Source organism: Leptosomus discolor, chromosome 4 (genome assembly GCF_034619465.1).
Source record: "Leptosomus discolor isolate bLepDis1 chromosome 4, bLepDis1.hap2, whole genome shotgun sequence".
Lineage (NCBI taxonomy): Eukaryota > Metazoa > Chordata > Aves > Leptosomiformes > Leptosomidae > Leptosomus > Leptosomus discolor.
This window is the reverse complement of record NC_141394.1, coordinates 74,986,457-75,129,484: the sequence shown is the minus strand read 5'-3', so window position 1 is coordinate 75,129,484 and position 143,028 is coordinate 74,986,457. Positions and strand designations below refer to the sequence as shown.

General features: G+C 44.4%; 4 protein-coding genes across 9 annotated transcripts; 1 reads left to right on the top strand and 3 right to left on the bottom strand.

The window, feature by feature from the left end:
• Window positions 1–13,914: 13,914 nt before the first annotated feature.
• Window positions 13,915–21,319, bottom strand: LOC104340614 (stem-loop histone mRNA binding protein). The gene is made up of 8 exons (XM_086464348.1): window positions 21,276–21,319; window positions 20,541–20,669; window positions 17,960–18,064; window positions 17,372–17,431; window positions 16,987–17,118; window positions 16,208–16,357; window positions 14,788–14,872; window positions 13,915–14,084 (listed from the first exon to the last, which is right to left on the bottom strand). Exons 1-8 carry the CDS (start codon window positions 21,317–21,319, stop codon window positions 13,968–13,970), a joined length of 822 nt encoding a protein of 273 aa, XP_086320474.1. The 3' UTR covers window positions 13,915–13,967.
• A 9,074-nt stretch (window positions 21,320–30,393) lies between these two features.
• On the bottom strand, window positions 30,394–44,680 carry LOC147415690 (uncharacterized). The gene is made up of 11 exons (XM_086464834.1): window positions 44,616–44,680; window positions 42,701–42,817; window positions 40,183–40,281; window positions 39,344–39,475; window positions 35,615–35,761; window positions 34,673–34,810; window positions 33,874–33,990; window positions 32,705–32,812; window positions 32,202–32,315; window positions 31,775–31,888; window positions 30,394–31,034 (listed from the first exon to the last, which is right to left on the bottom strand). The coding sequence occupies exons 1-10, from the start codon at window positions 44,678–44,680 to the stop codon at window positions 31,783–31,785; spliced, it is 1,143 nt and encodes a 380-aa protein (XP_086320960.1). The 3' UTR covers window positions 30,394–31,034; window positions 31,775–31,782.
• A 4,701-nt stretch (window positions 44,681–49,381) lies between these two features.
• Window positions 49,382–57,867, bottom strand: TMEM129 (transmembrane protein 129, E3 ubiquitin ligase). Its single transcript, XM_086464278.1, has 4 exons — window positions 57,663–57,867; window positions 55,255–55,729; window positions 52,717–52,876; window positions 49,382–50,021 (listed from the first exon to the last, which is right to left on the bottom strand). Exons 1-4 carry the CDS (start codon window positions 57,865–57,867, stop codon window positions 49,773–49,775), a joined length of 1,089 nt encoding a protein of 362 aa, XP_086320404.1. The 3' UTR covers window positions 49,382–49,772.
• A 7,057-nt stretch (window positions 57,868–64,924) lies between these two features.
• On the top strand, window positions 64,925–99,384 carry TACC3 (transforming acidic coiled-coil containing protein 3). Of its 6 annotated transcripts, none has more exons than XM_086464916.1 (18): window positions 64,925–65,110; window positions 65,254–65,399; window positions 67,808–68,884; window positions 70,026–70,125; window positions 70,577–70,769; window positions 71,801–71,853; window positions 72,736–72,869; window positions 72,960–73,077; window positions 73,774–73,926; window positions 76,303–76,379; window positions 76,466–76,509; window positions 77,515–77,675; window positions 79,035–79,141; window positions 79,343–79,463; window positions 80,750–80,830; window positions 84,037–84,143; window positions 98,399–98,435; window positions 99,281–99,384. In XM_086464916.1, the coding sequence occupies exons 1-15, from the start codon at window positions 64,931–64,933 to the stop codon at window positions 80,813–80,815; spliced, it is 2,730 nt and encodes a 909-aa protein (XP_086321042.1). In that variant the 5' UTR covers window positions 64,925–64,930; the 3' UTR covers window positions 80,816–80,830; window positions 84,037–84,143; window positions 98,399–98,435; window positions 99,281–99,384. The 6 variants fall into 6 exon arrangements, with proteins under 6 accessions (XP_086321042.1, XP_086321041.1, XP_086321045.1 ...); XM_086464915.1 differs by having other exon boundaries at window positions 99,132–99,384; XM_086464919.1 differs by having other exon boundaries at window positions 72,960–73,071; window positions 98,399–99,384.
• The last annotated feature ends 43,644 nt before the right edge of the window (window positions 99,385–143,028 follow it).

Below are 143,028 nucleotides of genomic sequence, written 5' to 3'. Positions count from 1 at the left end.
TTGGACAGCATGGGAAAGATGAGGGGGGGACAGCCAGAGCAGCTGCAAATAACTGTGTCTGTTTCAGATTGAGAACAAATCATCTTCTTGCTGTAATTCCTAACAAATAATTTTCTTGCCCAACAATTTTTAGGTTGATCCCGTAGGACTGCTGGGATAATCATCCTGACACTGCAGATAACAGGATTGTGATCATAAATCTCAAGATTCAAGTACATTCACCATGGTTGAGTGACCACCAGCATTTTAAGAGAATGAGAATATTTTTTCCCCTGAAAAGACGACAGCACGAAGGGCACATATACAGAAAGTGGAGCCTCTGAATTATAGAACAATGCATCATTTTTATTTTCAATTTGCCATGCGCCTCTTATCATTTCACCCACATTCTGCCCACTAATCAAGGGAGGAAGGCTTGGCTGGTGCAACTGGTTCTGGATAGATCTATTTGTGGCTGTTGCTATTGCAGCAACAGCAAAAACGCCATTTTTATAGAAGAGCCTAGGCTCTGTCCCAGAATATAAGTGACTTATTCTGAGAACAATTATTTTTATCTACAGAGTGAAAGAACCTTTACTCCAGACTCGTCTTGTGTGGAGCTATTCCAGTCATGTACGTGTAAATGATGAAGGGAAGCACGCCTGTTCCCATTATTTGGCCCTGGTTGGTACAATTCAGCCTTTTCCCCATGGAAGAGGAGAAATCAGGTATTTAAGCAGTATTAATATTGCAGAACTACAGAGCTGTTGTTTTCTTCAGGCACGGCAAATTTTGCCTTTTGAAGCTGGTTTGTCTTCTGCAAGCAAAATGAGAAAAAATACAAAATAGCACCGAGTTGTTTATCAATATAAAACACTCAGCTGATGAGATGCACTAATCCACAGCCAAGCCCTGATAATGGCCCAGCTGACTCATATGTAAGCCACCACCTTACTCCACGGGTTTTATACATGAATGCACTCAAATCCTTGACAACACCTACCATTTGAGCCAATTCCGCAGTCAACCACAGTCCTGCATATCCACGGCGATCAGAAATACGATTGCCTTCCAAAATGTGAGGACTTTGACGTTCATAAAGGCGTGCTGCTCCCCGCTAGGCTATATACTAACCTGGCAGGCATGCCACATGGTGTCACTTGCAAGCTAGCAGCCACGCAGGGCAAGCGCATTCACGGAGATAACCGCTCTGCAGAGGAGAAAGGGCCGTAAGTCTGGATTTAATTTCTTCCCCAAGGACCTCTCCAGCAACCAGCATCTTCTCCTTCAATAGTTGTCAGGTATTGCACATAATTCTCTTTTACTAGAAATACCTGGTAGGTCTTGGAATTTCCGTCCTAATGTTGCTCTCCCCATCTGCACTCTGCATTCTCACATCACTGATGGTCATTCTCAGGCCACACAAGATACCCTCTTTAAAAGGACACGAACGGCAACGGAGTTAAAAACCAGAAGAGGTGGAAGTAAATGACTCTGCAAAAAAAACAGAACAAGGATATATGCTGTACTATAATCTTAGCCAGCGGGGTCTGACAAGGGGTCCCCTTTGCTTCCATTTCCCCTGTGCTGCCGGCAGCCTGGTAAAGCAGGCAGATCTCTAATCAGACCTCTACAAACAAAGCACCGCTGCTTCACAGGCTGCCCAGGCCTTTCTGGAGAGAGTTGGTTAAGTCAATGAGTAAACAGTTGAGTTCAGACTGCAATGAAAGTGACTTGGAGCACAGTGAGAGCTTCTTACCTTCTTTCTTTGCAATTGCAAAGCTCGCGCAACAGGACCCTTGTACTCTTGCTGCCTGGTCGATATAGTCCGTGTGTGGGGGAGTGAGCGCTCAGGGATTTGGGAAGGGAGGGGGAAGGGGGAAGAGTCCAAACAAGACATTTAAATGTAATTCCTTTGATGGTGCAGCTGTGAGAGGGCAACTATCTGAGACTATTTTGCTATGATATTTCAGAGGCTGCACGGTTTCACTGTGCTTTATTAAATATGCTTTGGAAGCAGCATAGAAATCATGTTTCCACGGCCAGGCTCTCCTCCAGTCCTCTCTCCTGTCTGCAGAGCAGACCTACATTCACACACAACACCAACCGATGCTTCATTTTCCCCCTTCCTTGTGAGCCCATCTGTTTCCCACCTTCTCTCCCAAACGTTGCGTACGAGAGGTATTTCCTACCCAGCGTGAACAAAACAGTAAGAATGAGCCCTGTCTGCTTTGTGAGAAACTGCACAATAGGCCCCAAATGCGAAAGGTGGGTCAGGGCGTTAGGCCTGGGAATCCAGCGACCTCCTTCGTTCCCGGTTCCTTTACGCGCCTGCGCACTCCCCTACGCTGCGCCCGACGGGTGCGCCATGCAATCCTGGTCCCCACAGGGCAAGGAGCGCAGAGCCCAGAGCCCCGGCTCAGGGCGACCCAGCAGCATCAGCCGTTGGGCAGCGAGGGCGGGTAGAGCAGAGCCCAGCGGTGCTGTGCGCGGCGCTCGGCTGAAAGGCACCGATCCCTGCTGCCGTGCGGGCGCCTGCGCCGGCTTCTGCACGGGGACACCTCCCCGCCTGCCCTCTCCCAACGGGGGAGAAATACCTGCCCTGCCGGATAGGAACGGTGGCAGTCAGTGACTTTACAGGGGGTGGTTTCAGAACAAAACAAGCTCCAGGGCAGTTCTCCGGGCTTTGCCGTTCACCTCCACGCACCTGCAACCCCCAGCTCACAAACCATTCGGCCCTTTCCCTCTAACGCTGGTTAAAGCAGCACCTAAGGTGACAAATGCAGAAGCGCTGCAGGGCCAGGCTGGTGTCAGCGGGCTGCAGTTTCTCAGATAAACGACCACAGGCAAGGAGAGGAGTCAGCTACCTGCAGCGCTGCACTGTTTTATTGCAATGGAAACGCGGGGGGAGGCGGGGGAGGCTTTGCCGTTCTCTGTTCAGTTATACCCTCCATATTCAATAACATACGTGAAGGTTTTTCAAGCTGATGTGGAGAAATCACTCTTCCAGAATAAATAGGATAGCTGAGCCCTTCCTGATAGGGCTAAACCATTCAGAAACAGAGCAAAGGACCGACCAGACAGCGCAGAAGGATCTCCTCGGCCGCTCGTGCCGCCAACAAGCGGTGGTGTGATGTGCCTGATGTGATTGCGGAGTAAAACTTAAATGCCCTCCCTCCCAAGCCATTCATTCTCATCTTCATAGCCTGGCACCCGGCTCCCTGGCTCGGCTCCCCACCACCTCTGCACACTTGGTATTTGCATCATTTCTGTCAGGTCTGAGAAAACAGGAAACTTCCGTCACACGCCAAGCGGCATCCAGTAGCACCTAGACAGGGGGAGGCGTGGGGCGGGAGGTGTTACCTAGGAGCTCCAGGATTTTCTCCGATAGACTTGGTTCATTTTCTCTGAAGCTTCTGTGTTTTCTTTTCTCCCCTTTCACCCCGCTTCCCTCAATGGTCTAGTGCCCTCAGAGCGTCCAGGAGCAGACACCAGCTGGCCCTAGCAAAGGCCACATCCCCCACTGCCTGCGTTGTTCTCTCCAGCTCGGCTATATGGATCCCTTAATTGCATGCATGTCTTTCAGGCTATTCTCCATGCATGAGCTGTCAGCAAAACCTTGCTGGAAACACTGGAATTTCACATTTTCCATGGAGATTTTCCATATCAAATGGACCGTTTTACATTTTCCATGAAATTCCTAATGACAAAAAAAATAAAAAAATACAGCCCCAGTGTTTGGAAGGACTTGCTCGGCTTGCCTTCAGGCACCATTTGAGTGTTAAATGCATGTGTGTGAATTTACTTAGCATATCATTTCGGGGACAGGATTGGAATATTTTTTTTGTTGTTGTTGCAGATGACAGGAGAGAGGCCTGCATTCATCCATCCATTCATAAACTCAACTTGTGGCACCGCACACTGGGGAAGGGATCTTTCGTGTCATTTTTAAAACAGAGAGAGAGCAAAGCCCTGTCAACCGACAATATCCATCCAAGCTGTCATTGCCAATCACTTGAATGGACTGCAGCAGAGAGTATTTTCCACAATGAGATACCAATGGGGGTGACCATTAGGTCAGGAATCTTATTTTCTCAGCTCACCAACCCCTGCAAATAAATTCTCACCAAAAGGAGAGAAAAGCCTCATTGATTTGACAAGCGATCAGACACTGCAGTTGTCATTTTCCCAGCAGTTGCTAGCATATTTTTTGCCTGGTGTGCGAGATATGAATTTCTCGACTTAACCTATCAGGCTCTTCAAGGGATCACCCCTTTGTCGTCTGCATCCTTGCGAAAAGTAGAACTCCCAGCAATAAGACTCTGAAAGCAAAATACTCTTTCAGCTTTAATATATTATTAGTTGATTTACAACAAAGTTCACACAGTTCAAATAGTCAGACATACTTACTCGACCCGCAAGAATGTGTTTTTCCTCCATCAACACCCATTTTAATTTGTAAAACAGAGCTTTACAAAGTTCATTTGTTTTTCTTAATGAATGCATCCAAGCCAAACCAAGGGAGGCTATGAAAGCAGGAAAAGTTGCATTCTTCAGTGAAAGAAGTCACATTTTCAGGTCTCTGTGTTCTTAGACAAATACAATGAGTTTTTATAACTTTTTAAAATACTGCGCTAATGTAAAAAAACCCTAAAATCTTTATATTTGCTGAATTCCAGCAAAGGGCCTAAATTCTACTTGTGGTTCTAGTGAAACAGATTGGTGCTGGAAGACCAAGTCTATCTTAGGCCATGCCACTCAAATCCACTTCACTTCTAGGAATTATAGCTTGAAAACTCATGTTAGATTTGTTTGGGAGGTTTTGGAGGGAACAGCTTGGCACCACCCAAAATTAATTTATTTAATGATATAAAAGCATTGACTTCGCTGACAGTTTTACATGAAGGTTCTTTGGGAATATTTTCTGACCACAAAGATTGCCCGGTCCCTCACTGAGGAACAGGGAGGAGCCTGCAGGGGTGCGAGTCCTTGGGTCAACTGCCTCCTCACAGCTCGCATAGCAAGGCTTGAGTTCCCCGGGGTGATGTCTTCACTTTTTTCCGTTAGACACAAAAGTTTGGCACACAGGAATTTTTCACATCACGAGAAGCCTGTCCCTGCCCCTTGTTGCAGAGCTCGCCACCTGCTTGAATACAACGGCTCCAACCAGCCCAGATGATGATTTGCAAAACCTGTAATTCCATCAGCCTTCCTTTGTTTAGTTCCCGGTAATAAAACTTCATAAAACTTAACTTAGGTCCCACTTAGTCTATGACATCATTATTATTCAGAGAAAGAACGGTATCCACTAATACCAGAAGCACTTATGTCATCATTTCAGTAGGTTTTTTAAATATTTTCTGTATTAAATATATTTTTATCCCGATAATTTAATGTATCTACATTTACTGTTGGGAGGAGAAACCCACCAAGTCAGAATGTTTCTGTATGCGCGTTCCAAAGCATGGCGAGACAGCCATTGAAAAGAGGCAGGAGCCAGGGAAAGCCTCGCCTCTGTGCTGTACACCTCACGCCATACTTGCTCTAGCACAGAGATTGTTCCTGCCCGTTTAGTTTGTCCAATGAGAATGAGGGGAAGGAGTTTTATGGTCAAATGTCAGAAAAATTGTAATCGATTATTTTGGTAAATCGACAATTTGCTAGACTTAGTATCAAATGTGTTTAAGCCTCTTCAGACCACGCTTTGTCAGCCAGTACCGTGCCTTTTCTTACGAGTCTTATCTTGCAAGTACCTTGTTCCATAAATTCTAGCAGCACGTTGAGGCCTGAGTCTGGTTCCAGGTAAGCCTGGCTGGCTTAAAATTGCTTCTTTTTTCATTCCAGGTAAGTGCTAAACTGCAGGGACCACGGAATGTCATTTTATCCCTTAGACATCGATGAACTCCAGCTTCGCCCTGTCCTTGCGCACAAGGTCCGGCTGCTCAGGCTACGAGATCAGACTGACTCTCTCCTCGTTACTTTTTCTCGCACTCTCTCCTCTGTGCGCCACACGTGACAGCCTCACCCTGTACCCCGTTCGGTTGCTGCTAATTCCCTGCTTGGTTTTCTCATCCGGCTCTCCCAACTACAACGTGTAATTTCCCTTCAGACGGCAACGCTCTTGGAGCACTGATGGTTTGTAGGTGTAAGAGACAAACACATTCTAACAAATGTCGAAGAGTGTGGATTCGGTGTTCAGGAATATTCTGAAAAGTAGTTAACTGGGAATAAAATCCTGAAATTAACTTTCCCTGGGAAATCTCAGACCCTCAGGAAAAAAAAAAATTTAGTTTTCTCTATTCTTTGCAAAAGTAAAAAAAAAAAAAGAAGTGTCCTCATCAAGGAAGTTAAATGAGCATTTTCAGACACTTCCATTGTATAGCACTAGGGGCTGTAAATGCAAGCAGGCTAGTACTGTCTGTCAGGAGGACTTTTTCCCCCCCAAAGTCCATTTTTTCTCTGTCTGCTGTTAAGTTACTATTCTCTTCCATTCCCTGTAATAATGGGCTTAAGATCAAGTGAAACTGGAAATGGAAAGAACAGTGAAAGATGACAGACTTGAAGGGGTTTTATTGGAACTATGGGCTGCTCCTGAGGTCAGAATCAGTAAGTATAATTAGATTCCTGGCATTTACAACAAATGTAAAGCAACTTTGAGATCTCTTTTGTGTGCGCGTAATTAAACACGCTCTGTTACTGCCCTCTGCAGTACTGCCGAGTTACTTTGATTCCAGCACATAAAAGCCGAGGGAAAGAGCAGGCGCAAATCTTCATCTCGGTATCGCGCTCCTATTTCTGAAAACAAAGCATTTTTTCAGAAGAAACGGAATAGCCCCTTTGTAAAGGGACACAAAAGGGAATGTTGGCCTCGCCAATAATTGGAGCCATTGCAGTACCTCCCAGGAGCTTTCTCAATAGAAACTTGGATGGAAGGCTCCCAGCACGGAGCGCTGAGCCCCCGTTTAACCCACAAAGTGAGTGCCAGCTTTCCACTTAAAAGTTATTTCTCAAATGCATGAATCAGCACTTTCTGGATTAATTAGTTTGCTCTTGTGCTGAAACACAGTCCAAGAGAGGTAAGTGGCAAGGCTGAAGAATGAATAGCGCTGCTAGCCCAAAAATACAGCGGGGGCCAGGAGTGACAGATGCTAGATTTCGATTCCGTGCGTGTTTTGTGTTGAGGTGCTGCCCAGATGCCACAAAATCAAATACTACACGTACAGAATAACAATTTAAGAATACACACCACACCCCAACTACACTGTTTTCTTTGAAAAGAAAATGGATTTTTGGCACTTCCCAATTTCTTAACTATTTATATAATACTTTGCCAAAATTATCCCTATTTGTCAGGAAGCACCCAAAAAGCTATTCTGAAACAGTCAGTAATGAATCTTCTCACATTTTAAGAAACCATATGGAAAAAGAAAATACGGAAGAGTAACGACTTCCAGGAAGATCCAGATTCTTTCAAAAGGGCTCTTTTACCAGCCCAGTTTTGGTGAAGAAACGCCTGCTCCCCCCGCAGAGTCCCGCGCCACCCCGTACCCAAGCCCACGCAGTTGCTCAGGTGTGCCTCGCCTCGGCCGCGGGGTTTTAGCTGCGCTGGCGGCACGGCAAGGCAGCCAGTCCTGAACATACCTTCAGTAAACGCACGCGCGAACAAAACGTTGTTTGAATCCGTTTGCTCCAAAATGGATTCATGGAAGGAAGATGTTTTAGTTTGGCTTCCTTGAAGGGGCTCAAATCCTTGTCCTGTCGAGTCTTTTTCAGAAGGTCTGTCCCGTCCCCTCTAATTTTTGAGCTAGCTTGCCAGGTATTTAACAAAAGGGCACTTGTCTTCCTTTAAGCTCTACGGGACAACAGCTAAGGAAGGAAGGAAGGAAGGAAGACCCAGTTAATGCCCAAGTGAAGGAAAGGCTGGGACAGCTTAGCTCCTAAACGTTCTGCTTGCCATCCCGTCAGCGCCCGGATACCGATACCCAGCCAAAACAGATGGAGCTTGAAATCAGCCACAGCTAAGACTGCTGTCAGCTCGCCAGGCTTGGTGTGACGGATGCTGAAAGAGGACAAGGCTTGGTGAGAAGGGACTGAAAGGAACATAAAGCAGAAGGCGCAAATCTATAAAAAGCAGGGTTGACAGGTTCTGCTGCCTACGTAACAACCTGTTCATTTTCATTTTTAAAGGAATTTAACCTAATAAGGCTGAAGTTTGACAGCGGTACTTGCCAACTCTCCATCTGAAGCAAACTCCACTGGATGCAACGACGCACAGCGGAACAGAGGGATGTTATTTTTCTGTTGAGATTAGTCTGTTCCCGGACGTTAACCTAAATGGATGGGGCTATCCCCCATTTAACCACCAGAGGGCTTTATTAAAAAAAAAAAAAAAAGTTGTTTTCCAATTCGGTGTTCAGCACCTTTGAAAAAACATCCAAACTGAGGCAACATGAGCGCTCTCTTTAAATGCAGTCCATACAAACGAAGTTCTCTAAGTAGCTGAAGCAAAGGGGAATAACATGTAGGATTAACGACTCTACTAGGAATGCTACTGGGCCTGTTTCACAGAACAGCTACTGAACATGGACCAGCTGCATTTCGGGCTGAAATGTTTTACCAACCCATACCTAGCTCCCAGGTAGGCTTGCCTGCTCAACAGCACCCAGGGTTGGCTTTCAACAGAGCTGGCATGTCACGGTTCAAGGCTGGGCCGGCCACTAACGAATCACAGACGCACTCTATTAACCTCTCTCCCCTCTCAAAAGGGAAAGGGAGAGAGAACAAGGGAGAGAGACTTTACAGTTTGGAAAAGAAAACTAAAACAGCTTTAATGAAACAATAAAAGAAAAGATAATAATAAGGAGGAAATATATGCAATATATGCAAATAGATACAACACCAATACCGAACCAAACTCCCCCCCACCCTGATGACGATACGTCACCACCACACTGCAGGGCTGGCACTGGGGCAGTCCCAGGCTGGACTCAGCAGCAGACAGGGACGGGATGCAGGAGCTGGACTCAGGCAGTGGATTCAGGGATGCACGGATCGGGATCAAGGACAGAAGAACAGAGTCCTCCTCAGATGTCGGCCATCGAAGAAGAGAGAAAGACCCTCGTGATCCCTCAGCTTTATACTGAATATGACGTGTACGGGATGGAACACTCTGTTGGTCAGGTTTGGGTCACCTGTCTGGTTCACTCCCCCCTGCAGGTGTGACCTTTTTTGTGCTTGTGACCCTTTTCACTCCCGGCACCCCAACATGGAGCACAAGATTTAGCAGCGACCTCAGTCGCTATAAGAACAAGTATAAGCCAGGGCCTCTCTGCATCCCATTCCTTGGTGCGAACTATAAACATCAGGCCTTAGCACTGCCGGGAGCAGTCACTGTCTGGAAGAACGTTCTGTTGGTTTCAGAAAGTGCCCTTAGTTAGAAGAGACTTAACTGAAAAGTTAAAGCACTAAAACAGGATTAGTTCTGGTTTAGCCCAAACCAGGACACGACAGTGATCCGTAAGCTACCTGGGGTGCATTGGAGGAAAACCAGGGGTAAACGAGCACAGAAAAACGGTAATGCAGGACTTCCGACTCTGAAGCAGAAGTGACACCGCATGGCTCTGAGGGGTGAAAGGACAGAACACGGGTGGGGCTGAGCGCAGCAACACTCACCTCAGGGGTGCGGAGAGCTGCGCGTGCAAGTGCGATGCTGAGAGAGGTGGTCGCACCCCAAGGCCTCTGCTGAAAATCTTGGCTCAGTAGCAGCAGGTTAGTTGATTTGTCTCAAATTGCACGTGTTGATGGACTAACCTCTGAGAAGTTACTCTGCAGAAATTTAAAAGCATCTCGAGACATTTGCCAAAGTATTTGTTGTACATTCCATCCTAAGAGAAAAGTACCAGTCTCAGTTGTTTACCTAGTGTCTTTCTACACTGCATAGGTATTGGGCTGCTTCACAATCTTTTCCCCTCATTCCCCCATACCTGAATCTTTTAGTTGGAGAAAAAGTCCTGCATTTCCTCCTCCAATACAGATTCCAAAGAGCACATATGACAAAATCGTAACGACTGTCACAGAGAACTCAAATTACTCAAAAAGATCAGGTGTGTGATTGTTTTAACAGTATTTGTTCATGTATCGTCTTCTCACCCAGAACCACGTTAACCGTCTCAGATACCATACCTAGGTGCATTCTGGAGTTCATTTTTTTTGTGAAGTTATGGAAAAAGCTTAATAAAAATTGATTTTCAGAGACGTGGACATTTTCCAATTAGTAAAAAAAAATTTTGTACAATAAGCTCCAAAATGTTTGTATCTCCTCTGGCTTTCTCGATGGGTAATCATTGGCTTCAATATAGAACCACAGGATGGTTTGGGTTGGAAGGGACCTCAAAGAACATCCAGTCCCAACTCCCCTGCCATGGGCAGGGACACCTTCCACTACACCAGGTTGCTCCAAGCCCCATCCAGCCTGGCCTTGAACACTGCCAGGGAAGGGGCAGCCACAGCTTCCCTGGGCAACATGTGCCAGCGCCTCACCTCCCTCACAGTGAAGAACTTCTTCCTTGCATCTAACCTAAATCTCCCCTCTTTCAGTTTGAAACCATCACCCCTCGTCCTATCACTACACTCCCTGATCAAGAGCCCCTCCCCACCTTTCCTGTAGGCCCCCTTTAAGCCGCTATAAGGTCTCCCCAGAGCCTTCTCTTCTCCAGGCTGAACAACCCCAACTCTCTCAGCCTGTCCTCACAGGGGAGGTGCACCAGCCCCCTCATCATCTTCATGGCCCTCCTCTGGTCCTGCTCAAGCAGGTCCATGTCTTTCTTACACTGGGGGCCCCAGAGCTGGACACAGCACTGCAGGTGGGGTCTCACCAGAGCAGAGTAGAGGGACAGAATCACCTCCCTCAACCTGCTGGCCACACTGCTTTTGATGCAGCCCAGGATGCCATGGGCTTTCTGGGCTGTGAGCGCACATTGCTGGCTCGTGTTCAGTTTTTCACCCACCAGCACCCCCAAGTCCTGCTCCCCAGGGCTGCTCTCGATCCACCCATCGCCCAGCCTGTATCTGTGCTGGGGATTGCCCCGAACCCAGCTGTTCTTACTTAGAAACCAGGTGTAAGCAACCTTTCCCTTTAGAAACAACCTCCTGAATATTCCACTGATCCAACCTGTTTGGCCAGCTACAGTGGACTAGAAAAACTTCTTTCAAAGAAGTCATTCTACTGGCTGTTCTGATACTCAGGTACACATTAACACACCACCACTCTCGACCCCCTCTTAAAAAATCTCATCTAATTGTTTCTCTTCACAGAATCACAGAATGTCAGGGGTCAGAAGGGACCTCGAAAGATCATCTAGTCCAACCCCCCTGCCAGAGCAGGACCACCTAGAGCAGGTCACACAGGAACATGTCCAGGAGGGTTTTGAGTGTCTCCAGAGAAGGACACTCCACAACCCCTCTGGGCAGCCTGTTCCAGTGTTTTGTCACTCTCACAATGAAAAAGTTTTTCCTTATGTTAACGTGGAACCTCCTGTGCTCCAGCTTGCACCCGTTGCCCCTTGTCCTGCTATTGGCCATCACCAAGAGGAGCTCGGCTCCATCCTCCTAACACTTGTCCTTTACATATTTATAAACATTGATGAGGTCACCCCTCAGTCTCCTCCAAGCTAAAGAGACCCAGTTTCTCCTAGCAAAGGGACTCTAGTACTGCCTCATGCTGGTTCTCCACGTGAAGGATTAAGGTTACTGATTTACTCCAGGATTATTTAAGGTGGTATTTTATGGCCTGTGTTAGTCAGGAGAGCAGATCACATGCACCTGTTTGTACCTCAGGACTTAAGTTCATTTAAGATACCCTGAATAGCCTGGGTGGACCCTGGAAAAGTCCTGCCACTTAATTTGTGCAAAGTTTAGGTACAGCCCGAGGTTAAGAACAGCATGAAGAGAAGCCAACTCACAGGTCACCTCCTTCACTGCACAGCCATTCTGGCGTAACTCAAACTAGACAGCTGGAGTCTACTGCTCACTGCAGTAAGTGTGTAGGCAGCACGAGCACCTGGGGTTGCAGTTCGCATGCTGAGTGTCAACTAATAACCTGCACTTCAACACTATGAAAACAGAATCAAGTTGACACAAAATGCCAGTTTCCAGGTCTGCAATAGGCAGTTTTCTACAGAAATCTTGCCTTATTCACTATCAAAGTTAAAAACTGAGACACTCAGAACAGTTATTGGGCTGCCTGGGGAGTCTAGTTCAAACCCCTTTTAGCCATTACGTAGAAAGCTTAAGTAAAGGCATCAATTGGTTCTAGTTAGACATGGAAGAGTTCGGCTTGACCTTAAGATCACTTTTATTAAAGGGGATATAGGAAAAAAGTTCCAAAGCAAATTGTAGCTCAAGCTACAGGTATTCCACACAAAAACACTTAATGATCTGGGGAGGGCAGAGAGGGCTTCCTCCAGGTAGTAAAGCAAGATGAACCATCACTTTGCTGCCTTCGCTGGAAAAACACACGCTAGGAAGGGTGTCTCCTCAACACCAGAGCATAGCTCCAATCTTACCCAGAGCCACACTCTCCTCATGAAAGTTTCCCCATCAGATCAAGCTACCCAATTTTAAGAGTGCCTGACAAATTAGCTAGCCAGCAATGGCGCTTACAGCCAGGATGCTCACCTGAGCTGGAAAGCTGAAGTGACTCCATCAAGCGCGACAGTGCTGTAACACCAACACCCATCAATTCCATTTTAGAGATCAAACCAGGCGAGGTGACTGTAACAAAAGGTCCTGTGTAGTAAAGACGACTGAGCTGTCCACCTAGCTCTTCCAGCAGTTTTTCAAGAGAACAGAACCTGGGAAGCAGCTCATGGATTTCTGCTGAACTCAACTCCTTCAGGAGTCTGCAAAAGGTCAGCAACAGGCTCACCCCTTCTACCCAAGTCTTAGTTCACTCCAGTGGCCTGCACACAAATAAATAGTTTTTAAGGTCTCCCTCGAAGTCAGAGGATGGTGCCAACACACACCTATGCTAGCCTAGTACCAAATCAGTCTCGGACACGTGGCTTTCAGTATTGCCCTGCTTTTTCTTATCCACCAACATCACCAGTAGGAAGTGAAGCTGAAGAGTCATAAGTAAACGCAATTCCATTTATTTTCCAGCAACATCCCATACAAAAGCAATGGAAACATTAACTGCTTTCAGCAGAAAATCTGTACAGTGTTATCATTTACAACAGTTTTACATTTAAGATCAGCAAATAAAAAACAATCAAGCACTTTCCCTAGACATTGTTTTCTTGACTGTATGAATAAATGACTCAGGACTATTTACAAATCTCAAATTCAGGCTACTGCTTCTTAAAGCATTGCTGCCTACACTGTACCATATTGACCTCCAATTTCTTGAGGGTATTTAATTTCCAATTGTTTCTGAAATATTTTTGGAAATAAAGATCTTTTTGTTTTGTTTTGTTTTTAAAAAAAGGTCAGGCCATTCATCTTACAGTAAATTACTGCAGTAGATGAGTTTACTAGTGCTAATCAGCAGTATGGCTCAGCTACCACTTGTATGACTTCAAGTCTCGTATAGAAGAGCCAGGTGGAAAAGCACGGTAACATACAGTTGTTCACTAACACCTCCCTGCTTTGCTCTTGATCTGCAGGTGGACAACGGAAATTATGGACACAATGAGGGGGAAATCAGTAAGACCTTATGGAACTACTTCTAATTACTTGAGGAGGGCACTGCCTTTGGCTGTTTTTTCTACTGAAAGGTTTTATTAAAAAATCTGATATACATAAATTAAAAATTAAGAAGTCACACAACTACATTTTTCCATAAGTTTGGTCCAGAGAATACATAGACCAACCACAACTTAGAGAACAGTCTCCAACTTTGCTTAAGCCTCCTTACTGTTAACAGTTTGTGAATCAAGCTAACCTCTCAAATTTAAAAGAAACTTCCTCTAAAACAGTTTGCACGGGATTATTTAACTCACAGTATCGAAATCTTTAAGAGGTTCACTCAAACACACTTCCAAGTCAAATTCACCTTCTGCTTGAGAGTCAACGTGTCTAACTTTGGTGGGAGTGCCAGAATGGGTATCCTGGAACACAAAGTCAGTTAATAATTAGCAGTTAAGTACAGGTTAGTTATGCAGCAAGTCATTTCACTTCTGTAATTCACTTAGACCACCCTATAACAGAGGCATTCAAACACTTCAAAGGCCATACCAAAACCCAAGGCTAGTCTTAAGATTAAAGAGATTTAAGTGAAGGCTTCTGCCCACTCAACCACATTCTAAGATTTCTTGCAAATGTGTTTAGGATCTCTATATGCGTACGTTAAGCGTTACACAGATTCAATACTCATCAGAGAAACAAATCCACTAAGAAAATCTGTACTGAAGGTCACTGCTCAGCTCTACTAAATGCCTTCTGGATGTAAAAGCAGCCTGAGTCTGCCAAGAAAATCACATCCGATTTGAACATTAGACATTGCAATCTAAAGTCTGTATGTCACAGTTCATAACTGACATACTTTGAACAGATATTTTCCTTTGCAGGCTATGAAAAATGAGGTATTTGTCATTTGAGATGGTCACTTAAGTTCTAACTCTCTAAACACAAACTACAGGCAGACACTGGCTACGGCTGGGAAAAATGAATTAGAAGATTGCTCAGCTTTATAAACAGCTCCTAAACGCAGCAGATAATGGAACGTCTGATGTGTTCAGGCTACTCTGGATATAATTCTAAGTAACGGACCAATTATTAACAAATATTCATGCAGATGACAGATATGCTTACATCATTATCTTGACAGCTCGTTTGAGATTCAGAAGAATTGCTCCCAACAGATTCTGTCTCCATCTCACCAAGGTCGACAGGACTACTGTAAAGCAATTAAAAAGAATACAGCTTAAAACAAATTCCGGTTTTTAGTACTAAGTTGCACTTTGTAGATGCAGTTCTGAAAACGATGGCCAAACAAGAGCAGAGACCGACAGAGATGATAGGGACAGTGGGGGCAAACCGCAGAGACCAAAGAGAGCAGCAGGTCAACTCAACGCAGCCAAAATGGCCAAGGACTAAACGAAAGCCTTGGGATTGAACACTGCAACTTGTCAGAGACAAAGGCCCAACGCTCAAACAGTGCCTCAATACAAACGATGACAAATGTTATGGAAGAGCAAGGAATTTTTTTTTTCTCCCCAGACAAGGTTTTCATCAATTTGTTTTGCAACATAAGATTTAACATCCACTACGCACAGAACAAGACTCCAGTATCTGAAGATAAGACTGGTATTTCAACACCAACATACGCAGTAGGCTTCAGGCTGAAATACCAACTCCCCTCACATCGATTACAAGTAAAAGGAAGCTAAAAGTAAGCCTTGGCTTTTAGATCCCACTGCTCCATATTGGTTTTAAAGTCAGCATCACTGTTAGGGAAAACCAGTAGTTTATTACCAGAAATCTGTTTCCTGAGGAATTAGTTACACCTGTCCCCCCTTCATTCTGTAGCACCACTGTTATTTTGGGTGTTCCCTGATTTATTGCTTTATTGCCTTCTGTAGAGGAAAACAACTAGTTGCATTATTCTACATTTTCTAGAGCAGAATACCACAGTAACTTGGACCGTGAACGCTTGTGGCCATGCTTTTAACTTAATGGTACCTTGAGATGATTTCACAAGTACTTCTTTCCTCCTCTCTGCTCAAGAAACAAGAATTTATACCACTGTTCCAACTAGCAAGTGAGAAGGCTGAGGCAGCTTCGGGCACATTGCATTTCTCGGAGCTCAATATTCAGCACTGCTTCTACCACAGATTAACCTGCAGACTGCTCTGAAAGAACCAGCCTGCCTCGATGGTGGGGTATTCTAGAGCACTGCAGAATGAGCTCCGATCTCACCCAGGGGACATAGGTGAAAGAAGTGAGGGATATAGATGGATGCCCCTGCGAGGGCACTGGGTAAGTCTAGTCCCACCAACTAGGTCGAGAAAGCTATTGGATATTGTGACCAGGAAGGAACTGAATAGCACCAAGTGTGGACAAGGAACTAAGGAAAACATTCAGCAACAACTGACTTGTCTCAAGAAGGACACTGGGGGTTTTTTTGGTTGGTTGGTTTTAGAGGGCTGGTTGTTTTGTTCTGTTTTTTTTTTCCAACGTAAGATTTTATATATCAGTTTCTACAGAGGTATCTTCAATACTGTATACATACATTTCTTGCAGATCACATCCTTCCTCAGCAGGTGGATCCCAGGAATGCAGTGCAACTTTCCACAGTTTAATTTGCTGGTCCCATGACCTGCGGCTGTACTTCTTAAATTTATTTGGAGTTCTGGGATGAACTCCTGGTATACGATGGCATCTATTCAGATAGTCGACAGGAAAAATTCTTTAGAGTTCTTCACACATACATAGCACGTAGTTTTATATGTTAAAGACTGATTGCCTGCTACACACACTCATTACAGAGCAGCAAATTCTAAGTTATTAACTTATTTATGAGAAAAGACTACTGCACAATGCCAGCACTCAAGTGAAAAGTTGTCAGCTCCATACAAACTTCTTAGTTTTTCTGTTTGAGTAAAATTAAAAAAAAATGTATTATCATACTGTCTGAAAACCTCATTCCAAACTTAAAAGCAGCTATAATCCATTTTGTCTTTTATTTACCGATGAGAAAACCGACTGCAAAAAGCAGTTTCATTTCCTCTAGCTGACAAGCACAACCAAGAGAACTTTCACTTCCATTTCTGCACCATGAAAACATTTAAAGGGATATTCCTCCTGTACTGACTAGTGAAAAACAAAAATAAAACAAACTCCATGTCTTATTTCATTGTTAGTGTGACTTATCAGTTAGAAAAGGTCTTTGAAAGTTTAATTTGTAGATGCTTTCTATTTGGACGTGTCTCAGATACCAAGTTTAGTAGGTGAATATGCTTATAAATAACAGCTATGACTTATGATCAACCAGAAACTCAGGCCGCTTACCTAGGGACTTCTTTAATGTATCTGTCATACGCAATGGTGTTTTTTCCATAGTTTATCTGTTTTTGTCTTCTCATCAAAACCACTTCATCTGTTTCCAGTTCTACTGTCACAGTGGACTCCTTTGAATCAGAACTAAAGAAAAACCATTGCAGATTCAGGACTACTAGAAAACAAGCAACACTCAAACAAACCCACATGTAGAAGATTAGAAAGAAACACATTAAAGCTTTTCAAATGAATGCTTGGGATGTTACTGAACTATGATGTTGGAACAGACTTAAGATGAACCGTTTCTAACGGAGCGTTTTAAGAAGCAATATGGTACATGTGAAAATTCAGACCTATTGCCAGGATTTTCCTCAGCCAAGCTAGAAATTTATCCTACCTTCCAGAGGAGGACTTCCTTTCTCTTGAAAATTCATTTATCAGGAGTTTTCTTCTGTACCTGTAAGAGTTCAAATCAGTATTAAGAACACACGCACACAGAGACAGGTAAGGCTGCACTGTCACAGCTCACAGTTGATTTTACTTCTCAGCTAAGCAGCAGTCTTGAAGCCAACCCAAACACTGTAAATCCACTATGGAATGAATGTTTCAGTTTTCCCCTAAAAAATTAAACATCTGAGGACTTTCTTTTCCTAAGTCTTTTCTCTAAAAATCTTTTTTATAGCAATGATATGCAAAACCAGTAATTACTGGACAGACATTCAAAGTAATTCAATCCAAGAGATTCAGGAAAGGTTTCCTCCAAAAGGAAGTCACTTGGTGCTACACATCAACTCTCCAGCAAGCTTGCTATGCCAGTCCTGCAGGAAGGACTGCAGCCAAAGCTGACCTAGAAGCAGCAGACAAGAAGCTAAGGTTGCTCCGATTTCACTACAGTGGTGAAGTTAAAAAAAAGTCAGTACCGATTCTGCAAGACAACTACCATTTCCCCTCCTTTCCCCGCTTCATCTTGAACACCCCCAGGTACCTCGCCATTTCTTTGTTAACACTGGTCCTCATTTCATCTTCTTCCACTGCAGTTCCCCAATCTGAACAGCGGGAAAGGGGTCCAGGCCCTTCTGGCGTTGTAAAACTAGAAAGAAAAAAAGCCTCTACATGAAATTTCTTTTTATTGTATTCCCCACCCCCAGCATCTCCCCCATCCGCAGCTTGATAGTTATTTAATGTATTCACCTGTAGTACTCACAATGGCTGTGAAAATCCTGTGTTGTTTTATTAAAATGTCATCATTGTAAAAATTAAGCATCAGTTCAGAGTTCCACCTTGAGGTTGTGTGGTTTGGGATGGGTTTTTTGTGTGGTTTTTTGTTTGTTTGTTTGTTTTGTTAAAAAGTTTATATAGATATCTACAGAAACATAGCCCTGTAGCATGTAACCTAACCTATGCATCAGTAACTTTAAGCTGGTGTTCTTCAGAAAACAGTATATGAAATGCCAACTTTACTCATTTTGTCACTTATTTTCACTCCACTAAATGAGTTCGCAAATATTCACTCTTTCATGAACGCAGGCTCATTAGCTATGTGAGACACAAAAGTTAGAACACAGAATTAAATTGTACAGCTAATTAATTAAAATTACACAATAGCACCAAGAGTTTCTCCATGTAAATATACACCTAGCAGAGCAGGCAAAGGCACAAAACGAGCAATCAACTTTTAGCTAGTAAACTGAGACTTGCTATGACTTTGCCAACTGGTATTTAACAACTTTATTGTAGCCCATTAGCATCACCAGCAGATTCAGACTCTTGCAGGGGGATAAGTTTATACCCCTTCCCAGCCAACAACAGTCACCTACATTCAGATTATTTATTAAATACATTTTCCAGTTCCTGTCTTCCTGATGGCCAATTTTCCTAAAGCACAAACTCAAAACTGTATCCTGTAGCCCAGAGCTTTTTCAGAAGATCTGGAAACGCTCTGGAGACTAACCAGGATTCTGTGCAAAGAAGTCCCTTGAAGTCAGGGAATTAGATCCATGTGCGTTAAAACCAGTTCCAACTCCTTCCCTGCTCCCAGCTTGCACTACTTCAAAGTTTTTGTTAAATTCAAACAGGAGCTCTTTTTAGATGAAACCCAGTTTTATTTTATAAAAAATGAAAATCCATAGCCAAACAGCACAGGTCCCTCTGCAAATATCTATTCAGCCTCCAAGGACTTTTAGCATTTGCTTATATTGATTTCTAACTTTGCACAAAACGCAGGCCACATCAATTATAGCTCTCCCATGGCAGAGAACAGCACAATCCCAGAAGTATTTTTCCTTAACACCACATCATATTTTTTATACTTGTTCGATTCTGTACCTGTGCTGTGTATACAGAGAATTAGGGAGAACGTGGGAGGGTCTACAGCTTTTTTCTACTGATTAATTTGCTCCGGTGACAGACACACTGAGCTTAGCAGCTGTCTTTCTCAAGACTCTCATCCCCATGTGCCATTTGGCGCTCGGTGAGAAGTTCTGGTGCTGGGCTAGGACTGCAAATGGTGCTCAAACTCTGACAGAGGGGCAGAAAAACAAGGCTATAACACCCCCCACACCCCCCCGACTGAATCTGTTATATGACCCAGCCTCCATCCTGATCTTCTTCCATTTTAAAAATTTATCTTGACAACGCTGAATTGGCATAAACAAAAAGTAGTTTTAGCACAGGAAGAGAACAACTTCAATCAGAGCTGAAGCCAAACCAAACCAGAAAGCATGCCTGTTCAATTCAGTACTGGAAGACACACAAAAGCATTGCTTATTTAGGTTGAAACTGATGAAGCAATCTCTAAGGTTTCATCCTTCTATTCCTGTTCAAGCACACTTCCTCAAATTAATTTCATTTACTCTGGATATCATAATTTGAGTCATTGACCAATGCCTTCTCTGCTTATTATCATCGAAGTAAAATGGGTAGTTACAGGGCACAACCCGTCTCATTTTAGATTAGAAATCTAGATTCAATTATGGCTGCAGGCCACAACTCCCATCCACTGGTAAAAGGGACCACAGCATGAATAGCTCAGATGTAGACAGTGATATAAAACACGATACTTTCACTAAACTGAAGTTATCTGTTCTGGGCAGTACAAGCAGCGAGTGACCTCAGAAGTGACCTCCCCACACATGTGCTGACGTACTTAGACACAACTTCTCAAGACTGTCTGTACTGCCTTCAGAAGTATTACGACAGATGACTTTTAGGACTTGCATCTTTAAATCTTTAATTTGTAATCTTGTTTAAATTTACCACAACACTATGTACAGCCCATATCCACAAACAAACATAATTGGCTTGTGCAGTTATTGTGTCACCATAAACGGCAGCAAGCAAGCTAGATAGAAAATTACAAAGAATGCAATTCAAAATGCAAGAATGAAAAATGTTTACTCTTAAGAAGTGACTCCAAGATAAGACCACCACACGAAATTCTTTTCCCTCCTTTAAGACCAGCTATTTATGGTCGATGGCAGGGCTTGAAAAACCAAGTACAACAGTCAATTAACAGCTCCCGATGAACACAGGAGCAGAGAGTCGCTCCTATTGCAAGCACTGCCCACCTGTCCAGCCTGCTGTCGGAAGGCCTGTACTTGTTTTCATCAAAAACGGGTGAATCGGCTTCATTCTTCCTCCGTCTTCCATCCGCGCCACGTTTCCTTCCTTGGGACCAGCGAGGCGGGGGCTGCGGGCTGCCGGCAGACAAGCCGAGAGAGAGAGAGGCAACGTGAGGTGGTTTGGTTTGATTAACCTCTTTGAAACATCACCGTAGTTTATTTACTAATTTCACTTCAACGAATCAAGCTCAGCCACACAAGTAGGTGCGGGCCTTAAGAGTCCATCAAAGAGTCCCTCAGAGAAAGGCTCCCTCACGTAAGGAAACGCCGCTATCAACGGCCCCACACCTGCCCGTCGCCGCCCGCCGTTGCAGACAATGCGGGGCACGGCAGACCCCGCCATTTACACCCCTTCAGCCCCGCTTCCCCCCGGGCAGCCCAGCCCAGCCCAGTCCAGCCCAGCTTCGCTTTCGCTGGGCTCCCGCACGTCAGCGAGGGGCGGCCGAACATGGCGGACCCCGGGCGGCGGCCGCGCAACGGCCCCCCTGGGCGCGGGAAGGCCACGCGCAGGTGCGCGAGGGCCGCGGTTCCCCCCCCGCCACGGCGCGGGAGCCGCCTGAGGGACGGGGAGGGAGGGCGAGCAGCCGCTGGCCGCCGCTCCGCCACCGGAGAGTGGGGAGAAGCCGGGGATGGGTAAGTACCGGTACCGCCACCCCTCGCCTCAGCCGGCGGCGGCCCTACCTGCTCTTCGTGCCGCCATGCGGGCTCCTCTGGCGGAAGGACATGGCGCAGGGCGTCCTGGGGACGGCTGGAGGCAGAGCTGAGCGGTGAGGCGACCGGAGCGGACTGCGGGGGAGCGGCGAGTTGAGCGGCCAGCCGTCCTTCCCGCTCAGCCCCTTCGCATCTCCCGCCGGCGCTGACTGACACCGCCCGCCCGCCTCCCCGCGGGGCGCCTGCGCCGGCCCCTCCATGGGGACAGGTACGGGGGGGGGGGACACACACACAGGGGAGAGGGAGAAAAGAGGGAAAGCGCAGCCGCCAACCCGAGTCCTCCCGCCGTCCGCCCCGCCGAGCCGTGCCCGGTCGTGAGCTGGAAGCGAACGCGCCTCCCGCCGCGGCGACCCCCAAGCACGAGGCCCCGAGGACCCTTACCACCATTCCCTCCTCCCCCAGCCAGTGTAATGGTTTAGTCCGTTCACACCGGCCCCGCCCCGGGGCGTGTTGGCGGGAGAATCAAGCGCAGCGGCGCGCGGTTTTGGCGCGCGCTGGCGGCGGGGCGGGGCGGGGCGGGGCGGGGCGGGAGGTGAGCGCTGCTGGTGTTAAACAACAAAACACGGCCCAAGGGGACAGCGCAGGTTCCGGGGATTTAAAGAGGAAAAACCGCAGTCACCAGCCCGGCTGTGTAACCCAGGGGGAGCCCCTGGGATTCAAGGGCCGGGTCAAACCGGCCGGCAGCCGGTCAGGACGTAAATGTCTGTTTCCTACAAGGCCGTGGCACTGAATGCTATTTCCTATCGGGACTGAGCGAGGCTGGATGAGGCCATGAGGATGCTGTGCTTTAGTAAGAGGGGTTTCAGGTGTTTCGAACTGCACGTGCACGGCCTTCCCACGGACACGGCCAGATCCTGTTTGTCAGACATTTTACAACAGTGGTTGATAACCAACCCGGAGCACTCCTACAGCAGCCCACAAGCACAGCTTTAGATAAAAATACCTTTGCAGCCCTTGCGGACTGAGGGCTGGTGGGACGCTTCACGGAGAGATGCAAACAAACGGCAGCATTTTCTTCTTCCAGCCTTAGAATCACGGAATCGTTTAGGTTGGAAAAGACCTTTAAGATCATCAAGTCCAACCATTACCCTAGCACTGCCACGTCCATGACTAAACCGTGTCCCTAAGCACCACATCCACACGTCTTTTAAATACCTCCAGGGATGGCGACTCAGCCATTTCCCTGGGCAGCCTGTTCCAATGCTTGACAACCCATTTGGTGAAGAAATTTTTCCTAACATCCAACCTAAACCTCCCCTGGCCCAAACTGAGGCTGTTTCCTTTCATCTTGTCACTTGTTACTGTGGAAGAGACCGACACAGACCTCACAGAAGAGAAGTCGCTCTTGATTGCCCTCAAACTTCTCGTTACAGCTTCATTGCGGCCTACCTGAAAACCCAATTAACAGGTAATAACCTGAGGGCCGTACCAGGGCGGGAAGCTTTCTCTCCACACCTTGACCCAGGCCCCAGGGAGGCAGCAGACCCCCCCCAAGAAGTGGCTCTGGTTGGTATATTGGGCCTTCTGTTCCCCTCAGAGGCGAGTCTCCTATGACAATGACTTACCTTTTTCTCTTTATGGAAGCGGTTTCGATGCAGGGCACAGGCCAACTTAACCTCGGTGACATCACCAACCCAGGTGGACCATCGTCCTCCTCGCTGTTCGGTCCCACTTGCAGAGCCTCGTACGTATTATGCCAGGGCACCTGGGAAGGGGGGCGGTCACGGAGGAGACCCACCTGCTGCGCCAGGCAGCAGCTTGTCACTATTGTCCCCTGTCCCTTGGGTCACCACGTTCAGCCAGGCGGAGAGAGGACAGGGAATCCTCCGTATCGCGTGTCCTGTCTGCCTGTCGGGCAGGGAAGGGAGGGTGCCTCGGTGCTGCTTGTTGGACGCTGGATGTAGCTACCACAGTAACAACGGCACAGGTAGTAAAGCCTCCTCTAGGTAAAGTGATTCATCTCCCCAGGCAGCAAGCATTCATCTGTAAAAGGCAGTGGATTATATTTAGAATGCAATAGAACTTTCGGGTTTCTGCAGGTTTGGTATTCAACATGCAATATGGTAGCAGCGAGGATGGGATGTTTCTCTTGTTATAGAAGCGGTTTTGAAGTTTCTTCTTTTTTTCCAAGAGTCATTTTTCTTGCTTCTCAGACCAGGAAACATATCAACTGTTGTCAGATTAAGGTTAAAGCAATCAGCAAAGACATATAATATTCTTAACTTAATAAAATTTATTAATATTAGTAAGATGTAAAGCAAAGGAAATAACACTGTTCTTGAACTTTTTTTGGTTTGTTCTAGAATTCAGTTTCTAAGGTGTGGCAGTTACCCCGAGAGTGTTTAACTATGTATTATATTTCTTGTCTGCATATTCTGATTCAGCTCTACAGAAAACAGAATCACAGAATCATTAAGGTTGGAAAAGATCATTGAGTCCAACTGTCAGCCCAGCACCACCACTCCCACTAAACCATGTCCCAAAGTGCCACATCTACACGTTTTTTGAACACCTTCAGGGACGGTGACTCCACCACATCCCTGGGCAGCCTGTTCCAATGTTTGACCGCTCTTTTGGTAAAGAAATTCTTCCTGATGTCCGATGTAAACCTCCCCTGGCGCAACTTGAGGCCATTTCCTCTCATCCTGTCAAATAGTCTGTTTTCAGTAGACTACAACAATCCCTATCATGACACCTCAACTGAAACCTTAAAAATAACAAAAAAATGCCTCCTTCTGCCTCACAGGACCAACACGTGAGAGGAGAAAGCCCAGTCAGGACAGCCATCCTTTTTTTCCCTAACAAGAGCCCCAGCTGATTTAAGTAAATCCATTTCTTCCCAGCACGCTTAGGTAATACTCATTCATCCTCTAACTTTCTGGTCATACATTTTCCACTGTCAGAAGGTAAGTTCTCAAGAATTACAGGCTTTGTAAGAACTACTGTCACCTATGGCCACAGTAGCTTTCACTTGCTGTAGAAGCTGGCACAATTTTGTATTAATTCTAGTAACGCAGTTTTAACCCTGTCTCACCTGCGTGTCATGAGCTGAGTCATCTGTTGCACTGGCCCAGCCAGCCTCTTGGTATTTGGTTACTGCTTGAGGCACACAATTAACTTCTTTTCACTATCTATATCTTCACTGCCTCTTCTTCTTCAGAAAAAATTACCACTGTACAACAGCTACAATAACAAAAGTTCAAAAAAACCAGAGCAGTCTTGGTATCAGGATACAGAAAACAGGATTTTAAACTTCATTTTAGCAAGCTTTCTTCTGGATCATGCACGGTTTGCAGATCGGTCTACACTTTTACTGGACCAGTAAAAAGCCTCACCTTTCTCTCACAGGCAGCAGAAAGCCACCTCAGCTCTCGCTACTTGACAGAAGGGCAGTTAGAGTCTAGCTCCTACAAGGAAAACTCCCAGAAGCAGCGTATAGAAGTTACTGAGCTCTGAAAACAAGACAAAAATTCTGCAGGTTTCACCAGTAAAACTTTCTGGTGCAGACGTGGCCTTAGCCCCAAGTACTTCTGATGATGTTTAGGGATATGAGACTACTTGAGAAGTGCCATTCAACAGTGCTTTTTCTTTTAACTTGCATATTTTTTTCGAAAAGCTGCAACAACCACTGCAGTTCTCAAGAATCTCTGCCCTTCAGCTCAAAGACCCAACCCTTAAAAGCGCAGTGAGGAAAAATTTAACTGTTGGCTGAGCAGGTGCAAAGCAGCCCTGGAGCAGGCATTTGGGAGGTTAAAGAGCATAAACATGCCTTCCAATGAGCCCGGGTGCACCAAACCTAACGTTCATTCCTGTGACAGGCTGTTTCTGAGTAACACTTGCAAGGTCAGCAATGAAATGTGTTCGATGGATGGCAGAGGTAGCAAACAACAGATGTTTTTTGTTTTGGGGTGGGTTTGTTTTTTTTTTTTATTTTGAGCAACTTCACAGGAAAGCAACTACCAAAGCCCAGCAATGTTTTTGGAGAGATTTCCTGAGCACATTGACAGCTGGTGTTTTGTTTTGATTGTTTTTTATGAAGATACTTCATGCACAGCAAGGTTGAAGTGTATGTTGAGAGGGAGAATTTGCATCTCTGCTGTACAAATGAAGCATGGTTTCACAAACAACAGCTTTCTCATGTAATTATTTACAGAAATGAAAGTGAAAGGTGCCTGCTACTTGGGTTTCCAGTCATCGTTTACATCAAATTGGAGCTCCTGTTATCCACAAGTTGCATAGAAAGGACACAGTCATGAGGCACAGTACACACCTTCATGTGCTAGGGAGAGGGAATCGTCTGAACAGCATAATTGCAGCTGAAACAAATGTAAATGCGTTGCTTTGGATCCATATTATTTAAAGTAGTTAAGACACTTGTCAGAGGAACGGCACCTGCAATATGCAATACATAGCTTGGTCTTTCTGCTGCTTCTTCACCACATGCTCCCATTAACTCCAGGTCTCAAATCTTGAGTAGTTCCAGGAACACATTTGTTTCTTCCTCTTTCCTGATTAGTATTTTTTGGGGAGCTGAACAGAACAGCCTACAGGAACATCCCAGCTGAAGCATGGTAGATAACCAGGCAGCCCTTCTTACCCCTTTATGGCTTTGCAGATATAAAAAGGGGCTTTGTTCAAGGCTGTGCAAAACCATACAGCACATGTGCAGCCGCTTTTAACTCCGGGCATAAGAGCGAGAGTAAGAAGGTAGAAGCCAGGTAAGGGTCCCAGATCAGCTCAGTAAAAACTGAATTTTCTTCTATCGGACATCACAGCAGTATTATATATGTGGTCTTGAACGTTGGGAGGAAGCACCTGCTCAGGGAAGCTCAGGATCACTCACGTGTTGAAGATCCTCTTGAATTCACAAAGCTCATTGCACATTGTCTTGTTAAAAGGGGGAGAAATTCACACTGCTTTTTTCCAAAAAAGGCACAAATACTATTCAACCACTTGGCTGAATTTTTTGCAAAGCTCTGCCAGACAATGTCTGGATGGACACACACAGACGCTCACACCAACCTCCCAGCAAAGCTCACAGCCTCAGCAGTGGAAAGACGACCGCTCCCTGCCAGCCTGCCTTGGGAACTGCACCAGGCCCGACCACAGCTCTTCACAATAATTTGCAAAGGCTTTTGGAAATTAAACAGTTTGAAATCTCAGCAGCTGGGTTACTTTCTATTGATTTTATTTTTTGCGGTATTTTGCTTGGGTTTTCAATGGTTTTACACTTTTTTCCCCCCCATTTATGAATGCACTGAATTAAAATGTTTCACTTCTACAAATTGCATCCACATTCTCATAGTATGTATGCATCTCAAAGACTCCTGCTAAGTATGTATTTGGAAATGGTGTTTTAGCTGTTTAATAACGCTTTTTGGGTGGAATGTCTACATACCTAGTGCTCCTGGCTGAAATCATAGTATTTTGAAAAGACGTAAGGGAGAACTGTGTTCACTGTCCACCAGCTCATTGTTTTTTCCTCAAGGGCTGTACACAGGTCCCGTACTTTTCTCCTCAAAGATCTCTGTCGTAGGATGTCTCCAAAATGCCTGTCTTGGGGCGACAACAGTCAGGCTGGCTCTATGCTCAGTGAAACACTGAAAGATCTGAAAACAGCACAATGTAAGGGATTTATGTGGGAAGTTCCTTTCCCTTTGCCTGGCCTTACTGTAATTGTACAAACTCACAAATCTTCTGTGCAGCACCTGCATAAACACCCACGCTCCTGCAGAGGAGTCTGCTGTGCTAGCACCTCGCCTTTCCCACACACCGCCATGGAAATCAGAACTGTGTTCCTGAACCAAGGACATGCCTGAAGTACAGCGTAGGATCAAAACACGTACAAACAAACTCCATTTCCTCCAGCCTTGCTCAGAGATAAGGTGGCTTGAAGAGCATGTTTACCTGAATGCATCCAAGCAAGCCAGAGGACAGCTCCAGCCTGGCGGCCACACAGTACTTTTAGTGTAACACTATGTACAAGTTAAATTCAGTTTATCCAGCAGAACTATCTGCTGTAACAGAGCTTAGGGATTACAGCTGCCTTGCATCCTTCTGTCCTTGTCAGCAAAGAAAATCCTTCAGAAAAGCACTTTCACACCACAGTGGGAATTTTAAGGGGAGAAGGATATCCTCTTCACTGTGACCTCGAAGGAGCGGTTTTAAAAAACACAAAGTACACATAACCCATGGCATTTCAGAACTGCTAGTGGAGGACTGCTTCTACAAGCACAGATAATGCATCATCTGTAGGGAGATTCTCCCAGTGGAAGCACGCCAACAGAAGATGCATGTCACTTCTTGGAAGAAATTTAAACCTGGCTGGTGAAGTTTGGAGTTTATTTTGGATTAATTATGAACTGAGCACAGATTTATGCAGAGCAGATTTAATTAAAATAGGTAAAATGAATGGAAGGCTATCAAATACAAACTGGAGGTGGAGTGCCAGACTTCAGCTTTGCTTACCTCAGTTGTAAGCTCTTATGTCAAATAGCCTTGGATAAACGAGTGGACAGACAGACTGCATTCCAGTTTTAACTGCTCTGTTTAGACTGATGAGGTTACTGTTACTAATTAGAAGACATTATGATTGTTCTACATCCAGTGGCAGCCCTGCATGAAATGACTTTAGCAGACCTCAAACCTCAGCTGCTCAGTTTCATTCCTTTCCTTGTGCTACCATAGCTTGTCCCAAGCATATAGAAACTTGGATTAGGGAATAAATCCACCCAAAATTTAACTGCCACGGGCAGACTGGTTACTCTATTTCCAGTCTAATTATCTTCAAAGGAGAAATACAAGATCTTTTAAGGACTGATAAATTACAAGTCCTATGGATTTGTGTCCATAAATCCACTGCAGGCCCCCTCCATCATAGGCAAAAGCTCAAGGGCTCCGACAGCTGAGCTTAAGTATTTCACGACAGCCTATTGCTCTCACCTAACAGTCCACCCTCTCCAGAACACCTTTCTCTGGCAGAATGAGTGCTGAGGCTTCAGCTGCTCTCATCCGCTAGGTTACAATGCACTAAATACAAGTTCATGATGGCAAGTTGTCAAATTACAAACTGAGGGCTTGGACACAACCCAAGTTTTAAACTCCCTTAGAGTTTGATTTAATCTCTGGAGTACTCCTTCCCCCTTTCAGCAAGGGATAAAAAAGCCACCCCAAAATAAACAAAACACCCTAAAACAAACAAAAAGAGGACTACTGAACCCACGTATTCCTTTTATAATGAAACTCTGACAATACCAAAGGCAGACTAATGGGGATTTTTAAAGTCTTTAATCCTCCTGCATAAAGACAAAATGCCGAAAATGTAAGACATTCCCGTATTTACAATCATCATAAAGCACATGAACGCATGCACACCAGAACAACAAGGTTCTAAACATTACTTTTTACAAAAGTGCTGTACAGATGTGTTCTTTGGATACACACACTCTCTGCTCGGTGACTGACCCACCCCTGTGCTGGGACACTACTGAATCCCACGCCTGAGCACGCCTGGAAATAATGTTTTGGAAAGGACTGGCAGTAGTTTCTGGGGAAGCAGCTTACTTCCACATCAGCAGCACAATGGGATTTTGGCCCTTGGGTACACTGCCAGCCCCACGGCGAGGCTGCTGTGCGTCATCCCTACCACTGCCACCGTTCTGCAGCGGCCTCGCAAAAAGTCAAACCGAACATCTGCAAAGGGCCAATTCCCAGCTCTAGCAGACATTTGTATCCCAGTACACGCTACATAAAATATCACAAGGACTGTAAAAAATTCTTGTAAGTGGCACATTAGCTTCACTGTAGCCACAGCCCTCACTGACCCGAGCGCAGTGCTACAAGAGTAAAACAATGGAGAGCCTGTCTCAACACCGTCACAACCCTTAGCCTAGACACCCTGTGCCCAAGAGCAGCTCCAAACCTGCAAATACTGCTGCTCACCTCCAATTCCTGTAGGAACAGCAGGCACTGAACTCATCCTCTTATACTCTTAGCAGTAGATTGGCTCTTGGGGTCATGCTGCAACACACGTAAAGCAACATCCAGGTATTTAGGCTGTGTTGCTGTTCAGACAGTCGCTCATCCCCTTAAAAAGAGAGGGATCTGATTTTGATAAACCATCGACCTTTCCTTTCTCTTCTCTCACTAGGCTTAGGCAAATGCTAGCTTAATATATCTTATCTCAGAGAACAGTAAATAAGCCAAACGGATTAATACCCAATCCAAGAGCTAAGAACAGTTTAACAACTGGAGAAAGGTTGAAGTTATCCACATTCTTTTGAAGCAGTTCTTCAGGTTGGCTGTACAATTCTGGTCCAGTAGAGGAAACAGAGGTTAACTCCTTGGTTCCAGGGGTGGCATTCTTCAGTTTGACTCGATACTGGACCAATTTACCAGCATAACATTAGAGTGCCCTAAGCAGCATGATCTCCAAACGGCAACAGCAGGATCCATCAACTGAAGTAGCCTTTACAATATGATGCACATGTCATCTGCCAACGCAGGTACAGCAGAAACATTCTCACAAAAGCTCACATCCATCATCATTGTAGCACTGGCTTAATGAAATCTGAAGTTTTAAACTTGAGGCAGAGCTTGCAGAAAACTATTCTTAAAGATCTGGAGAAACCTAAACAAAAAGGTAGATAAGAGCATTTTATAACTATGATATATCTAGTCATTAACAGCAAAACATTTACTCAAGTTGTAGTGTTACAGTAAGAGTAAGTGGAACAAAGCACTGCATATGGTGAGCTTAAAGCACAGTATAAAAGACAAAGCCATATTATCCATACTAAAGAAGGCATTACAGATAGTGTGAACACTTTGAGAACGTAAGTTATAGGAAAAACACAGAGAGTACTACATACTCTATATTCCTCAAGTATTTGTCAAAGAAAACGAAGTAGTTGAGCCTATCCTTCCCAACTCCTCATGTAATTTTCACCTAAATGTCATTATTAAGCCATAAAATACATTTTTCTCTCAATCGTAATTAACACATCCTGCCACATCTGAAATGTCCTACTAAGGTCTTTTTTTCCCCTTTAAAAAGCAACCAGATACATTCAAATTTATGGACATTTAACTGGGCTCCAAAAACAGCCACATTTATTTTTTCTGTTTAAGACAGAACTTTTCTTTTAGCAAAAAGGCAGGTGGCGTGGAATTCTACCTTGTAACCCACTACCTAGTTTTTCAAGAAACATTCACCTTCCACAGATGAAGTTCCTGCCACCTGAAAGCAAAAAGCTCATCACACCTAAAAACCATGGTTAAAGGCAGTCTCTCTCTAAATATTGATCTCTGCAGCCCAGGAAGGCAATGTGTTACTCCACAGAGAAGCTAGTTAACTCACTTTCTACATTTTACATGTCGGAAAGACATTTTTTCAGTTAGAATGAGTGATTACGAACCCACTGAATATATATGCACTCCTTAACAGAGCCTTACTTCCGACAGACAACTGCAGAGCAGCTAAGTATCAACTCTGTAGAAGATCAGAAAGGCTCTCAACACTGACGCGTAGAGGCACGCTGCTTTTACCTGCCCATTTCACCTTACGTTGATTGCACATATGCAGACTGTAAATCTCTTCTTCTTTCAGTGCAGATCTTACACAACTGCACCAAGACTTGATCTGCTGATCTCAGACTACATCCCTATTCTTCCAATCGTTTTCTGCCACAGGACAAGTCCTTCTTCGATCCTTCTATATACAAAGAGAGACTAGATATTTTCAAATATTGAATTAGCACCTTAGAAAAGCGAATCTGCATTAAATCTTACTCAGGCTCAAAGAACTTGAATTAAAAATCAATGCAGTCAATACAAAAATGTCATTAGCATGTTTTTTTTAAAAGTTTTCCCTGCCTTTTCCTCATATTGCTAGAATTCAAAATCTAAGTAGTGGAAAACTAATGGTGTGCCATATTCCTAATGAGTTCAATTACACAACTTCCAAGATCACTGCTAAACAGATATTTATATCCTAGTCCACAATGTTTCAGAGCCTGCATTAAATGTAGATCAAAGACAATCAAATTACACAAGATTATCTGCTAATAAAAGCTCTTTGACTCAAGATTACTACCCATCCTATTAATGCACCACAGGAATCTACAGTCCAACAGAAAATTTTCACTGAAATCTACTGCTGCAAATGCAAAGCTGTGACTTCATCACAAAAATATTATGAGGCAGAAAAGCTGCTACTGAAATAATAAAAAAAATGTCACTTTTCATTTGGGTGATAAAACACGTTTTCAGGCTGAACCGGTAAATATTTCAATTTACTAAATCCGAAGTGTTAGATCTTTTAACTGAGGTGATGCATTAAATACAAGATGATGGAATAAAAGGAATAAAAAGAGAAACTGATCTGCTTGAACAGCTGGATTCTGTAGAATGCTACTGCATATGGGCTACTGAAACAGAACAGGTAAAATAAGTAGTCAGCATGAACTCACCTTGGTAATCAAAATTTTTTCCTCATTATTCGATCTTCAGCACTTGCACTTCCCCATCCCCTTTCAGGGTATTCTGACTGATGTCCTTCCAATAAACTGCTACAAAGTTTAAGCCTACAAATAAAAAAAAACCCAACAAAGAATAAGCGGCTTTATCATGGCAACCTTCTCATACTAAATACAGCTACAACCTGCTAGCTACTCTAATACAGACATATGAGAACATAAGGCCAGAATGTTACCACACAACATAAAAAATATTGACCAGCACATCCCTAAGAAGAATTGTAAAAAACACAAGAAAAAACCCAAAACACTCCCATTTTGTTTATAACAAAAGCTTGGATTGAAATACAGCAATAAAGCAACTACGCTTCTAACTTCATATGCCAAAAAACGGCCCTGGTTGATGAGCTGTGTTTCATACCTCTCCAGCCTGCAGTCTGTATCTCTGTAAGTTGTGCTGTCAGGCAGAAAGAAGTTAGTTTCTCTCTGTTCCTGACTGTTCCGTCCTGAAGAACAAGTGGCTGGAATCGGGTCACTGCATAAAAACAAACAACTGTCATTGTGTCAGCTACAAAACAACTTAATCTCTATGGAGACAGAGAGGCAGCTTTCAGCTCCTAGGCTGAGGACGGGAGAGGGTAGTAACAACCACCAATTCTGGTGGACCGACTGCAAGACAAAGAGGGTGGAAGGGGCTCATTGTCTTCCAGCAGCCGAAAGCAACAGATGGAGAGTCAGACTGGAAAAAGCCAAGTAAACTCAAAGAACAAAGATAAAAACCAAACACATCGCACGTTGGATGAAATGAGGAAAAAAAAAAAAGTAGTATTCAACAGTGAAGGAAAAGAAAGATAAAAAAGCAAAGGACACCTTCACCACACAAGCAATAAACAGAAATATCACCATAATCATTACGGTATTTACCTTGTTATTTCTATACCATGTTGTACTGTCATTACTTCATCATTTTCACCAAAGGCTTCCCACTCCAAGCACTTCGAAAAGCCCTCCTGATGTCCTGATTCAGTAAGACTAGAAAAGAAAGTGAAAAGGTCTGAAAACACGGACCTTTGTAACATGCTTAATTCTTCTGAGGATAAGGGGGCTAAGTAGAGAGAAAAAGCCACACCTGTATGAACATTTTTACTAAGGTTAGTGTGAAAAGTCTACTAAACCCCCAAAAACTTAAATCATTGTTCTAAGTTTTCTTGTGGTTCTGACATAACTTCATAAGAGTTAAACCATGCTCTCCTCTACATAGCCTACCATTTATAGGAAGGCTTCCTATGTAGTAGCTAGGAAAGGGGAAAAAAGGGAATATGATTTAAGACCAATCACTAGAGGAGTTGTTTAATTCCTGAACTACTCAGAATAAAGGTGTTAGCCTGAAAAACTCTACCCTTCTGTCACCCACTTTTGAACATTAACCTCACTCTGTCCTAGTCCCAGGCTGGGTGACCAACTCCTTGTTGTTCCAACAAGCATTTTCTTCCACACCATCTTTCACAAGGCAGGGAAAAGCTGAATCAGAATACACAAAGCTTCTTTCACATCCCCTCCTGAATACATATTCTCTATAATACCTGTAGTGAACGTAACATGGTAATTAAACAGGCAGCGAGTTTCAGTATTCGCTGACAGACTTGGGAGTGCACATCGGGCTCCTTTCCCTTACCATAAAGTTCATCAACTTGTGCACACCGTGCATGCCAAAAAGCAGAACGCAGTCCAGGTGAGGTATGAGAAACAACTATGACAGATGCCTGACAATTTCTGAGTTACAACCTCCAAAGCAGAAACCAGGTTCTATGAGAAATCAAGACCACCACATTAGTGTTGCCTAAATCTACACACAAAAAATAACCCGTGTTGTGTCTTCTGACACCAAAGTTTCTTCACCTTTGCAATGGACCGCTGTAAGTATTTGCTATCATACAACACAACCATTCTGGCATGACTTCCCTTCCTTGGGAGGTTGCGCGCACATTTCGATAAAATTAAAGCTATTAACAAACGGAGGGATAAATACCAGTCATATTCCAAAAGTCAGTTCATAGTATCAATGGATCTCCACATGGAGAATCGTTTCGTACCTTTCCAGTGTGTGGTACAGAGGCACATAATGGTTTTTGGTCTTTGAAACCACAGAGGAGTCAGAATTGTTTCTTTTTCTGCGTTTCCATACTGGACAAGAATCAGGAGAACAGGGACTATAAAAATAAGACAGATTTTACACAGACAACATTGTTCATCTGTGTTTAAATGCTTATCAGAGCTCTGCACAACAATGGCACATGCTACAGAGGACGACTTTTTTTGAGGCATGATTCTTCAGTAACACCAGAGGAATACAGAGAAAATGGCTCAAATTTTGGTAACCACTCCATTGTATTTTGGAAAGTGAACCTTGTCACAATCGCAGAAGAAGCCTGGAAGCAGAACCATTTTCAGCTCCGCACGCACGCCCCCAGATCAAGGCATCTCAGTTAACAGGGAAGTGCGTGAGGTGCTTCCCTGCAGTCTCCCTGCTGTTCTGCAGACAGACATAATACTGTTCATTAAGGATGGTCCCTCTTGCTTCTGAAAAAGGTATCCTACTTTCAGCACTCGCCAACAGTGGTTAAAGAAACCTCAGTACTCCACTGTATAAACAAAGAAGCTGAAAAAATACTGCCTTTTTCTGCTGTTAGTCATGCAATTCTGTAATACTGGTAATTTTTCCAAGTTCAACGCTCTGTACTAGTGATGAATTACATTCAGCGGCAAAAGTGCCAAACTCTGAAGCTGAGCATTAACTGCCCTCCCTCATTAAACATTTCCTACAAAAAACTGAGAGCATCAACACGTATTGAATTATTTCAGTAAGTCAACCACAAAAATTTTATCTCATACCTCTCTGGCATGTAGTCAGTCTGTCTACATTCATCTTCACACTCATTTCTCTTCTCTTTTTCATCAAATACAAAGGAGCCAGAAACATCCTGATCTTTGCAGAACCATTCCTGAGAACTGCCTGAGGGTTCTGTACTACTAAAAATAGGATTAAAAAAAAAAAGGATTTAAGATACTACCCATCTGGCTTACCAGTCCAAATAGAAGACAGTTAAGCTGCAGTAATAATTAACAGTTCATCTCACACGACACCCAAACGGCACAAACAACTGCAACTTCCACCATACGTCAATTACAACACAGCTAAAACTATTTACACAGTTACAGAGCTAACAGAATTCCATTCACTTTCCCTCCCAATTTACTAGCACGAATCTTGTAAAGGTGGTGTCAATTAGCAGAGCCAGCCTCATTACGGAAATTCAAAGTTCTGAAAAGATAAAAAAATTTTCCATCTTGACAGTTGCCACTCTCCTGCACAAAGCACAGAAATTTCTTTCTCATCTTACACTTCTCAAATCCTCTAACATACTGTTATTGTAGGAGAAAGGTGGTTCCACTGACATGAGAAAAAGGAAAGATGGAAAGGTTATCAAGGTCAAGGAACAGTAATCACTGAATTCCTGCTTATGCCTATCCCTTCCTAGAAAAATAATTTTACCTTGTGCTCACCACTGTAAACACACAGGGGAAGGGAGTGTACTACTGTAGACAGACCAAACACCTTCCTCCCCAAAGTGCCTTACTGGAGATGAATTCAGACTAAATAATGGGAGTATCTCGAAGACTAACAGAATTCAAAATGAAAACAAGGCATTCAAGAAGACTCCCATTTCTGGGCCTGATCTCCTCTCCTGCTCCCACTTAGGAGTGCTCTATAGGAAACACAGAGTCCTCCTATGAAGGAAGAGACACTTGCTGACTGAATTCACCCATACACACACTGGCTGAAGATCCCAGGTTTCTTCAGGAGGATCCCAGGCATGCAGTGCTATCTTCCACAGCCTGATCTGCTGGTCCCAGGACCTACGGCTGTACTTCTTAAATTTGTTGGGCGTTCTAGGGTGAACTCCTGGTATTCGCTGATTCCTGTAAATACACAGTTAACATTTATTATTTCAGAACATTATTTTCGTTCTTTAAAAAAAATCCTCAGTCCATCAGATCACACAGGCATCAGTGGCCTAATAAATAAAATTTTCCTATTTTTAAACACTTGACTGAAATTCATATATCCCAAAACACTGCCAAAACCAGACCACACAAGCAACACCTAACAATAACATGTTGAGTCAGACCAGAGGTTCATCCAGTCCAGCACTCCGACAGCTGCCAAAAGCAGATCCCTACCGCCCATGGACAAATATGAAACAGAAGCAGCATAGCTCACATCCCTTCAATACCATCCTGGCCTCCAGCTACTTCTGACTCAGTCTTCCCGAGTCAGGTGCAGTTTGTTTGTATTTAGTATTGTACTGAGTCTGGCTGGGATGGAGTTAACTTCCTTCATAGCAGTCCCTGTAGTGCTGTGGTTTGGATTTATGGCTAAAACAGTGCTGATAAGATGCTCATTTTTGGCTGTTGCTGAACAGTGCTTGCACAGCTTCAAGGCCTCCTCTTTCTCCCACTCTGCGCCATCCCCTGAATTGAGGGTGAACAAGAACCTGAGAGAGGAAACTGCTGGGACAGCTGACTTGAATTACCCACAGAAATATTCCACACCATTTAATGTCATGCTCAGCAATAAAAACCAGGGCAGAGGAAGAAGAGGAGGTGTCTTCTAAAGCAGTCACTGCTCAGAGACTGCCAGGGCACCAGTCTGCTTGTGGGAAGTAGCGAGTGATTGCATTTGCATCACTTGCTTTTTCCCCCTCTTTCTTTTCTTCACCTATAAGACTACCCTTATCTCAATCCATCAGTTTTCTCACTTTAGCTCTTCCTATTCTTTCCCCATCCCACTGGGGAGAGTGAGGGAGCAAGTAGCTGTGTGGGCACTTGGCTGCTGGCAGAGGTCAACCCACAAGTATCTTCAGTGAACTTTTATTCCATCATTGTCTGTGCATTATTACAATGGGGATTGCTTTAATTCTAAACAGCACCTGTCTTTTGTGACCACAGAAAACAAAGTACCCCCACTCTCTGGGTTAAATGTAAATGACACGCCTTCCCACTGAATCTACACTGGGCAGATGCTACAACAATGCTGTCTGGGACCACCCCATGGCTGGAAGTGCTACTCCTCAGGTGGTGTCCCAAACCCAGATCCTGCCCACCGCTCACACAAACCATGTCTTCAGTACAAAATAATTCTGTTTATAGCCCTGCCATACTGGAGTCAGCTTTATGCCTGTGGGGAAGCATATTATGATCATGTTTTAAATCATACTACCTTGGTCTCAATTGGTTCCCCCTGCCAGCTTCACAGATCAATGTACCTGGCCATAACACTTCTTGTAAGACAAACAGATCCCTGCCAAGGAACTGTATTATAAACTACACTGTTAGAAAAAAACAAGTGTTCTGGGTGGCATTTTGTAATGGGTCTGTGCAGCAAGGTTTTGGTAGCAGGGGGGTTACAGGGGTGGCTTCTGTGAGAAGCTGCTGGAAGTTTCCCCTATGTCTGATGGAGCCAATGCCAGCCGGCTTTAAGATGGACCTGCTGCAGGCCAAGGCTGAGCCCATCAGTGACGGTGGTAGCACCCCTGGGATAATGTGTTTAAGAGAGGAAAATAAGTTATTGGGCAGCAGTAACTGTAGTGAGAGGAAGGAGTGAGAATATGTGAGAGAAACATCCTGCAGACACCAAGGTCAGTGAAGAAGGAGGGGGAGGAGATGCTCCAGGTGCCAGAGCAGCGATTCCCCTGCGGCCTGTGGTGAAGACCACGGTGAGGCAGGCTGTCCCCCTGCAGCCCATGGGCAGTGGAGCAGATATCTGCCTACACCCCGTGGAGGACCCCACATCGAAGAAGGTGAATGCCTGAAGGAAGCTGTGACCCCATGGGAAGCCTGCACCGGAGCAGGCTCCTGGCAGGACCTGTAGCCCGTGGAGAGAGAGAAGCCCACGCTGGAGCAGGTTTGCTGCCAGAGACCCCGTGAGGGGGCTCACGCTGGAGCAGTCGGTTCCTGAAGGACTGCACCCCATGGAGGAGACCCACGCTGGAGCAGTTCATGGAGAACTGCAGCCCATAGGAAGTACTCATGCTGGAGAAGTCATGGAGGACTTTCTCCCATGGGAGACACCCCACGTGGAGCAGGGGAAGTGTGTGAGGAGTCCTCCCCCGTGAGGAGGAAGGAGTGGCAGAAACAACAACGTGATGAGCTGACCCCAACCCCCATTCCCTGTCCCCCTGCACCGCTCAGGGGGAGGAGGGAGAGAAATTGGGAACAAAGTTAAGCCCAGGAAAGAAGGGAGGGGTGGGGGGAAGGTGTTTTAAGATTTGGTTTTATTTCTCATTACTCATCCTCTCAGTTAATTGGTAATAAACTATATTTTCCCAAGTCAAGTCTGTTTTGCTCGTGACGGTAGTGATCTCCCTGTCCTTATCTCAACCCCACAAGCTTGTTATGTTTTTCTCTCCCCATCAAGTTGAGGAGGGGGAGAGTGATAGAACAGCTTTGGTGGGCACCTGGCATCCAGCCAGGGTCAAAGCACCACACATTTTAAAAAGTTTATCCCATTGTTTTTAACATTGTTCTCACCCCCTCCTATTCTCTACCTACGATTTAACTGATCGCAGCACAGCTATGCAACTGCCAGGCATCACCGTAAGACTGGCTGCAGCCCTGCCACTGATGACAAAGCGACAAGCAAAATTACAATTCACAAAGCCACCCAAGACTCTTTGAAGAAACAAGTGTTACTGAAGATGTGACCATGATATTGTGCGACATCTGTGGTAACTGTTGTTGATTTTTAATCGTTTAGTCTAATCTTTCAAGTTTTGCTCAACAACAAGCTTGCAGTGTACACTGAACTTGGCTGGCACTTTTCACAACACACTTACAGGCAGAATCCATAGAAAGCTGGCAACTATAAGCAGCAAGCCATATTTAAAACCTCTAAAAAATACCCCTCAAAACAAAACCACAAGAACACACATGCACATCCATGCCTTAGTGCAGACTAGCAACTGAACCCTGACAGCTCTGCAGTAAGCAGAGGTGGCTGTCTAAGAAATCTTGATTTAAGTCCCACAATTCACCAACTCTGAAGCCTGAAGTGGAATGACAGAGAAAACAAGAAATCCAGGTTTTGATTTGGTAGTTACTGATGAATTATTGAAGACTGGTTTCCCTCACCAATACTTAAATGCAAGGCTTTATTCAGTCCTCATTCAAAGCCATTATTTTCTGCTATCAATTAGCTTCACACTGGCCTAGCAACACAGCCACCAGAAGCGCTACAGGAAGCTGATTAACACAGGATTTATTTGAAGTATATTTGCTACTGGCAACAGCAATACACAAAAGGATAATTTAGCTTTACATTTTCCCAATCTAAATTTGCTCGTATGCAGAAAATACCTGGCTTTTCTTTGATAAAAAACAACTGATCTAAGTTTTCTTCACTTACTGCTCATATAATTTTAAGAGATCTAAAGCTGTGTGCTGATCTACACGTCAGGAACAAATATGAGTTTTTTTGGAAACGTGCAACATAGTGCAACTTACTTTGGAACTTCTTTAATGTATCTGTCATACGCAAGGGTATTCTTTCCAAAATTGATCTGTTTTTGTCTTCTCCTCAGAACCACTTCATCTGTTTCCCTTTCAGCTGGATTTGCAGAATCATTTGAAGTAGAACTTAAAAATAAAAAGTAGAATTAAATTGAAAAAAACTTAATATCTTTACAACAAGTTATATAAAGACATACTATAGAACTGCATTTATTCTTACTCTGATAGACACTAAGCACAACTCTGACTTTGCTAGTTTACAGAAGTGAAAGTTGTGCCAACTAAATGAATCACCACAAGATTAGGTTTTGCAAGATCATGCAATTTCTCAGGTTGTAGCAAGTAAACATACAACTGAAGGTAAAGGTGCTAGAGCTGCCTTCCTAGAAGCTTATAGCTAGTCCTACAACAAGCAAATCATATGATACACGATGATTGCATGTAAGTGTTAACAACATCCTAATATAGATATGAAAATGCTTAAACTTAATAAACCGAAGATGGATAATATAAAGGAGGCTAGCTTCAATGAGCCAATAGCCATTTCTCTCTCCAAGGCTCAATGGCTGGTTTTCATTTTTCCTTTCACTATTACAGAATTTTATCTTATGCATATTCATAACAACTTTCCAATTTAAGCCAAAAAAGAAAAGAATCTGAAATGATCATACAAGTAGCTTCTGAGATAAGACTCCTCAGTGCTACTCTCTCCTTAAGGCTTCCTTCAGGTTTGATATGAAACAGCTCGGCTGTGTTTCAAATCTTCATTAATGCATGTAGTCCGAGATCATCAGATGGCTATTGCCAAAACCAAGACAACAGTAGTTACTCACTTTTTCCTATTTGATGTCCTCATTGTTTTGCCTTCTTCAATTCTGCCTTCCCAGTCAGGACAACTAGAAAGAGGCCTAGAGTGTTCTGGTGTTGGAGAACTGGAAAATGATGAGGACTTAATATGAACATTTGTCGCTCATAACATATTTAATGAACAGAAACTTTAACAATGGACAAAACCAGCTCCACAACTGTAACACCATGGGCATGCCCCTACTCTATTTCAGTACAAAGTTAAACAAATTAAAACATTTCAGCTCAAGTCACCTTCAGCAGCGACATAAGATTATCAGTTTTAATTTGCAGGGAAAGAAAATGGTCATGAAGTAAATCTCATGTCAGAACACAGACCTGACAACCTCTTAAGATACTCACAACTCAGCCAATGCAAACCCTTCTCTCTACTACTTGAGGACCTTCTCGATACTGCAATCCCATCAAAGAGCACAATTCATGAAATTACTTGAGGTCAAAATCAGTCTAGACACTGCTCTCTGTTGTCAGCCAAGGACCTTGTGAAGGACCAAGGAGATGCTTAAGAGACAGAAAAATGCTCATCACACGAGCAGAACTAACGTTTTTCAGGCACCACCATACCCCAACATAATAATTTAAAGAACATAAACCCTGCTGCGTAAAGCCAGAAAGGGAGTCAAGAAGCTCGTACTTAATCAGTTGAATCACTGATGTTCTCTGAGTGGAGAAACACTTACCAGCTTCCTCATTTACTTAAAATATATAATAAATGAGCACTGTATAATGTCATAATATTCTGAAACACTGAAAACTTCTCCTTTGAGTCTGTCCACTTCTTCCAATGTTAATGCCTTGACTTTTAACATAAGTAATACAGAAGTAGATTTAGCTTATAGTCTTACTTTCCCTAAATGGTTTCACATCAACAGATGAAATTACCATCCATGCTGCCAATTTTAACACAACAAAGATTCCACTCCAGGAACGACATCTCTACTCAGCAAAAGAGAAACACAAAATGCTGCTAGCACATCCCGTTTGACTCACAACCATAAAACACCGTTAATATTTTTTGATAGCATCAAAACCACAGAAAACACTCCTGAATGCAAGAGCTTTCCTAAGATCTTCAAAAGATTCATTTATTAACTGAAGCAATATTAAACACACCATCAGAAATGACAATTGCCTTCATACACTGTAATGCTCAGGGAGATCTAAAGTACATGAAAAAAAATTTCATGTGTCCTCAGTAAAATATTTCATCTCTTCTATCTTACATTCTGCTCTGTTTACTGCACATATCCAAGCACTCACCACTTTTCATGCTACTTGCCAGACATTAAGATACCAGATCTCAACCACTTCCTCCACCTTAGGTCTTTAGAACACCCAAAAGCAAAGCAAAATACTCCTAGAACTACCCACCTACAAAACGACCTTGTCTCAAATTGTCCTCAGTACTGGACAACAACAACAAAAAAGTTATTTACTAATTTACAGTATGGAACTGTAGTACAGCTGATTATACTGAGTGTGCCATCAAGCAAAGAAAGAAACATCATGGTTTGCCCACGCTTACACGTAAAAATGCACAAGCAAAGTATAAAAAGTAACAGCATACTCCTTCAATGGGCACTTTGTACTAATACTGAAGATTTCAGCAATAAAGGGCTTAAACTACTGCCTCAGTATATACCATTTCTCTGCTAGTATTATGGCATGTATTTCAATTAGCCAAACTGAATGGGGTGCATCAACGGAACTAACTGAATCAATTAGCCAAACTGAACAGGGCTGCATTAAGAAGAGTGTGGCCAGCAGGTCGAGGGAGGTTATTTTCCCCTCTCTACTCTGCCCTGATAAGGCCACATCCGAGTACCGTGTCCAGTTCTGGGCCCCCCAGTTCAAGAGGGACAGGGGACTACTGGAGAGAGTCCAGAGGGCTACAAAGGTGATTTAGGGGACTGGAGCACCTCCCCTATGAGAAGAGGCTGAGGGACCTGGGGCTCTTTAGCCTGGAGGAGAGAAGACTGAGAGGGGACCTTGTCAACACTTACAAATACCTAAAGGGCGGGTGTCAAGAGGAGGGGGCCAGGCTCTTCTCAGTGGTGCCCAGTGACAGGACAAGGGGCAACGGGCACAAACTGGAGCACAGGATGTTCCGCCTCAACATGAGGAAAAGCTTCTTTACTCTGAGGGTGCAGAGCACTGGAACAGGCTGCCCAGGGAGGTTGTGGAGTCTCCTTCCCTGGGGATATTCAAAACCTGCCTGGACACGATCCTGTGTGACCTGCTGTAGGTGAACCTGCTTTAGCAGGGGGGTTGGACTAGATGATCTCCAGAGGTCCCTTCCAACCCTGCTGTTCTGTGATTCTGTGAATGGTCTACTCTTGCATTATGCAGACATCATTTGCTGACTCTGTGCTACTGTATTATTAGAAAACATTTAATTTAATCACGTCCAAGGTTTTGTTGGATTCCTAAAGAAAGGAGTGCATCAAAGTGAAGATTTAAAAAAACTTCACACTTATTCCTTACCTTTCCAGCCATTGGTCTAAATGTCTACATCGATATTCATCAAACACCAAAGAATCTGTATCATTCCAGCTTCTACATTCCTGTTCTTGATGCCAGCAGTGTGGATGTTGTACAGAACTAGAAAACAGGAATTTTTGTCACAAATCAAGTCACTGGTAATCACTGAACATTGCCTATACAAATCAAATACAGACAATCTGGGTAACTGTAACTATTATCATTTATAGTTACAAAATGCTGATTCGGCTTAGAGATACGCGACTTGCATCAACTTACTCATTCAGGCAACATTAACTTACCAAAGGTATTAGACAATGCAATTGCTGAGAAAATGTCTTTAACTAATGCAATTAGGACATCAGAATTTTAAAATAAACTTAATATTTAGATAACCAAAAGTATACCCTTTCTCTATTAGCAAAAGGGGAAAAAAAACCCAACTGAAGACAATCACCAATGTTTACACAACTGCTGACACATGCCAACATTCATCGACTGTCCTCTGTCAGCAATGCATTATTTGACAGTTATATACCGTTCTATCCAGCACTAAACTTGTGGAAGAGGCAAATACAGAAACATCACTTCAGCACAAGAAAACAGCACGTCTAAGAAGTAGGTCAAACACTTGTGTGGATACACTTTTACGAAGGAAATTCTTTACCAGACACTGCTGCAGAATTCTCACAAGTAAGCATGGACAAGGAGCTAGAGTGGGGTGCTTGCAACGTGCTGCAAGAACAGCCAGAGATTGCATAAGGATTAAGAGTTATCCACATTTCCCTCCTCAGCTCTGGAAGCTTTGACATTTTAAACAATATGTTACTAAATAAAACACTATAACAGCATCATACTAACATCAGACCTGGCTTCTGGGCTAAGGGACACATCTGCAGATCCGCCACCACCTGCCTGAGACAATGACCCTACATCGCAGGCTCCACAGAGTAAACATACTGTTGTTCTGTCTCCTGCGTGAGTGAACAGTAAGCATACCGTTCTGTATGTGCAAGGTCTCTGCACTCTTAAAGTCAGTGAGAGGGAAGGCAGGGTTTTGTTATTTTGATCTGGGATTGACAACCTACAGTGCTCTTTCCCTTCCTCCTCCACCCTGACCGGCTTTGGCAGTTTCCTGCTCCCAGAGGGCTCAAAGTTACTAACACACAGCACAAACAGCTTGCTCCGAATCGTGGATCTAAGCAAAAGGACACTTTCAACACATTCGGTTTTTGCAAAGGCAGTGAACGGAGAAAACCTTTCCCTAACCACCCTCAAAAGCAATTACTCAATTTAGACTCGAAAGAAACAGGGAAGGGGAAGCACACCACCTAGCATGCCTTAGGTACCACACTATTTGAAAATCCAGGGGAAAATGCTAACGGAAAATTACGCCTTTTGGAAGTATTCCTGTATTTATCTCCAGTGCATTGCACTCCCCGTCCACTCCCGGGTCAGCCTTAAAGCAAGCCCCAGCGACCCGCCCCTCCCCGCCGGACTCACGGCATTTCACCCGAGCCCACGCTGCTGCCCACCCTGCGGCGCAGCTCCCACTCCGATCCCAACCCTCTCCCCACCGCCAAAAGAGACCAAAGCAACCTCCGCAAGGAGACTCCCGCAGCCGGGGCGCCTGCCCGCGGGGCGCAGGAGGAGGAGACGTTCGGCGGAGGGCGGCAGGCTGCCAGCAGCTGCCTCTCGCCGGTACCCCTCGCGGGTACCGAGGAGGACGAGGCTGAGGGCGGGGGAGGCTGGACGAAGCCCACCCTGCGACCTCCTCACCCCTACAACGGGCGCCTTGGGACAGGCAGAGCCACACCCCCGCCCGCCCACCCACCCCCCGCAGCCCCGGGAACTCTACAGACATCCTGAGGGAGCAACGCCCGCCCCAGCCACCCCGGCGCTCCGCGGTAGCTCCCACCTGCGCAGCCCGCCCGGCTCCCCGCCGCCGCCGCGGCACGGCAGGCCCCGCTGCCGGCGGAACATGGCCGAGGCGAGGAGCGGCGCTACCGCCGCCGCGGCGGCGGAGGAAGATGGCTGTGCCCGCGGTGCGAGGCAGCGCGCAGGCGCGATCCTTCCTCCCGGGGAGAAGGGGGGGGGGTAAAGTGGGCAGCGCGCATGCGCAGCATGCCTGCTGAGCAGGGTGTTGCGGTGGCGGCCGCTGCGCCTGCGCACAAAGTCCCTCCGGGTGGTGGCGGGGTGATAGCGAAGAGCGCGGAGCGATAGCGAAGAGCGCGGAGCGGCGGGGCCGGGCCGGGTGAGGCGGGGGGGGGGGGCTGCTGCGGCACGGCCGGTCGGGGCTGGCAGAGGGGGGGCCGGAGGGAGGCGTTGTGTCCCGTGAGGGGCAGGGCGCAGCTTCCCTCACGCCAAGGGCACCGTGTCCGTGGCAGCCTCTCCCTCGCTCCCAGCCAGCGCGGGGGGCGGCTGGGCCGCCAGGCCCACTCCGCTCGCTGATCCGGCGAGATCCCGGCTCTGACACCACAGAATCACGGAGTGTCAGGGGTGGGAAGGGACCTCGAAAGATCATCTAGTCCAACCCCCCTGCCAGAGCAGGACCACCTAGAGCAGGTCACACAGGAACGTGTCCAGGCAAGTTTTGAATGTCTCCAGAGAAGGAGACTCCACAGCCTCTCTGGGCAGCCTGTTCCAGTGCTCTGTCACCCTCACAGTGAAAAAGTTTTTCCTTACGTTAATGTGGAACCTCCTGTGCTCCAGCTTGCACCCATTGCCCGTTGACAGGAGTATGGTGTCTCGCTCATTAGCCAAGGATTCGCCTTTGGCCCAGTCAGTCTTCTGCGAGATGCTGTGAGCTAAATCAGCTCAGCAAAGGGGGCCGATAGGCACCGCGATGCACGCTGTAGAGAAACATGTCCCACACTGCACACCATTAATAGAACACACTATGTTCTTGCGCTTGTTAACGTACCTAAGCAATGCTACAACAAACAACTTGCTTTGTACAGGACATACCATTGCTATATGCCAGTGCTCCCCCAGAAAGACAGATTTCTAGTTGTCACCTCTGCTGACTCCCATGATGTACAGTGTCACTCCCTTCCCCTGCTAGTTATGGAAACTACTTGTTTGTTTGTTTCCTGAGATACATACATAGATTTTACACACCTTTCCTTTCTGCAGCCCTCTGCACTCAGGTTATAGTAGGAAAATTCATCAAAGAAAGAATGATCAGGGGCACCTTCAGCAGAATATAATCCTTCTTTGTATTCACATGTTCTCAGCTAAAACATTGTATATAGATAAGTCTGATTTCCACCTGTATAATATTTTAACTGGTAAACATAACTTTAAAAGGAAAGCCAGAAGTCTAACATAAAATCAGTTCTATTTTTATTCAGTTCTTCAGAGAGTTTTAAGATTAACTACATGTATTCATTAAGCCTTTTCCTTATAGGCTATCCAAATAATACCGTCCATTTTAAAACAGGTAAGCTATCTAGGTAAAAAAACCCAACCAAGTACAAAAAACAAACCCTGTGGTATATCTTTGGAAGAAAATATCTGGTAATGCCTGTAAGAGCCTGAATATTTATATCTCAAATCCTTAAATATCTCAAAGTCAACATTTCTTAAGAAACGGCACTCAGAACTTTAGTCAGTTCCAGAATGGTACAACAGCTGCAGTCTACCAAGGTTCAACACAATAAAAATACTCATACTGAAGAGATCACATAATAACCTGGTATTTTGGTTTCACGTTATGGCAAGCCTCATGGTAAACAACTGCATTCATATCACAGATTGAAAATACAACCTGCTTGGACAAAATGCCTTTTTTGACTTAGCAAACTATGTTAACCTAAAAAATCAACAGATAACGTATTTTGCCAATATTTCCTGGAATGCTACAATTGCAGAAAGAACACAACTGTGGAAATAAATAATAATATAGCCATAGCCCATGTTTTCAGCAACACCTGTTCAGCTGCAGCACACAGGGAAATCTGGGCTATACCCGCATACACACATATGGGGATTTATACCAACACAGCGCACCCACATATATATTGTCTGATTGTAATGACATTACATTTACGTAACGTACTTCAGATTGCTAACATTGCCCACCCACGAGTCAGTGATGTGGAAAAGCATACACACAGCTGAAAAAGCAACACTAAATCACTAGTAATTCAAGAAGATTCTTTAAGTAAATATTTCAGCCCATTGCATTACTTGGTTCATTTTTTTCTTAGAAAAGTGCTGTAAAAAAATGATTCTAAACCCTATCTTTATGCTTAAGAAATGTATCAAGATTGGGTGGGAGGCAATGCATTTCTTTTTACAGCAGAGATCTTCTCTAGAGGCATGCGGTTCTTCAGATGATGACCTGAAGCTATCATGAACACACATGTCTATTTTTGTACTTTATTATTTTTGTGTTCAGTGATTTATTCAAGACAAGTAAGGTCTCACATGACTGTGCAGGGAGAGGTCACAGTTTCTCCTTCTTCTGTCTCCAAGAAGAATACTAATACGGATTTTTAACAAGTTGGTTCTCCAACTCAGCCTTTAAGAAGCTTACAAACTTTGGAGGCACGCCAGATTACCATGAGAATTTACATGTGGAAAAACATGCTTGTTTTAAGGAATTTAAGCCAGGCACTATTATTAACATAAATAATAATTTTATTTTGGTAATTATTACTAAGTTTTTTGAGAGGCACTTCCGTGGATAGAGCACTACCATTAAAAGATGTAAGAGTATTATACATTTATGACTGTTACTTTGTCGTACTGTTATACTGGCAAAAGAACATGAATAAAAGCAAAGTTCCACTGAAATGAAAACTTCCAATCAATTCAAAGTCAATTTCTGTAAAGAACAACTCCACTGCACAAGCAAGCAGGAGACTAAAGCTCTTACTACATGAGACACTATTGGCAACTGACCTGTTTTTCTTGTATAAAACCATCTGCAACTACATGTATCCATTATCTACGTTTCTCAAGGCCTTTATGATTTTAACTTCACACATCTTTACAATAAATATTTTTATTCCAAACAGGAAAAGAGCTGTAGGAATTGAATGACTCAGTGGCAAAACCACAACTCCAAATTCCTGCCCTCTCTTCTGCAACTATTCAAGGACTGCATCTCTTCTATCTGTGCCACATTATGTAAACTTTCCAGAAGGAAATGGTACAAAATGCTTATTTGTAAAGGCTGCTGTGTAGTGAGGAGGTGCATGTCAGATGACACCACCCACCCCATAAGAATCTTCCAAAGGGTAGAAAGTCCTTCAGAGACCATTTCAAACTTCCAAGTAACTTTCCCACAGAAGTACTGGAAAATATTTTAAATTCAGTCACTGATCAGGTCCTTGATCCTTTATTAATTGTCGACAATTCTGCCAGAAACTCAGGAACTCAATTTAATCCTATTCAGACAGGATTCATCCTATTCATGCCACTTAAGATCTCTTTGGGAAAGTGAGACAAATCCATACTACCAGTCTCAGTGCCAAATTCCCACTCTATACAACCCAAAATGACAGGTAATGAAAAACAGAAAAATCATCCCGATTAACAGGAAGTGTAGGTAATTGCATAGTAGATGTTGTATATATAGCAACTGAGATACGCTCAAGCAATTAAGCGTCCTTAAACCCAGACAGTCTGTACTTTTGCAAGTGCATATTATTACCCCCCCCCCCCCAACCCCAACCCCAACAATATAACATCTAAGTCAGTTCTCGACGATGCTCTCAATTCCTTGTCCCTCTCCAACATATGGCTTACAGCCACATTCATAACCCTTTCCTGGCTGGATGGCTCTACGTGCAGTTCGGTGCATCCACCACGCACCCTGTAGCTAGGCTGAGACTCTAATGAAATCTTTCATGCTTGTGCTTTTAGTACTTGCACCGTTTTTAACACCCTGCCACCTATTCCTGCTCAAAGCAGTTGCCTGTCATGGTAAGCAAGACGTTTTCATGTGATCACTGGCCTGCCATCTACGCTAGTGATTTACTAATAAGATCCTTTTGGTTATACACATAGGAGTTATTAGGGCTTTTACTCTCCTAGGCCAAAGCATTAAAGCATTCCTTTCTCTAAAATAGTAAAACAGCGACTACTGCTTATGATCAGTCTTCGATTTGCAAGCCTGAAAAAATTTTGTTAATGACGGTCACTCTTCGGGCATCAAGCACGGTGACTTACACCTTCGTGATCCCAGCATCTCTTTCCAGGGAAAGGCTACCCCTCAGAAAAACCTCTGAAATAGCTGAGCATTCTTTCAGGGCATTTAGACAGTTCAGATGTTTGCTACACTCCCTTCAAGCATACAAAAAAAAAGTCCATCACCTAATGAGCATTGAAACCCTAAGCAATGTAGCTCCTGGAAACCAACAGATTTAACGATGCATAGCATTAGCAGTGTAGGTAAATGGGGGTATGTTTCTGAATCTTTCAGTTGTTTGAAAGAAATACATCCACCAAAAAATAAGATAGAGGCAGATTAATGGAATAAAAGGTCCCTGTGGGAGTTGTACATCTTCAGGAATTAAATTCCTTAGCCTACAGAAACCGATTCCCTTTATCAGTGGAGGGGACCAGCAGCAGGAACACAACTGGTATACTTCTCCGGTGAACACTTGCAAAGATTGGTAAGAACTTTACAAACAGATTAGAGAAGACAAAAGTATCAGTGAAGTCTAGTCAAAGTAATTTTCTCAGTTAGCCCTTTACTAAGGAATCAAAACCCAAGTTAAATTTTAAAAATTAGAGAATTTAACCTACATTAAAACTTGAAAAGAGAATAGTACTGCAAATATAGAGGAATACCCTTATTCCATCCATGACATAAGAAAGCAAAATATGGCTTAAAAAAAATAATTTCCAGAAACTGATATCTGGCGAATAAAAACCAAAGATGCAGGTAAAAGTGAGAGGAACTTAAAAGATTTACAGCTCTTTTCAACACTGTAAAAGCAAGCTTTGGAGTTTGCACCCCTGTAGAACATGAAGTCTCAGAAATAAATCTAACAGGCCTTTTAACCAAACCCACTATGAAATACATTCAAATTTAAAAAGTTAAAACATACCCAAGTATTATTCATCGTATTATGCAAACATCTAAAATGCAAAATTTGGCTCGGCAAGTTGGACAAGGCACTTGGCTCGACAGCCAGGTCTCTGGGTGCTGCTGATCCTGTCGGCTGGCAAACCATTTGCCCATGCAGGTGAGGCACCACATGGGACGACAGTAGCATTGCTGGCATTCCCCCTCGTTTGGCTCCTGGCAGTTCTTGATGAGCTTGATGTTAGCGATAGTCTGCATACACCCTATGCATGGCTCCAGCTCCTGAAGGAGGAGAAAAAACATCAGAATTATGAACTGCACAGAATGGTTTCTGTTATCACTCTTCAAGGGCTTTGATAATTATCTGTGCACCAGCATAGCAGGAACCTGAGTTGGGCAGAGCCTCAGGGCAGAACTGCCCCACCACAAGATACAAAATGCTTTCAATCTCCAGAGCCCTGTTTTATTAGAACATCCTCTAATGAATGAGAACAAAGTATCTCTTTAAACAGAAAACCCAGAAGGACTGCATGAGATGAATAAACAAAAATGACTGAAAATAAACATTCTTTCTCTCTCTGAAGATCTCCACCTGTTTCCAGAGCACAGCAACCAGAGCAAGGTAAGCAAACAGCTACCTTTATCACTCAAGATATACTAATCAAAAAAACATAGCAATATAAATTTGGAAAATAAACCAAACAGTTCTTACCACTTACTACAGCAAACGGCCGTTCCTATCTTCCATCTTTGTAAGTGACATAAATAACAGGAAATTTGGGCTCTACTGAACACAATGGGCACTCATCTTGAAGGACCAGAAATTTACGTAATTTTTCTTTGATAATACTGGAATAATTGATATTTCCCCAGTTACTTATGCTACTTGCAGTTTCATATAGCGCTATGAAGTTACAATTAATAAACAATAATTCGCATTTCCCATGTGTCTTCCAGCCAAAGGTCTCCAAGAACTTGACAAAGTTCAAAAGACTGCACACTGAACAGGCACGGAGCCTCGAATCCTATTCATACTGCTACTGGTGGAACAAAAAGCAGCTCTGCTTTCTGGTCTCTGGTTCCCACCTCCTGTGTCTCGTACTGTGTCAGCTCAAGTGTCTGTTCAACCATACTGTGGAGCCGATCCAGATGAAATCTAGTCATCTTTCTCTACCTCTTTCACCTCGATCATTTCCCCCAACCAGGTTCACCGTAGACAGTCTTGTGTTAACATGGGGACGAGGAGTGTGCAGGAAGCAGGACTGCTTCTTTCAGAAGCTGCATCAGCTGTAACTTGTGAAATTAGACCTTATCTTAGCTTTTGAGCAGGAAAAACTCTAGCACAGAAAGGTTAACTAACTTTTTCAACTTATTCATAGAGCTTCAGAATAGGGGAAAAATCTAGTATTTTTAATGCCTGTATCACAATTTCTGATGTTACTTATCACTCAATGTCAAACCAAAGTTCAGTAGCTCAGCTGACACTTAAATGTGTCACAAATTACAATCCCTGCAAGAAAGCAATTCTCTCAAATGAATAGTATCTTCTCTTTATTTTGAACATCTCACTATACGCTGGCACTGCAATCAGAACACACAACCACATTAGGTGCAGACGTATCTGATCCAGTTTTGGTTTAGCTAGTTCATGTAACCATACAGTGAAGACACCATGTAGCTGCATGGCACTATCAATGATATCAGGGTATATCAGGTGAAACATCTGACACAGACTCACTGCAAGGTCACCAGAATTAGTTTAATTAGTTACCCCTGGTACCTTGAACAGTGCTCTAGTCACACTTCCAACTGCTGCACGAGAATAATGACCAGGTCTCTGCAAATACTACCGAAGGTAGGACTCTATGGCATTATTTAAAATTAAAGTAAGCCTCAATTAAGAATCATTAATTTATTTCAGAGAAGATCCGGCAAAACCTGGCTGTCTAGAAAAGCAAGCTATAATGGAGCAAACTGCCTAAAGATCGGTAACAACAGCTGTGATTCTAGCTCCCCATAAACCTTCTGGATAGAACCTCATCATTTCCAAATGTTTTCAAGTAAAATTTTAATGGAAATTATTATAGGGGAATTTCTTCCACTGTGCTATTTCTCATGTCTCAAAAATGTAATGCTCACAATAGAGTTCACTGCCTCCTGGAAGGAACAGAAGCAGCAACCAGAACTATATTTATTACGTGTTTACTGAAATGGAAGGTGAGCCCTTGACGGATGCACCCACCCCGGCTGAGTGAGCAGCACCTGACTGAGCTCAGGCATCACCAACAAGGAGGCCTGACTGGAGCCAGCCCTGCTGCGCAGACCTGGAGGAACTGTGCTAGGCCGTATCTTCTCAGGGAGCGAAGGAATCTAGGCCAGGTCTTGGCTGGAGCGAACGGTGCCAGCCCGAGCTGCAACTAGACGGGACTAAAATGGCTGCAGCTGCTCACCTGCACACACACCACAGGGGAGTCTGGCTACAAGTCAATCACTTTACACTATAAGTATCCGTAGCCCCCCTGAGCCCCCTGAGGGCTGCACGGTGGTGACCTTCCCTTGAGCAGGAATGCCTCTCATAGTTACTCCTCAAGGTCGAATGGTCCCTTACCCGGTATCTGTTATCCACAGCAAGGTAAGTGACATTTTATATCAGATCTAAAGCATATCGTATACTAGCTGGCTTAATTATTAGAAGTGCAGTAAGTAGTAGAGTGTTTGACTGCCGTTTAATTACCATTTGATTACTGTCTAATTACCATTTGATAACCATTGTTTAATAATTATCATTTAATCAGCGTTCAATCATCGTTTAATCAGTGTATAATAAAACCTCTTGGGTAACCCCACAACACTGACTTCTCTTAATAATTCACCTGCGACAGCCCTAAGGAAACAGTTATCAATTACACAGTAATCACAGCCTCACCTATATTGAAAAGTGTAATTATTACAGTCTCACATGGATAGAAAGTCTCACCTGAGTGCTTGGAACAGGATACGCCTGGTTAATTTCCACCAGAGATGTAAAGGTTTCTAGAAATAAATCACTAAGGCTTTGATGGATCACAACATTAGCTGCATTGCTGATGGGAGCACGGAGCTTTTCTCGGAGCTCCCCATACTCCGTGGAGTTCAACCTGAAGAAGAAAAGATGGAACAAAACGGTACCATGATTATCCATTCAAATACTTTGACAGTACATTGCAGAGGTTAACAGCAGAGAAATGAAGCCACACAAAAGCTATTCAGGTTGGTACATACTAGTTAGAATAAATACACAGTGAGCATTTTGTTTTCTTTTGCTGTTTAGTTGTTGGTTTTGACACAACTTGGGCAACAGAGCACACTGTCCTTCCTATCTGTGTCAGACTGCCAACAGGATATGCCAGAGATTAGCTAAAACATCATACGAAAAAGAAAAAAAGGAAGGCTTTTGAGGTAATCAGCATGAACAAAAGCAATACTGGTACCCAAATGATGCATTAACTGTAAAGTACTGCATGCACAATTTCTGTCTACCTTTTTAATCCCTGTTTCCTTAGACCATATCTAAATTCTAGTTTATAAACTTCTGAGGACAGAAATTACGAGTTCTATCACGTGGCGTGTATCACAATGCAATACAGTACATGTAAGTATCAGAAGAATGCCAACCAGTATCGGTTCCTGTGATTTTATGTTACGATTTTAGCTAAAACCTGAAATTTCGCAAAGGTTACGAACAGCTGCTGAATGCGACTTGCACTTTGACTTAAAGCTGTAACAAGCTGCTTTTCACACTAGGTTGCTTCTGCTGAATTAAGTCTAAGGCCCGCAGCCCTCAAGTAGCACATGAGTCCTTGTGTAGCTCCTGTAGCGACACGTTACTGTTGTTACCCCTTTTTAATATAACAGTCCTGAATTCTGGATTCAGAACTCCCCAGCTCAATGTTTCCACTCATTAAACAGCTTTCATGGAGAAGGCCTGGGAACATGGCCCTGAAATTCCTCGTTCCTCCTACCACTCGCTGAGTTGCCGGAGCCCAGCACAATGCAACGCGGGCTTAGCTTTAGCTGCCAGTGGTCTCCATTGTTTTAACTACTATAGGATAATGCTGTTTGCTAACAGATGCTGGAAATAACAGCGACCTTTCTATCCAGAGGGAAAATTCACATTGAACATGCAGGGAAAGGTGGCCTGCCTGCACAGAAGCGTTTTTCTTCCAGAAACATCCCGCTGTACCCAATTCTCATTCTGGACGTATACAATGATCCTGTATCCTTAATAGGGGAATTCTGTCCTATCGCACTTTTCTTAAATTCTGTGTGACTGCATTCTAGCAGAGATTTGCTATTTCTGACACATCTTAGTATAAGAGTTTTTAAACACTGCTCTCAGTGCTGTTCTGTTTAGCCACAAAATAAAGTTTTAGGGTTTGGATTTTTTTTTCTCTAAAAGGAATTGTCAAAGAAGCCATGACTTTCTCAGCTGGAGATGTAGTTTTATCACTCTGGCACTGAAGCACTTACAGAAGAAAATCATTAGTTGTGTAGTACTTATTTGGTCACCACTCTCACAGGTCTATAAAAGTCTCCTCTTTTCTAAGGATTGTCACACTTACCTGAACTAACCCCTCGTTCTGAGCTCTGTTCACCTGGGTATCTAACACAATCACCTCTGTGCCTTCCTCATGCTTGCCAGGACACTCTGCTCACCAAGTCTGGTGAACTGCCTGCTTTTAATTACCTAGTAAATAAACGCTGCTGACATACAAGTTACAGCAAACAGCCACTAACATGGCTTTGTGTACTCCTTTTAATGACACGTGTACTCCTTTTAATGACACAATGACAGCAAAGACCTGAGCACCCTTCCACTCAGGGTTACAGGTTTCTGCAGAACTTGCACTTTTGCCCAGCTACACAGAGAGACTGCGGAGAAAAACAGCATGGGGCCTTGGAAAGCAAGCCCTCACAGTTCACAGCACGTTTGGTACGATTTACTGCTATGAGAACACATAGATCAGAAATGGACTGAAATTAATTCCTTGCTGTAGGGGCAGCTGGCTTGCAGTAGCTTAGTGAGAACTCTTCTGAGCAGTAACAAAATTATGAGCCTTGAGCAGAAGGAAAAAAGTCACGGATGAACAACAGGCAGTTTTAGACAAATAACTATTTTTCCTCCCCCAAAATCTGGAAGACCAAAGAGTCTCCGTTTCATTCCTGTTCTCCATCTTTCACCTAAGCTTTTCCAGTTGTTTCTTTCTGCATCCAGCAAAACCTTCTTCCAAAGAATGGATCAAACAGGGCAGTCCCTCTCTTTAACCATAACGCATTCAAATACTGCAGATGTGTGAATCTTTCTAAACAACACTTCTTCACTGCACTGCGTGGCAGAACTGCACATACAGCATCTCTGAACACCAGGCAGGGAACAGAAAGGAAGGAACGAGACCCAAGGAGTCCTCAGACCTGCCACAAAAGCACTCCATTAGCCCCATCAAATGCAATATATATAACAGGGTAGTTGTTTTACCGGATATCAAATGCCTTCACGTAGGGATTAATACTGGCAACACGGATGGTGAGGAACTGCACAGGCATATTTGAGTCTGGGGTGAGTTCATGCTGTCTGGAGTCTGTCACCGTCAAATGAATGTCCTGCTGCTGGGCGACGTGTAAACAGTAGGTGGTCACTTTGATCACCCATGTGTCCGTAACAATCACCCTCGCTCCTGGGGCTCCGGTAGCAAATTTGTCGATTCTCCTAAATTCCGTATTGATGGAAGAAGCTACTGCCCTCCAACCTGACTGCGGGAGAGCATGAACAGCGAGTGTTCGGGCTAACGGATGATTATTCCAACCTTTCCGTGACCAGTAATATGCCAGGGCACCGGTGACTGCTGGACAGAGAACAGCGAAGAAGAAGAAAGTTCTCCATCCTTTTGAAGCCAGGTAGAAAAAACAAAGATGTTTTTCAGGTGCAGCAAAGCACATACCAAGGTAATAACCTGCAAGGAAAAAGACTTACTTTCAGAAAACAATTAAGTATATGCTTAAGTATACCCCTGAATCATAGAGTTAAATAACCAGTGAGCTCATCTCATAGAATTCTAGAATGGTTTGCGTTGGAAAGGAACTTAAAGATCAACCAGTTCCAAGTCCCCTGCCATGGCAGGGACACCTTCCACTAGACGAGGTGGCTCCAAGCCCCATCCAACCTGGCCTTGAACACTGCCAGGGAGGGGGCAGCCACAGCTTCTCTGGGCAACCTCTTCCAGTGTCTCACCACCCTCACAGGAAAGAATTTTTCCCTTACATCAAATCTATATCTCCTCTCTTTCAGTTTGAAACTATTACCCCTTGTCCTATCACTACACTCCCTGGTACACAGTCCCTCCCCACCTTTCCTGTAGGCCCCCTTTAAGCACTGGAAGGCCACTGTAAGGTCTCCCTGGAGCCTTTTCTCTTCCAGGCTGAACAAATCCAACTCTCTCAGCCTGTCCCCAGCCCCCTCATCATCTTCGTGACCCTCTTCTGGACCCACTCGAGCAGGTCCATGTTTTTCTTGTGCTGGGATCCCAGAGCTGGACGCAGAACTGCAGGTGGGGTCTCATGAGAGTGGAGTAGAGGGGGAGAATCACCTCCCTTGACCTGCTGGCCACGCTGCTTGTACTGCAGCCCAGGATAGGGTTGGCTTTCTGGGCTGCGAGCGCACTTTACTGGCTCATATTCAGTTTTTCACCCACCAGCACCCCCAAGTCCTTCTCCGCAGGGCTGCTCTCGATCCACCCATTACCCAACCTGTATCTGTGCTGGGGATTGCCCTGACCCAGGTGCAGACCTTGCATTTGGCCTTGTCGAACTTTATGAGGTTTGCACAGGCCCACCTCTCCAGCCTGTCAAGGTCCCTGTGGATGGATCCCTTCCCTCCAGCATGTCGACTGCACCATTCAGCTTGGTGTTGTCAGCAAACTTGCTGAGGGTGCACTCAATCCCACTGTTCATGTCGCTGACAAAGATGTTAAATGGCACTAGTCTCAGTACTGACCTCTGAGGAACACCACTTGTCACTGGTGTCCACTCAGATATCAACCTGTTGACTGTGACTCTTTGAGTGCGACCACCCAGCCAATTCCTTATCCACCGAGCGGTTCATACATGAAATCCATGTCTCTCAATTTAGAGACAAGGATGTTGTGCTGGACAGTCTCAAAGGCTTTGCACAAGTCCAGGTAGATGACATCAGTTGCTCCTCCAGGAGAGCTATTGTACTTCTGGATGACAACTCAAATTCAAGCCTCTTGTTTACTCTGAGGTAAATCCTTACCTGTCACTGATTTTTACCAGAATTACAGAGCTAAATGAAACTGATTTGGACTTGCAGGGTAAATAAAGCTGCCTCTAAGATGGTACTTTTAGCAGAATTATATACCCAAAGGAATCTGATTTGAATTTGCTGGCTGAATAAAATTACTTGTAGGATGCCGCTTAGTTCTAGCAGAATTACACGGCTAAAGGAAGCGGATTTGAATTCTCTGTCTAAATAAAAAACTCTTCCTTTGTAATTGCACGTACTCCAGTGCAGCCAACTAGTTACAAAGCTGAGGGTGTACATTACCGAGAAGCCTGAGCGATACCAAACCGCTCCGTTTCCCAGACGCAGAGTGTAACCTGACTCACCCACTCCTGCGTGCACCCGGCGGGCGCACACGGGCGAGGACAAACCCCTCGCTCCCGCCCGGCCGGGGGTCCCGCCGGGCACGACAGGTTCCCGAGCGCAGGCCCCCCCCCCCCCCCCCCCCCCCCCCCCCCCCCCCCCCGGCTGAGGGCTGCCGTCCCCTCCCGCGGGGCTGAGGGCTGCCGGGGGCCCCTCCGGCGGGGACACCCCCACCGCCGCCCCCCGAGCCCGGGCCCTCCCGCTCGCCGCCGGCCGGGGCTCACCCAGGGGCAGGAGGGAGTGGGCCAGCAGCGTGCCGGTGCTGCGCCGCAGGTGGTACTGCACGAAGGCCGCGTCCTCGCTGCCCAGCCAGGCGGCCAGCAGGCTCTGCACCGTCAGCCCCGCCGAGCGCACCTCGTCGGGCGGGAAGACGAAGCAGACGGCGAACACCAGGTAGGCCAGCGTGAAGGTCACCGCCGGGCTCTCCATCCTACGGCCCGTATCCCGCCGCGGCCCGGCCCGGCCCGGCCCGACCCGACCCGCCGCCACCGCCGCCGCCGCCCCGCGGCTCCCTGGGAGCGGTAGTTCCCGCCGCAGCCCCGGATGGACGGCGCGGCCGCTGCCGGGCGGGCGGTTCCGCTGGGGCGGAGCCGGCCGTGGGCGGGCGGAGGCGCGGCCCCGCGGCTGTCAGGGCCAGGCGGGTCCCTCCGGCGCGGGGGCCGCGGAGCCGCTCCACCGCGGCGGCGAGCAGCCGAGGGCACGGCCCCACGCCGGCCGGGGACCGACCCTGCCGTGTGGCCGGAGCCGGCCGGGCCTCAGATCCGCCGGTAGCCCGCCCTCCCCGTGGGCTCACGCTTCGTGAACTGCCGAAGTCATGCGTGACAGGCCTGGGAGAAGGAACTAATTCCAGTTCTAAGCTTAAAAGGGCTCTGCTGGGTGAGGGCAGCATCCCTCTGCAGTAGGCAAGGGGCCTCTTAAGGGTCTGAAAAAACTTTTGTTTTTTCCTGGTGTATTTTACATAATATTTTCCAGATGAAAAGACATGGACGTAAAATCTTAAAAGGTCTTAAAGGGAGGCAGATTTTAAGATATCTTTGTACACTCCCAAACGCAGTAAGGGGAGAGGCCTCACTGGGACCTCTGGTTACTGTCGAAGTATAAATAATAACTCATAGCTACAGGAATCGCCATTTCTCCTAGAATGCAACAAAACCCCTTCTTGCATGCTGTATTAACTGTAAACTGCCATATTTGCTCTTTTTAGGGAAAGGGGAAATGGTGTAATGGGAAAAGCACGGTGGAGCAAGCAACATGTGATGTTACACACTGCTGCTGGTGGGGAGGTGAGTCAGTAGGAAACACTGCCTGCAGAACATGAAGTCTTAGGCTGGCCGATGGGTCACTGTTGTTGATGGAGATCGGGAATTCATGGTGGTTTAGCGGCTCTTGAATAAGTTGCATCAGGAAAATTATGCCTTGATTTATGGGCATCTTATTTCACTCTAAAAGACATCATTGTTAGCAAGTTTATTAACAATCATTTCATTGTTGCTGTCCAATGGCTCAAACAGTAAGGACTGTTTTAATTTGCGGAATGGACTATAAAGTTCAATAATAAAAATCAGGTTGTGAAGCAGCAAGTTCTTTCTGGGGTTTTATTCAGAAGGTCGTTCAAGCAGAATAACCGAGATGTGGGAGTGCTTGGGGCTGCAAGGGACTGATGGGTTTGTGTTGGGAGGGGGAAAACAGAGGCAAAATGCTCTAACAGCCACAGGGGACGGTTGTGCAGGAGTCCTGTCTATGTTTAGTGTGTGCTCGGGGCCAAACCATACCAGTTGCTCTGTCACCCGATGACCCCTCACCAACCAGGGCGGGGAATTGGGGAAAGAGAGAACAGACCCATGGGTTGAAGTGAAAACAGGTTTAATGAAACACCACCAATACCAACACAGCTATACAGAGTTACACTCAGCCAAATGGTTACGCAGCCATCACCACCGACAGGAGAGCAGCCCTCAGGAGTGGGGAGAAGCCAGAGGAGGACCAGGAGGAACCCCACAGGAGCTCTTCTCCTCAGCAAACCTTCCCCCTTTATAATGGCCATGACATTATGGTGTGGGCTACACCTGTAGCTAACCCACACAGCCTGCCTAGCATGGCTGGGCTGTGATTCTGTCCCAGTCAAACCAGGACAAGTCCTGAAGATGATGGAAGTTCACATGGATTTACTTATCAACATGGATCTCCGAATGGAAGCAAAACTTAGATGTGGACCACCTTCTTCCAAAAGCTTTCTGTCCAGCTTCTGAGCTGATCCTGCAGTAATTTCTACATCAGCAAGTTTAATTTCCTTTAAAGAGTCCTAACAGTATCGACAGTATTTCCTGAACTCACCACAGGACTGAGTCTCGGGGGACACTCCAGATTTACTGACACTCACCTCTTTGACAAAGCCTGGCCCAGCACAGGCCCCATACCCAATTCCAACACAGAATCATTAAGGTTGGAAAACACCTCTAAGATCAAGTCCACTGTCAGCCCAACACCACTGCACCCACCAAACCATGTCCCAAAGGGCCACATCTACACGTTTTTTGAACACCTCCAGGGACGGTGACCCCACCGCGTTCCGGGGCAGCCTGTTCCAATGTTTGACTGCTCTTTCGGTAAAGAAATTCTTCCTAATGTCCAATGTAAACCTGTCCTGGCACAACTTGAGGCCATTTCCTCTTGTCCTATCACTTGTTACTCTGAAGAAGAGGCCGACCCCCACCCCACTAGAGCCTCCTCCCAGGTAGCAGGAGGCACCTACAAGAGTTTGCACTTCAAACTCTTGCCCAGTTTCGGTTTGAGCGGCAATTAGGGTGCGCGCAGCACAGTGCGAGCGGGCGAGGCCCCGCCGGGCTCGCCCCTGGCCACACAGGGTGCTGAGCGCTGAGAATTTGCGTTTCGACACCTTCACGCCGAAGGCCGGAACGATTTCCCTCAGGACCCGCAGACCCGAGTCTCGGCCCCCGGAGACAATGGAGCCCTGCGGGGCCCGACCTTGGACCAGCAGCGACTTCACCGATACGTCACACGGTTCTGCCCGCAGAACAGCAAACACAGAGGTTTTCCCTAAAAACCGCTCAGCGCTTCCCCGGGCGTGGGTCCGAAGCGGGACTTGCCTGCCGGCCGCCCCCGGGCTGAGGCGCTCAACCGCTGGTGGCGTCAGCGCGGCGCCATGACGCACGCCTGCGCACTACACTTCCCAACACACCCCGCGCGGGAGCGCGCTCCCTCGGGCGCTCATCGGCGAAGGGTCGCGCCGTCCCCGCCCCCCCGCGCAGGGCGCTTTTCTGATTGGCGGGCGCGTTCCGAATGCCGCTTCCTCATTCGCCGCCCGGGGCTGCCGTTGAAATTTGAAATCCTGTGGCGGCGGCGGAGGGGGCGCTGTCCGGCGGTGGCTGCAGCGGCGGGGGAGCTCGCGCCTGCCGGGTCCGGAGCACCGCCTCAGCCGAGCGCCCTGCGGGTTCGCACCCGGCCCCCGCCGGCAGGTGGGGGCCCTTTGGGGGACTGGGGGTGCTGGGGAGAGCGCAGCGCCTGTCGCCTGCGGAGTTGTGGGCTGCCCCGCTGAGTTTGGGGGGGGGGCTGGGGAACCCCCTTTGTGAGCTTAGGGGTGGCGTGGGGCTGCGGGGAGCAGGTTCGGGGGCCCCCTGTGTGAGCTTGAGGGGTGGGAAGGGGGTGGTTGGGAGCTTTCTCTGTGAGCTTGGGGGGGGCTGTGGGGTTGGGTGGGCCAGGCTCGGGGACCCCTCTGTGAATTTGGGGGGGGCCTGTGGGTTTGGGTGGGGCAGGTTCGAGGACCCCTCTGTGAACTTGGGGGGGGCCTGTGGGTTTGGGTGGGGCAGGCTCGGGAACCCCTCTGTGAACTTGGGGGGGGGGGCTGTGGGGTTGGGTGGGGCAGGCTCGGGAACCCCTCTGTGAACTTGGGGGGGGCCTGTGGGGTTGGGTGGGGCAGGCTCGGGAACCCCTCTGTGAACTTGGGGGGGGCCTGTGGGGTTGGGTGGGGCAGGCTCGGGGACCCCTCTGTGAACTTGGGGGGGGCCTGTGGGGTTGGGTGGGGCAGGCTCGGGGACCCCTCTGTGAACTTGGGGGGGCCTGTGGGGTTGGGTGGGGCAGGCTCGGGGACCCCTCTGTGAGCTTGCGGGGAGCTCCTGTTGTGGGATCTCAGGGACGCTTTTGTGAGCTTGGGGCTAGGAGACCTGGGGGGAGCCTCTGTGAGCTTGGGGATGAAACGGAGCTAGGAGCTTGGGGGGTAATGGAGGGGGGGTTGGGGGGGGATGGATCTCAGGCGCTTTCCCCATAAATTCAGGGATGAAGTGGGGTTCAGGAGGATCTTGGGAGCATCTCTGTGCGTTGTGAGGCAGCTTTTGTGGGGCTGAGGGAGGCTCTGGCAGCGTAGATGGCCAGGGGTTGTTGAGGGCACCCCGCTGAGTTTCCAGGTGGGTGATGTGGGCCTAGGGTAACTCGGGAGTGTTGAGGGCACACACCCTCCCCCCCTGCCCCCCGGTCTATAGGGGGGCTGGGGGAGGGTTGTGGGGTTCTTTGGTTTTTGTTGGCTAGGTGCGCTGATGGGCAGGGACGGTGCTTTCCCGGAGAGCCTGCGAAGCCTCCCCCGGCCTTGCTGCCCCTCCTCTCCCCTCCCCGGCCCGCAGGAGCCCCTCATCGCTGGCTCAGCCGCTGGAGGCCAAGGCCATCTTTTGTTCCCTTGGCGATGAGCCGCCGGCCCCGGGTACCTGCTCCGGGGGCTGACGAGGCCGGCTGGGCTGGGGCTCGGCATCTGCTGCCTCCTGAACCTGGGATTTTGACTAAAACTGCTGCGAATTCCTCTTCCTCAAGTGGTCTGTGCAGAGTGGGGTGACTTCTGCAGTCAGGGGAAGGTCGTGATTATGAAGGTGGTTAACCAGAAAAGTGTTTATTTGATCTGAATTTAGATGTTTGCACTAAAAAAAAAATACATGGCAGTCAGCTCTGTGTCAGTTTGTATGGAAGTATTCACAGCACATACTAAGTTGCTCTGCATCTTGGCTGCTGGAGGAATTCAGAAGGATAATCAAGTAGAAAAATTCCATCTTTGACCTGCGTGTTCATGGTACTTTTAGGCATTTGAAATCACATTGGTGTTTTCAATGTTGTGCCCCAACATTCATTAAACAGGTAGCTGCCACGATGCCCTCAATTTACAAATTATAGGTACGTGGGGTTTAATTATGTCATTGAATTTATGGCCAATCTCAAATACAGAATGACAGACTGCTGCTTGTGCCTGGATAAATATTCTTCTAAAACTAGGAGCAGTTTTGTTTTTGTGGACTTTGGCCATAGTGGGAAAACTTGCCGCCTTTCACAATACTTTCATGTCTTGGACAGTGACCACTTCAAACAAAAAGATGTCTTTATTAAAGCCTCCCTTCCCCTTTCACTTTATCACAGCTGCTAGCTAATGAACTTGTGAAGTACAATTTAGAGCAAGTCTTGGTTGCAAATATTTCAGGTAAATGCTGAATTACTTTTAATGGTTTAATCCTAGAAAGGAGTTTGACTTTTAGATTTAATACCTAAAATGCTGGGCAAATGTGGTGTATGCATATGGTGTCAATTTATTGGGTATTTTAATGATTTGAATCTGGTTTAGCAATGATGCACAAATAGCCCAATGACAAACTTGAAAAAGTCTGCAAACAAACCTCCTCTGCTTATGGAGCTTGTTTTAGAAGGTGTTGACAACTTTTTCATATCCTAGGCGTCGTTTCTAAAGTAATTACAGTAAACAACTACAGTTTGTAAAGATCCACTTGATCTGCTGTCCCAATTTTAGTTTGGAACGAAGGAAAGCAGTGAAGTTCACTTCAAGTAGTACAAGTTGTTAATGTGAAAGTAATTTATGTGTAAATTAACTTGGTCTAAAGTATGAATATGAAGAAGAATAAAGAAGGAAAGAAGAAGTAGCTAATATAGGCATGCTTTGCTTGCCATTGCTTCTGTAGCTGTTGTTTGCATTCCATTGCTGATTAGAAGTGCTGTTGTTGGGCTTGCAGACAAAGCAGCTGGGTTCAGTGAGAGTATGAAGCAAATTTTTCCCATAAGGATTAATGTAAGAGTGGGGAAATCTGTACAGAGGCTTAAATACAGAGATTTGAATGTGTAAGGGCAATGAGATCGAAAACATGACTTAAAATTTTCAGTGGGAGCGTTCTTGTTACCTCTTTATGACAATGAAGACGATCATTTGAAGTCTTCCTCAGCTGATTTTTCTGGATTAACCTTGATGGAGGATGGAAAAACAAGCTAAGGATTAACTGTTTGATCAGATCAAGCACTTGAGATCACTTGGAATGGTTATCCATTGCAGGAAGCCAACTTCTCCTCCACTTGATGATACTGATTATCTTGTATAGGTGGTACAAGGTAACACACCAGTTCTTACGAAAGAAATCGCTTTGTTAGCGGTTTGATGGGTAACTAAGTGTACTTCTCGTGGGTCATCCTTCGTGGACAGTGATTATGCCTAGATCTTGCTTAACATGCCTTCTGTGCTCTGGTACTTTTTTGGTTTCTCTGTTTCAAAGAAACAGCATAACATCACTGAGCATTAGTGTTAAACCTTTAAGAACAGCGGAGGCCCCAATGGGAATAAAAGGTAGACAGAGTTCAAGTACCTATAATGTGCTGGTTTGCCTGGCATACTTGAAATGTGTTCCTTCTCTGTTTCTAACTTAATTTCATCCTTAATCTTAGTCACGATGCAGGCTCTAGTTTCAAGTTCTTCACGCTTGAAATACTGGTAAGATTAGATCAGCCTGTATGGTCTAATAATGCTTGTGCATGTCCAGTGTAAGAACGATGTTTAAGAAATACCTTTTTAATTACAATTTATTTCAGATTTACGTACCAGTAATGTCTATGCTGCAAGGAATTCTGAAGTACTGTGTCTTCCAAAAGTAGCATGTGCTCAGACACTACAGGAAAAAGCTAAATAAGTTTATTCAGGACTCTGATCCTAAGCACACCCTAACTAACCAAATTAGTTTTTGCTTTTTGCTGATGTACAACGCAGTAATGAGACCACGTGAATAAAATGGAGAAATGATTGTCATCTGCCCCTTGCAAAAGCTGTTGTTTTGCTTAGCTAGGTGCCCTATTACAAGAGACGTGACTATATGTCACTAATGGCTTCAAGGGGCTGGGAATGAAGAAACTTGTAAATGACAGAGCTCCCTTCAAAGGATGGGCAGCTTAATTAGTGAGGATATGATGTTAACTGTGGAAAGCGTAGTATCAACAATTAACTTCTCAGACCTCTAACAAAAGCAGAGGGGCTGTGCAGTGCTGCATTTAGATGCTTTGAGTCTTCTGAGATGTGCCTTTTCATAGGAAGATTTTTCAATACTTTTAAAACTTCTTTGGGAGCTGTTAGTCGTAGGCTTCCAACTCGGTCTGTTATCTGAAAGTGCATCTGGCTGACCACGCCCTCTCATTCATGCTGTGATGTTGTATGTGTTGATGTTGTAGAATGAGTCTGCAGATTTTTAGTGCAGAAAATGGGGAAAACGCAGGAAACATTGATGATGATCTAACGGCGGAAGACTGTGGCTTTTTCTTTGCACCACCGGAACCTACAGGGAGACCTTCCATTCTACGCCTGTCCCAGAAAGAAAACTTGCCACCAAGAAGTGTGGCAAAAGCTATGAAGGTAAACTTTTGCTTTTGTTTTGTGTTCTTCTGCTTTCTATGATCTCTGCTCCTGAACTGATATGCTATTTGGAGCTTGAAAATATTGTGATGTTCATGCTCTTCCTTTCCCCCCCTCCCCCCCCCCCCCGCCCTTTCTTAAAGGTAACCTTTCAAACTCCTCTAAGAGATCCTCAAACTCGAAAAATCTTAAGTCCTACCATGACTGATAAACTTGAGGCTACTTTCATGCTTGATGATTGCAGCGAAACCTTGGTGGATGATCTTTTATCTGCACCTGTCAATGTTGAGTAAGTAATGTATTCACCGTAAGTAGTGTTAGCAGTGTGGGACATACTCAAGTTAATTTTCGCCATTGTAAACCTGTATAGTTAAAATGCAATTTTGTATTTCATAACAAGATGTAAATGGCATAAAAGGACCAAAATTAATGCTGACTTTGCACAAACTCTTTTTCAAAGATAACATTTTCTTAGAAGTAATGACAGTTGTCTTAGAGTTCAGTATTCAATATGACAACCACTTCTAACTCCTCAGTAACTGATTACATAGAGATGACTTATGAAATGGATAAATAGTTTAAGGGAAAAGAAGCACAGTAGGCAGAGAACACAAAACTGTTTCCTATGGTAACACTTTCATGTGAGACTACGACTGTTCTGAAGCTTATCCTTAAAGCTAAGCCTTAAAGTTTCTTCTCTTGTATGTTAAGTACAGTTGTATCTTAAGGAGAAAAATTTAAAGAGATAAATCTTCTGAAAGGTTAGCTTGAATTGACACCTTGAGTCAATAAGTATTAAGATTAAAGAAAATCTAGCAACACAAAGTGAATATAGCATCAATCCCAAGTACAAACAAGTTTGTGCGCCTTTATAGTCTAGCAGCCTGTGTCTCAGTGTCTTATGGTAGCTGTCTAGAGAAAAGCGTTAGGTCTGCAGTGTTCCAATTTGGGGTTTTGCAACTCTCCTTTACTATAAATATTGTTATAACAGTGTAGTACAATGTTAGTTAATATGTCTCAATGTCTGTTTCTGTTACTGACTTTTTTAGAACCCTTGTATAAACATCTGACATCTGTAATTCCCAGTGGCAAGAATTAGCACATCTTAGCTTCATCTTTTGCAAGGAAATAAATCCTTTTGCTTGTTTTTAACTACCCAGTACTTTCATTTGACCCTCATTGTTTTGGGAAGGGGGGAAGGGAGAAAGAGGGGAACACTTAAATGTTCTTTAGATGTATAGATATCTTCAATCGTTAACTTGCATGTGTACTGTAGTTTAAAAAAATACTTCTGAGCTAGCTACCACAATTTAAGTGACTTAATGGCATTTGTGCCCCAAACTTATTGCTTGCATGAATAAATGAAGACTCAGTACCTATAAGGTTCAAGTAAGTTACAAAGGGCTAGCACCAAATGGGTTTTAATTGGGGCATAATTGTGTGTCAAGAGACTTGCTTTTACTGTACATACTGTTTCTCTTTCTAAAACGCAAGGATCTAGCTTCAGCAAATAAGCAAATGGACTGAGTGTTGCTGAAGGGTGTCACTTTTGCCTAGGTTCAAGTAATTCAAGTTTCAAGCAGGTGTCTCGCTCTTGACTGGCATTTATTAGGTTAAACACTGGAGGAGAATGGGAGGGGCCTGAGTAGTTGAAGGAGCCTGGGGCTGAGCTGTTGCGGGGGAAGAGGCACTCCAACCGGGTGAGAAGGACTTCCTGGGCTCTTATCTCCCGCCTGTGCTTTCGGGTTTATCAAAGGGGTGTTTGTAGTGAGTGGCTTTTAATTATGTTCTGTTCTACAGCAGATACGGATGGCACAGAGAAATAATAACTTTACGAAGGGACAAAACAATGGGAGGAAATCCTGTTTCAGGAAGTAATGGCTTAACTCTCTGTAGTCTGAGGCCAAGCCTCAAAAGTTGGGTAGAGTTTGGGAAAGTGAAGTGAGAGCAATAACTCGTAGAATATTCAGGAGTAGTGAGTACACAAGCTCACTCTTTAACCTGTTTCTTCTGCTAGAGAATCTTAACTTTCTCTTACTGGAGAAGTGTTTTCTTATACCACTTTGCTCTTCAGATCTGCTGTTGTACTGAGTTTAAAGTGCCTGATCCAGATTCAGTTTTGGTGTGTAGGCAGTCATAGATGAAATGCTGGTGCATACTTTCAGGGGAAAATTATCTACCAGAATGACCAGACAAAGTAATGACCAGAATGGGAAAACCTGAATCATGACTTGGTTTGGTCCTAGACTTGTGAGTCTGTCATGATTCATAGATGAATCTACATGAAGATGTACTACTAGTTGTGCCTGTGTTTGAGCTGCTTGCTGTTAATATCTGTTCCTAAGCAATGCATATTTCACTGTCTAGTGAAATGGAAATTCCATATGCTGTCATCGGTAGAGCAGTCTCCAGTGCTGACTGGCATAAGGTAACATAGCTGTGTAGAACAGATAGTTTGTGAATACTGACTAGCTTAAAGGATTGATCTCCCTGTAGTTCAGAGCTCATAACTTCTGACTGTTTAGGTGGCAACTGAATTCTTGCTGTTAATGATATTCTTTTGCTGCCAGCTGCCTTATGTCAAAAAAATCTGATTAATCTGAGCATGCAAAGCTACTTGTGCAAGTATCTTTCTAAAGATGATTTCAAATTGTGTCTAAAATAGCTATAGCATGTGATCTCTTTTTTTAAATGCAGCACATTTCAACAAAACACTGAAGCTGAAGGAAACAATACAGTGATAAATACACAAATGCCAGAGAAGGTCAGCACAGCTCCTTACCCAGATGATGAGATGCCAGTGAAGAGTCGAGGTTCTTACAATCTTGATTTTGATAACTTAAATGACATCAATCCTTTTCAAAGTTCAGCACAGTTGCAGCATTCTCCTGGAAGTCTGCAAAGGTCTCCTGTAAAAGTATCTAGCAGCCCTGAGGGAACTTCTGAAAACAGTCATGATTCTCCTCTGCTGGATGATACAGCTCCTTTTGCTTCAACCACAGCAAGTGCAGAACGCTCAAGTGAGGAGAAGGCTCTCTTCTCTGGAAAAGAATCTATATTGAGAGAGCTGGAGTCTAACAAATCCAAGCTGTCCCCTGAGCAAGCAATCAGTGACTCTGTGCAGGATGTGAAGTCTGCTTCCACAGATGTGAGCCAAATTGATAATTCAGCAGGATTAGGAGAAGCACCTGTACCTCCTGTTCAGTTATCTGGCAACTTAGGTCCCAGTAGTTCTGATGTAATTAACTCTTCTAAAACTGGGGAATCAAAGCTTCAGAATGTTTCAGTAGCAGAAGCATCCTCTGCAGAAGAGCTGGCTATCTCCAAAGGGGAACCTGCAGAAAAGCCTGGTGTCACCAAGGCTGGGCCAGTAAAACTGGAATTTGACTTTGATGATACCACTACTAGAAAGCCACCTCCTAAGAAATTAGGTAAAAGACCTGGAATTAAGCCACCTTCCAAAAAAATTCCTATTACCAAAACAAAACCAGAGAATTCTGAAGTGCAAAACAAAAGTAATGTGGAAGATCAAATCCCTGTTCCCAAGGCATCTTATAAGTTTGACTGGGACAAACTTGATGATCCAAACTTTAATCCATTTGGAGGAGGCTCTAAAATTTCCAGCTCACCCAAATGCTCTAAGCCTAGCCCTCAGAAAGCTCACCTGCATGAGGAGCAGGATAGTACCTCATCAAGAAAGGAGCCTCTTCCAGTGGAGAAAGATGATGGACCAAGTACCTGTGAAACTCTTGAGAAAAAAGAACCCAAAAAGCTGTAAGTAAATCTGTGCCTGAATGTAGAAGCACCTTGAACTCATGTGAGGAAAAGACAGATGGTACCTCTCAACTAGTTGATTCCTCCCTCTGAGATTGGCTGAGTCTGTTGCACATTGTAAACTTCAACACAACGTTGCAATGGCAAAGATCTCATTGGGGAAACCACCCTGAGATGGCTAGCTCTGAGCAAAAGGTGTTGCTGGAGGAATGGGAGGGAACAGGCTTATGAGAATAGTATCTTGGTCAAGTGGCTCTTTCCCCACTTGTCCAAGATTACAGTAAAATGGAGAATCAAGTGACTGCTGCTGTCTTCCAAAAAGCATAAGTAGGCAGCAGCATTGCACATCAGGCAGCATGTGAAGGGACTAGGCAATTTGTTCTCTGCTTGGTGTCCTGAACTATGAGGTACTGTTGCTTCCTTGCATGTTCTTGGTATCTGAGTGCCGTCTCCAATGAAAAGGCCTGTCACTAAAGTTGCATTATTTGGCCCCATGTAAAACTTCCTATTTGAGAATGGGAGCAGTTGTGTTGCCTTTCCTAGAAGGTCTAACTACTAAAATGTCAGCGTTGCTGTAGACCGGCAGGTGCTCACCAGAACTAGTCTGGCACAAGATGTTAATTTGTCAGAATTGTTTGCTCTCTTGCTCCCTGTGTAACATGATCAGCTACTATCGACCGAGGTGAAAAGTTAAGTTTGGGCTGTCAGCAGTAGCTAAAGTATTGGACTTCTCTAGTGAAATTCTGTGCTTTATAGCAATAGTCACTGCGTTACTTTGGAAAGAGTAGCAGGCTGCTTTTAATTCTGTTCTTAATTAAACAAAAAGCCTATCTTTAATTAAAAAAAAGGCTTAACAAATAGAGGAGAACGGTGTGAAGTGAATAGGACTGAGTGAAACTACTGTGACTCTCTGCTTCCCAGATAGCACTGCTTCTGATGAAGGGAGAGCTGCCTCACTTAAGTTGTCACCAGGCAAGACAGTGACTTTACATCCCCACCCTCTATAAAGCTTTTTCTACTGTGGCAGTAGAAACTCTCAAAGAAGCTTACTTTGTTCAATGCTTCAGTATATCTGGTAATGCAGAATTCAGGACTGTCTGTGTGACTTGGATTTTGATTTTTTTTTTTCTTTTTTCTTTAGGGAAATCGGCAAACAGGTTGTGGTAGGAGATAAGCTGAGAACTCAAGGAGACAAGCTGGGAGTTCAAGGAGAAGCTGAACTTCCAGGAGAGATAGCCATGGTAAGGTATAGGAAAGATAGCCAGTTCTTACCAAGTTGTTCCATGAAACAGAGTTCTTTGACATAAACTTGTCAAACCCGTGTTTGATATTTTGTTGAAGAACTTGTGTTTTTATGCATCTTCAGCAGCTCTAGAATGAATATCAACTGTGCAGACTTGCCTTTTGAAGGTAACATCAGAGGCAGCCAAATTGGTACCTTGGTATTTAGTATCTTTTTTTGATCAGCAGTCACATAGAAGGACAAACATAAGGGTGTGGACTCTAAAAAAGTGACTCCTGTATAATATGAGCTGTAGTCACTGTTGGTAGCTTAGTTTTTAAGCCTGTGAACTCTTGGTTTATTATGCTGGCTGCCTGGTTAATGACAAACCAATTTGATCATTATTGGGATTTTCATTGTGTTAAAATCATTATTTTAACAGTAAAAAGGATTGTGTTTTTTCTCATCAGGAGAAGCAAATGAGCCCATCTAAAATGTCTCCAGCTAATGTCCTTTCTCAAGATAATTTGGTTTCTGCTGACAGTGGAAAAAAGTCAATGTCTGCAGAAGAAATTAAACCTAGTTCCCACAGAACTGAAGTAACAGCGGATGAGCAAACAGCTAACACGGAGCCTGAAGAGTTCTTCAGACCATCCTCAGAAGGTGAGGGCATTTCTTTAGAACAGACTGTAAAGATACTGTTCCAAGAACCTCTATGTACGTGTTTCTCTACTTTAGTTTTGGCATTGATTCAATTTTGTCTCTCACTTTGCTCTTGTGAAAGGACTGTAAAACTTACAGTGACTAGCAGGGGTGAGGAAGGTACCTAAGCATATTTCTAACTTCCTCTGGATTAAACTAAATTCAAAAAGCTGGCTACTAGTGTTCAGCTGGCTGGAAGAATTGACATCTAGGCTGGTACAGAAACAATCTTTTCAGAGTTTCAGTGGCAGGTTTCTGTCCTGGAAAAAATGCTCCCTTAAAATCACTTGTGGTATTAAGGACTTTCTAAATGGAGAGCACTAGAGCTATACAACTGCCTGTATTTGAGTCCTGTAGGGTACTGCGGGCCTTATCACTACTGGAATGCTGATTTCATATTGCAGTGTGGATGGTCTTTCTGCACTTGCATGCTTGTCTTGAAAGCTTACTGTGTAGCTGTGACTTAACCACTTGTATGAGCGTTGTGTGGAAGGCTGAGCAAATGATCTGACTGCAGTGCAGTCTGTCACTTACATCCTGATTCCACTTAAGTATTGCTGAGGAATGGCTTTAACTTCATGGTTGAAATCTGAGCTGTTTGCTAATCCTAACAGTGAGATTTGCAGTCTTACTGTTATGGGGCATTGTATGAAAGAGCAGAATATCTGAGTGCGCTTGCCACTTTAGCTGTAGAACAACAGAAGCTCTTCAACTGCGTGTTGAATTCTACATATTCTTACAGGTGTTTGGGGACAGAGAAGATGTGAGTTTGCTTGGCTTAGGAATCTTTGCCTGACTTTTTAAAAAATTTTATTTTTTCAGGTTTAGATATAGAAATACAGTATTTATCACATGAAAAAAACTAGAGTTCATGAGGTGGGAGCAGGCATTTATTTGCTTTATGCAAATACCTATTTGTTTCTGTCTGGTGCTTCGCTGTAAGACAATGTGACAATATTGTATCTTCATTGAATCATTTCCTTTTTTTCTAGTTCTAGGAATGGGCATAGAAATAGACTATCTGGAACAGTTTGGGGCTTCATCAGTAAGTATGACATTGAAATGTTTTGTTTGCCTCTGTGGCCGCAGGGGAGAGGAAGGGAAAATGAAACTGTCAAGCCTTAAATGTTTTCATGAAATAACTTCACTTTGAACCTGCCCACAGAAATACAGGTTCTATTCCAAAGGAATGTGTTGACAAGGCTGGGCAGGGGGTGGTGTTAGAAGGAAATGGAGCTATGAGCAATTCTGCTGAGGAACAGAGGTCTTTCTGCTTTCGGTTTGCAAGGGCACTATTTTTCTTTAATAGCGGTGAAACTGCGTTGGATGACGTTTCACCCCTCTGGTTGCCAAAACTGCAAGAACATCATGCTTTGGAAGTGGAGGATCATTGTTTTCAAAATATTTTTTTTCCTAAGCTCTTTTGTTTTATAGGCAGTTTCAGGAAATCTCTCTCTAAATTGGGCATGTAATGTTTTAATCAGTTCAACTTAGTTGTTCTTTCTCCTGCTTTGGTCCAGAGTAGGAGTGGCTCTGAATATACAGTGAATACACTGCATTGAAATTGGCTTTGGTCACGCTGTGTTTGTCCTTACTGTGTGTGAGCAAAGACAGAGAATGACATACGCTGCTCATTCAGCTTACAATACTATCCTTCCCTTTCAGTGTCTTCTGCTGGTTTTGAATAGTTCATAAACGTTTGCCCTTTTGGTTGTGTCTGAGCAGATTGAGTTCACTTGATATTACATAAGGACTTAAGCGTGTGGGCACTGAGTTCTCTTACGTAATTTTTCTCCTGAGAACAATGCTTTGGCCACTGAAGAATAGGCTCACCCTCTCTCCAGAGGATTATTTGTGTGAGTGGGGGGGATGTGTGTGTTATGCTATGAAGCAGCATATCTGCCAGTTTATGCCTCTTTCCCCTCAGTTCAAAGAGTCTGCCTGGAGGAAACAGTCTCTGTATTTGAAGTTTGACCCGCTGTTGAGAGACAGTCCGCGAAAACCAGTTTCTGGCAATACTGAAACAAATATGAGTATCATGACAGCTCCACTTCAGTGTGGGTAGGTATTGCTGTAATCTAGGCTGTAGTACATAGCTTTACAAGAAATGATGGTGCTTGAATATGATGGTGTATGTTTGCTTGGTTTTAGTCCCGTTGCTGATTTAACTAAATTGCTTCCGGAAGCTGAAAAGCCTGCAGTGAGTCTTCAAAATGAAGAAAAACCAAAAGGACTAGATCTTCTGGGAACGTTTACGACTTCTGTAAGGGTATCTGGAATGGCATCAGGTTTCGTGTGGATGTTTTGGGAAATGGATGGGCTGGGTTCTGGACTTATGCAAGTATTCTAAGGATTGCAGAATAGTTAATGCTTATTTAAACTGTTATCTTAAAAACCAGGTTGGATACTCACTTTGATGCAAGTTGAACTTTTTTGGAGGACTTCATTTTCTTAAGTATTAAAATATTTTTTTTGTGGAAGCTGGTGACATTGCACATGGTCTAGGAGAATGAGCTGTTAAGAATGCTTTAATCAAGTAGTCTTTTTCATGCAGCTGAAGCCACAAAATTTTAATTGCACTCCTGGAATGAAAAGCACTTCTTTGATTAAACTTGATGCTTTACAGTCTAAGGTTTATAGTTTGAACAGCCTCTTATGAACAGATCTGCACACAGCAGTTCATCCTGAAATGGTGCCTTTTTTACTGGTGGGGAGCAGTGTGGTGTCATCTGCTTTGTTTCTGATGGCTATAATTGGTGGATAGCAGTTTCTGTTATACCTTAAAGAATACTACCTAGTTCTAAAAGATAACTATAAAGTAAGAAAGTTATGATAATGAGATTGTGGAGGTATTTTGGGTGTTTAAGTAAAATATGTTTATTTACCATTGAATAATCTGTATACAGCTAGTCAATGGCATGAAAATAGGGATCTGTTGAAACTAACTTTTTTTCCTTCCTCACAGGACCCAGATCCCCTAATTCCAGACTCCCTGACTAGTGGTGTTCCTCCACTCCCTCTTGCTGCTTCCACAAACACTGCAGTGGATGCTATTGTAGATGTGCTAAAATATAGCCAAAAAGACATGGATGCAGCTGTTGAGCTGGTTAGGAGAGAGGTATGGTGATCTTTCCAAAGCAGAACTCTGCATAGCCTTGAAAGTCCCTTGTGTTTGGATTATCTGGTGTAAATCTCTATACTTGGTAATTCTTTCCATCATACTTGACATAAGCATCACATTCTAAAGTTTGCTGTGCACTTCGTTAGAGCAGTAGGTAAATAATTCTTCAGCGCTAATATCTAAGGAAATATAGTAAATGTCATTATTAGTCAGGTTCTGCCTTAGAACGGATCAGCATTAAAAAGCATCTGTTACCAAATGGAATGGTTAGGCTTAATATCGGTGATCTGAATACCCTTTATTGAACTAGGCAGGGAATACCCGTTCTTGCCAATGGGAGGGAGTGGCTTCTGATACCTTGTTTTAAGGAAATAATTATAAAACTAATGCACTTTAGTGCAGCAATCAAACTTTTTTGTGGGATGGGGAGGCACAACAGTTTGTCGAGCTAATAAAATAAGTGATATTTGGAGATCACTGTGGAGGAGGTAAGAAGTAGTCAGTGGGTTTTCAAGCATATTCTGTAGCTGTATCGCTACAGAAATTGCTTTTGACCCCCATCTTCTTACTGATGCAGTAAGTTATGTGTCCACTGAATAAAAAACGTAGGTATTTAATTCATTATGGCTTCTGCCTTATGTAACCTTACAAATACTGAGTAATGTAAGAGGACTACTTAAGCATAAATGTCCTTAAAAGCTAATTGTGTCACTTCAAAATTAACTCCAGAATAAAAGGAGCAGTCAAAAATTCCTGACTAGCTCTACCCCAGGCAGTGACACTAAGGACACCAAAGAGATCACCTGTGATTGTTTGCTGCTTAAGTTATTCTTTCCCTTTAAAGTACAAAGATACTAGCTTTTCTAGGAGTAACATTTTGCTTTCTGTCATTTAGAAGGATGCTTTTACCCAGCCTATTGTCTAGTACAGGAAAACAAGTGCAGCTCTGATAGGCAACAACTCTTAGTGCATTGATCTAAAATGAAGAATTTATATAATAACAGGGGGTAAAGCTTGTAATATCTTAAAACTGGTGCTCTAATCTCTTGTTTCAAAGAACTATTTTAAACATGCAAACATTGTTGTAGCAAGACAGGTGTGACTGGACGACTCCAGCTGTGTTGTCCTGTAAACAACTAAAAATGCTTGGAATTACTGTATTAACCTGAAAGGAAGATGGGCTATGTTAACCTGAAAGGAAGACAGACTAAACTTTAACATTACTTTTATGGTGAAATTACTCAAGAGTGGGAGGAGAGGCAGGGGGGGAAACCCCAAACTCTCTTCCTTCTAGGCAAATACAGCACTTCATGGAAGCATGTTTTTTTTGGTCTACTGAACCATTTCTGAATTTGCAGATGAAAGTTTCTGACTAGTTTTCATCTTCACATGCTACTGCTTTTGTAACACTTGTTTCTAGCCTAACCATTGTTCACTTTTTATATTTTGGTACATTCTTGTTTTCACTTGTGCCCCACTTCCTGTAGTCTGAAGTATTACAATACATTTAAAATGAGTTTACTGTAAAACAAATACTGAAAATCAGTGTCCTATAGTGTACTGTGCACTTTTGAAGGGAAATCAGCAGTAATGTGCTCTCACCTTCTCTCATTTTAAAATTCCAGGTCATTTCATCTGTTTTTGGGTGTCTGTTGTCATTGAGGGCCTCCCACACTGCAGTCAACTATTGGTGTAACAGTTCCTTATAGAAGCTCCAGGACAAGATTAAGTTTATGGAGTTTGCACAAAGCATTCAGCCAAGAGTGCTTATACTGCTTTATACTGTTACTGTGAGCTCTGCTTTAAGTCAGCTGGTGGGGAATAGGTATTGTTATTTTTAAATGAACTGAGGTGTCTTTGAATTCAGAAACATGGTAGCAGGAGCATTGAGTGTTGAATATAAATTACTTCAAACAGCAATTTGATCTTGACTAAAATTGACTTCTGGTTTTTGCACTTTCCTGTGTTAAGATTAGCAGATTTGTGTGGCTTTTTCATCTGCTTTGTAAATAAAAGGGAATTGTATGTCACTTGAGAGAACATAACTAGCCAAGGAACAACAATCTACATACATGAGTGAGAGTAGCCAAGAGGTGGGTGGAGTTGGCTCTTACCTTGCCATTTGAAGAGGTACTGGTAACATTGAGTGGGAATCATATATGCAGAATCTATTATCAACCTACATCTTATTTTACATCTTATTTTACTCAAATTTGTAATGAAATACTTAATTTTTATTCTGTTAAGCAGATAGAAGTTACTTTTCTCCCTATCAAGTTGTAAGTATACCTAAGCTGTCCTTCAGGCTTTCCCGAGTATCAAATCTTGTATCTCTTCCTGTGCAAGACATAACTTTTACTTTTCCCATCAAAGGTTCAGGAGAAACAGTTGGAGACACAGGAATGGAAAAAGAAGTATGATAAGCTTCATATGGAATACAAGGAAATGGGGTATGAATCGGTCCTGATTATTCTATCTACTTATTTACTCCAGCTGCTTTTTCTAACTTAATATTTTTTGTCACGCTTTTTTTCAGAAAAATAGTTGCTGAGTTTGAAGGTACAATAACACAAATGATGGGTAAGTCCCAAGTATTTACACTTTGAATGGCTTGGGGGTGGGTGGGGCATGCTTAGTCTAAGGTTACTAACTGAAGTTGGTACTGTCACTTACGGTGGTGTTAATATTTCAAGTTCCCAGGGTGAGTGTAAGGTTTCAGACAAGATAGCTGGAGTAACAATTTTAGGCATATTCATGATATCACTTAGTAGGTAGTGATGACTACCTGAATCAGGCATGAACACAACTAACTTTCTTATTCTCCAGTGGAGAGTGAGATGTTGGTTTATTAAAGTTGGAGATCCAGTTGTCTGCACCTTGTATTTAACTGTTTATTATCTGACCTCATTTAAGTAATAAGATGTCAATAGTTCTTGCTGGACAGATCTGGCCTTTACTTCAGTCCAGTTTGTGGCTTCAAAGCTAGGGAGACATTCAATGAAACCCTTGTTGTATAGGCTCCTAGTTCAAAGCTGAGTAGTCAAATCTGCCTTGCTTAAATTTAGTTCAAGGAGACTGAATATTATGTTGGCTCTTCTATGCTTCTTTAAGCCTATGGGAAACACAGCTCGGGTGCGCTTACCAAAAACTTGTCCTGAAAGTTTGCTATGCCAGTTTGGCTTGTTATCCCAGTCTTCTCCAGGTCTTGGAGCTATTGTGTATATTTAATGAAAACAAATATTTTTTGATTCCTTGTTCCTATCACAACAGTTGAGGCTCCTCTTATGGTAAACTTGGGTGTAGTGTTTTGACTACATTGCAGGAGAAACAATGCTTTGGGCAAGCACCTTATAATCGATCTTTAATGGCCTTGTGCTGATGTGGAGTAGTATGTAGCAAATAAAGAGACTATGACTGCTTCCTTAAAAGCAAAGAATGGTGTCCTTTCAGAGGAGACTACATTATGAAACCCTTTTTTGCTTAAGAGGAAGAACTGAAGGTGTGTGGGTTATCTGTCCATACAATGGAACTAGATTTATGCTAATGCAATAACTATGAGTGTAACTCTAACTGCACTTTCTTTAGAGGATGCTCAGAAGCAGAAGGAGTGTTCAAAGAAAGAAATGCAGAGGATTGTGGAAGAGAAGCAACAAGTTATTTCAGATCTGAACTCTATGGAGAAATCTTTCTCTGAACTTTTCAAACGATTTGAAAAACAAAAAGAAGTGCTAGAGGGTTACCGCAAGGTAGGGTGCTATAATGCAAATAATATCCTTCCAAGATGAATGAAAATTATTGGAGAGGAAATGATGAATTTCTAGAGCAGCCATCAATTAGCTAGTATAGGCACTACCTGTCAAACCAGGTGTTAAGTTGTTGTTTATTTAAATATTTGAAAAATTACTGGTTTGTTCTATTTAGTAGCTGGCTTAAAGTATGGTAATGATCTCCCTGTTAGAAGCCAGTTTTGTCAAGCAGAAGAATGAGCTGCTTCTTGCTGCATGCCATGTCACTTTTCTGTTAAGCATAGGGAGAGACTTTCATGTAGCAACTGCTGTGTAAGGGCAGCTTGCTTCCCCTACATCATGTTGAATGGATGCTGAAGAGGATTTGCTATTACAAGTCAAAAGTGATAATAGCTTATTGGGTGTTCTTTAGGTTAAAGAAAACCCAACTTGGTAAAGTCAGGACTTTATTCTGCAGCATCTTCAGAGACTGGAGGAATGAAGCTAACGAGGAGCATAAACTATGGGGTTTTATTGCATGAAATGCATAAAAATTGATTCAGTTGCTGTTTAAAGGATAACTGAAAAAAATAATCTGAAGGCACTTTTTTAATGTCACCTATTTACTCAAGCTTAGAATTAGCCTGTTACAAGTTTCATGGTAGTCTAAGTTTGATAAACAGGCATGATGTCTGTGTAATGACTTAAGTTTCTGCTTTACTAACATGTCAGGCTTCCTTCATCTTGTGTCCCTTCCATCTCACCACCTTAAATTCAGAAGCCCTTTCCTTAGCATAGAGTTAAAGCATCACTTGGAAACAGAGTTGCTAAATTCAAGAGCTGGATTTAGTAGGGAGTCTTAGCACTTGTTTCAAACAGTTCCAACTCACTATAATAGATAAGGTGTCATAATGTCTGTGCCTTTAGGGCAACTTTCTTGCTGTTAATGTTGGATTCATTTACATTAGGGTCCAAAGCCTGAATCTTTCTGTTGGTTGTCTGAAGCAATTGGTCTTCTAGCTATTCTTAGGACAATTACAAGCTAAGACAAAGCTGCTTTAAAAAACCCCAACAAAACACACACAAATGATTAGTGATCTTAGTTTCAGTGACCTTTCCCCTTTAGTAAAATTTACTGCTAAATAAACAGTATATTGGGAGGGAAAGGGGGTGGATAAATCTTAGTTTGCAAAGTTAAGGGAGTTGAAAGGGGGAGCTTTAGTCCCTGTGTAGGTCTGTGGGTCTTAACAGTTGTTCCTGTTATTCCAATGAGCAAATGCTGACACTTTAGTGTAGTCAAATAGCCTGTTTGTGAAGTGGAGAGACTCTTCCATGTACTAGCATGTAAAGAGCTAACTAAGCTTCTTGGTTTTGGGACAGAATGAAGATGCTCTGAAAAAATGTGCTGAAGAATACCTGGCTAGAATTAAAAAAGAGGAGCAGAGGTATCAAGCACTAAAGGCACATGCTGAAGAAAAGCTGCATCAGTAAGTACTGTGTCAAGAAGCCAAGTGCTGGGAGTGAAATACAACAGTTGCTGCAAAATCTGGTTCATTAATACCAACACTTGGCTTAAAACACTTTTAGTTTGGGGATTAATCCAAAGTACAAGTGTCTGGTGTGATTCTGTGAACAGTTTTGCTGTGCTGTCTGAAGGGAATGTAAACACCACCTTGCTTCCATTCCAGAGCAAATGAGGAAATTGCCCAGGTACGAAGCAAAGCTAAATCAGAGACTGCAGCACTACAAGCTAGTCTTCGCAAAGAACAAATGAGGATCCAGTCTTTAGAGAGGAGCCTTGAACAAAAGGTTAGTCAGAATGCCACGGGTGAGTCTCTTCAAGCTATTGCCTTAGACTGGGTCAAGAGCTACCTTGTACCAGTGCTGGAAATGGCTGTGCTAACTGTGCTGGCTTTGGCTGCTGTCCTAGCAGTCTTTGGGAAACAGACATTTGAAGCTTGAGGCACAAGTCTATTATGTAAAGACTTATCTGTCTATTTAAATTTTTTGGAGCAAAAGGTTTGTTCTTGTAGGGGGGTTGCAGAAGTGATCCATGCAGGCTACTGTGTCAGGAGGTTATCTGAACTGCTGAAGGAGATGGTGATCTAAAACTGAAACATGTCCTAGAGCAGAATCTGGGAATGAATCTTGAATAACAGTGTGGTTCGACTTGTTCATTAAACATGACTTGTAAACTATTAGCCCTAATAGAGACTTATTTCATATTGACTGAACTCTTTCAATATTGTTCAGGCCGTTCATCCTTGTGTTTGATATTATTTCATATGACATAGATAAAAGTCTTAGAATGTTTTGTAAAAGCACATGAGTTTGCTGTGTTAGAACCATTCAAAGGAAAAAGCTTTTTGAGGGTTAAAGGTCATACTGCTGGAAATGCATGCTGTTAGCTTTACTGCACCGTGGTTATAACTTTGCTAGAACTGGAGACTCAAAAATAGACAGCGCTGACATGTTCCTGTTAGGGAAAAGTCCCATGTTGGTGTTAGTCTTCAGGCTTATGGCTAAGGTTTGCATAGCTGAGGAAACAGTAGGCCTGTAACTGGAGAGATGAGACAAACCGTTTAACACAGAACTAGTTTTGTTCCCGTTATAAATGCAGTAACATTTTGTATTAAGAACTTGTGTTTAAATGGTTTGACCATATAAGGAATTATACAAACTGGAAATTATTGCCCTGTGTCAGTGAAAGTATCAAAGCATCATCCTACAGAGGTGTCTGTCTTGTGAAATTAAAATTTGAGCTGTCACTATCTCAAACTTCAGTATATCTAGCAAAAAGACTCTGAGTCTGAAAAGTCTTGGTTCCCTAGATCAATTGGTCTGCATGTATTATGGGAAAGTCTGTGGAAGAAGTAAAGGCAGCACAGTAGATTCTGGCTCACTTCCTGAGGCTCCTCAGGTGCCATGTGATGTTCTACACAGTAGACTGTCCTTTAGAGTACATTTTCATGAGTCACTAGCATATAAACGGACTTTCCACGTGTTGGCAAACATGACTTGTGAGTCAGCTCACTACATGGATGTAACATAGCTTAGGCATACCTGAAACTCACTCTTTTTTTTGTCTCCAACAGACTAAAGAAAATGATGAACTAACAAAAATCTGTGATGACTTGATCTTGAAGATGGAGAAAATTTGACAGCTTAACTATCTTGTAAATATGTCTAGTCTCTCTGACTTTTCCTGTCTTGTCTGTTTGCTCCTTTTATGTATGTTGGGAAAGAATAAAACTTTTGATTTGCGCTTGTCTTGCATATTATTGGCTGTATCTTTTGGAGGAAATGTTATTAAACTTAAGTTCAGTTGCCACTTCCAGTAGTTAACATCTTGCATAACACTTTCATGTGTTGCTCAAAGGAGGAACTTTTAAATCTTTTCACCTTCAGTCTTTTCCCTGTGTGGGAACACCAAAGTTCTGTACTCATGACCTGGCTTGGCTGGTGTGAGGGTTGGCAGGGGCCATGTCTATATTTTGCTCTTCCTGCTATCTCACTTAATGTTGCAGTCACAAGATTGTAATAAAACCTGATCTATCACAAATGCTATAAAGTATTTAGTGATGTAAAAAACCGTGGTGTGTTTTTTTTAAAGAGGAGCTGGAGTGATTCTGTTTCTGCAGACCAGCTAAGCAGAGTACTGAATAGCGGGACAGATTGCTTGCTTCTCTTATCTCCAGGATTTTTTTTTCATGTAATTAGTCTGATGCTATTGACTTTCCAGTCACCAGTCGAACTCCCTGGCACTTGCCTGTAATGGGAAGCCTTGAGAGACGCAGGCTGCAGGTCACAGGTTATGATGAAGTCAGCTTCAATTAGCGCAACAGCAGACATCTCAGATAAGCTGTTGCTACCCAACAGATGTTAACAGCATTGTCTCATTGCGAGCTACAGCTTTTTATTTCCAGTATTGCTGGGAGGTCGTTCCCTCACTTACCTGACTAGTAGCTGCATCTTCCTCTCAGAAGGGCTGTTGCTGCTGGGTGGGCTCTTAGCTCTACTGGGAGCCCTTCCCTTGTATGTAAGGGTAGTCTGCCAGGGCGGGTGGAAAAAAGTGGCAGTGCTTAGGAGATCTGGGGTCTACTGCTTGGTTGGGTAGCTGCTGATCAGTATAGTCATGTTTATCAGCAACTGTGCATAGTAGGAACACCCTGTAGAGCAGAGCAGGTACAGAGTTAATTAACACACTTCAGGTTTGTGGTATGTGATGTTTTCTTTGTGATTTCTGTGCTAACCTGAAACTCTCAATATGATATCAGTAGCAACAATATTGAATGCCTACTTGCTGGAGATTGCTCTGCTGTATGTTTTCCTTAACTTACTGCTTAGGAAAGGGCCAGATGGTAGCAGAGGGGAAAAAAATCATAAAACCATGTACAAAACCAAAGTTTACTCCCTGCCTTAGCCTTGAGTAATCCCTGCTATCTGAAGTTATGTCTTGGAATGTTGCTTTGAAGTAGACTTAACCATATAGATGAGAAATCTTGACTTGGTCTAACTTGTGAACTGCCTTACCTGTGTGTGTTTAATTATGGAAACTGATTTATATTGAAGTCCTCAGTGACTGTTGAGGTTATAGGCTGATATAGCCTCGGGTTAGATAAGGTTGAGCATGCAGCCTGCTCTTTCTCCTGGTGTTGGATCATCTCAGTGGTGTGATGAGCCAGACAAACTGGTCTAGGGGAAAGCATGTTGACGGGATGAAACTGCTGGTTTGCAGTGCATCAGTGTGCTGTGCAAGTTCCTTTTGTACATCTTGCAGAAAGAGAGGGCTAGAAAAGGGCAGAGTGTTTCAGCAGCATCCCCGGCTAGATTAACAGAAAGCTGAACTTGGATTAGCTTTATAAGCTCACATCATTAGGAATAAGCCTGCAATGCGAAGTCTTTCCACAAGGTGTAGATGCTGCTCTTTGAAATATTTGCTGTAGTAGACTGGTCTGTGCTTGAGCACATCGCAGAGGTGGAGATTGTCCTTCTCTTTAGTCGCACTTAATGCAAAGAAGACAATTGTTCAGATAAATTCCTGTAAGAAAGCATAAAGATCTGCAAAGCGATCTATGCTGGCGGCCTGCGTGTAAACAGTGACAGTGCTATCCTGGAGCCTTTGCTACAGGTGCCAGAGTATTATACCACTGTGTGTGCCTTTAGGCAACTGCTGCGTAAGGGAGCACTGAGATCTTACAGAATCATTAGGTTAGAATAGGCCTCTGAGAGCATCAAGTCCAACTGTTGACTTAATACCATCATACCCCCAACCTTCCTTTATTCTTTCAGGGTAAAATGGCTTTCTGATATTCACTCTGGTTTTCTAGTATTTATGCAGAATATCCCTGGTCCAATAGCTTGCTGAGTGAAGGGGGGAGAGACTTTCAACCTATTTGTTCTGTTGCTTGAATATAGTAGCCTTACAGACATCGTAGTCCCTGATTTGCTGATGGAGGTGGATGCAGAAGTCCGTTGGAGACCAGTGTACCAGATACAGGTGCTGTGGTAGTGTTGGTGCTTGACAGTTCTCATTGGGTCTGTTGTTGCACATGTTATCAGGAATTGCACCTTGTGTGGCCAGTTATTGTCTGTTGATATTAGATAATGGAAATTACTTGCCCTTCAGTGTAACGTGGAATAACAGCACACTGCAATCCTGTAATCTGTGACCCCTGCCTGTGCAATCTGCTTGAGGATCTCCTGTTTGCTGATTGTGTCGGTACTTACAAGAACACTGACAGTGTGTGAAAACCAAAGCTGGAATAGCAATTGCTATAAATGCCTGGGCACTGAAATGTGTGAGTGAACGGGTTTTGAATGTGTCAGTCCCCAAGGCTTCACTTCAAGGTATTGCCTAGCTTTCAGCTTGAATAACTATATTTTGCTTGCCAAAGGTTGGGGGGCTCTGCATTTTTAAACTGCTCTGGAGGGCTGGCTTGTTTTTCTCTGCAGGTACAAGTGCTTCTAACACTCACACCATCAGTAAGAATTTAGTACTTTGTAATTCCTAGTTGAGAAGTATTGTTTAAATGTTCCTGTCCTTATTTTAAAGAGTCATTCTTGTTATGCTAATGCTGGACTGTCCCTTTCAGAAGAATTCACCTTTTCAGCATACAATATAGGTGTCCAGATGCACATTAATGAACTTGTGTGAGCTGTTGTATTGAAAATACACGTGTGTTTCAGTGAGATTGGTTAGTCTATGCTTACTGAGATAAAAATCAAGCTTCCTGGTCTGTTACCTTACTGTCATTTGCTTACTGAGCCTTATCTGATGTGAATTGGCCTCTCTGCAAGCAGATAATAGGAGGGAAAACTGATACTGCTTGGTGCCTCTGCTCACTTTGTTTTATTTATTATTTATATGAACAACTTCTAGGTGCTGTACAAATGGAGAATGTCTGTTCTTCCTCCAGACAGCCTGTTCCTGGTTCAAGTATATGGGAGGATGTATTTTATTTCAGAGCTGATCGGGGTGGATCAAAGGTACTGAACCTGCTTGCGTGATCTAACAGTATTGTGTGTTTATGTCGAAGTCTTTGACAGGTCTGTGCTTTTAACACCTTTTCATGGCATTTCTTGGGTTCTCCAGGAAGTCTTGAGGATACACATCTGCCCTTGGACTCTTCTTGACCGTACTACCACGCAGGCAATCTGTGCCATATACCGGCACTGATGTTGGTCAGTCTTTTTGTGATGGGACTTTTTCTTCTCTGAGGCTTCCAAAGCAAACATAACTGTGTAGCCTTGCCTGCGTGGTCCAAAGTCACCTTCTTTCCAGCCATTTTCAGTCCTGTTCCACCAAAACAAATTTTCATCAGAACATTCTGTCATGGTCCAAGCACAGACTTAAGTCTCTCACACAGTTAAAGACTTTAGTTCAGAAGCCATGGCTTAAACCCTGCTGGATTCAGGGAATGCCTCTGGGTTGATCCTAGAGTCAGTAGGTTGGATTCTGACCAACTTTCCAGTCTTTTTGCGCTGCTCTGACAGCACAGAGTAATTAAAGAAATGTCATAGTTTGACATGAGAGAATTTCAAGAGTCATCTTTGGATGGAACTGGGACCAGGCAAGGGCTGAATCAAACTCTGTGGCTTCAGCTGGACACCTAAACATGCAGCTTCACTTCTAAGGTTGCAATTTAGACCTCCAAAGCAGGTATAACTCATCTTTATGCCTTCCCTGTTGTAAAAATTGAAATTGCACAGAAGGAAACCAGGGAAATAATGGACCATCTCCTATTTTTCCTCAGGTTGGAGGATGGATTTATTACCTGAACCAGAAAACAGAGCATTTTAAAGCAGAAAAGGGAAATTAATACTATTTTTCCATTAGAAAACAAATTTATAAAGCATTTAACTTCAGCATGCTGTCTTTGGCTGTATGAGGAGCTCTCAGTCTTTTCAGAAGTCATTGGATCATGACATGAGTAATCCTTTTATGGTTTTGAAAGACCTGTGTCGTTTTGACTTTTTTTCAAATGGATTGGTCACAGCATCTACTTTTTTACAGATTTCTTTTCCTTTCCAGCATGCCTAATGCAGACAAACTAAACCCTCTGCAGGAGTGAAGGGGAAGGAAATTCCTTGTGAATTTTGTCCTATTTTTGATGATGTTGCCAGTAAAATTACTGCAGTTTACATCAGGCATTGGCTTTTTGGCATTCGCTGTCAGGTTTTTGCCAATGATGTCTTGAAAGTCTCTCTAGTAGTTTGCGGACTCAGAACCTGTGTCAGACCGTGATTTTTCTCTCTGTTGAGAGAGAGTTTCTCAGTGGTGAAGTCCTGCTGTCCTTGGGAAGGGTTATGGTGTAACTTCATCCATCTCCACTGAGTCTTTCCGGGCTCTTGGTGTGCGAGAGGGCAGTCCCTTGGCTAGTGTCACCTGTCAAAGCACTACAGGAGTCGATGAAGCTGAGGATCAGCTTGTCTGATTATGTTTGTATGATGGGTCTCGGTGGCCCAGAAGCACCTGTGACCGTTTAATGGGGCTAGCACTTGTGGGCTGCAGCGGAGCATCAAGTGTGCTCACATGTGTTGTTTGGCTTATTAGGCTTGAGGAAAGAGCCACTGGGGACACAAACACAGAATCATAGAATCACTCAGGTTGGAAAAGACCTTCAAGAACATCAAGTCCAACCACCAACCCTACTCTACAAAGTACATGTAGATCTTCCTCCCCGCATCTCTTTAAATCTATTTAGACTTGCAGTGCAAGACTTGGTAGTGGGGAAGATCTTCAAACCCTTCCAATAATCACTTCTATATTGCCTTAGTCCCAAACCTGGTGTCTAGTCCTTTTGTACAATGCCAGGGTCAGCTTCAGACTCTTCTGGGGTAATGGTACAGGATAACATGGAGCTATGTAATGAATCATTTAGACTTTTCTTTGTTTGCCAAGCTTGCTGAGCAATATTGCATACTGGAGCCCAGTTAACTGCTTTAGTTTTTGCTTTTTCATTTCTTTTAATGTCTTGAAAATAAGATTGCTTTACATTGATTTAACTTGAGCCTCGAAGAAATAGATTCCCTGCAGTGCCATGTCTTTATTTCTTTTTTTATTATTTTTTTCCAAAGCAGGAGCTTATATCGCTCTGTCCCAACAGAAGTAAACATTGTGCTTGTCAAATTCAACCAACCCCTTTCCTTTTGTAGAAGTTCTTCAAGCTGGTTCTCCATTACTTCCTCTGGGGAATGCACCAGCCAAAAAGAGAACAAAGCTAACAGAAAGGTGATGCTGTCTTTGGGGACCAAGCAACACATGTTGATCAGTGTGAATGGGCTGTGCATCCTGGAGTGCAGGAGGGTGCCAGTCAAGCCCAGGTGGTAAGGGAATCCAAAAGTTTTCCATTAATTTCTTATCTAGAATTTATCCCTAGATTAAGTGAGCAGGTACCATTAAGAAGAAAAACCTAAAAACCAGCAGTGGATGGTAGACTCAGGAATCAAACATTTTTCAGTCAGTTATGCAACGTTTTGTCATGCAGAAAGTTCCACCGCTTGTCTGTCTTCTGGCGTTTAAATCTCCATCCGCTGCCTTTCTTTCCATTAGCAAAGCCAACTGGCCTGTGTTTGGGAGGCAAGTGACACGTGTTATCCCAGCTTGCACCGAGGAGTTGTGTGGGAGCCTGACAGCTGATAATTTTATTTATAATCATGGCACCACGATTAGCCGTTCTGTTTGAAAGCATGGTTAGTATTACAAGGGAGAACTATGTTTGGGTTGGAAAAGAGGTAAATGCTGGTCTAAAAATAGGTCCTTAGCCTAGCTCCTAAACTGTGCTCAACAAAGCCGAGGAGACAGGGATGTGATGGCTGCTTTGTTTTCCCAATCACAGTATCATCTGCTGCCACCCTGATTTTATTGCTGCTATTCACTAATGGCCCCCAGAGCCCCGATGCAGAAAGTCGTTGGACACAATCTGTAATATCAATCAATAATATTGTTTATTGGATCTTGCAGTAAAGATGGGGTTTAGTCCGTTGCGGGGTATAATGGTCTAGGCGATGGGAGCTGAATTTGAGTGCTGGGATCTGAGTGCTGAGTAGTAGTGTGCTCTTGGAGAAACCACGTTGGTGCTCTGCCCCTCTCTTGCCACAGTGGTGGCTAGAGATTAACAGTGTCTGCTGCTTTTACACAATGCACTTGAAGGTTTTCAGTTCCAAAAGCTGAGTGTGTTACTAATATTTTCCATCTGATGGGCAGCCTGGAGCTAGCACTTCAAATTTTAGCTGCGCAGATCTCATGATAGGAAAGCCGTTGTTCTGATAGATGAACTAATTAACAATGAAGCATCACATCTGGTTGAAAAATCTCTGCTGCAGTTTCTATGGAGATTTCTGTAAATAAATAAAATCCTTTCCAAAACAGTGTTTTGATCAGCAGTTGTTTTCAAACAATGGAACTTATATCTGGGTCCCAAATCTGAAGTATCCAGCCAAGATCTGGTCCCAATGGAATCTGGGATATCAGGGCTGGAGGATTTGCTGTGGATTTAACTCTTTAATATAGTTGATGTACAAGAACTCCCCCTTCCAAATAGAAACTTGATTTAACATGATCTGGCACTTTTTGCATTACCTGCGACAAGCAGTGTAGGAGCTGTCTCTGTTCACGTGCAATGGTACTTCTGGACCAGACAGTGCCGTAAACATCACCCATTTACAATGAGAAAAATGTGCTGCTTCCAAACAAAAATGGAAACAGTCCCGTGTTTTCTGTAAAACGAGGGCTTGTAAGGAGTCTCTAAGTGATGGTCCCTGTTGGTATCCTGAGCAGTCAGTGCTGGGAGCGAGGCAGCAGCTCCTCATCGGTGTGCCTGAGGACTGGCCCTTGCAGAGCCTGCAGCAGCTGGTGCGTTATCACACACAGTTTGTTCTGGCACCAATGAATCCATTGGTCAAACTTGTGGCGTGTCAATGCGTAGAGTGACTCAACACAAGCACTGGATGGTTTTAACCTCTTTCTCGTGCCTGAGGTCCTTCCAGTGACAAGTATGCGAGGTGGAGCCTGGGGTCAGTTTTTCTGCTGGGGATCTGCAATTCACTCCCCAGAGCGCTGCTCTCATCTTTTACCATAAAGCCCATCTGAGGAGCCCTGGGAAAGCACTTGTTCTTTTGGCTTAGGTAATGGCAGAGTATAGAGGCCGAAGAGGGGTGCTGGTGGTGACACCAGCTGGTGATGTGGAATGGGGTGACTGAGAAATGTGTGTGACTGATCAATAGCTGGACCAAGTGTGAATGTACCATGAAATGTCCTTGGTATGGACTGAGAATATTATGTTTGTTCAGACTGCATGAAAAAAAAATAGGAACGATCTGTGTGTACTTGAGAGTGAACATTGGTTGTGTTTGGCTGGCCCTCGAAAGGGAGAGTTTCATCTAGAAGGTAACGAGTCTCCCCGTACCCTTTGGAGTCAGGGGTACCTAATCTTAATTTCCGGAATTAGGTCTAATCTGAGCACCCATGCTAACCTGAGCAGGAAAAGAACTGCAGTTGGAAATGTTGGCAGAATATTTGTCTTTTTCTGTTCACATAGTTATTATATATATAGGTATAGGTGTGTCTGTATGTATACACATTTCTGTATAGGTTGCACTCCTTGCTTTCTGATCAAAGCTTCCTAGGATATCAGCAGCAGATGATGTGTGCATATGTCTGCTGGGAAGCACAGCTAAGGTTTCTTTTTAATATCCATCTATTCATTTTTATCCCAGCACTAGTTGGGCAAGCTGCCACTTGTTGTGGCAAGTGTTATGCAGACCTGGAGCTGGTAGTCCCTGGTATCTTTGTTGGGGATCTGTGAGGATGAGGCTGGCTGCAGAGAATTACCTATTCCCCCTTGCACAAGAAGCTTAAGTCACTCAGAAATCTTCAAAGTCATATGTGAGAAATGGGCATGCAACTTCTATTGCTTTGCAATTAGAGTCAGAGTCCAACTGTCTTCTGAGTGCAGGTGCCCAAGCTTCTTGGCCCTACAGGCAATATCCCAAAATCTTCCCGTGCTGAAAGCCAGCAGCCTTGAGCCATGTGTCGTGGAGAAGAGGAGAGTGGTTCACAAGCAGGTGATGACAGATTCATCTCAGAGGTCTCATTACAAAACTGGAGTGGTCCTGTCATGCAGCCTGGTCTCAGCTACCAACTCCCTGCACTGCCGGGGACGTGGAGTGGCCCTTGCAGCCCCCCTGGGCTTACCAGCTCAGAGAAGTCCTGCTGCAGCTCAACAAGAGTCCTGATACGCTGACAAGAAAACACTTTGTATGGCTGCCAGGTGGTTTTCAGCTGATTTAAGTGGTTGGACAGGGAGCAAAGCAGCTTGATTGCTGTAGACAAGGAATTAGGCTACCTCTACTGCCTGTCCAGGTGTGAAGCTGCTGTGCACTTAATTACTTGCTTTGCTCACAGTGATATTCAGTTTCTCAGCATTGTAAGGAATACTATTTATGGGAACTTTATCCTCCTGGCACCCAACAAAGTAATTACTTCAGACTGCATCTTTCGGTTGGATTTTGCTGTGATTTGTGGCTGTGAAATTCAGGGGATGTTAAAAAAATGGATAAAAGGGATTTACATTTACATTCTTGCAAGTAAAACGAACTGCAGCTTGGATTTTAGTTTGATTAACAATGAGTAAAATTTAAAGGAAAGGGCTTTAACCCAGAGATTGCAGGAAAAATTAACTGGATGGGCCAGTTCGAGTTCCAGGTCTTCTGGTATGGCTCAGGTGGGGTTGTGGATCCGTGGGTTAGCAGTGAGCCTGTCTCGAGGTCCATACAAGCATGCTGAAAGGGATCTGAGCTGTGAATTCCTGAATTCTATCACACCCTGAGCTGTGATAGACCCCAGAGCTCATGGAAGGGCACTGGCAGCACGCTGTCTGTTGGACATAGGGCAGAATGAGCCAGCATGAGTTTTCAGCCTGTGATTTGCAAAAGGTTGGGGTAAGTACAGGCTGCAAATGGGTTTGGATTTTCCAGTTACTAGTTCGCGCCTGGTTTGGTGTGCTGGTGGAGGTCTGCAAATAAGAAAAGGTGAAACCAAGACTGTTTTATTCCCACTGCAAAACTTACAGGACTGGGTTAGCACCAGCAGAAACCAGCATCATCTCAATAATAATGGTAACTAGATCCAAGGCATGTTTCAGCATGACTCATGCATGGGAAGCTAGAAATATCCTGGTGCTATAAGGTCAGATCCTCAAAGGGGTTTAGTCATGTTATTCTCATGGATTTCGTTGGGAATGAGGCACCTACTCCTGATGAAGACCTGAGCCCTATTCCTCCTTTATATGCTGTGCTTTGCCTGTGGGAAGATGGCAGAGTTGAGATGAACCCCTACCACTGAGCTCCACTCCGCTGCAATTTCTGAAATACGTTTTAGTATAACTTATGATTCTAAAGGAATCTTTAAAAATATATGGATGAAGCAAGCTGGTGTCACTCCAGTGGAAGCAAACGTTTCCTCTGGCTGAGTTAACCTGCGTCCCAGATGTTTCCCCAGCACAAAATGCACTTCTCCAGTGTGGGATGCTGATGTCACAGCAAATTGCCTTTCCTTTTCATCTCCCTCATCACAGCTCTGCAGATGGATCAATAGACCACCTCCAACTCTCAGCTTGCTTTTTAGGCCAGGGGAGAGACAATCTCTCCTTTACAAAGAGAACTAAGGAGGTGACACAAGAAATCCTCCTGCACTAGAGCCACTGATGGGTCACTGCAGGAGTGGAGAATGAATTACAAGAAGGAATTGGTAGGTTTTAAGGACTGTGACTTTTAAAGACTGGCAAGCTAGAGCCATGTTAAAGGTCTGCAGAACACTCCCAGGACTTTTCACTCCTAATGGTCTTACCTAGCTGAGGGTCTGACACATGAGCCGTGAGCTCATGGGTTGAAGTCTCAATTCTTTCCCTTCATCCTATGCCAAGTCACATCCATCCTGACAAAAGCAACAAAGAGCCAGCACCTCCTTGCACAGAAATAAATGGAGTGAACAAACTCACCTTGCTAGGTGAGGCAACATCTTTATGAGCCACAGGAAGGCTCCATAGAGCCATGTGTGTTTTGGGACATGTCCCTTGCAGAGACATCACAGGTGCTGTGGTACCTTTTTCTCCAAGAGTGGAGGAAGCCAAATTCCAAAGCAGCAGTAAGGGTCCAAGGTGCTGTCGTCTCCAGCCTGCATCCTGATGTCCCTGTGGTGGCCCAAAGTGCATGGTGTATCCATGGGCAAAGGCAGTTTCTGGCAGGTGGCTCCCAGCTCAGGCAGGCTGACATGTCTGCTGTCCACAGGTAACAGACACAAGTCCTGAATGCAGCTGGACTTGCTGAGCTGGGTTGAACTTGATGATCTTAGAGGTCTTTCCCAGCCTAATGGTTCTATAAAGGTGGGGAAGGTGGTCTAGCAAGGTTGGCAGACATCTCAGCTCCTGCTTTCTGTTACAGGTGGGAATTCAGATATTTCCTGAGCCCAAGAAATTCTTGCAAATGACCTGAATTTTACTTAGACTTGGAATTCTTAAGCTTCTTAAATGAGTTTTAAGAGGCACTCTCAGACTAAAACTTGCTGATTGGGAGGGAGAAGGAAAACAGGGTTTTTATTTCCTCTCTAATCTCCTTTTTGCAGCCACTGTTGAGGAAATGAGAAGCTTTTTTTTTTTTTTTAGCCCTTTTTGGCTGTCAGACTTTTCTGCTGGGAAGAGAGGGTGAGGGTTTTTTCTTATGCTTATTATGACTCTGTGCACACCAGCGAGTGACTCTGCATAATAAATTGGAGGCAACCTGAAAAAAAGCCCGGATAATCTGCAGTTTCTTGGGAGTTCGAAAAACATATGCTCCAAAACCTGTTTGTCTGTATATTGACTCTTATTTCCAATTGCCAAGGAACTGCATGTACGCTTCTGCTTTTTCAAAAGCACATTGTGTGTGTTGACAGGAGGCACTTTGGCTCCAAAATACTGCCAAATAGCCTTGTCAAACAGGGAGAGATTTTCCTCTGCCTTTCCCTTCTCCTTCTCTTCTCCCTTTCTGCCTCTTTCCCTGCTTCTCCCTCTCCTTCTCCTGCTCTCCTGTCCTCTCTGCACCTCTCTCCCTCTAACGCAGGCTTTGGGTGAGAGGGTGCTCAGTGCAAAAGGATGAATTTCAGACTGTACATTCAGCAGTGCCGTTTGTTTTTCTGACTTCTTAACCGTTGAAGGATCCAGTGCAATAGCAGTGACCTTAACATGGTGACAAGGCTGTCAGTGTCACGCATGAGCAATGATTGCCTGCAGAATAGCATGAGAAGGTGGAAGCCCTGATGCAGAAACATCAAAGGTCAGGAGATCAATGCATATACCTGAAGGCAGATACTGTTGATGGGAGCATTAATCTTTAATTAATATAAAATTCTTAATTAATATTATTGAGCTTAAATAATTTAAATATAAAATTGATTTGAGTCGTGATTAGAAGCAACAAACGTTACTGAGAAAGGCAAGGAGCTAAAGTTGTTGTTATGCTCAGGAAATGTAGTACAAAAGGCAAAGGCAAATAGCCTTTTTCCCCTGGATTTTGTGCCTCTGGTTGTAACATTCTGGTTCAGGAATGTCTATTAATATTAAATAATTCACTTGGGTGACTTTTGTAGGTGGAAGCCAGAACTGATTTCAAAGGACTCCAAAGGAGGCCATTCATAAAGGAAACAAATAATTACACATTGTTTCTTATTTTATTATGTTTTTACCTTATTCGTGTCCAAGAAACTTTAAATAGGCTTTCTTTGTTTGTCCACACTGGAGCAATATAACCAGGAAATTTGGCAGCGTCCCAGATCCTGGCAGCAGCTGCCAATAAAACCTCGCTGAGCAAGTACAAAAAATAAAATCACACAGTATCATTTTTAACTTTGATTAAGTTGTGCTGAATTGCTCCAAGGGAGGTAACGGCAAGCTCCGAGGGGTTAGGACCAGCATGGGATGTGAAGGATGTTTATCTTGCAAGTGTTTGCTTTGTGCTGTATATGTAGTTCCCACTGCTGGGGAAACACTTTGTCAAAAGCCCACCATTGAAAGAGTTTGGGGAATAAACATTACAACAACAGGAATAAATAAAAACCTTTATGCCCTAATGTGCATAGCAAGCCACTGACAAATAAAAAAGCTGATATACTTTAAAATGCTCCTTGCCATCCAACTGTGGGGCTGCCTTAGATTTGCCAGCAAGTGGCTGAGCGATGCCAGGGCAGCTGATGTGCCATGAGGAGCAAATGGGCGAAGGGCACAGTCGCACTTTTGCTTTAGGGTGACCACAGTGATGCTACTGCTCCTCTGCGGTGTGATGCTGTCTAGTGTGGGATGCCAGGGAAACTGGCCAGGGGTTTGGGAGGTCTCCTAGAGCAGGCAAGTCTGAGAAGGGGAGGAGGCAGCCAGCTGAGTGATAGGAACCACCACCATCTGCTTGGGTGGTTATCTGTGGGTACCTGAGGAGCAGTGCCTGGGGCATCAGGCTATTTGTGTCAGCCAGGCTCATGTCTCATGTTTGGTGTGGTGGACTGTTAGCCTGGGTCCATGTTCATGAAGCCAACGGATTGGACCCATTCATGGGGATGTTCACCATCCTTGCCTGAGGCCCTGGGGGGTGCTGGCTGTGCACAGAGCTGTCCTTATGCCTCTTTCCCACTCTGGTCCTTGGTTGCTCTGCACTGTTGCAGTAGTTCAGGGTTGGTCTCTTGTTTAGGACATCCTTTGCTGGTTCCTGACTGTCTCAGTGACACCTCTTTGGGAATTATCTCTGAGTAGTTCAGAGAGCAGTCAGCCTTCAGATGCTTTACATTTACATTTTCTTTAGGGTGCAGGCCCTCAGGTCCCAGGACGCCGGGGACAACAGGTCAGCCTGTCCGGCTCTGCTCCCTTCCATGAGGGAGGCAGCACAGCTTCAGAACCGTGGTTCAGGATTACCTCTCCCTTTACTTATCCTTGTCATGGAGTAAAAACATCTTTCCATGGAGCAGAGAGGACTGGAGGGGAAAATTCTCTAATCCCATCTAGTTCCACACAGCCTTGAGACCTGCTCGGATACCTGCTACTACACTGGAGATCCCCAAAGCTTCAGTCACCAAACCTGCTTTTTTCTTGCCCAACTTCTGGCAAGGAAGGACTAGCTGGGGTTGCAAAATAAGCCTTTTCTCCCTGTGCTGTTGTCCAGAATTTAAGTACTTTTTTATTTTCTACATCACTGAACTGCCCTATGATACACAATTTCCCCATTCATCTCTCCATCCTCCCTCCCAGCCTCCCTTCGCTTGAAGCTGTGTACTTGCTCAGCTTAAGAGGTTGCCAGTTGCGTCCTCTCCCTGGACTTTTCTGCTGGCTTTGCTGTTCGGAGGTTTAGCTCTGCTGCCCTCAGTAATTCCTCCTGAAAATCTTGGGTCCTGTGAAGAGGTCTCTCTCAAGCCAGGAAACGTTTGTGCTTCCCAGTTCTTGTGCAGATGCCAAAGTTCTCAGCTGTGGAGCATAAGTCTCTGCTCTGTCCTCCATTCCTTGGTTTCAAGTGAAAAAAATCCCAACAAAACAAACCCAAAACAATTGTATTTTTCTCTAGAAATCCATCACTCCCATGAGTCATGCCACTGGTTTGCTTCCTTTCCACATGGTTTGCCTGCTAGCACAGTACTCCAGAGCATCGCTGGCCTGTCCTCCGTCATCATGTCTCACAGACACACAGGCTGATGTAACTTACGTGGTTTACAGTTGAGATTTTTCTTTTTAAACCCAAAGTAAGTAAAAACTGCATGTGTCCCGGGCACAGTAAGACCACTCCATGTGGAGCTGCAGATCAGTCCTTGCACTAGGAGCTTCCCTGAGGATGGTGAACTCCCTGGTGACAGCAAGGGGGTGATCCCATCCCCAAACGTGGATATTTTGTACTGGTGAGAAGAATTGGGGTGCCAGCAAGGTCCACAGCAACCTGTTCCAGCTGACCTGGCTTGAGCAGGGGTTGGATGACAGGATCTCCAGAAGTCCTTCCCCACCACAGCTGTGCTGTGACTCTGTGATAAGCAGAGCTTAAGAAGGGTTGCTGACGTGCCAGTGGGTTAAGACTAAGCCTTGCCCAAACTTCAGGGGTCCATCTGTGAGGATATGGGGTCCCACTGCAGCATGGAGACCGAGGATCAGTGAGAAAGGTGCTGCTTGTGGGAGAGCTCACCTACATCAGCTCGTCATTCATATAAATCTGTGTTACTGCAAATAGGGAATGGCCATACTTACGCCTCTGTTTCTGGGCAGACTCCACTCTGATTTTACCTTAATTTTATTTCTTAGGCTACCTAAAATGACCTGACCCTGGTTTGTGGTCTTTCCTAGCTGTGGAGGTGGAAAGCTCGTTTCTTTTCCCTCTGCCTATTCCCGTTTCCTTGACATTTCGTCCCTTGGCCTCTCTTTTCTCTTTTTGGGCTAAACCAGAACTAATTCTGTTTTAGTGATTTAACTTTTCAGTTAAGTCTCTTCTAACTAACGGCACTTTCTGAAACCACCAGCACATTCTTCCAGTCAGTGACTGCTCCCGGCAGTGCTAAGGCCTGATGTTTATAGTCAGTACCAAGGAATGGGATGCAGAGAGGCCCTGGCTTATACTTGTTCTTATAGTGACCAAGGTCACTGCTAACTCTTGTGTTCCGTGTTGGGGTGCCGGGAGTGAAAAGGGTCACAAGCACAAAAAAGGTCACACCTGCAGGGAGGGGTGAACCGGACAGGTGACCCAAACCTGACCAACAGAGTGTTCCATCCCGTACACGTCATATTCAGAATAAAGCTGAGGGATCACGAGGGTCTCGCTCTCTTCTTCAATGGCCGACATCTGAGGAGGACTCTGTCTGTTCTTCTGTCCTTGATCCTGATCCGTGCATCCCTGAATCCAGTGCCTGAGTCCAGCTCCTGCATCCCGTCCCTGTCTGCTGCTGAGTCCAGCCTGGGACTGCCCCAGTGCCAGCCCTGCAGTGTGGTGGTGACGTATCGTCATCAGGGTGGGGGGCGTTGGGTTGGGTATTGGTGTTGTATCTATTTGTATATTGTATATATTTCCTTATTTCCTTATTCTTCTTATTATTTTTTCTTTTATGTTACTGTTTCATTAAAGCTGTTTTAGTTTTCTTTTCCAAACTGTAAAGTCTCTCTCCCTTGTTCTCTCTCCTTTTTCCTTTTGGGAGGGGAGAGGGGTTAGTAGAGAGCATCTGTCATTCGTTAGTGGCCAGCCCAGCCTCAACCCGTGACACTACCTAACTTAAAATGTAGGTCTATAAAATTTTGTCACCATTGCTGTATCCTGCTACAGTCTCTGTACCCATTTTGTCCTTATTCTCTGTATTAGGAGCAATATTTTTACTCTGTTTGTGCAGCATTTGGTCTCATCACGTTCAGGACAGATGAGAAGGAAGCTCTGTGTGGTCACACTGTGTTCCTCAGGTTTGGGGTGGTTTATCACCCACGGGAGGCATGGCACAGAGTGAGGTGGCCAGATCCAATCCAGCCCCATGGCTGAGCGGGTCAGTCTCTAGGGATCTGCAATGATGCAGTCAGCCTGTGACTGTAGCCAATACCGTTGAAGGACTCAGAGCCATGAAAAAATGTTGCCAAATCACTATAAGAAAAATTAGTTGTCAAAGTACTGGTTGTAGCTACAGCACAAGGCATGGACACGCTGGATTCCTGCTCCTTTCTCTGAGCTCTTCCTTTGGGAAACCTGGGCTCCTCTCATCACTCTTGGGCAGACAGCTGCTGTTTGCAGGATCTGACCATCCATTTGCTACCCAAGGCTGCTGTGGCAGTCAATCGGTGACACCTTTTTACTTTTCCAGTAAGTCCCAGTTCAGTCAGATCATCTTTCCTGGTTATATCCAAAACCCACCACTGGCAAGGCTGGAAGGGGTCTGTTTCAGGGTAAGACCCCTCCTCACAGACCCTTTGCAGCAGGGTCACTTCTCCAGCTTCTCCCCCTCGCTTATCTACAACGTTCTAACGGCAGTCAGGAAGCTGTTGCCACACTGGTGGCCTCTGACTTCGGTCTGCCTGTGCTGCAGCAAGGGTACAGCTTTTAAGCCTTCGCATGGGGTGCCCCCAGCTGCACACTGAGCAGCTCTCCTCCTCCTTTCTTCTCTGCCACTCACTGGGTTTTGGTCCCAGACTTCGGATCTGTCATGCTGATGTGTGGCGTTGGTCCTCTTCCCTGCCAGGTCAACATCAACACACGTAGTCAGGCAACCCACAGGACCAGGCTCCATGAAGGTGTGTTTCTGTGGCATTTATGGCATTTCCTAAGCCACCAAAAAGCACAGAGACAGATCTTCACGTGTTGTAGCTAATGGGATTTCTCTGAAGATGCAGAGGTGTCTCTGTTGCCATAAGCGCATGCTGTGAATGCAGCTGGCAGATCTTGGCAAGGAGATTTGTTATGTATCTGGGTGCCCAGAGAACGAGAGGACACACCCAGGAGAAAGCAGGGAGCACCCAATGTCCACACATCTTGAGTGAGAGCCACCAGCAAGGTGATCAGTGGGATACCCCGTGATGTCTCCTGTCCATCGATCCTGTGCAGGAGGGCAGAGTAACTGGGGCTAGTAGGTTATGGCTCAGCAGACTCCCATTATTGCTGTGCTTGAGCAGCAGCTTCTTTTAAACCTTCATCTAAGGCTTCTTTAGACAAATTGGGGCACAAATGTCTGGCCAGCCTGATGTCTCTGTGGACAACCTGGCTGGAGATCTGCCAGCCAAAAGGTGGAGGAGGCACCTGTTACGAAACCTGATGTAAAAAATTTATAACAAGGCTTTGAATGCAAAATTCTTCTCCTGTGAGAGCACCGAGGAGAGACATTTGCTCTCATTGGTTTTCTTTATGAAAATCCACAGGTTTTCTTTGGCTGCTTTTGTAGCACGTTTGAAAACAGAAGAAACCATTTCTGAAGGAGCAGCCAATGTTGGGCAATGAGCCCGTCAACTCCCAATGCGTTTCCATTGACTTTCACCTATTCTTGTCATATTTCTTTTGGCCTGTCCCATAATTTAGGCACTTGCTTCTATACCTCTTTGGTAAAGGGGTAAATGGAACTAAAATTCCATCGTGCTTTGCTGTGTAGACTCGAGTCTAGCTAAATTTTTTAGAATCTTTAGCTCTGCTGACTTTTTTTCCGTGCTGCATAGCGCCATTGGTTAAAAGCTCTGCTTTTGCTGTCAGTGGGAGCCTGTTTGTATTTATCATGTTTTCTCTTGCAGAAACGCCACGATCATGAGAAAAGCTTCACCAGCAAAGGTTTGTGTGACTGGTGTTTTGGTACTTCTGCTTTCAGGAGCGGTGGATAGGATGTATATATTTTCAAATAGCATCGTTTGTGTGCCCCCTCCAGTGTATCTGCAGTAAAATGATAGCAGTGTGGAAATCTCAGAGAGAAGCCCTGATTTTCGTCACAGAGATCACCATCAAAGGCAACAGGCATACAAGCAGTTAGAAAATAAGCTAACTTTCATTTAAAGAGGTATAATATTCTGCAGTACAGTACATTACCCTTGGGTGTTTATGTTGATAAACACTATAAACAGCACCTGGTCAGGTCTGTGGCTTTGAGGAATCCGAAACTGCCAATCCATGAATATTTAAAACTGCACCCTGTGGAAAAAGTGCCTTCCTTGCCTGCGTGCCTTTCCCACCACTGCAACCAGGATGCACCCAGCATCCGCTGCCCATGCGTAGGTCCCTCTCTCAGCCTCTCCCCAAAGGGAGTGCTGGGCACACTAGTGGAGGTTTTATTTCAGCAGATTGGCGATTTCTTTAAACCTGTATCGTGGCTCAGGAAATTTCCAAATGTACCTAAAAACTCCCAATCTAAAGAAACAATTAATTTGGGATTCTTAACTGTGGGATTTTTGAGCCTTTCTGCCCCACGGTGATGTCTTGAAGATTTTGCTGTTCATCACGAGCTGAGTGTCTCACTTGTGTGCTTGACTGCAGGGGTTGCAGCTCGGGGAGCAGAGCCCCATGTCAAAGTGCATGTTAAACCGGTGAGAGCTGGAATCAGTGTGTGGCTGTGAGCTGAACATAAATCTGCAAGACTGAAAACCTGGCGTGTTAACTCACCTTGCCACTCTCTTTTGTAACAGTGACTGACAAAACTTGAAAGGATGTTTATACTGGAGCCAGCTCCCATTATGTGAATTGAACTTCTCCTCCCCCTTCCCCCTGAATTTGGCATCAAAACGCTTCAGCAGAATAAATATAACAGCTGTATAAAACCTACTGTTTGCTTTTGACCCACTTATTTGCTACTTTACAGCATGCTTGCCCGTCGCCACTTGCTTGGGAGCTCAGCCCATGCTTTCCTGGTGGAGTGCTCGGGGTATGTCCATGTAGCGAACAGGTCCCCAGCTGCTGGGGGAAGCGGTGGGCTGAGTGCAGTTCTCCAGCCATGCCTGTGACAGGGAGAGCTCTTGAAGCCATGGCTGGAGGTGAGGTTGTTCTTCTTAGTATTTTTTAGCAGCTGAATTTTTCCTTTGGTGAGATGTTAGGAATCAGATTCTTTTCAGCCCATGTAGAAGCTGAAGCGTGGAGAAACATGCCAATCTGCAGGTGAAGTCAAGTGAACGCACACCTTCCCACAGCCGTGTAGGGACTGCTGGACCTGGAGCTTACTGCTAAAGACCCCTCCTGGTGCTAAAAACCTCTGTGGGCTTGTGTCCTCACTCAGAATTTGACACATTCTGCCTCCTTTGACATCTTTCTTAGAGGGTCCTTCCACACTCACAGAGGATGAAGAGGGGGTTTAGTCTTGTTGGATGTAGCCTTTTAAAAGTGAGGTACATGCTTGACATGAGATAGTTTTCTTGCCCCTTGCCTGGTCACTGGGGAGGGAAAGGCGTTTCCAGAGGGGTACTCATTCAGCTCAGCATCCTTGTTTAGGATGGGATGAATCAGAAACCCAGAAGGGCTGAGGGAAACTCAAAGCTGGTTTTTGCAATCCCATTCTCCGAGGCAGGGCTATCTCCTGTAATCATCTGAAACATCCCTGCAAATAGTTCTTGGAAGAGGTTAGGCTGGTGGGGGTAAATCCGGAGCCAGCCCAGCACTCCTCTTGCCCTCTAGCCTTTGCCTTCTCATGTCCCCATGGGGCGGTGCCACACGTACCTGCACCAGTATCACTGAGGACCACTATCCCGGGGTCCCTGGGGATTCTCCAGTCATACCTGGATGTTTCAGCCAGCCATAAGGTTTCTGCCAAAGAAACAAAGCCGGTCTCTGCCTATACCCGCATATCACAAAACTGAAGAGGATGTTTTCCTATGCATGCATATCTAAGGTATCAGAAAATATTTATTTTCTGCCATCAGCGAGTGCTGTAACTTCCCACCCTAACTCTCTACAGAGGAGAAGGCCTGCAGAGATGCGACTTAGCTGATTCAAGTGCACAAGCCTGTTCATGCCCCAGTGTTATTACAGATCCCCTTTAAAGAAGAAGATTAGCACTCTGTTTAACAGCTTTTTATATGACAACACACCATAAATTACATTCTGTATAGAAGGAAGTATGTGCACGCCTGGACCTAGTCTCTGAGCCTTTCTAATAGGAGTAGAGCAGTATCACAAAATAAGATGCTAAATGGGCTCTGGGCTTTGCCGCAATTAAATCATCTTCAGATTTGTGCTGTGACCCAAGAAAGAAGCCCCCGGAGCTTTCTACTCTCTCCTGAACAGAGCCCCAGAAAGAAATGAGAATAGGCTATAACGGGGAAACTTGCCAAACTGCTTACTTTCCAGGCAAATGTTTTGGGGTAGATGAAGGTATGAAGCATCTGGGACAAATACAGAAAGCCATGAAGAAAAGATGACATGTGGATTGGGGAAGGAGGGATTTGGAGCAGCCTTTTGCTAGTGGTATTCTGGAGAAATCAGCAGGAGTAGCTTTGGATGCTGCTCTTGTGCCAGCAAGACCAGTGTCTTGCCTTGGGGCTGCGACCTCAGGCAGCCAAAGGCTGAAGAGGATCTGAATGAGGTGCTTTTGGGACCTACAGAGGATTTAATGGAAAGACAGCAGAAAAAGAGGAAACCGTGTGATTAATTAAAATGATTTCCTAAGGGCCTTCACATCTTCTCCAACACTGGAAATATCTCAAGCTCAAGAAATACTCAGTCAATGCCAATTCTGGTATTATGCATTGACAGATGAGACTTGAGTGGCTTGGCTGGTTTCCAGTGGGGTACACCCTCACTCTTTGGAGAATGGCAACCGTAACCAGTAAAAGGAGGGAAAGAGCTACTTGCAGGAGGATGACCTGACAAGAGAAGGCAGACTGGACACTTAGACGACACTAAATAGCCAAAGCCTGGGGATAATTCATACAAAGTAGTGAACTGAGCAAGGGCTGCCGCTATGACTTGTGGAACTCATTGCTGCAAGACAGCACAAGGGCTGGAAGCTCAGCGTGGAGAAGCAAATGAGCAGACCTTGGAAGGAGATGGGGAAGATCCAGAACCTGTTTTTTTACCTCTCCTCTTGCCCTCCAAAGAGTCCTGTAAGAGATATTAACCTTCATAACTGTGGCTGTAGATCATCCCCTCCTGAGACAGGCTCCCGTGAGGGAGAGATCTTTGATACTGGTTTGCTCATGCTGTCTTCAGTGGTAGCAGATGCAAGACAAGGCTCTGGGCCATGTATCATGCTGTGGGTGTGAGGGAATGTTTCAGTTCTCTTGGACTTCCTTCATCAGGCTGCCTAAAAAGAAAAGAAAAAACTGAAGGTGTTTAAATCCTGTTGTGAAACCCTCCTGGGCTGGGGAAATTGAAATGGGAAAACTGGTAACCCCCCTGACTCATCTGCACAGGGAGGAGTGGTAACAAAACAGCATATATATATATATATATATATATATATATACACACACACACACACACACACACAAGTATGTAGGGCTTGTAGTTACAGACACTTCATAGGTCTGTGCTCACTCAAGAATGTGGTCCCTGCACACAGACACTGAAATGCCGATTACTTATCACTGCAGTGCTGTTCAGCCAAGGAGAAATGGGAACAGAAGTGTATTTCTGCATCTTATGAAAAAGGCACACTTTGAAATACAGGGCCCTATCCTGACCTCAGTTACTCTGAATGGCTCCTCCTCTATGAGGGATGTAGTCTGGATTATGCTGTGATATAGAGATTGGGATCTGCCCTGTTATGTGCCTTTATATTTTATTCCGAATATCAAAACTATTGAAAGGATAGTTGATCTTTAAAATAATAGTTGCTGTCATGAATTGTTCCAAGTGTGGGTCAAACGGGGCTGTAGAATTCATAATTAAAAGGAATGTGCAGATTTTAGTCCATCCCAGATTCAGCTGCAATTAGCAGCCCTATTAATATGCTGGTTTATCCCCATAAAATCCCTTGTTACTCAGAGAGAGAGAGACAGAGTGAATAGGATCAAAGACTCATGGTCCTGGCACTTCAGCATCTCCTGGGAAATCTCTGCTCCCTCCTGCCAGGAACATTCACTTTGCAATTGGGAGTTTGGGACCTTGGGACCTGGTCGTTGCTACTCCTGGCTACCCGAGGCTGCGATGTCTTACTGCAGATAGCAGCTTTCCCCAACATGCTTAAAGCAATTCCTCAGGAGTGGCAGAGCGTTCCATTCAAACTACCTATCGGGAAAGCAGTTCCAGGCCCAGGTTGCTTTGTTGTGCCCCAGCACCTTGTGGGAGGCCACGGACATTCATGGGACTATGGACTGTGTCTTGGTCCCGTCTAGGTTACTAGATACTACAGGAGATGTAGCCGCAAGGTACACTCTGTGCTCCAGAGAGCATTGTCTAGTGAGTGCCGGTGGGGTCTAGCTCAGCTGCTGCCAGCAGAGCAGATCCTGTTTGCTGTGGTGGAGAGGAAGGAAGAGGAGATGAGGGAGAAATCTAGCTGTTCCCTTGGGTCTGCTGGTCCATGGCTCCTGTAACAGCAAAGCAAAACATAGATTTTTTGCAAAATCAGTCAGGATTCACTCATTTTGTTCCCTTTTTTCATGCACCCAGCTCTTCCCCTTGCCTTTGTGTGTGTATCATGGTGCGGTTGTACGCAGCTGCTGTACTGTCCTTGGTGGTGTTGTGTAGCACTGAGGCCATGCAGGACTGTCCTTTCCCGTACAAACTTCAGTGCTTTGGCTAACCTATTTTTCAGGATGTGACATTTCCAGATCATTTTGTGGAAGGCAGCACACTACCTCATGCTCATTTCTGGGGTACCAGGTCCCCTATCCAGCTGCACCTTCCAAAGGCCAGCCCGGTGAGTTTAAAGCAATGGGTCATGAGGAAGGAGTTTCCCCTAGACCAGAACACAGAGGAAAGTAGGGGGGGTTTCACTTCTGCTGTCCTTTGTAAGCACGGGGCACACTCTGCTTGCTAGTGTTATCTCAGCACTTCATCTTACAAATTCTTTCCAGTTGCAGAGAGCTGCAAGAGACTGTGCCCTGGGTTTCTCCCACTCTCTTCCAGCGGCATATGAGAGTGATTTCACGTGGTTTTCTGCTGCAGGTTATAGGTTTACCCCGTCAGTGGCCTTTCGAAGCACTGCACAGCACCACTGCATGTCAAGGTGCACAGAGGGACGGTGCCATGGGCCCCTGTTCTGAACTGGGTGGACGGCTTTTAGCACACTGAAGGCAGTGACACTCTTCGTTTGCCTTTGGAAAAGCAGCAATGAGCTTGTTGTTGGCTGGAAAATTGTAAGCAGTGACCACAGCCTCCAGTCCTGGCTCCGTCACGAGCTGCTTTTATAACTCTACCCGAGTTCTTTCCTTTGGTTTACATCATGGAAGCAGTATACAAGGCTCATATACCCTCTGGCTGAAGAGCTTTCCCCTCCAAATATGTACAGTGCTACCTGAGAATGAGATAACAACAGACAACATGTTTAGCTCCAAATCACATCCTTTTGGCCTCTAACTGTACAAAGACTACCTCCCTTCTTTTAGTACAATAAACCAGCTGTGTATGACTGTATATTAGTTTTCCTAGCCCCAGAGGTGCTGTTCAGTCTGCCACCTTCTCTTTTCCACCCTAACACGTGTGAATTATTTTTTCGTATTATTTCCTGGCTGAGGGTGGGAGGAGAAGGCACGTTCCCGCAGGCAGAAGCAGTTTGCACATGTCGGAGCAGGCTGTAGATGGTGCTGCTGGCCCAGGAAAGCAAGGCTGGGCTCTTTATCAGCCCATAATAAAAGCTCCAATAAAAGCTGTGTTAAATGAGCAAGTCAGAGGGACCGAGAAAACCAGGGTGGCTCAGAGCTGTGGGAGCACCTTGATGGGTAAATCCTGAGCTCCGGTGACAGAGGATGGTGAGTCAAAAATGGGATGCAGAGAGATGGCATCAAGTGACCGAGGACCACCGTGGGATTCATGGGGAAAAGGTCTTCTCCTTTGGCTGTCCTCTGCAGACCCATGCCTGCCTACAGTGAAGCAGGATAGTGCTTTGTCTAGGCCAGTACTTCTTGGGCAAAATCTAGAGGTTCTGGCAGGAGATATAACAAGCCGCAAGAGATTAGGAATAACTAAACCTCAGAGAAAATTCTTCCTAATCCCCATTCACTGGTTTAATCACTGAGATTTTTATTTCTTCCAAACCTCTTATTTTTTGTTTGTTTAATATTAGCTCTTATGACCAGCTAATCTTGTTAGCCATCAATGCAAGCAATTCTCTTTTGGATTCCTGCTAGATTTGTTGGTTATGGGAAGAAAATCACAAGCAATTGAATTATCATGACATAATGAATTACCACTTCACTGAGCTGTGGCCACTGGCCGTTTGTGAGCTCTCAGCCCTTTGCAACTGCACAGCAGAGCTCAGCAGCAGTTCTAACCGAGATTTAACCTGCATTTACAGAAGGGTAGGATCTCCCTCAGCACCAGACACTGTGTCAACATCATCCAGTGTGCTAGGGAACAAGCCATGATCTGCTTATACCTAGAGTCTTTGGAATGCCTTGTAGCAGTGAGTTTCGCAGGCCAATTGGACAGTATTTAAAGTATTTCCTAGTGCTGCTAACGTATCTACAGCTGGCCAGGTGCCTCCAGCTTTCCTGTAACCTTCTAGTCCATGCAAGAGAGAGCCAAGATGACCACACGGAGGCTTGGACTTGACTGCTTGACCTGCCAGGCAGTTTTCTCCCCCAAAACCCACTTGCCTAGCACTGCACACCCTCACTTTTTTCTGTGTGGAGATGCTTACAGAGCAATTTTCGGAGCCCTTCTTCTGTCCTTTGCACAGCACCAGTATTTGTGCTACTACAGCAACAGTTTGGGATGGTTCAGACTGGCCACTTTTTGTCACATGGCTCAAGGAACGCTAGGTAATGCTGAAACTTCAGGGCTGAATCTTTATTTACGGGATGGCAGGACTTCACAAATCCTGAATAAACACCTTCATCAGTCCCTTCAAGTAAATCAAGTAAGCCAGCCCTCTTTGACTCCATTTCAGTCTTGCAAATACTTTTTCTTCTTTGCCTTCCCTCTCTCAGAGGAAGTTTATATCAGAATACTGCTGAAATTCAAGATACCTCATCTGCATCCCCCAAAAAAACCAGAGGCACAAAAAAGGCATTAAAGACACTGAACATGCAAATAATCAAATGTTTTCATATGCAGAAGAATGGTTGCTTTTAGTAACTCATCCTAGAACACGATGGCATTAGAGGTTTTGGAATGAGGGCCTCCCAACAGCATCAATAAAGGGAAAAGGTCCAAAAAAGTAAGCTAAACAGTGCTGCTGCCTGAATATAGCCTTTCATTCAGCTGTCCCCACACCGTTTCAGGCTCATTTTGGACTTTTTTTGATAAATGATGGAATTTGTATTTTTTGGCTCCTGTTCAAAAGTTTATATTTTCGTTCTATAATTTCCTTAAACATTTAATTTCCTACATTAGTTGACGGTCTCTTGCATCTGCCGGAAAATTAGTTCTGGTGCTTCTGTGCCTGCACTGGCAATTTATTTTTTTATTTTCATTTTTGAAGATGCAGAGAGAGTGAACCCACCTGTGGGTAGATGCTGTCATACGCAGACTTGCAGCTTTGCAGATAGTATAGGAAGGCATAACAGGTAAAAAGATATTTCAGTCAAAGGGCTCTGCTTTTAAAGTTGTTGGAGGATGTTCTGTTCTGTTTAGCTGTAATACTGTGGCTATCTCAAACACGTCTGAACTCAGAGGTGGCAAATTCATGGGAAACAGACTTTTCTCACAAATGCTGCCATTGACCCGTGGAAGTTGCTGCTGTGAGGTACTGGTGCCACCTTCAACCATTGGGCAGTGTTTCTGCAAGGTCTCCTCATTCCTCATTCATCTATACAGCTCTTGCTTCCCAGCGCTGCCTCTGCAAATGAGATGTTCCCCGTTACAGGCTGATCATGCCTGTGATGGTGGGGCCAGCACATCTAAAGAGTGGCAATCCCAAAAAACAGTATGAGGACATATCTTTTCTGGTGTCATTTAGGACTCCAGGGAAAGAATTCATTTAGAATGGAGCATCGAAGAGGGCACTCAGCATCATTGGAAAAGAGGCTATGGAGCAGAAGTAGGAAATAACTGCATAGATAATAAATTAGGGATAGAGAAAAAAATGTGAGAGGAAAAATTATGCTGGAAAAGTGTAATTAGGAAGGAGATAACAAGAGTGATTTTAGCTGATCTGTCAGCCAACATGGTACACTCCTCTGCATGACTGGGTACCAAAGGGGACCCCCACCTAAAGCTGGGGCCAGCAGGCAGGATTACTCTGGCTGCTGTTTGGACATTTTTTTCCTGGAGTTTGTGAGGGGACTCTGCATCTGGAAATCCTGATTCCTACAGTCTTGAGAAATCACATGCTTTGAGAAGCATCATTTGACACTCTGGTGTCTGCCCTCACTCCTCGTGTCTCAAGCAAACTGAGACAAGAGTTTTTTGAAGCCAAAAACCCTGAACCCAATGCCACAAATATATATTTTTGTACTCCTGCAAGACTGGGAAATAATGTATTCTATTGCCCTGACATCAGCAAATTACTCCCTACATGGAGTGACTCCTCATCAGTTCCTACTGGGCAGCTGTAGGATGAATTTGCAGTGATGCAAAATGACAGGATCTGTCCCAACTTAGATAAATTGAGCATTGTTTGAAGGTTACTGAAGGGTTGAGAATTTGTGATTTCCTTGATTCTTGGCTGGAAAGTAAGCCATGCTCTTCAGCCTTTTGCAGCGTGGAGGACTGAGTGTTCTTGGCACTACAGCAAGGAAAAAGAGGTGAAGTCCTGGCCTGACATGGTATCGAACATCTGAATGGGCAGAACTCACAGCAGTGGGACCTATTGAACTTACCCTGTCAGCAAGTCAGGTGCTTTCTGGTTACAGCATCTCTAAGATTGGGTGTAGTCCCGCAACTCTGTTCTTATGAACAGTCCTGGTTCTTGTAACAATCTGAGCCTGCCACCATGGTGTCCAAGGAAATCTCATCTGGTTTGAATTAACGTAGCATTATAGGAGATAAAGGCCTCCTCACAATTAGTATCAGCTGATATTTGCTACAACAGACATCTTTCCCAGTTTTTTCTGAAGTAGTGTCTTCACCTGATTGGACCTGAGAATGTGTCATATCTTGGTGGAAATGATCTGATGGAAAGCATAACAAACTCTCTTTCTTTATTAAGCCCACAACATGCAAAGTGTGTTTGTGGCCATGAAGACTGTGTATCAAAAATCTTCCCACCCTGAAAACACTGGGAAGGGCAAGACTTGTTTATAAGCACAGGAAACGCTCGCTGAAGGAGGTGCATGGAGGGCTGAGGGCTCCAGGAAGGAGCTGCATTTGCTAGCAGCACCTTTTGCTGTGTGAACACCTGCCTTTGGAACAAAACAATCCCCTTCTGCAAGAAGTCTGTCCAATCCATCGTCTGTCCAATCCATCATTTCCAGCCCTTGGCTAGATGTATCCTCGCAGCCTGTGACATACTGACTTATGAGTTCTGGTGGAAATCAAGCCTTCCGTTACATCAGAAGGTAAGTCCACAGTAAATGAACAGTTGTGATCCTAACCCAACAGGGTGTGATTGCTCAGCCTGCCAGGAAACCCACAGGAATACAACACTTTTATTTGTTTCTAGACAAGTCCTGGGGACAGTCCCCCACCCCACCAGGAGTTCTGCAAGAGGCTTGGACCAGGCTTGAGGCTGAGCTGGCAGTGAGAAGCCCACCTTTGTCCCTGGCTATCCATAAGACTTTGGCCCATGGAAAGATCTGAAAGGGGTCTGAGAGGAAGCAATAGGCATGCCAGCCTGCATGGTCTGCCCAAAATGGGGCTTATCCCTGGAGGAATCTCTCATGCACAGCTCTAAGATGCAGATCATGGGCCTCTGTAGTTATTCTGTCAAAAGCTCCACTCATTTTCATAGGTTTTTTGATCTGAGCTTCATGGTTCTTTCCTGTTGATGGCTGTATTTCATCTCCTTCCTTTCTGCACAATGTACTGGTTGTCTCCTCCATCCCCCTTCTTGTTCATCAGGCTGGGATATTAGAAGGGCTGTGTGTGGTCCTGGCCAGCTCCTGATCCATGCTTGCTCCAGGAGAAATTGAGGTTTCAAAGGTAAAAAGGGTGTGTGTGTGGAGTGGGGCTTATTTTTCTTGATACCAAAAATGTCTGGAAGAATGACGTTTGGCAAAGAAATTCCTGCACAAGCCACAGGTCACCTGAATTCCCAGAAAGGCAGTGGTTGGAGAGCACAAAACAATATGTGAGAAAGTATCAGATGTGGAAAATGCATAATAGCAGTTCTTGGGCCAGATAGGTTTGAAAATTTAAAACTCACAATCAGTTCTGCCATCCTTTTCTGTCAGGTGATGTGAAATCTGATGCTGAGACTGGCGAACAGAAAAAGGCATAAAGGCCCTTGTACCACTGGGATTTTTTTGCTGCAGCTCTGTGATTAGAATGAGATTATTCCCCTTTCCTCCAAAGTTGGCTTTCTTCCTCGTGGCCCCACTTGCTGCTTTGCTCCCTGACCCTGATCTCCTCTGGAAAACTCTGTGAGGCAGAACTGGGACAAATGGTCATACAAGGAGGACAAACTTAGCGAGAGAGCTTAAGTGACAAGTTTAAGTCAGAAGCCTGATCTCTTGAAGATTGTGATGGAGGAAAGAAATGGACATATCCAGCCCCCAGAATGGACCCAGGCCAAGGACATGCTGGTGTGGACAGGCGTTTCCAGTGTTGGCCACCACAGGCCCCCTCTCCTGCCCATCTGCGTCACGGAGAAGACAGCAGGGGTGCAGTTCTGCTATGCAGTTTGAGGTGGGGATGTCTCTGGAGTGCTGACAGACCAATACACTATTTGGCTGAGAATTGTCCATCTTTTATGCTAAAAAATAAACAAAGCCAACAATACTGAAATGAAACATTTGGGCTCAGCTGTGTTCAATATTTATGTATGCTCAGCTCACACAGGATGGAGATCTGATGGCCCATTCCCTTAGCTGGACTACATATCCCACGATGAACTACTGCCTTCTGCCTTGTTGCGTTTCTGTGTTGTGCTGTGGGACCTGGTGATGTATTTTGGGTGGGAAGCCTTGTATGTTCTGAGGCTGGTCTATAAAGGAGCCTGGGTCCATGAGGCACTTGCATGGTGTCCTCTCAGCAGCTCAGCCAGGTGTAAGTTCAAGTCTGAAACACGTCAAAATGACGTAGAAATATTGCTTCCCAGAACACTGCATTCTATGAAAATCCTTTGATATTTCAACATTTTATCCCAAGTCATGACGGAAACAAATACTGAAATGTTGGAAATTCCTGTGGGATGAAATTCCTATGAAGTTTTTTTTTGCACTTAGTGAAAGTAAATACAAAAATGCCTTGTGGGTGGTTTTTTGTTTTTGCTCTCTTAATTAAAGTTCCCTTGTTTTTCCACAGTGTCAGAGATGGTTTACTCTCTTCAAGAGCCACTGCACGCAAATAGGCCTTGAGATTTCCCCATAGTGTGGAGGAAGATGTGCATGGCAATCCAGATTCTTAGTGAGTGTAGTCCAAGGGTAGGGAACAAAACCTCCTCCTTGCGTAGTTAAGGGCACCTCTGCAGAGCACTGATTGTTGCTCTAGTTTTCTTGCTGCTTTGCATCAATGGGATACTGTCAGGAAGAAACAAAGATATGCATTTTTAATTCATTTTCTTCCTGGCATGTATAAAATGTGCTGCTTTGTTGGAAAACTTTTTAGTTTATTTTTAATAGAAGTGTGGGATGTCAGGAAACATTCAGATTTCAAGCCTTGCACAGTGGCAGAATTCACATTTCAATGAGGTCTGAGGGAAGGCTTCCTTTGGCCAGCAAGGTGCTGGCCAGCCCTAGCATTCGTCTGTGGGCCTCTTCCTTCTCCTCCCTGATCCCCAGCTCAAGTGATGATGGCCAGTATGTTTATTGCCACCTTGTTTGGCAAGAGTTTAACACCAGACTGGGGCTTTACAAAGCAACTGCCATTTTTGGCAGGCTTAGTCCCTCTGCCTCCTGAGATTCCTAGTTTGACACCCAAACGTTAATGTTTGTTCTGCTTCAGTGTTCACAGATATTAGTGAGCTGTGATGTCACCTTTTTGCTCCAGAATATGCCTTTCCCATGACCTAAGGACCCTTAACCTCTCTAGCACTCAGCAGTAAGATCGTTACCCTCTTTACTCCATACAGCCAATAGCAAAGCATATAACAGGGGCATGTCATTGGCCATGTCACAACTGGCAGTGAGTGGCTGTCTGGCAGTTGGACCCCAGCTGTTTCTGACCAGCTGTTTTCTACATACATAAGATACTGTGATCTGCTGATTACATCTTTACTGAATGGCCACATGGGTGGGGAGGGTCTCTGGCATCGCACCTCCATCTCTTGATACCCTGCTCAAACTTCTGCACCTTTGCTGTGTTTGGAGTTTGCAGCTGGTCCTCTGAATGGGGTAAGTCTGCGCTATCAGGGTGGATTGATGCCATACCGGTCCCCTGCTTTTGCGACTCTTCCAGCATTAAAGCTCTCCAGCATTAGTGAGAACTTCTCAGCCTGGAGCCAAGGGAGCAATTTAGGATGGTCAGCACTCAACACAAGTGGACTGTTATCTTGAGCACAGACTATTCCCTAGCATTTCCATTACGTTAGAAACTTGCTTATTATGTTTATCCTTGCAAAGGAAAATATTACGTATATGAACAAAGCCCCAGGTTCATAATAGCTGCAGGGTATAAGAACAATATTTACAATGTGGTGAGCATGGGGAGACACAGAGGGAAATGAACTTAAGGCTCTTTGTATGTTTGGTGGGGCTGTGGCCCCATACCAGCGCAGGTCCAGAGAGGTGACATTCTCAAGTGATTTTGAATCCACTCACAGACACACATTCTCTTGAAAATTTCCGTGTTTCCTATGTATCTAATTTGGGATTAGTCCGTCAGTACTGTGGCAATTTGAGCAAGTGGTTTTGAGTGTACAGCCCTCTGAGGGGACTGGGGTGGCTCCAGAAGGCACAGCTGCTTTTGAGGCCTTCTCTGCAGACTGATAGGGGACTGCTTCTCCACAGGTGGCTATTGCTGCTGGTGAACTGGTGGTCACAAAGACGAGTTATTTAGGGGAAAAGCTGGGAAAGTGATGTGTCCGAGCCAAGGAGACAAGCCAGAGTCTCTTTTGCAGGGGCAGTGCCTGCTGCAAGCCAGGGCATCTGCCGGTAGCACAGGGGTGCCACTCTGCAGGGATAGAAGATTCATGGTGATGCCTGCCATTCAGGTCTCCACCAGCACCCTCCCTCTTCAGCAAATTGCAATCTCTTTTCCTGGAACAGTCAGAGCAGTGTCCCCTCAGGACCATCGCATCAGCAGGTGACAAAGCTGTTTCATTGCAGACAGGCCATTTGTCTTGTCTTTGCAGAAGAGCGAGCAAACAGAGTTTTCATGAATGCCGTTGTGTGTAGGGGAGGTGCTGGTTTGGGAAGTGCACATCACACAGGACTGTCACTGGAAGACTAGTGTGAGTCTGACAACAACTGACATGATGCCTCAGCACTTTTATTAGCCAGAGCAGCCAATTTCAGTGTAAATGTCCCTCTCCCCATTGACACTTCAGCTTCCCACAGTAATCCTTCCCGTCTACACCAGTGATGAGCTTATACTTGCCTGTTTCAATCCCTTCAGTTCTCAGGAGAAGAGAACTGTAGGAAACATCAGGCAGTAAAAAATATTTAGTCATGTGGGATTATTTCACTGCCTAGTTTGAGGCACAGACGTACGAAACTGTTAGACATTTTTCACCCTTGATCCCCATTAAAATGCAACATGTGGTGTTATTTTAATACAACACGTGCTACTAACCCACAGTAGCAAAGCTCTGTCAATGTTATGGTACAAAAATACCTTAATGCTAGATTAAGCACAAAATAATTAAAACTTTTCCATAGAATAATTAAACTCCTCTGAAATCTCATGTACATGGGGAGGTTTCATCCCCAGCTGAGGTATGGTAGGTCCAAGAGGGAAAATCAGATGAATGAGTGATCCTGGGCAAACTTGTGTCTGCTGACAGCACCTTCGCACGCACCCTGAGGTCATTGTTGCCATCGCCCAGCCAGCGAGAGAAGTGGCTGTGCCAAGTACCTTTCAAGTCACTTCACTTTTTTCCATGTTTTCTATTCAGTGTCCAAGAACTAGTTGCTCTTTTGAGCAAAAATCAGAATCTAGCATGATAAGGCCCTTATCTTGATTGGCTTCTGGAGAGATAATGTTAACAAACAGCAATAATGTTGATGCTAAATAATGGTTTAGAAAAGGGACCTATTGAAGAGGAGATGACTGCAGATTAACAGAAACAACATAGGTTTACTATTGAAGATATTTGTTTTCATGATTTTCTTGAGACTGCTAAAATTCATGTTTCAATACGCTTGCCAGACACAAAAATAGTAAATAGTTTAAGCATCAGAACAGCATACACATTACAAGAGTAAGAGGAATGGAGAGGTGGCTTTTAAGCTGGATGACAGTTGTGAGATATTGGTACGCTGAGCATGAAAATCTTGTCAGCAAATTCAAAGAGTCCAGGGATGGAGGACGGCTGATATGGCCAACATAGCCTTGGGAACATACTTCAAAAGGTGAATGTGTGGGACGCTGCCAGGCACAGTGAGAGAAAACAAGTAGTAGCAGCTATCGCTGTCTGCAAGGTTTTCCTAAGGGGACCAGACGGTTGGGAAGCAAATGGTGAGTCCCCAAAGTCTTGCTTGCACAAGCCTTTCCCAGGAGGACGGCACCTTTGCGCCCCCACTCTCACGGGCACGAGGTGTGTGTGTGTCGGGGCTGTGATAAAATGCATCACCCTGAAAAGGTGTTTTCCTCCCCATGTATGGACAGGCCAAGCTGAATAGTATTTGGAGCTGCATAAACTGCCTAAAATAAGAAAGAGTGGAGAAAGCAAAGCTGACACTGGTGACATTGAAATAATTTTTTTTTTTTGAAAAAAAAAAGTCCTTGAACATACCTGGTCCCTCCCTTGGGCATTGAGGAATTTGTTCCCTGCTTCATTATCTTCCCTGTTGTGCTCTGGTGCATGATTCATAGCAGACCTGTCTTGCCATGTATGCTTCACCCTACTCCAACCTCATGGACTGAGCAGTCCACAGGGTGATGGAAAGAACTCCAGGAGAGACTGTCCCACCCAGGGGGCTGTCTCTCCTGGGCTGGAAAGCTCTGCATCATTCTTTGTATAGATTTGGCTTTGAGAAGCCACCCACTGCCTCTTAAAGGCTGCACTGACTATGCAAGCGCATCTTGCAGCTGGAGACACTTCCCGCGTTCACAGATCCCCCTGTGAGAAGCCTCCACGTGAATCCACACCTGGAGCAGAGCATGCCTGCCGTGCAGTCAGCGTGCGTCCCTGCTTCTCCCTTACCTTCTTCTGCTGGTGGGCTTTAAGTCGTTGGTACCCATCCTGTAAGAGCTGGAGTGAAGTTATTATTTTTCCGTGGTGCAAGGTGCTGTGCAAATGCAGAACACATAGGAAAGTGGGCAGAGGTCAGCTGGCTCTGAGCTGAGTGAATCAGTAACTATGCACATTTTTCGTCCTGGTTTGTATTTCTTTTTATCACAGAGAAGGTGGGTTTTGTTCCTGAAGCAGGGGGGGACCATCTATAGTACTGCTGGTATTTGCTTAACTGCCTTCCTGTGAGTGTAAATCTTCCCTTTTTCTTCCTCTCTACGGGGGTAAAACATTTCGCAAATCCCCTTTTTCAAATCAGGGATCGGGTATACCAGCAGGCACAAAATGAATTTGGCATTGAGCTTGGATCTTCTCCTCTTGCAGGGGGCTCTGGGTCTGCTAAACTTTCACACTTGATAGCCGAAATCTGCTTGTGATTACAGGAGAAAATGAAAAGCAGATGGCTGAGGTGAAAGGTGCAGATTGCTCCATTTTACTGCCCTGGATGTGAAGGGGGTTGGTACGTAGGCCACAGTAGAGAAGCTCAAAAATTTCTGTTCTATTTCAGAGACTGAAGGGGGCATCTCATCTTCCAGACAGTGTTGATGAACGGCTGTATTCAAACTGTTTAAATACAGGGTGCAGCTTCAGCACCATAGGAGCTTCTCTGTACAGAGACCTGGGGCAGAAAAGATGGGTAATAATTGCCCTGAATTGCCCATCACTCGCTGAATATTGGCCACCATGATAGACAGGCATCTACTGTGACACTGTGGGCTAAACCAAATCTGTACACCATACAAACTGCTTTCACAGGTGGAAGTATCAAAAGAAGAGTGAAATGGAAGAATCAATAAATGAGTGAGTGATGCCTGCCCAGAGTCCTGTCATTTCTTCCAGAGGAGGTACCTGAGACCCTGGAAAGGCATGACATCTTGCTGACATTAGTGGTCCTGGCAGGAGCCAGGAGGGCAAAATTGGCTGATGCAATTTTTAAGCTGGGGCCCAGGGTGATGGAGCAGGAGGAACAGACACCAGGGAGGTGCTTTGGTACCTGATGAACCAACTGAAGTGGCAACATTTGTAAACAGAGGTGGAGAGCAGGTTCCAGCCTCCACTTAATCCTTTCCAAATCCTTCCCCTTCTGATTCACTTCTCCCAGCTCGACCAAGAGCTGAGATCAAGCTGGGACTTGTGCTCTGCCTGGGCTCAGCGATTGCTGTTCTGCGCTGCAGACTTCAAACCAAGAGCTCAGCAACCCCGCCCCATCCAACCAGTGCAGCCTCACAGCTCCGGGGCCCCCATTTCAAGTCTTATTGCATTCCTGAAGGAGTGCCTCCGGCTTGGGGGATGAGGCTTAGGCCAAAATACAAGGTGGAAGGTGGGAAGTTTGGATTAGACAAGCGAAACAAACCTTTGCCTTGACTTTTGTGCTAGGCATCTATCACCAACATAGATGAATAATGTTTTTGTGTGAGTTAGAAATCATTACTAAACCTTCCTAGACAGGCACCGATGAGCACTCACACAGCACAGTTGTCTCAATCAAAATAGAGGGGCTCTCGTGGTGACACGGGATGTCTCTCTAGCTCTTTTTTCAGCTGGGGAGGATTTAAGCATATTAAACCGCTGTGTTTTTACAGGCTCTCTGAAGTGCACAGCCCAAGAGATCCTAGTATAAGGATCAGACACACACTCTGTTCGTGTCAGTAGATGAAGTAGTGAGAAATTATTAAGAGGATTAGCTGCTGGTCCAAATGCATGTCTGCTGGAGCAGCCAAAACACTTCTGTTGGTTCCTAAGCTTTCTTTTGTATGGTCTACGATTTCATAATTTGGGGATTCAGAGTTCATAGGGGAGTTAAACCAGTGAAGCAGCAAAAGGGTAGATTTCTGTAACAGACCCTTGAAAGAAAGTAAAATAAGGTATGTTGTCAAAATACCACTTGCTGTCACAATCCGCAGAACCAAATCCTGGCATGGACTGAGAAAGGTCAGGCCAGGACTCTGCCAGGTAATTGCAAGAGGCATGGCTGAACAAAGCAGCACCCTCTCTTCCCTACCCCTTGCTTCAACTGTTTTTATGGAGGGCTAAACTGACGTCATCCAACATTTTCTAATGCCCTGAAATATTTGCAGAAAGAGTATTCTGGCTGAGTTGGGAAAAGTCCCAGGCCTCACAGAAGTGGCTTCAGTTCCTCTTCTACCCGGCTTTCCTCCTGTGTGTCAGCCAGCAATCTCCCCCTTCAGGTCCTGGGATATATTTGCTCAGGACTTTGCCCCCTAGTCCATCAATATTTGTCTGAAGCCTTTTGTTTCTGAGCCAGTCCATATTTCTTCTTCTCTTATGCAATATAAAACCAAGGGTATAATTTATTCAAGTTTCTGCAGTGGTTCCTGGAAGAATAAAGAGAGGTAAAAGTTGCCCAGTTGCTTGACTGCTTGCTATGAGTCTGAGACCCCAGATCTGCATCTGTTAAGGGCGAGTGGAGATATTTAGATACTACCTTTAGCTTAACTTGTGGCTACTAAAAAAAAAAAAAATCAGATCTAGGCTGGCTGACACTCCAGAATTCAGGACTATGAAGACCTCAGGGTTTGATTTCTTAATTACACATTGCCTACATATGAAGCTAAGACAGGAAGCAATGAACATAAATTACAGGAGAAAATAGATTTGAACATTAGGAATAGTAGAAAGGCAGCGAAGCACTGACAATGTTAGCCGTGGGATCTGCTATGGGCATCTGTGGGAATGGATTTAGATCTTGTTGTCATAGAATCATAGAACAGTTTGGGTTGAAAGAGACCTTTAAAGGTTGTCTCGTCCAGACTCCCCTCCAATGAGCAGGGATGTCTTCAACTAGATCAGGTTGCTCAGAGCCCTGTCAAACCTGACCTTGAATGTTTCCAGGCAGGGGGCATCTACAACCTTTCCTCTGGGAAACCTGCTCCAGTCTTTCACCACCCTCGTTGTAAAAATTTCTTCCTTGTATCTAGTCTAAATCCACCCTCTTTTAGTTTGAAACTCTTACCCCTCATCCTATCTCTACAATCCCTGATCAAGAGTCCCTCCTTGTATACAGAATCCCTGTAGCCCACTTTAAGTACTGGAAGGTCGCTATAAGGTCTCCCCGGAGCCTTCTCTTCTCCAGGCTGAACAACCCCAGCTCTCTCAGCCTGTTCTCGTAGGGGAGGTGCTCCAAGCCCCTCATCATCTTTGTGGCCCTCCTCTGAACTCACTGCAAGAGGTCCGTGTCTTTCTTATACTGGAGTCCCCAGAGCTGAACACAGCACTCCTGGTGGAGTCTCAAGAGCATGGAATAGAGGGAGAGAATGACCTCCCTTGACCTGCTGGCCACGCTTCTTTTGATGCAGCCCAGGATACGGTTGGCCTTCTGGGCTGTGAGCACACATTGCCAGGTCTTGTCCAGGTTTTCATCCATCAGGACCTCCAAGTTCTTCTCTGCAGTACTGCTGTCCTGGGGCAGCAGAAGGTGGTACGTGACTCCTGGGTTTGCTTTCTGTCCTTTTCTATGATTCTGTACCAAGCTTTTCCCTCGTTTCAGCTGGGTCCATATTTTTTCTCGACATGTGGTCCCAGTGATTCTGTTGTTCTCTCCTGACATAATGTAGTCTGAGACAATTTCTTTTCTGAGAAAGGTGAAAATATCTCAGTATGTTAATCTGTAAACCTGAATTCTTTTGGGATGACTATAATCATGTAAATACAGCTATGATTTACTATCTTCTGTGCTTAACACATAGATGTCCCGCTGTATTCTTTGAAGTTCATTCATGCCATGCCTGTGCATCACTTGCTCCTACAAACTTGTTGATTCAACATGGCTTTACTAGGGTCAAGGTCTGGCTGACTAACCTAGTGGCTTTCTACAATGGAGTGACTGCATCAGTGGACTAGGAAAGAGCTACGGATGTTGTCTATCTGGACTTCTGCGAGGTCTTTGACATGGTCCACCACAATATCCTTCTCTTTAAGTTGGAGAGATGCGGGTTTGATGGGTGGACTGTTCAGTGGATAAGGAACTGGCTGGATGGTTGCACTCAGAGAGTAGTGGTCAATGGCTCGATGTCCAGATGGAAAACAGTGACAAGTGGTGTCCCTCAGGGGTCCATACTGGGACTAGTGTTGCTTAATCTCTTCATTAATGATATTGACAGTGGCATTGAGTGCACCCTCAGGAAGTTTGATGATGACACCAAGTTGGGTGGTGCAGTCGAAACGCCTGAGGGATGGGATGCCATCCAGAAGGAGCTGGACAAGCTGGAGAGGTGGGCCCAGGTGAAACTCATGAGGTTCAAGAAGGCCATGTGCAGGGTCCTACACCTGGGCTGGGGCAACTGCTGATATCAACACAGGCTGGGAGAAGTCATGTTAGAGAGCAGCCCTGTGGAAAAAGACTTTGAGGTACTAGTGGATGAAAAGCTGGACATGAGCCATCAGTGCACAATTGCAACCTAGAAGGGCGATTGCATCCTGGGCTGCATCAAGAGAAGCATGGCCAGCAGGTCGAGGGAGGTGATTCTGCCCCTCTACTCTGCCCTGGTGAGACCCCACCTGGAGTGCTGCGTACACCTCTGGAGCTCCCAACACAAGAAGGACGTGGGCCTGTTGGAGTGTGTCCAGAGGAGGGCCACGAAAATGATCAGAGAGCTGGAGCACCTCTACTATGAAGACAAGCTGAGAGAGTTGGCGTTGTTCAGCCTGGAGAAGAGAAGGCACCGGGGGACCCTTATAGTGACCTTCCAGTGCTTAAAGGTGCCTATAAGAAGGCAGGGGAAGAACGGTTCACAAGGGTTTGGAGTGATAGGACAAGGGGTAATGGTTTTAAGCTAGAAAAGGGTATATTTAGGTTGAATATTAGGAGAAAGTTCTTTAATATGAGGGTGGTGGATCACTGGAACATGTTGCCCAGAGAGGTGGTGGAAGCCCCATCCCTGGAGACATTCAAGGTCAGGCTTGATGGGGCTCTGAGCACCCTGACCTAGTTAGAGATGTCCCTGCTTATCGTAGGGGGGTTGGACTAGATGACCTTTAGAGGTCCCTTCTAACCCGATACATTCTATCATTCTATGGTTTGGATTCACAGTCTTCAAGGAGATACGCTGCTTTTGCAGCCTTGCACAATTTTCTTCATCAGCCCTTTGACTCCCTCTAGATTTGTTTTGTGGATATAAATAAATCTTATTATGCAGTTCTTTTAAGTGTGTTAAATATAAGCAGGGAAAAAAAGCAACAGACATAGAAGCATAGCGAGTGGAAGGAAATACCTCTCATTGAATAGTCAGGAATCTTGTGTGTTTTTATACCAAAACTCTGCTTGTCTGAACTTATGACCGTTACCCAGATCATGATGGAAAGAGAAACCACATTTTCCATGTTTATCAGAATTAATGAATGTCTACCACAAAGAGACAGACAATATTTCTTAATCTTAATGTGGCCAGTGCAAAGTTGTTTTCCCGCTTGAGAGGCGTTGTTATGACTCTATGAGTAATTTGTTGTCTATCAGAATTATTTGTATTATTGCTATTAATTGTAGGTACCCAACTACTGTTTTAACTGTCTGCTGGGGTAACACAATATCCTTGCAGCGTGAGATTGTGACAGCTATGGAAAGCTGGAGAAAAGCTCGCCGCTCTCAGGAAAAAACAGTGGGATTAATCCTGATCCTGCTGAAGTCCACTTATTACTGATTTCAAATGATCTGGTGTCCACACAGGCCTTCCTTCAAGTCCGTAGGACCTTCCTACAATTCTACATTTGTTCTACAAATGGATCTACAAATGTAGCCAGTACTGAGCCATACTAAATCCTTGAGTGTCCAGGGATAGTCATTGCAAGACAATAAATGCTTGAAAATTCCCGAGTAATGGCATTTGGGATTTCCTCTTTATCCTGAAAAATAAAATGTGTAACTAAAAGAAGAGTGGAATCAAAGTTATAAAGATGAAAAGACTCTTCAATAGGTCATGCAGGTTATAATTTGTTGCTTGGCTCAGTCTGGTTCAATGAATGCTCCTTCACTCAGTGGCTCAATTAGCTCTGAGTATCTAGAGCAGTTTTGCAGCTTTTCCTAGCGAGCATAGTGGAAAGGATTAAAATACCAACTAGAAATATCTGACACTTTCTTTTTTGCTTTTCCTACTCAGACTCGGGAAGAGGGTATGAGGAGAAGAAGAAAAACTCAGGCATTTTGATTTCTCTCTTGGAATGATGATGTTTAAAAAGCTGATTAATCTAATCAGGCCAGCCAGAGTGTCTGCTGTCTCTGTTTGTGTTCCCTTATACAATTACAGAAAACAACCGGAGTGGTGGAAATTCTGAGATGATCCTACCAGAAATGGTCACTGGCTGAGCCGGCTGTCAAAGACTACCCTACAGTTCCTCTCTGCCTGGCTTCTGGTTTTCACCCCCAAAACGAAGTTGGGATTTTAAGGTAATCCTTATTCTCTGGCGGCCCATGAAGCAGAAGATTTTCACTTCCTCTGAATTCAATGGGGGACTTTTGGATCCATTGGCAGGAACGTCACCTTGGTGTTCCACTCACATACGGGACCCTCTCACAAACTGTGACAACTCTGTGTTGTATCTGCATCTCTGAATTGTATCTGCCTCAAAGTGTGAGTGTGATTATGAAAAGCAAAAAAAGAAATCCTCTGATATTTCTAGACATGTGCCAGTGTCTTTCTCACTGGACTGAAGACCTGGTAGGAGAGACAAGAAACCATGCCTGCATCCAGTGGAGAGCCCCAGCCTGCAGTGCTTCAATAGCTTTTATGGTCAAAAATCAAGGCTGTTATGTGCCTGAAAGGTTGAAAGGTGATAGCCTAGTTGTTAAGAGACAAGTTTGTAGGGTAAAGAGATTTTTTTTATTAGATTACTTTGTCTAGATAGAAATTTATTAACAACTAACTGGATACAGAGATCCCTCTTCAAGGCAGGTCTGAAGAAGAACTTAAATTCCCCCCAACCATGTCAGGTCAGCTGTACAGAAAAGGCTGCGTGCCCTGCATGCTGATGTTTAATTCCAGCTTTACTAGTTAGTACCTTTCTGAAGTTTGCCCATCACTGGCTGTGACAACTAATACGCAAATAAGCTAACATGTTGTATTGATCTCTAGGGAGGCACGTGTGCTTGCAGCCCCAGTTGGAATTAAAGCGAGCAGAGACCTTGGTGAAAGCACACTGCAGTACATGAAGAATAACAGTATTCATTCCTTTGAGGGAACCTGGCAGGATGGGTAATTCCCCTCGTATTTTGGCACTCCTGCTTCTGATCTGGGGACCTGGAAGAACTGAAGGGAAAAGAAAGAAGAGGAGAGGAAAAAACCACAAACCCTTATTATTCAGACTTTTAAAAACCTCCATCAAAGGGTTGGTTTGTGTTTTGGACATGTCTCAATGTAGGTTGTCATTAGCGACTGACTAGCTATATTTGAATAGATGCAAGTGACAACCCAGAGCCTTTTCCCAGCCTTTTTTTCATTCTGGTTATGTACAGAAATAAAAAAGGTTCACTGCAGTCTAAAATGCATCTGCAGATGGTGTGTGCTCCTTGGCTCCAGTTGGGGTTCAAAGTGAAACACCACAAAATGCCTATTGTTACTTGCACTTTCTGCCCTGCTATGGTAAGAAGCCCTGTTTGCTCTGAGCAGATTTGGATCCTAGTTCCTGTCCCTAATGTTTTTATATGAAGTTTTTTGGATGGCACATCACCCTTTCTGAGGTTTGCCAGTTTCTGATTATAGGCTGGTTCTTGGGAATGGGAAAAAGGCCATAGTAGCAATTTTCATCCTGTCCCAAATGTGGGCTGCATCCCAGGACTCCTGAGGTCAGCAGATCAGGAGCAGTGGATATTAGAGGGAGTATGAAACCACAACAACTCCGCTGAAGCCTTGGAAGGTGGGTAAAGGTCATTGCTGTTACACTTCCAGTAAGTCAGGAATTTGGATCTTGATCCACAGTGGCGTTTATGTCCCTAATTTCCAGTGATTTCCTAGCTATGGTGCAGGTTAGGAGCTGAGTCCCTAAACAACTAGTGGCTGTGAGCCTGGCACCTCAGTGTGTTCAGATCTATCCAAACATTAGTTGTGTTATTGCTGTATACTGACATCCTGGCTGGAACCTGGGTTTCTTGAAAGAGACAGGGACATAGAGTCTAGGATTTAGGTGGCCAAGTGTTGAAGTTTACAGTGTGGGTGCCTACATTGGAGCTATAGACAATGGAAATGGTACAGACAATAGAGTTTCAATAAAGAGTGGGACATCATGAAATAGACACCTAAACCTGATCTCCTGAGAAAGCCTCTTTCTCTTCACCAACTGCAAGGGAAGCTAGAGTGACACCTGTGTTATTGATGTCTAAATGTAGGTAGGAGGGATCCCATCTGGAATGAGAGGCAATTCTGTCTTAGAATCATAGAATAATAGAATCATTTTGACTGGAAAAGACCCTTAAGATCATCAAATCCCACCATTATCCTAACACTACCAATGCCACCACTAAACCATGTCCCTAAGCACCACATCTATACGTCTTTTCAACACCTCTAAGGATGGTGACTCCACCACGTCCCTGGGCAGCTTGTTCCGATACCTAAGCACTCTTCCAGTAGAGAAATTTTTCCTAATATCCAATCTAAACCTCCCCTATCGCAACTTGAGACCATTACCTCTTGTCTTTTCATTAGTTACTTAGGAGAAGAGACCAACACCGGCCTCACTACAGCTTCCTTTTAGGTAGTTGTAGAGAACAATAAGGTCTCCTCTCAGCATCCTCTTCTCCAGGCTAAACAACCCCAGTTCCCTCAGCCGCTCCTCACAGACCTGTTCTCCAGACCCTTCACCAGCTTTGTTGCCCTTCTCTGGACACGCTCCAGCACCTCAATGTCTTTCTTATACTGTGGCACCCAAAACTTCATACAGTATTTGAGGTGCGGCCTCACCAGTGCCCAGTACAGGGGCACGATCACCTCCCTGCTCCTGCTGGCCTTACCATTGCTGATACAGGCCAGGATGCTGTTGGCCACCTTGGCCACCTGAGCACACTGCTGGCTCATGTTCAGCCGGCTGTCGACCAACACCCCCAGGTCCTTTTCCGCTGGGCAGCTTTCCAGCCACTCATCCCCAGCCTGTAGCGCTGCCTGGGGTTGTTGTGACCCAAGTGCAGGACCCAGCACTTGGCCTTGCTGAGCCTCATACAATTGACCTCAGCTGATGGATCCAGCCTGTTCAGGTCCCTCTGCAGAGCCTCTCTACCCTCAAGCAGATCAACACTTCCACTTTATTTCATGTCATCTGCAAATTTACTGGGGTGCACTTGATCCCCTCATCCAGGTCGTTGATAAAGATATTAAACAAGGCCGGCCCCAGTACTGAGCCCTGAGGAACAACACTTGTGACTGGTCGCCAACTGGATTTAACTCCATGCACCACGACTCTCTGGGCTCGGCCATCCAGCCAGTTTCTAACCCAGGGAAGAGTACACCTGTCTAGGCCATAAGCCACCAGCTTGTCCAATAGGATGCTGTGGGAGGCTGTGTCAAATGCCTTACTGAAGTCCAGGTAGACAACGTCCACAGCTTTTCCCTCATCCACTAGGTGGGTCACCTGATCACAAGAGATCTTCAAAGCGGTCATCGTTGTGTATAGTCAAGACAGCTTGGGCTGGGAAGTGAAAAACAGAGGCAGTGAATATTATTTATGACCAGACAGCAGAGCCAGGAGTTGGTACCAGCCAGCCGTGACAATTTTCAGGTTTGCTCTCCACTTCCCTGCTACTGGTCCCAGCAGTGAATTTCTACCGATTCACACATGGGACAATCTGGTCTTCTCTAAGCTGAGGTCTTTAGAAATGAGACATCCAAAGTCATTAGCTTGAAATCTTGGTCTATCTGATTTTCTCTCTCATCCTTTTCCCCTCTCTCTTCTCATTCTCTGGCTCAGTTGTTTTATTTACATGAAGTTCAAAATTGTCTCTCTCCCAGCCTTTGCCCAAAACTGTAGAAGGACACATTTTCCTAACTTCCAACAACTTTTGAGCAGTTTAACAAGTTTTAGAAACCTAATTCTCCAGCAGTAGTAATTTGGAACATTCCACTTGAGCTCGATAATGTTTTTGAGAACCTAAAGGCTGCAGCCTTTTATCTTCTGTGGTGTGCTTTGAACAAAGATGGGAAAACAGGAAAAAGTTTGCTGAATTTTGTTTTATGGATCATAGGAGGATTTTCATTCATTTCTGAGTTGTTTGGGGGAAAAAAGCCAGACCATTAGTCTTTGCATATTTGTTTCAGACGCTGTCAGAACAGGTGGTGCGACATTATTTTCACTTCAGCCTCTCCATGTGCACTCACGCAGTTCACTCCAATAGACCTTGCTCCAAGCCTGAGCCTGTGGCCATTCCTGCAGTACACATGCTAGATGATAGCACATTTTCTTTTCTCATTCAAATGCTGGGTGTGTTTCCATCCCTTAGATAAACTTTATAGTGTTTCTATTTCCCTTTCCCCCATGGTACTGATTATCCCAGAAATAGATAGGAGCTGGAAAGCTCTGTTCTGGATCTGAATTATTATTGTGTTGCATCTGGCATTGTGACTGGATCCATTTTTGGGGCTATGATACTTTTACATTTGCCCTTGTGCCAGTTCTTCTGTCTTTAAGTATTTTTTTTTTTTTTTTTTTTCCCTCCATGAACTGGATTGATCTTTTGTCATTTCAAGTGCTTCTTGTTTGAAGCTTCCTCTCTTCTCTTCTCTTCTCTTCTTTCTCTTCTCTTCTCTTCTCTTCTCTTCTCTTCTCTTCTCTTCTCTTCTCTTCTCTTCTCTTCTCTTCTCTTCTCTTCTCTTCTCTTCTCTTCTCTTCTCTTCTCTTCTCTTCTCTTCTCTTCTCTTCTCTTCTCTTCTCTTCTCTTCTTTCTCTTCCTCATCTTTCCACTTTTCCATGTTCTTGACTCCCTCATATGTTAACTTCTGCTGGATCTCTTGCCCTGGTCTCACAACAGGGGCTACCTGAGCTGAGCCTCCTGCAGCAGCAGGGCCCAATGTCCTTTAGGGAAAAAGACAACAGCTGTCTTTAAGGTTAGTCCTGCCTGAAGAGAAGATTAAACCCTGAGTGACACGCTCACCTGTTGATCACAAAGAGATTTCAGGACACTACAGTGATTCTGAAAGGATGTTAGACTTCCCCAGGAGGATGTGGTGAGACACTGGCACGAGTTGCCCAGAGAAGCTGTGGCTGCCCCCTCCCTGGAAGTGTTTGAGGCCAGGTTGGATGGGGCTTGGAGCCACCTGGTCTGGCGGAAGGTGTCTCTGCCCATGGCGAGGGGGTTGGAATCAGATGATTTTTAAGGTCCCTTCCAACCCAAACTATTCTATGATTCTATGATGTATACTGAGTTGATCCAGAAAACCTTAGTGTCATTCTGGGAAGACCAACATTTCAGTGTTGGGTCTTCTACCCAGGCAAGTGTGAGATGTCTCCTCAAAGCTGTAACCCAAGCTGTAGATGACTGCTGACTTTGGTCTGTGTGAATGCTGAGCAGAAAGACTTTGTGCGTGGCATATAGAGGGAGTGAGGACATCAATACATGGATGTTCTGTGTTAAATGAAGATCAGGCAAGGAAAATATATCCATGAGGATACACATAGCTCTATTTATTATGCATAGTCTGTAGAAGTAGTGGCTGCCCGCTCCCTGGAGTAGAATCATAGAATCATAGAGCAGTTTTGGTTGGAAGAGACCTTCAAGATCATGGAGTCCAACCTTTTCCTAGCTCTATCAACACCACTAAACCATGTCCTTAAGTTCAACATCTACTTGCCTTTTAAACACCTCCAGGTATGGTGGCTCCACCACCTCCCTGGGCAGGCTGTTCCAATGCCTGACACCCCTTTCAGTAAAGAAATTCTTCCTAATGTCCAGTCTGAACCTCCCCTGGTGCAGCTTAAGGCCATTTCCCCTTTTCCTATCGCCTGTTACTAGGGAGAACAGACCAACCCCCGCCTCGCTACAACCTCCTTTCAGGTAGTTGTAGCAAGTGATAAGGTCTCCCCTCAGCCTCCTCTTCTCCAGGCTAAACAGCCTCAGATCCCTCAGCCATTCCTCATATGAGACATGCTCCAGGACAGGTTGGATGGAGCCTTGAGCTACCTGGTCTAGTGGAAGGTGTCCCTGTCCATGGCAGGGGGGGTGGAACTAGATGATCTTTAAGGTCCCTTCTGACCCAAACCAATCTACGATTCTATGATTCTATGCATAAATATCACACTGATCCTTAGGTCTCTTTAATGGGACACCAGGGTCATCCAGCCAAAAGAAGACCACTGGTAACACCAGGGAGGCTGGGGTGAAGCATGCTTAACTGGTTTCATGGGTTAAGCAGAAGCTGAAAGGGAGGGTTTCTTGGTGATGTTTGGACATATGGAAAACGAATGAACCATAGCACAAAAGGGGAGAGCACTGTGAAAGAAGAGAGACAAAATACCTAGATCAGGTCTTTGCATCTTTGTGTTCATGCCTTTGGGATTAGCTAATGCCTGTGGAGATGATGGTATAGATGTTTGACCTTTTTATTTTTTGTTTCAGGAAAGACATGTCTGTGGTTAGTATAGAGCCAGAAACCAGGCTAGACACATCCAAAGTGAGTGCCCTTTGGCCAAAATGAGAATTTTTGACATTGTTTTCCCCAGTTTGTCACTTCCCAGGGTTTAAAGCCAACTAGGCAAAACCATAATGTTCCAGGATGAAAACGATATGTCACAGCACATGGGAAGGGGAGCTGGGTCTTCTTACTCCTGTCTGCTGCACTAAAGGGATGTCAGGGAGGAAAGAGTTTCTGCCTGAGGTAGAGAGACTGACACCTCTGAACAGCTAATACCACCACAAATACATAAGCTGCAGCCCTTGGAACTGGCCAGGCTGTTCCAGCTTTTCCTTTTGAGATGTTTTCATTCTCTAGAACATAAGACAAAAAAGGAAGGTAACCCTAAGCCATGTTCCCAAATGATCTACTGAAGTTCAGGAAATTGTATCAAAAGGTGAGCAGAGCTGAGCTGTGTCTGCCTCTGCTTTGTCAGCATAAAGGTCCTGGGGCCACAGCCTGCAAGTGTGTGGTGTGGGGCAGGGAACCACCATGGGATTGTAGAGCAATGACAGTAATAGGGGTTAAGAAGTAGTGGACTACTTCTTCAGGATGGTAGTCGAGGGATAATTTCTAGAGTATCTTGCCACCTATGATGGCGACTTTACTGACTTTTCTGTGGATGATTTTGAGGCACATGAGATTTTCCAGTTGCTCCTTGGGTACCTGGAGAGCCACATCTGTCCTTGACCCACCCTTCCTATGGGAAGGTAACTTCAGTCTCCAAGGAGACTCCATCAGTATGAACTTGGGACACCTTCTGATAAGGGAGGCAGGATCTTGTCCGTGATTTGCAAAGCTATTTCAGATCCTTGAGATGCAATTATTATTTCAAAATTATTGTGAAATCTCGAGGGTCGTGACTGAAGAAATAATTGTCCATACGGAAATAAGGATGAGTTGTTTCAGGAGATGACAAGGCTATCCAGCATTATAATCATAACACTTTAAAGACTAGATAAACAAGAACTGTGGGAAGGACATCAATGCTTATGTTTCAGGAAGTAACTATTGTGTGTCAGGAAGTAATTCTCCTTTCAGGCCATTTATTCTCTATCTGGTGGCTGCAACTGGAGCTGGACACCGTCAGAATCAATAACCCATGGCAGAGGCACCTCTGATTGTTACTTCCAAGTTTTGCAATGTATTCATTGGGATAAACAAACTTTTGTTTTCTTGCAAATTCGACCACCTCCCCACTTCTTGTATTCCCATACTTTATATTCTTCTTGGCACTAATTGCACGCTTTCAGTCAGCATGTTTCTGCTTTCCAAGACCGTAAGCCCCATGACTTGGGGGCACAGTCACATTTACATCCCTTTGCAGATGGCCTGTTTCTAGCACTGTCAGTCCTTGGGTTTTATTTTTTGCCGTCTTTATGCTGAGGGACAGACACTGCTCGGTGGGCCTTTGTGATTCTAATCTTTTTCATACAGTTTGAGGAGCAATGAACTTGAAAAACAAGATCCCTTTCTCCTGGGAGAGAAGGCACCTGAATTTAGGCCTGTCTTTACCACCCACTAAGGATGTGTGTGACAGTTTAGAGAGGGCTGAAAGCAGTGTATTTGTCATTGCTATAAAACCCTTTGTTGTTTCCATATAGCTCCCATTTCTGTAGGCACCATCTGTTTGTTGGGAATTTTTTTTTCACCCCGTCCTTGCAGGCTTCAGGAAATGCCATCTTGCCAGGTGGCATCTCTATTTGCTACTGCTACAGCAGCTCTAGAAGCAGGTGCAGTTTGTGGCATAATGTAGCTTTGTGCCAGCCCATTACAAGCCATGGCCCATTCAGGGACTTGGATAGGGTTATTGCTTTAGCTCAGCTCCATTTGAGACGTGGGCATTGCATCTGAAGTGCCACTGGCAGCTGACTTCTCACTTTGATTTATGCTGACCTTAGGGCTGCTGGTAATTACATGCATGTTCTTGTATTCAGGAAGTTTATGCAGTCACCAAGGAGCAGGGACTTCATGCAACACCGGGAGGATTAATCGTTCATTTTGATGAGCATCTCAGACACTTTGGGGCATATGAAAAGGCCTGCCTGTGCATTCCTTCTTGTGATGGTGGAAGAGCTGGTGGAAGGAGAATTGGTAATAATAGCGCAGCTCTGCTCTCCAGGAGTTTCTGAACTAATTTGCTGGTATTTCATCAGCCAAAATAATGTGTGCAGAGCATTTGGTTTGCATAGCGTGATTCTGTGGCTCATTAACCAAGTTGGATGACCAGCTGGGATTTGTTGTCTTCTTGTTATCCCTTACAAGTAGTTCAAGGAGAGGAGTGGTCAATACACCTTTATTCCACGGCACTTCATCTACCTGCTTCAACTGAACCCAAAGGGCTACATGAGAGAAATGGTCAAAAATTCTTTTCATACTGATGCCTCCTCTGTGAGTGTCCAAACGATATCATTTATCGTCATAGAACAGTTTGGGCTGGATGGGACTTCTAAAGACCATCTAGTCCAGCCCCCTGAAATGAGCAGGGACATCTTTAGCTAGATCAGGTTGCTCAGAGCCCTGTCCAACCTGACCTTGAATGTTTTCGGGGATGAGGCATCTACCACCTCTTTAGGTAACCTGTTACAGTGTTTCACCACCCTCACTGTAAAAATTTTATTCTTTAGATCTAGTCTAAATCTAGCTCATTTATCTGGTGTCTTATATGGGAAGATCTGTTCTGGTCTGGGCAGCGACCACTAACTTTTCTCTTCTGAGCTACCAGGCATTTTACATTTCAGATAACACTTCTTCGAACAAGTTTGTAGACTCTCATTGACTTTTTCATTTTCATGCACTTCTTGAAAAGATCAGATGCAGCCAGATGACTAAAGAAGAAGGGTTTTGCTAGTCTTAGCACAGGATGATGTTGTATTGTAGGTCCTTGGGTAGCGATATCCTTTTTTCTTCTACTGCTCAGAATGAATTTGTAAGGAAATAGGAAGAATGTAGGCCAAATTCAGAGATGAAATGGGGAGGAGTTTTCTTTTGAATCACCTGCAGACACTCAAGTGTAGAGCAAAGGAAGAACTTTTCATCCAATGAAACTCAAACAATGAGGAATCATAAGCAAGAAAATCCTTGCTTTCTCTAATTCTTCTTTGTACCTTCACAATCTTTCTCACTATTTGTAAAATACACTATAAGTCCAGTGCTGTGATGTAAGTGACTGTAGCTCTTAATAAGATCAGTTATTCCTAATAACTCATGGCCTTCTAAATCTAGGAAACCTTGACACTGGGAGACTGAACCTTCCCATCTTCCCCTCACAACGAAGTGAAGCAGAAGTTAGTGTTGTGTTTGCACCTCATCCTCACTTGTGTGGACAGTCAGGGTGTCTTATACCTGCTTTGCTCCTACCGCCCTGCTGCAAACATCAAAAATGCCAAAGTGGGCCCCCATCTCAGAGCAAAGTTGACATTTCCTCAGCCCATCAGCACTCTCTTAGCCTCATTTGTCACATCCAGTGTAGCATTCCTGTATGCAAATGTATACCAGATTTCTGGCTCTTTTGCCCTGCCCCAAGCCACCAGGTGAGTGTGCGGAGCAGACTCCTGGAGGCTGCTTGTGTTTCATGTGTCAGATTAATCCCCTGCAATGAGCACCTGGGCTGGACTCCTTAAAGACACTAAACTTGGAAGGCAATGCACTAATTTTTCCCAGAAACCATCTCTTCTGTCACTGTTAAAACCATCCTCCCAGTCCCTTGTGGGTGGCAGTAAAGCTTTAAACATGGAACCTGTTACAGTCCTTCAGCATCTTTCTTTACAGATGCTCTAAAAGCATTCACCTCAGTGCTTTCCCCACATTGCCCCAGTGCACAACTGCTTGATTTAATGCAACTCGTCATGGTAATAGAAATAATTTGCTGGATTGTTTTTAAAAATTGCACAGACTGGCTGTATCTGAGACAAGGATAAGCCTAGAAACACTGTGGAAAACACTGTCTTTGTAGAAAATTTATGGATTTTTTTATTGTTTTGTTTCTTCAAAATAAATCCCGAACAAAAGGTACTTGCCAAGTCTTGTTCCTCTTTCTGGGCCTGGGTTAAAGCTCCACAGAGGTGTTGAAATAATTGCCCTTGGCCCAAGAGGCTTTGGATTAGGTCTTTTACTAATTTTAATTTCTCCTCAGTATTTAGGTACACATTAATACACAGACCTACTATTAAATGAGCTGTAAACAGAGTTGGTAATGCCACTAGGAAAGGTCCAATAATGATTTTAATCTATGTGGAAAGAAGGATTATGCAATCATTCCCTCTGCCCACCTGCCTTCATTTTTTTTTAATCACTTGGCTAATTTCAAACCAGTTTTGAGAGAAAGGGGAAGATCTCCAATGCAATAAAGTTCCTGTGAGTTCTGTGAAACTCAAGGGCTGAGTAGAGGATAGAAACGCATGTAAGTGTCCCAAAAATGGGGAGAAGAGGTCAAACTTTGCCATGTCCAGTCTGTCTGTAAGTACATGGCTCAGGACAAACCATGGTGTATTTTGCTGCTTCTCTGGTGGGGCAGAGCAGAAGGCATGGGGGAACAAGGGGGTTATGTTAGCAGCCAAAGGCTGAATGTTGAGGTGAAACCACATTTCCTCAGTCTCGCTGTTCAAGGAACAGCTTGCTTAACGTGGGCAAAAGAATGCATTTTTCCCTTTCCTAGTGCACAAAATCTCCTGAAATGTTTTGTCTCAAATTGACTTGAAACTTTTAGCCTGCAGCAGATATCCGGAGCATAACATTTCAGCCCACATGTTTAAAGTCTGGCAAAATAAGAAGTTATCGAAAGTAGGGTTTGTTCCAGGACCATTCAGGAGGAGACCAAGAGCTGAAGGGGACAAGCTCTACTGCTTTTTTTACCCATGCCTGACCACCTCTGCAAAATATCATTGGATTACAGGCTATTAATGCTATCTTCCATTCCAGACAGATAGGTCTGACTGCAAGTCATAGAAGCTGTTTCTCAAACCAGAAGTTATACTGAGGCTCTTCAGAAACCCAGCTGGTCTGCCTGAGTGTTTCACTGACAGCAGAAGGCAAACCTGGGGTCAGGATATTGTTTTGGTTGAATTTCGTGTGTGTAAAAGCAAATGTGCCAGAAACACCAATGAAGGAGAGAGGAGATGATAGCAGAAAGCCCAGAGCTGCCACAAATCAGCTGTGCATGTAACCCCAGCTGACCGCAAAGAGGGTGTTTTGAGTATAGAGTTGACCAGAAAAAGAAACCAAGAAGATAGGGAGAGCTTCTTCTTTACTCTTTGATTCCCATGATGCCCAGAGGAAAATGAACTTTCTCTGAAGATAAACAGGACTGCATCAAAAACGCTCAAGTTATTTGGCGTCTTTCGTAATGGAAACATTCTCTATGGTCCTAAGTATCAGCTCTGTACTGTGGCCAAATGATTTTGCACTGCATTACATATATATGAAAGACATTTATATATATGTATATATTTAAAATAAAAGAAAGTCACTCTGGACTAAGCATCACTTCACATGTTTTTGAGAGAATTCTACTTAAATTTGTTGACATGTTGGGTGAGATAATTTGATCAAAAGTTGATGCATGGAGCATAGATATTTTCATTTGAACTGGACTCTGCAGCTACCTTTTCTATTTTTTTTTTATATCCAGGCTATAATTCTTCTTATCTTGAAACAGATCTCTAAAGTAGGTCAGACAAGTGTCTCCTTAAAAATCATCCATTGAAGAGCATGAGGGTGGCTAGCTCTGCCTTCTAGGCATCTGAAATTAGGTGAAATGAATTCCTTCCCTACTGATCACCAGGTATGTGGCGCCTAATGCCCGTGCTGGAGAGGGTGGTCTGATCTATCAGGTCCTGGGCTAGATGACAGGGCTGATTGCAAGTGGTTTCCATGAGCTGTCTGTATAGTTTCCTTTGCAGCCGAATTTTAGCTTCTTATGCCTTAGATGGTGGTGGGACACTCCAGCCCTGACCGTATGCTTGTCTTTCAGCTGAAGACGTGTGTGATGTGTCCCACTTCTGCACTTTAGCAATCCAGCTGCTGACTGTGGACACTGTTTTGCTCTCTGTGGGATGACTGGTGCCACTGGGTTCGAAGTGTTGTCTGTTAACCCAGCTCTAGCATGCTTGCAAAGGAAGGAGGCTGGCGTGGTGAAAACATCCCACTGGGTGGCAGGAGTTCTGAGCTCGACTCTTCACTCCGCCACAAAAAAATATCACTGTTGATCTTGGGCACATTTCTTACACTCTTTGCTCCACCACAGTTTCCCCATCTGTAAAATGTGAATGATTTTTACCTACCTTGCTGAAAACTGAGGTCCTCATAACTGGAACTCGAGGAACCTAGAGGGAAACTCTGGTCTGGATTTGCTCATGACAAAGCATCTACTAACATATTTTCAGCCAGTGCCTGGCAGAGCAGATATGTTCAAATTTCCTTTTAAATAAGCTCTTTCATCAGATGAAAGAACACACCAGGAACTGGTCAGCAATACGCGCTGCCTCTGAGAGGGGAGCACAGACCAGGTAGTTAACAGCTTCTAGGTAATCAGAAGGGTGCAGAGCTGCACCGAAATGAAGTTGGTAACAGAGGACTGACCCAGGGAACTCCTCAGTTCTGAGTAATCCCGGTTATCAGCTACTGGTCACCTCTGCAGTGGGAGGTCAAGGGGAATGAGGCCATCGCACTTCACTCCGTCAGTGAATATTAACAATAACCAGCACCATAAAGCTTTTGACTTTAACTGGCACGAATTAAAGGCTTTGGTCATGTTGGCCTTGGAATTGTTTAGGATGAAATTGATTCCTTTTAGCCTTCGAGAGGGTCCAATTTAAGCTGTTTAGCTGAGCAGTGTGGAAAATATAGCAGTTTAGCTATTATGTGGTCAAACTGAAAAGCAGACACCATTTACCGATATTGCTGGATCCATAACCTCACATCCTCTCGGAAACACCGTACTTATTACACTTTCTATCGTGTGTTGTTATGGCCACCAGTGGTGAAAATTCAGCCTGTTTTATCCATCATGTTTCTTGGCTTCCATGTTGCTTATATGTCTTATACATCCCTCAGTATATTTACTGCAGGGTAACACATGTTCATCACAGGGTTTCCACTCCAGGCAGCAATGTGTGTGTTTTGAGACAGAAGGGCAGGAAATGCTTTTGGTAGATGTCAGTGGCCTATAGTTTGTAAGGATAAATGTGGCCACAAAGACTCTTATGAAAAGAAAAAACATTTCTGAGAGACTGATTACTTGTTCTTTTAACCCCAGAACTTTTTAGGCTGGCTACAATAACATCTTGTTTTACTTCAGCTGTCTAGAGATTATATTAATACAATACCCAGTTTTCTGCATTGGACAGTCTCGTTGCCCGTCCTACTTGAGAGATCATTTCTGCTAGTAGCATTGAAAGTGGCTGGTGTCTGGTGGACAAGCCAAAACCAGAGGATTATTTTTTTGTTCAGACCCATTTTACATCAATTCTCAGCTGCCATGTAATTATAGAGAGTATGAATTTGCGAGCTTTGTATCAGCTGAGAATCTGACTTAAATTCTGAACAATAGGTCATATAGACAAAGGAAAGTGATAATTTGGGCTGCTTTCTGGAAGGAAAAGAACATTTCTCTCTTTACAGCTTCCCTCAGGAGCTATGAAGGTGCATGTAGGAGCAATGATAAAAAATTAGGAAAGGGAAATTCGGGGCAACTGCTAATAAAGTGAGGTGTTAATCTTTCCCCATGAGGACATGATGATCATTTCTCAGCAACATGCAGACGGAAGAAAAAAAAAAGATGAGGCTTTCCTCCAGATCCAAAGGTCACAAGTGCCACTGGAGTGATGATGTAGTGATGGCACCGTCGTCCCCTGCAGTATTCGTGTAGAGTCTCACTTCTGCAGCTGGTCTGAAGTCTTTCAACCAACTCTTTTTTCATTGTGCTTCCTTACGTCTTCCTCTTCTTTAAGTCGGTAAAAGCTAGTTTGTTGGAGCTATGTTTCTTATTAGGAAGGTTTTTGTGGGCCAGAATGTCATATCTTTTTCTTCCTGTGAGTGAAACAAATGTAGAAATTTCGGTTATTGTTCAGTTGTAGAACAAAGATAAATGTAAAAAAACTTCACAAAAGGTGGGCTTGGCCCCTATGGCAGGACCCAAGCCAATTTCTACCCAAGCCAGTTTCTACCCCATTAATGTTAGCACGGCTATTATGAAGGACAGGGTTCAAGACTAACTGTGACAAGACACACACATGAATGTAGAAGTTTCTAAACGATCACTTAATATGGACATCTCATTCTTTAATCTCCTGAAAATAAATATGAGATTTCCCATTGGGACTGCAGGAGAATCTGGAAAAAGTATGTTTGACTGTTAATTAGTATGGATGGAGTTAAAATTAGCAGTCTTTCCTGCAATAAAAAACACGATATAATCATCAGAGCCTGAGCAAGCACATCCATCACTCATGTCTGTCTTTATTTAGCACAGGTTTGGGAGACATCAGCTTAATCTCTGGCTCTGCCAAAGCAGGTCTCCCCTAGAAAACGATACCGCTACTCTTCTCAGTGATTTGAACTAGCTGGGTGTGCCCGTACCAGTGTTGTCTCCAACCTGGCAAAGGGAACCTGTCTGTCCCAATTGCAAATAGCACTTTTTCCAAGAAATACAGTTTGGTGCCATGGGGAACTGTCTCCTTGTTTCCAGAAATGATGACTTGTGTGAACAGCAGTTGATCATCCACAGCCAAAAGCTGATTATGCATCAGCTCTGTTAGAAGAGTCTTCACTTTATGAAAAGGTTTATTTTATAGAAATGTAATTTTCAACCAAGCCTCCATCTTGGTTGGGATCTTTGATCTCAGTGGGCCATCATGACAACAGCAATGTTCTCAGAGGGACGAAACTGCTAACAAGTGACGGCCACATTGGTTGGGCAGATGCCAAGGAACAGCTGACAGGGATGATGTACCATAGCAAAAGAGCAGGGACAGTCTAAAAATGCATATTTGTTTGGAAAAAAAACTATGGAGGGAAAAATGGGTCTTATTGATAAAACATTGGCCTAGGACAAAGAGCTGGGATAAATACCATTGCTGGCACAGATTTCGGGTGTGCGTCCAAGAAAAAGTCATGGGACCTTCTGCCCTGGTTCTCAGCCCATAAAATGGAGATGTGGAGGAGGATAATAACAGGCCTTTTCCTTTATCCTGGCTTTGTATGTGTCAGACCAGAAATCTTGGGGGAAGGGGTAGCATCAAAAACAATAGAGGCTTGTTCCCTTTTCAGGCCTGTAAAGCATTGCTGTACAACAGACACAGGTTGTGCTATCTGAAGGCCTCTTTCAAGGTTATTTCGTTGAGATCAGTGTTTAATTCTAGGCTTTAGAAACAGAAAATGAAAAGACCCAACTGTTGCAAAGGTCGAATTGTCCACCTGTCTGGGGCAGGCTCCTAGGCTGATTTTGTAGTGTGTACTGCAATGTTTCACTTTGCCTGAAGTCTGAGATGTGAGTTCAATGGCAATTTGCAGAGCAAAGTGGCAGCTTGATTGGCATATCTCTGAAAGAGAAAGTTTGAGCTCAGCAAAATCTAACCTTCCTGGTTAGGGAATGCCTGGGGCAGCATCTCATTTTAAGGCTAAGTAATTTTTGTCCAGGACTTGTTTTCATCAGAAATGCTCTCACATTTGGGAAGATAACTTATACCTTGTGACATTATGAAAATGGAGAGGATGATTTCTGGTCGTCGACTCTGTATTTCATTTTGTGTATTTTTTTGTTAGAGTGGGAGCATTATGCTAGAGACAAAAAATTAGTTTGCTCTGTTTTCCCCACCATGCTTTTTCAGGAGGAGAAATATTTATTTTCTTTAGTCCTCAAACGGAAGCAGCTCGAACAGTGAGAAAGGGTATTGTCTTTAAATTTTGAAATGGAAAGTTTCTCAAAAGAGTTTGGGCCTATTTTCATTTTCCTTGAAGAGTGTCACATTTTTGACATAAGGTCGTTCTTGGCTAGAAACATTTTTTGGAAAGTATTTTTAGCTGGTTTTTGAAATACGTCTTTTTTCTGCATTTGTGGGTCAGTCTATCGTATGGACTACAAAACCATAAAGAGTATGAGCTACTTTAAATCACCTCTGTGGGTTGTCTGTGCTAGTGTTTGGAAAAAAGTCCTTAAAATACGAAATGTTTCACTGACAGTTCTTTTAGAAATATTGATAATAGGCAAAGCATGCGTTACTGAGGAGAGCTAGGTGCTTACAATTTATCTCCAGCTGATTCACAACCTGAAGGTAACCTTTGTGAAAACTTCTAAGTGGATAGTAAGATTATATGGAAGAGAAAAAAGGATGAATGCACGTAAAAAATATTTGAGAAAACTCCAGAAAAACTTATTTTCTGTTACCCAAGATCAATGTACAAAGTCTAAAAAAGCAATGCATATGGCTGATAAATTTTAATGTTGTTTTATTTCCATTTTAAAATATTATGGAGTTTTGCTAAGCAGAATTCCTGAGGCTGAAGGAAAACTCAGGTACTCCAAACAAATACTGTTTGAAGTGAATGGTTTTTGGCAAGGTGTTTCACAGTATGTATTGAATAATTCCATCCAAGATATTTTGATACCTTGTTTTAGGAAAAGAAAATGCTGAGGATTCAAAGTAAAATAAGACTGCGGGGGAAAGAAAATTAATCTGTTTTCTTGGAACATCCTTCAGAATGTTACAAATCCTGCAGAAATTTATGAGTAGCCAGAAGCATCAACTGAAGCCCTCACCGTTCACCAGCCTTTTACCAAAAATGAACATTAGAGAACGTTTGCATTTCATGTTGGTATGTATGATAATTTTATGATCTAGAGAGGTCAAGTTCAGACTAGCTCCTTAGGAATGCCACTCTCCAAACTCCTCTGAAAATCCTCATCATCAGGCAGCACTCTGTGTTTTGCAAGATCTGCTCATTGATCACTACCTTACAATATCAACTAATCCTTGCAATACCCTTGTCAGATGTGGAAAACTAAGGCAAAAAGAAGTTTAATTCCAAGTTGTGAAGGGATCCCTAGCTGGCTATCAAGATAACGACATAGAAATCATAGGCATTTCTAAACAATAAGTGAAGCTCGAATTCTAAAGATATTTGGATATATACCACTGAAACCAGCAGATGATGAAGAGATGTTTCTACTTCTGCAACAGTCAGCATTTCAAGCCTTTTCTCTTTTCTGTACCACAGAGATGATTTATATGTTTGTGGGAGATATTACAGAGCTATAGGAAATACTGAAGCCCGTTAAACATTTGGAAAGAGTACACTGAAAGTTGTCATGCATTATCTGGGATTAAAGTTGAGTACTTCTAGCCAGACCCTCCACTACTGAAAGTTAATTGGTGAAACTTGATTTTATCGGCTGGCAAAATGCCTGTGTACCTCAGCTGAAAGTCAGGCGTACCGCTTGCTTGCGAGGCAGAGGCGGGAGCACATGAGAATTTCAAGGCAGCTTTCATCCCTCCTTTTGGATTTCAAGCTCTGATTGGTCTTTAGAGGATGGAAAAAAACTGAGAAAAAGCACATTATTTCTTCCAGTTCCCTGATTCAGAGGAGTTTGTGGAAAGAGCTGTAGAAGCCCTGGGTGATCAAAAGGACTGGCATGGCCAGGAGACTCTCCTCTCTTCCTCCAGACTTGGTCTGGATGCAGCCATGGGCTGGACATGAGTTCGGCTATGGACACAAGAGAGGTGCACAGTCGTGTCTGCATGCTTCTAGAATGTGTTAAATTTTCTTTTAAAAATAAACTCAAATTAATTCAGATTAGTTGTTCCCAAAAGTGCCTATTTTGCGTCACTGGCTTGGACAGACTCTGAAGGCTGACCTGAGTTCAATGGGATGAAACCCAGCCCAGCTGCTTCGTCAGGTTTTGCTTCAGGGGCTTGTTCCTGTGTGAGTTATTAAAGCCTTAATCAGCTCTGATGGTCTAGCCTTAGGGTGACTTTGCCTGAATCAGTGGCAAAAGCAAAAATCACTGATGCTTCGAGGTTTTGTTTCCCAGCCGTAGACCACTTCCTCTACACCTTGTCTGCAAGTAGGGTGCAATGGGTTATAAGGCTCCTCTCTGGGGTCTTATGAGACTGCTCAGTGTTTGGAAATGCTGTTAGCATTGTGCCACCCCGTGCCTGCAGGGGTGGCATCAAACCCGATGGGCCTGCAGCCGCAGAAGAGGCATTTCTTGCCCAGGCACCGCATCTACACAAACCCTCCTATTTCTGTGTCACACTGGGGCAAGGAAAGGACCTTGAAAAATGAGGCTGCCAGCATGAAAACAGCAGGGGGAAGCTTTGGAGGACCTTTCTGGAAAGCTGAAAACAGGAAATGTTTAATCAAGCTCCGAGGAAAAAAAAAAAAAAAAAAAAGACCATCTCTTCTGAGCAGCCAGGATGTTTGTGAAATCCCTGCTCCGTTTATTATGATGCTGAGTTTCAGCTGGCTGTTTTATTAAAGACAGCTGGGACACATTACTTGCGCATTAACACTGAGCCAGCTTTCATTTTAAAACTTACCCGTTGCTGGGAGCTTTCCTTAATGCGTTCCTGCTGCTGCCAGCTCTATAATCCACACCAGCAGCCACGAGGGAAGATCACCTCACTTTACCATACTTCTTATTTCCGGAGAAAGGCCTAATAAAAATCAGCCTGGCTGATCAGGAGCAAGATGGCCCCTCTCCTTGCTGTGGCTCCGAGGTGGAGCGGAGCTTGCCGGAGCGAGAGGTCGGTGGTGCATCCGCCAAGAGGACATCTGCTCGTGAAGCAAAACCCTTAACACTCGTATGCAACTCTCTCTTAATTGGTTTCCAGGGACATATTAGAGCTTTTTGCAATGTAAACTGTGTTTCAGTACATCACAAATCACTGAGCGATGGCTCCAGCATAGATCACAGTGGAGGCTGGCGAGCCCTGTTGTGAAAGCAGTGGGGAAACGAACCGACAGGCTCTGATGGGTGCGAAGGTTTGTCTGTGCAGCGTGGCAAGAGGGATTGCTTGGGGAGTGCCGGTGCCCACTTGGGGCTGGGGGTTTGGCAATCGCAGCCTGTGTCCTCTAGCACAGGTCCCTCAAGCACACAGGGCCAAAATGTTCTTTCTCAGGGATCTGGGAGATGACTGAAGTCATCACCCTAAAATTGCTCCGTATAAAGAAACATTCAGGTGCAGATGGAGGGAGGTGAGCGTGTCTCCTGTGCCCCCAGCCCTTTGGTTTGGGATGTTGGGAGCCATCTGGGTCCAGGTCCTGAGCTATGAACGACCTCTGGGAACATAAGTGTAAAATGCTGCTGTGAATTCAGGTCCGAATTTTGGGAAGGGGTTAGAGAGGTGATGTTCCTCTGCCCATACTGCATTTTAGCCTGGTCTCATAAGAGAATGATACTTGTGCCATTGCAGTATATTGTGTGCGTGTGTGTGTGTGTGTATGTTTATGTAGCAGGTGTGTTCCCTGACTAGTTTGAACTCACAAGCCAACTTCAACTAAACGTAACAGAAAGGTAGAAATTTCAAACATATTGACTTCTGACAAGTGTAAATAAGCCATTGGGTGGAGAAGAGGGGCTCTGTTAATGCCCTTAATGACAGGCTGCACTGAGACCTCTAGGTTTTATTAAACACTTGAGAATCCACACAAGAACATTCCATGAAGTGTTTAATTGCAGAGGACATTTCCATTCCTGTTTATGCCTTATTAAATATTAGAGTGTTCACCCTTCTCCCACATTCAGGGAGAACCATTTTTCTTTTACACAAGACAAACTGCCTATGGAACAAACTGTCCGGAGGATGCATTTCTTCTTGATGTATTTTAGCTGATACTTAGTTGATACCATTTCGTTTCTTAACATTGGGTGCTCCCTTGTGCAATAAAACTATTAGAAGCCTTTTTTTCCCCCCTAGTTTTGTTAGTGTCTTAACTCATGAAATCATGCAGTAAGTTCCTCAGATTGCTAACACCCATATAAAAAAAAGGTTTCTCCTCCTTTAAAGGCCTTTGTTTTACTTTATCTTATTCTCATGCATTTGCATTTTGGGAGAAGATAAGTTTCTGTGATATCTCTGTACTGTTCATTAATTTGTACCATATTCCTTCATGTTTTGTCTCCACACAAAAACGGAACTGTGATCAGCTCTGGCACTATTGTCAGTGCTGCAGAGTTGCCATCCTCCTCCTCCTGGTGAGGAGGTGGCTGTGTTGCCCAGCCTGTTATAACTTTCTCTGAAATTCCTCCTTAAAACCTACTTTTGCTGTGGTTCTTCTAAAGAGTTTGATAACTGGTGAGTACCAACACGCTGAGATTGCTTTCTAGTGAGCTACTTTGTAATGTCTCATCATTTCCCCCTCTGTCTGCATCTCCCCATTGCCTCTTTAGGCTTAGAACATACTTGGATTAGAAACTTTCTGCATTAAGTGCTGCCATATTTTTTTTCTACAGCAATTAGCACAAGGTCCAAGTTCAAATTCAGGGTTCATCCATGGCAACACTACTATTTTGAAGACTTCTTGCCCCTTGGCAGGGGTTTCCATTAGCAGATCTGGTACAAATCAGTATATGAAGGTGCTTTGTTGGTTTTGACGCAAAGTTAGCATGGGTAGTTCAGCTCACTTTGATCGTTTTTTTAAACTGTCATGGCAAAACAGGTGAGCAGTGTCCATGTTGTCTGATTTGCTAGATCTGCTAGTGATGTGATCTTCATAAAAGGAGCGATAGAGCGCAGATGTAAGGCAGCATCTTAGCCTATTCCTCCCTCAGCAAACACAAATCTCTGCCTTAAAGCATCTTTATACCAGCATAATTGCATCTGAACTGTGTCTTGTGCTGATGGATCAATAAAATTCTTGCCCACCCTCAACTACCCCAGCACGGAAGATGTTTTTTAGCCAGACTGCATGCATCCCCCCTCTAAGGTATACACCCCAAATCTTTTCACTCTTTAAAACAGTTTCTCTGTTTTTCTAGTAATTTATGCAGGTCTGAAGACCTCTAGTTCCTGTATATCCATCCTTAGTGCCTTCCCCAGTAAGCAGTTCTCAATAAGCAAGGGCTTCACAGAGATGCCCAGAAAGGTGGCATGGGGGAAGGAAAGCTGCTTCAAGGGGAGACTTTAGATTGAGATAGTGTGCAAAACCTACTGCATAAAGGGAATAAACCATAAATAAAACCAACAGTATCCAGTCTGCCATGTGGTCCTGTGAAATGGTTGGCATTATTTTGGAAACTCCTTCTACACTAAAGGAGTATCAAGTCCTTGGTGGCATCTGATAGACTTCAAACTCTTCCCCTGTGACACACATTGGTGTGAAGCCAGTGCCATGTCCTGATGTCAGGGTGGCAACCCAAAGGGTGCCTCAGACTCGGAGTTGTACTAAAATCACAGCAAAGAAAGGAGGCTGTTCCCAACGATCAAATTCAGCAGTGCTGTGGCTGCACATAACTATTTCAGTTTAGTGTGGCAGCGCTCTACAGAGGGGCTAGATGCCTGGGAAAGCCAGAGGTACTTATCAGAGTCCTCTTCAAATTATGGTTGGAAGAGAAACCACTGAACTACTGGAAAGTATTTATCAGGTTCATTAAATATTAAGCTTAATAGTGGAGAGGTATAAGCCAAAATGGGGTTGATATACATACAGAGATCCAGAAGGGTGTATATGTGTGTGTAGCTGTCTAATATTTCCAAAAACTTTCCTCCCCAGGTCAAAAAGCATGGATTGGAAATCCTTATGAATACTTTTGGTTTCACTGGATTGGCACTTGTCAAAGGGAAACTAGCTTTCTGGAAAATTCCTCAACGTCTCCAAAGACTTTGACATGAAGAAAGGCAGAAGAGGGAGGAGGTACGCTCACAGTCCTCCCAAGGAGGCAGCTAAGGACACACACATTCCCTCTCAGAAGCCATCAGGGAGTTGACCTGAGTTTCAGTGAAATGTCTCACCAGCTCTGGGAAATGCACAGAGGTGAACAAACTGTCCTGTAGTGTTTCTTTTTGGGTAAAATTTTTGCTTCGCTTTGCGTCCTGCTCAAGCAAAGGGCTAGGTTGTGCTATAAGCATCAGCCTTCATGCAGAGTGGTCCTTTTTGGAACACTCCTTCGATTCCACTGCCTTGAACCACTTTGTCTTCTTTAGCTGATCCATTGCTATGCCATAATAGTAATCTGAATAAACGTGAACACGCTATTTTATACCATGTCCCCTGCCTTAGCAGGGAATTAATTACTGGAGTTAGGTGT

Bases quoted from the DNA above. Each gene is read 5' to 3' on its own strand.
- LOC147415690 (XM_086464834.1), bottom strand. From the start codon at position 44,680: ATGTTCCGCCGGCAGCGGGGCCTGCCGTGCCGCGGCGGCGGCGGGGAG. The intron at 42,818-44,615 runs GTGGGAGCTACC...CCTGTTTTCTAG, and splicing joins GAGCCGGGCGGGCTGCGCAG to TTCTGTACAACATCCACACT. The intron at 33,991-34,672 runs GTATGAGATAAA...TTATTTTTATAG, and splicing joins ACTGACTACATGCCAGAGAG to TCCCTGTTCTCCTGATTCTT.
- TMEM129 (XM_086464278.1), bottom strand. From the start codon at position 57,867: ATGGAGAGCCCGGCGGTGACCTTCACGCTGGCCTACCTGGTGTTCGCC. The intron at 55,730-57,662 runs GTGAGCCCCGGC...TTTTCCTTGCAG, and splicing joins CCACTCCCTCCTGCCCCTGG to GTTATTACCTTGGTATGTGC. The intron at 50,022-52,716 runs GTGAGACTTTCT...CTCCTCCTTCAG, and splicing joins ATCCTGTTCCAAGCACTCAG to GAGCTGGAGCCATGCATAGG.
- TACC3 (XM_086464916.1), top strand. From the start codon at position 64,931: ATGAGTCTGCAGATTTTTAGTGCAGAAAATGGGGAAAACGCAGGAAAC. The intron at 73,927-76,302 runs GTATGGTGATCT...TTCCCATCAAAG, and splicing joins TTGAGCTGGTTAGGAGAGAG to GTTCAGGAGAAACAGTTGGA. The intron at 76,510-77,514 runs GTAAGTCCCAAG...CACTTTCTTTAG, and splicing joins TACAATAACACAAATGATGG to AGGATGCTCAGAAGCAGAAG.
- LOC104340614 (XM_086464348.1), bottom strand. From the start codon at position 21,319: ATGTCCTTCCGCCAGAGGAGCCCGCATGGCGGCACGAAGAGCAG. The intron at 17,119-17,371 runs GTAGGATAAATT...GTTTTTCTTTAG, and splicing joins AGGAAGTCCTCCTCTGGAAG to TTCTGATTCAAAGGAGTCCA. The intron at 14,085-14,787 runs GTAAGCATATCT...TTTGTGTTCCAG, and splicing joins CGAGCTGTCAAGATAATGAT to GATACCCATTCTGGCACTCC.